Genomic DNA, 132,375 nt, shown 5'->3' with positions numbered 1-132,375 from the left:
CTTTATCACTTAATTGGAACACATATTTTATTATCTGAGTATAATTTCCTTATACCTTAATAGAAAAATAATTTTCCTTAACTTAATAGAACAACTTAGCCATTTATATCAACCCTTAAGTTTCCTTACAAACTGAAATATAAGTATTGCAAAAAATATAAGAACACTAGGCTTACACTTAACATTAAATTGTCATATTAAAACTGAAGCTTTTGATTAATAGTAACTTAATAACAGGGCCGTAACTAGCCTCTTAATAGTGAGGCAAAAAAATATTAGGCGAAACATTTTTGGCGAGGGGTCTGGGGGCCGCTCAAGGGCCCCAGAAGCTCTGAGACAAATAACGCAAAATCGTGCATTCTGAGCGTTTCCCGGACTTTTTCTTACATAGAAACGCAAATGATTTTTAGCTACATTTTCGACAATATTCTAGTCTCAAAGCAAAAACATAGATTCAATGTTATTTAAGACTTTAAGGTTTTAGGGAAAAACATTATAAGACTGATATGTAGGATAAGGCAAAAATCGTAATTCTCATAATCATTAATACCGGATCGGTCTGTCTGTTCTTGTCTTGTATTGTGCTGACTTGTGATTTTGTGACAGTGCCAGGCGCGAATCCGGGGGAGTGGGGGGGGGGGGGGGGGTTCCGGGGTTGGACCCTCCCTGTTTTTGATGATCAATGCATTTGAAATTGAATGGGGACATGTAGTTGGAACCCCGCCCCCCCTTTTTTTTTGTCGGGTTTAACCCCCTTTTTTTAAATGGCTGGATCCGTCCCTGAGTGCCTTGTTATACTTTAGTTATGCTTAAGTCGACACCGTAGGAACCATATTGACCCGGTTTTACGGTATTTATGTTTCATTCATTATTGAAGACCCTCCAGCAACTATCAAGATGAAGGACAGGCATAAAAACTTTGACAATTCATCATTTGTATTCTTTTTTTTTTGTATACATTGACATTGTGTTCGATAAGCTCCTGTGCACGTGTACTTCATATTCCTTTTTTTTCTGTTAAAGGGTCTGAACACGACTTAATATAAATTTAACTCTTGAATGTAAAAGGTCATATGGCAATACACTGATGTTTTTTTTTTTCAACAAATGATTTGATACCGGGAAATTGGTGGTCTACTTGAATATTAACCATGTCAGCTATTTAGATGTATCCACCGGCGCTTGGTATATGATACAGATATTTTTTTGTTGTTGATTAAGATATTCAATTTTTTATATTTATAATATATATCGATCACTTCTGTGCATATCTCACCTAGTCGACGGGTGCCACATGTGGAGCAGGATCTGCTTACCCTTCCGGAGCACCTGAGATCACCCCTAGTTTTTAGTGGGGCTCGTGTTGTTTATTCTTTAGTTTTCTATGTTGTGTCATGTGTACTATTGTTTTTCTGTTTGTCTTTTTCATTTTTAGCCATGGCGTTGTCAGTTTGTTTTAGATTTATGAGTTTGACTGTCCCTTTGGTATCTTTCGTCCCTCTTCTAGTGATTTTAACGACTCAGAGAAAATACCAAATTTTACAATCCATACTAAGAAAATTGGGTATTTTCTCTGAGTCGTCATCCCACGAAACAAAGTGAGACATGCGCAGAAGTGATAGATATGTATCATAAATATGGAAAATTGAATATCTTAATAAACAAAAATAAATAAAGAAAAAATATCTGTATCATATAGAGCCAAGCGCCTGTGGTTTTATATACAAAAAAGGCAGTTTTGTATTCTTTGATATTAAGTTCAATTCTTCATGCAGAAACGACCATTTCTTTCTGTGTCCAGTGTGAGTAGTATCGTATATTCTTTAAATAATTTCTCGCATAATGCCTGGACATCGGTGGACATGCAGCATTATATAGTCACAGTGTTAACATGTTTACAAATGAAAATCAACACTCAGACTAGTCATTAAAAGTAGGACAGTAAATGAACAAAAGACAAACCCGGGACACAGAAGTCCAAACAATAGACCATCAACTCTGGAAACCAAAAGTAAAATAGAAACATGGATTAAGAAAAACATGCAGGGGCGACATCAGAGAGTGACGAGAACTGATTCAGAACTTGGTTCTTGCAAGACACTTTCCGTGAAAACAATTTGATATTAAGACAATATTTTGCTTTAGTTTCTTTTTCTATTTTAAATTTAAAACATGAGGCATTTGCCACAGTTGCCTCAATGTAGTTACGGCCCTGAATAAATTACTTTATTTTAATTTAAACTATTATGAATATTGTAAGAATTTCCGGAAACAAGTCCGAACCGAGCTGTATATTATGCGCTCTAGTTTCGCGCCCCCTGTCACAAATATGTTTCCTGTTACAAAATACGAAAGAAAGGACAAAAATAGACGGTTTGGTCAAAGATACTCAAAGACATAACCAAGATATTGCGACAACTCTAAGAAGTATGTTTAAATAAGACGTGTATTTTGAAAATGGCCCCAGCAAGGATTTGTATACTATTAAAGATACTAACTAGCTTACATGTATGATGTAAGTCTAAGATCTTACTCCCAGGGGTTGTCCCACACAAGTGTGGATAGGCCCCTTCTAGGTTTTAAATAGTGCAGCCTAGTCCAAATAATTATGACGTCTGGCAAGGCTATTTTATTTTTTTCTGGGAGGAAGGCGTCCATGCCATGTTGAATAAGGGAGCGACCATTTGATTTTTATGGGGGGGGGGGGGGGGGGGGGGGGGGGCTAGGATGAAATTTGAAAAAAATAGGTAGGACAGGAGTTTTGATTAAAAAAAAAGGCAGGATGAGAAACTTGTTAAAAAAAAAGGCAGGATGACAATTTGTGTAAAAAAAGTCAGGATAAACTAGTAAAAAAAAGGCAGGACCGAATAGAGTAAAAAATAAAAAGGCAAGACAGAGATTACAACTAAAAAAAATAGCAGGACAACATTTTTCATCCTAGCCCCCCCCCATAAAAATCAAATGGTAGCTCCCTAAGGGGTAGATTTTCATCATGTTCATAAGATAAATAGAGAAAAAAATGATTAGGAAAATACGGAAAACATCATTTATTAAAATTGAACAGTTGATGTATAGGATTTTCTGTACTTCCATCTCAAGCTGTCAGACTCGGGCATCTGGCAGTCATCTGGACTATTGTGGTTCATCATAGTCCAGATAATCGTTCATCATAGTCCAAATAATTACATGTATGATGTCTTGAAAGGCTATTATAATTTTTTTCCTTGACGCCTCACTTCTTGAAAGGCTATTATAATTTTTTTCTGTAAAGCCTTACGAAGACGTCATAATTAATTGGACTAGGTTCATCATAACAAATGGACAAAAATAGCTGTATTTACACCTCGAAAACTACTCTAGAGTGCACGTGCAGACTAACCAGTCCCAGGGATGATTCCCGGTGTTTTCAAATGGGTCCCTTGACTACATCAAATTGGGAATTTTTACCCCAATTGGGAATTTTTATACATACAATCTAAAACGAAATAATATCATTTTCCTGGCCTGTAAACACGGAAAATGTATATTAAGTTTCACCTGTACACTGATTGAAGAAGTTATTGGATTCAGACCAGGGAAGTTGAAATACATGAATACCATTGCACATGATGCACTATCATCTTAACTTTGGTAAACAAGGCATATATACCAGCTAACATAAACCTATGGCAAGCAGTTTAGCTATTTATTCGAATTTCAAATTATCTCAAATTATTTCATAATATATAAGATATCTTATATAACATATAGGATTTTTATAAGATATCTCATTTAATATATATGAGATATCTTATATACTTTATAAGATATCTAATATCGATTATAAGATATCTTATAATAATATAGTATATAAGATATCTTATAAATATACTTTATATAAGATATCTTATATATATAGTTTATAATATATATCATATAGTTTATAAGATATCTGATAAAGAAAACTATATAAGATATCTTATAAACTATAAAAGATATCTCATAAATTTTATAAGATATCTCATGAACTATGTAAAATATCTTATAAACTTTATAAGATATCTTACAAACTATATAAAATATCTAATGAACTATTATATAAGATATCTTATAAAGTTTATGAGATATCTTGAAGTTAGATTGAATAGCAAAACAGCATGCCGTATTAACCACTGAAAAAAATCATCCATTAGGTATTTTTTCAACAGATCATCTTTATAAACTTACCTTGATTCAAATGGATTTCAAATTGAACTAGCCAATTGTTTAATTCAGAAAAGCAATTACAAAAGGTTATATACTTAATTGATAAGATATTTAAAGCAATTGACCAGTGAACTTTATTTGGATCATTTTATATCTTTTGAAACAGTTCCATAATGATGACATCGTATTTCAGGAGAGAGGGGGGGGGGGGGGGAAGGGGGGGCTGGGGCTCATTTCATGAATGGTCTATCATCAACATTATTTTCAAAAACGCGCAAACTTTTGTCTTTTGAGGAAATAGAGCAAAATATAAAATAATTTCTTTTACAAAACAAGTTTTAATCAAGTTACATAACCGGCTCTGCTGGGCGATCTGCTTTTATAAGATTGGCGCCCATTAAAATTTATTCATCAATGTTGTATCAAAATTTGAATTTGTTCTTTGCCGATGTCTGCTTTGACACCAATTTTGACAAAAAGCATGTTTTTGATCAACCTGCTGAGCGATCCACTTTTGCGAATTCAAATACTCCCATAACATTTTATTCAATTGAATCCGGCTGCTAAAATTGTTTACCTCAAGTTGACATAATTAAATTGTTGTTAATAAAATGCGATCGTAGTCAGCATTCTTATCCGTATTTTACTACGTTTTGACAACAAACTATGACAAATTATAGTTGCCGTAATCGGTGACTGAAACTTTTCCGGAAATACAGATTTTTATTTTATTTTCCTGAATTGGGAATTTATATTCACAAACATTTTTTTGGGGCCGCTGGCAGATTTAAGGGCCGCTAAGCGGCCCTAAACTATATAGTGGAATCATCCCTGAGTCCAGTTGGAAAAGTTGTAAGGCCTAGGCCAAGTAAAATAATATGTGTGTTTCCTGTTACATCTTTGAAAAAAATAGGGTACATTGTAGGTAGGTATTTTTTTTTTCCATTTTACAATTTTTTTTGCATTTGAGTCTATGGGAGAGAAATTTGACAGTGGTTATTGAAAAATGACTCAAAAAACTTTTAACATGTTTAAGGTAGGCTATTTCTAAGCTTTAAAAAGAATAAAGGGTAGGTAGGGAAATAGGAAACGCACATATTTTTTTAATGTGGTTTTTTAAAACTTATTGCCCTTTAAAGTTAATTTTTCACTATTTTTTGTAAATTTTTCTTTTACAAAAATCATCGCCACTTACATGTCTTAATAATCTACTTGGCCAAATCATGCAAATAGAACTAAACTTTTATTATTAGAAAAAGTTTTTTTTGAATGGATTTCTTTCAGCCTTTTGTAATTTTTCTTCACTACGATCTAGTAACTTGCCAGAATATTCATCATCAATGATCATGTTGAAAGTCAGCAGTATTTGGTAAAAGAAGAAGAGGATCTCTTATCAGACTTGTGTGAAACGCATGTTTCAATTTAGTTTGTCAAATAAGAAAATCAACCGTTTATCCAAAATTGCAACCAAAAGAAATAACTCAAACTAATAAATTTGTCTGTCATTTCTTTAAATCACACACGTTCTGGCATAATATTGCATCACAACTTTCAACAGTTGACGTCATAATTTGAAAGTGATAATGATTGTTGCATGACGTCAGAAGGTTATTCAGAGACAGGTCAGATGTATAGTTATTGACTTTTTTCTCTGAATAAACTCATCATAGATACCAGGACTAAATTTTATATATACGTCAGACGCGCGTTTCGTCTACAAAAGACTCATCAGTGACGCTTGAATCCAAAAAAAGTTATACATAAAAAAGGGCCAAATAAAGTACAAAGTTGAAGAACATTGAGATAAAAAATTCCTAAAAGTGTTGCCAAATACAGCTAAGGTAATCTATGCCTGAGGTAGAAAAACCTTAGTATTTCAAAAAATAACTAGAGTAAAAGTACAACGGCATTATTTCATGCATCAATTGTAAATAAGAATATCATGTGAGCAACACAGGCTCCAAATGGAGCCTCTAGTTTTATAGAAATCATTATAAATCATGTAGATAGAATCAAGTTATCAAAATGCAAAGATGTTTAGCACAATAACTCAATAAGATGTACAATTGAGTCAACATTCAGCAGAATTAGAACTAGAAATCAGTCTCATCTCCAAAACTGTCAACATACTAATATACCATTGTATACTATAGAACTTATTTCCCCATACTGATGATTTTTATCCATATATTTTCTGACTATCTGGCATGTCTGGTGGTGGCAGCAGAAACTATTTTTATAAAGTGTTATACTTCAGAGCATAGAAGACCTGGATGCTTAGTACCAAAAAAATGAAATATATACAGATTCCTTATGTCCATGTATGTTAAAAGTGTCTGTCTGTCATATGTTCCTAAGTGTCCCGTAAACGAAAAAAAAGCACTGCCTTTAACTTGTCCCAAAATCATCTGGGTCTAACTAGCACTATTTGTAATCATGGTAATCGTGTGTTTATGACTGAAAGATAATAAACACATGGTTGGATTATATGACTTGTGTTGATGAAATATAATAATAAACATGATAAATCAGATATATATATAGTAAAAGTGATGCATTTTTTATACGCCCGTTTAAAAGGGGTAATTTCAAGTTTTTGGACAATTTCCTTAAAGTGCTTGGAGCAATTTTCATTAAACTTTGATGACTGATTTAATTTTATCGATTAAGATAACCTCCCTTTAGTTTTTTTTATAAATTTCAAATATAACATTGAGAAGATTGCATGAACTTTATTGAATAATCCACGTGCGTATCATGCGCTCATGGCACAGCTGTTTATTAAGTTTACATTTATAGTTCTCAGGGTTTTAATCGGGTTTATGTTGAGATCTTGGGATATTAATGTACCCAAGAAATTCAAAGCCATAAACAATTTATATCCTTAAAAAGAGGCGAAAGCATTGACTTTACTAATTGGTAGTATGTTATTTCAAACACAAAACTTTAGGAAACATTTTCTTTCACTTCCTGTACTTGTTACTCGAGAGCTTAGATCAAAGCATTCTGCTTTCTGGCATGACACAATATCTCCAATTTCAGACAACCTGGCTAACAACAGGTGATATGATGAATTTGTCATAAAACTCTTCCACTGAGCTATGTATGGTACTATGGAAGGTTATACTTTTATTTTTTCATTCATGCCAAGTAAATACAATTTCAGGAAATTTTAGCGATGCTATATAACATGTACAATGTATAATTAGGATAATAAAGTTACATGTATTTTATATTTTCAGTTTGAAGATCTGCTATTGATATTTATTTGATTCATGGTCCATATAATTAATTACTATACATTCTATAGGTGAGTGAACATTATATTTATATATTGGGCATTTAATGATTTATTTCATCAATTGAAACTCAGAAATATATTGTAAATTTTAAATGTTAAAATTCTTAAAAAGGAGATAATAATTCTAAGTAGCATTACACCAGTCTTTGTATTAAAGGGGAGATAATCCAGACCTGGTGCGTTCATTCTAAGTAGCATTACACCAGTGTTTTATTAAAAGGGAGATAATCCAGACCTGGCGCATTCATTCTAAGTAGCATTACACCAGTCTTTGTATTAAAGGGGAGATAATCCAGACCTGGCACATTCATTCTAAGTAGCATTACACCAGTGTTTTATTAAAAGGGAGATAATCCAGACCTGGCGCATTCATTCTAAGTAGCATTACACCAGTGTTTGTATTAAAGGGGAGATAATCCAGACCTGGCGCATTCATTCTAAGTAGCATTACACCAGTGTTTGTATTAAAGGGGAGATAATCCAGACCTGGCGCATTCATTCTAAGTAGCATTACACCAGTGTTTGTATTAAAAGGGAGATAATCCAGACCTGGCGCATTCATTCTAAGTAGCATTACACCAGTGTTTGTTTAAAAGGGGAGATAATCCAGACCTGGTGCATTCATTCTAAGTAGCATTACACCAGTGTTTGTATTAAAGGGGAGATAATCCAGACCTGGCGCATTCATTCTAAGTAGCATTACACCAGTGTTTGTATTAAAGGGGAGATAATCCAGACCTGGCGCATTCATTCTAAGTAGCATTACACCAGTGTTTGTATTAAAGGGGAGATAATCCAGACCTGGCACATTCATTCTAAGTAGCATTACACCAGTGTTTGTATTAAAGGGGAGATAATCCAGACCTGGCGCATTCATTCTAAGTAGCATTACACTAGTGTTTTTAAACGACCTCAAAAATTGAAATTTTTTTTGTCTTATATATATTGGTATCACGTTGGCGTCAGCGTCGTTGTCGTCATCTGAATACTTTTGGTTTTCGCACTATAACTTTAGTTTAAGTAAATAGAAATCTATGAGGTTTATGACCACAAAAGGAAGGTTGGGATTGATTTTGGAAGTTTTGGTCCCTACAGTTTAGGAATTAGCATTTTCTTGGTTTTCGCACTATAACTTTAGTTTAAGTAAATAGAAATCTATGAAATTTTGAGACAAGATTTATGACCACTACAGGAAGGTTGGGGTTGATTTTGGGAGTTTTGGTCCCAACGGTTTAGGAATAAGGGGCCCAAAGGTCCAAAATTAAACTTTGGTTGATTTCATCAAAAATTGAATAATTAGGGTTCTTTGATATGCCAAATCTAACTGTGTATGTAGATTCTTAATTTTTGGTCCCGTTTTCAAATTAGTGTACATTAAAGTCCAAAGTGTCCAAAATTAAACTAAGTTTGATTTTAACCAAAATTGAATTCGGGGCTTTTTTGATATGCTGAATCTAAACATGTACTGCACAGTATTCAGCAATAGCAAGAAATCTTCAATTCCATAGTATTGTGCAATAGCAAGAAATTTTCAATTGCACAGTATTGAGCAATAGCAAGAAATCTTCAATTGCACAGTATTGTGCAATAGCAAGTATTTTCAATTGCACAGTATTGTGCAATAGCAAGAAATATTTAATTATACCCCCGCTTTAAAAAAGGGGGGGTATACTGTTTTACCTCTGTCTGTCAGTCCGTCCGTCCATCAGTCCATCAGTCAGTCCGTCCCATGAAACTTTCGTCACATTTTTCTCAGGAACTACACATCCACCCTTTCTGTAATTTGGTATCAACATTTATATATGTCAGCCATACCGTGTGATGCGTTTTCAGATTCATCACTTGACAACTTCCTGTTTACCGAACACTTGTCTGATTTTACACATGATAGCCAAGTTGAAAATTTTCGTCACATTTTTCTCAGGAACTACAATACAAGGATTTCTGAAATTTGGTTTCAGGATTTATATAAGTCAGCTACACCCTGTGATGCGTTTTCAGATTCATCACTCGACAACTTCCTGTTTACCGAACACTTGCATATTTTTACACTATTAATATTATCCACTTGCGGCGGGGGTTTCATCAGTGAGCAGTAGCTCGCAGTTTCACTTGTTGCACAATATTGTGCAATAGCAAAAAATTTTCAATTGGAGTTATCTTTCTATGTCCAGAATAGTAGTTGAATCAACTTAAATCATTGTTTTATACAATATACAATGTATATTCACTTTTACTACCAACTGATATAAAATTAAAACAATCTTTACCATTCAGTGATAGCAAGCACTTTTTTTACATTTTAATATTTTATGATGTATTTAAATGAGTAGTTATTGTTGCAAACTCCATTAGTAATTTGAATTGAGATCAGTTTTGGAATAAGCATGATAAGGGAAAGGGGGATGTGAAAAAAAAAATAGGGGCGGGGGGGTTCAATTTTTCTCATTTAACATTTTTTTGAGAGGATTAATATGCAACAGCATAGTGAATTGCTCAAAGGCAAAAAACAAATTTTAAGTTTATTAGACCACATTCATATTGTGTCAGAAACCTATGCTGTGTCAACTATTTAATCACAATCCTAATTTAGAGCTGAATTAATCCAGCTTGAATGTTGTGTCCATACTTGCCCCAACTGTTCAGGGTTCAACCTCTGCGGTCGTATACAGCTGCACCCTGCGGAGCAACTGGTTAATGTTGTTGGAACAAGATTAACACAACTTGTATTTAGCAGCTGTTGTATAAGGGGAGATCTAGGCAAAAAATAAAATGACATAACTCCAAAATTGAATTTTAATTCTAATGTAAAATATTCAAACTCTATAAGGGGAGATAATCAAGAAATAGTTTGAACATTCAAAATACCCAAAACCAAAACATTAAAGTAAACAAGACGCACAAATCAAATTGTATTGCTACGTTTAATGATTTATTTTATCAACAGTCTTCACGCTTAACCACAAGTCCTATGACCATGATGACCCAGGCTTGTAAAATTGCTTGCAGGCTTGTACATTTCTTCTCTACAAGCCGACAGAAGACAACTAAAAGTTTTAAAAAATTGAGCTTAGGGCTTGTGGACTCAAAACTTTATCGTGGAGACTGTAGCGATTGAAACTCGGAAATATATTGAAATTTTAAATATGAAAATTCTTAAAGGGGAGATAATCCAGAGCTATAGGATTTATTCTAAAAAAGCATTAAACAAGTGTTTTTATTAATTCTTTTTGAAAAAGATTAACATTTTGCATTCTCCAGCTTTTGTACCAGGGGAGACAAAAAATAAAATGACATAATTCCAAATTAATTGCATTTGGGAGTTGAAACTAATTAAACATTGCAAGCATTACGAATAGACTGTTAACTAAGAAATCAAAATGTGTTTTATGATTGTAAGATGGGAGGTCTATGTCAATAAGACAGCAACCAATCAACAAAAGAGGTCAACATGGTTTTTGAAAATAGACAAGTGTCTCGATAACATGTTTTTATTTCATTTATATTTTCAGTTTCAACATCTATAATGTCTATAGATTACATGTATTGATTTTTATTTGATCATTGTCCAGTTCTTGGGATCATTGACTGTCCAATCAATTTAATGCTTGTCCAGTTGAGTTGTTATTATAGGTAAATGCACACTGTATATGAACTATATACAATCATTTATTATTGAAATTTATTTCAAAAGAGTGAATGTTAATTTTAACTCTGACAGGGGGAGATAATTGACCGATATATTTTACTTTTAACATATCACAAGACCTGTGTTTTTATACAGTAAACAAGACATTAAAACAAAGAATGCATCCTGTATGAGTGAAGGTTTAGAGGCCTATATCGATGAGACAGCAACCAATCAATAAAAGAGGTCTAACAATACACAAGCATCTTTATTACATGCAATTATTATTTCAACCTGAAATAGAAACATTTATATTCTCATTTTAAGCATCTGTCATCTGTATTTATTTGATCCTTGTCCGGTCAAGTTGATCCCTGTTCTGTCGATGTGATCCCTGTCCAGTCAAGTTGATCCCTGTCTTGTCAAGATGATGTTATAGGTAAGTGTTCAGTCGAATATTCAAGCTCTTAAAGTGGAGATAATCAATAAATAGTTTTAACATTCAAAATACTAAAAACCAATACTTCATACAGTACGCCCAAGGAGTTTGTAATCCCAAACTCCATACTCCGATATTTTTCCTGGTGTAACACCAGGAAACTCCGACATCCCTCCCAAAATTGTCGGAGAAATTTGGGAGTATTACCTCCGACTTCCGCGTAAATCCGCTACCTTTTGTTTATTGTATTAGCGACATCTCTCCCAGTCTGGTGTGACGCGGTGTGACACCAGGTAATTAATTTCCATAATCCGTCTGATCTATGCCGGCACGCGACAGTCAAGGTATGTGAGATTTCTAATGTAATTAAACAATTGTATTTCCTGTCTATTGATTATCAGGTTATATCTGATTGCTTGAAACAAATGAAAGATTAAAATAAAAAGCAAAACGTTGTTGTTAATTCTTTCAATCTTTCAATTACACTGTACATTTTAATCAAGTTTTTAAACAACTATATTTGATTTTGACTTCCGTTTTTTTATCAGTAAATAAATATTTAATTTACTAAAAGAGATATAATTGTGCAACAATAAACGGAGAATAAATGAGGGCAGTTTAAAGAAAAATTACACGTCTCAAAGTTTTTTATACTACAAGTAAAAAAGAAAATATTATTCACTATCTGTTATGCTAATAATTCTACGCCATTTCCATTTTACGATTACAAAATAAAAGTTTTAAAATCCAAAACGTTGTTGTTAATGCTTTCAATTGCATTAAAGTTTTATAAAAAAAATCTATACTTGATTATGACCTCGTTTTTTATTTATCGGTAATTTATATAACTTACGAAAAGAGACATACTTGCGTGAAAATAAACGGAAACTAACGCTGAAGGTATAAAATGTGAGCAGTGAGTTTAAAGAAAATTACGTGTCTTAAAACTTGTATATGCAAATAAAAAAGAAAATACTATTCACCATTCGTTATGCTTAATAAGTCTACGGCATTTTCTCTTCACGATTAGCATTACTTTAGGATATAATACATTTCGGCTACAACAGGAATACTGCTATAGCTGCATCAACTCGTCGTTGCATAATATTCATTTACGCACAATAAATGTAAACTTTTGTGTTGTATTTAGAACAGTGATCTTTAAATATTTTTAAAACAATTAATTGCCGTGGGAAGACGACACGCATCTCAGTGATCAACAGTGCGTGGTTGAACTTGAACTTGACTTCGCTCACAATATTGAATGCTAAAAATAGTGACATCAATTTTGTCCACGAGATTTTTATTTGGCGGGAAATAGTATCATGTAACAGTAAACTCAGGTGACCTTTCTGGATAACCGTGGGAAAATTCATTGAAGGTTTAAACTTGCTTTGTAATGATTGACATTTGTGTGCGTTAAGATTGAGGCTCTAGAAGGTCCTTTTACAATTGATTAACCGGATTCTAAATTTTATTCCTTTTCTGAATAAACGAACATCAGCCTTTTATTTATACGTTTCTCAGTCAACAGAGGACATAAACCTGGACATTATTTATACTTCCATAGTCAACACTATACATTAATGGTAGATGAAAACAGGATGCATGTCGTTCAGTTCCTGATGGGCGTTGGTGAGATCCTCTGTGAAAATGTGTCGATCGTAAAAATCCGATCCACATTTTTTTTTACATATTTCTTTCTTGTACGATATAATTTCATTTTAATATTCTATAGTATAAATTGTTGAAATACTTCTTTTTATATTTCGCCGAGGACTTTTAACGAGCAGTAAAATACGGATTGCGCCAATCCAATTTTATTTAAAAAAATTAAAAGATCAATAACAGATCATAACAGATAAAAAAACACATGATTTTATTTCTTCATATAATTAAATAAGGTTGTGATTATTGTGTTGTGTCTGGGCGGGGAATTATCTCAGTATTTATGAATATAGGGCTGCCACATTGCATACAAAACTATTTGTTTCTTTTTTAAATTCAAATATTTCAAGTCGGTAATCTACTGAGGTAGTGAAACATAATATTTTACATTTCAAAATAAATTGAAAGTAACAGAGTTCACTTGTTGGTCCGATAAATTAACTCTAGGGTTTGATTTAGATTGGACAAATTACCGTAAAAACATCATTTTGTTTTAAGCCAGTTGATATTAATTATATAATATTAAACTATTAATGAACCGGATATTGCTCACTGAGTAGGTCATAAAAGGTTCTAATTGTGGTAAAATCATCTTTGTTGAAACTTTGTTGAAAAAACAAAAATTATGACCTGATCGGACTATAATGAAAATACTAAATAAGTGTTTTATTCGTATTTTTATACGTTTTTACGTTTTATTTCATATGACAATGACATGGGCATATACATACAAGAATAATTATCTTATTTTAAATAAAAATGTCACACTTTTATCTGACAATGTGAATGGACATTTAAATAACGTATTTTAAAGCACACAGGTGCAATCAAGATCGATTAAATGTACAAAGGTAATAAATCTGGCTAATCCGATTATGTTGTCACGCGTCATTAATTTTCAGTTCATCCGATGGGCAATAAACCAATTAACAGCCACGCGGTGTTGGGAGAGAATCTTTGGAGGAAATTGGGAGTAGAATCAGTGATTCGCGGTGTCACACCGCTACACTCGGAAATCGGTGATAAAAGTTCGCGATTACAAACTCTCTGGGCGTACTGTAGTAAACAAGACAAAAATCAGAGAACATGATTATCATTGCAAAATTATTTTCCTTCAAAAATAGACTGGTTGAACTTAAGTATGAACTTGGGGTAAAGGAAAACAAAAAATGTGAGGTACACAAACATGTATCTGCTGGAGCTTAATCAACTATAGATGTAATATAGAAAGCAGAACACAGCTATACTGTTAAACGTTTACTTCATCTAAATGGAGTGCTATGGCTACATCCCACACTGACATCAAGCCTATATGAAACAGGTAAAAGAAATCATAACTCCCACAATATTTTCAACAGTATATGTCAATGAGAACGCAACCCAAAAAAGTAAGAACGGAAATATGTAGATGTCAATATATAGGTAACGAAAAAAAAATATCTTCAAATGACAAGGTCTACATTTTCATGAAGCTGGCCATAAGGTAAGGATTTATTCATGTTAATGAAATAATTAAAAAATATACCTTTACTGTTCATAGTTATTTTGTTGAAACAGGAAATAACACACAAACATTGATATGTTTATAAGATAAAGAAACATTCATATATATCACAACAGTTACTGAAGAATTACCGATAAAGTATTATTAAGTGATACATATATTTTACATATATCAGACTTAAACAAGTAAATATGATTTATCAATATTTTTCAGAGATGCTTTAGATGAAGGCACTTTCTTACTGATAAATATAGCTGACCTCAGTTTTAATTAAATTAGTATGTATTGTATCATATGTTTTAGTTCACCTGACATTCTCATCACTTAGCGTCAGTGGTCTCTCGTTGACTCGAGTAAAAAACAGAAAATGTAGGCAGAGAAAGACCGGGAATATAAAAATTTACAATTATACTTCCCCAGGGACAAGAGCTCACAAATAATATTTCCACACACATGATATATTTATAAATTATTTGCTAGTGTCTTTTGGGTTTTGAATGTTTCTGCCTTTTTGAAAAATCTTATTTTTGAAAACTAGATTGTCAAATTGTAAAAATTCTCCTCATGTTTGGGAGGCTGATCCATTGTCCCATAACTAAAAATTTATATTTGCTGCTGCTTTGCCTTTCTATCTTCACAAAGCTGTAGTCAAAAGTTAAAACCTGGCTTAGATGGTTTATAATTCAAATATGGATTGTTTTGTTTAAAACTTTGTTGATTTCATGATAAAAAAGAATATAATTTTGTATAGACTTAAAATATTCTGAATACTTAAGTAAGATAAAAAGGTATATGTAACTAAGGTATTCACTTCTCATTGTTGAAAGCTGTGCAATAACTTGTCTTTTTGTCAAAGTACCATACGCTCTTTATAAATAGTCTGACTTTTGTAAGACTGATGAGCTGTAGGATGTGTGAATTATCTGTCCAACCCAAATAGTATTGCCGTATATAGATATATGAAGATGTGGTATAAGTGCCAATGAGACAACTCTCCATCCAAGTCACAATTTATAAGTAAACCATTATAGGTCATATAGTATGGTCTTCAACACGGACCCTTGGCTCACACCACTCAGCAAGCTATAAAGGGCCCCAAAAATTACTAGTGTAAAACCATTCAAACAGGAAAACTAACGGTCTAATCTATATAAAAAAGGAAAGAAACGAGAAACACTTATGAACCACATCAATAAACGACAACTACTGAACATCAAATTTGTGACTTAGGAAGGGTGCAAACAATTGCAGCGGGTTTAAATGCAATAATCACTCAACAGATTTATACATTTATTTTTCTATTTAAGGAAATATGGAAGATTGGAATGAGGTAAGATTTTTCTTCTTTATAGTCAAACAGTCAAGTGATTTTTGTCGAGCCTCCAACATTTATGTTGCGAAAGCGAGACAATGTGATCCTAGATTCCCTCGACGGCGTCAACATTAAGGTTCATTCTGTTGTGAAATTTTTTTTTTAGACATCAATTTTTTTTTGTCAAACCTTCATGGAATTTTAAGAAACTTGGACAGAAGCTTTTTTATGAACAAAATACTGTAACCATTATAACTCCTGCAATAAAGCATTATATTTTTTAACTGCTCGCTCAACATGGGAAAGAAGTGACGAAGACCCCTAAGCGCATGAATGATGTTCACTAAAACAAAAAGTTTTTGACAGAAATGCAACGAACTCAAAAGAGGTCTATTCATTTTAATTACCTAAGCTTACCTATTGTTTGTCATAAAACTTGGAAGTAGTGATTAACATCTGTAAAAACACATAAGTGTCAAATATGTCCCCACTGACATAAAGGCTACTTGAATAGTCACTATTTATTAATTTCATTTTCTTGATTGAAAATATGTTTTTAGGCTAAAATATTAAAAACAACTTTTATTTTTTAATCAGAGAAAACTTGAAGACATTCAAAGTAAATCTGTCAAACAAATTATATCATCAAACATACAAATATTACACTGCTCCTTTCCAAGTTGTTATAGATTACATGTTTATATTGAAAATATTGAAACACAATTTTCACTCAGATTAGCTTTATTATGTGAGGATGAAATGTTTAAAAAAAAATCTTTTTCTTCTTCAAAATTTAGGAACAGTATACAATGTAATCATAAGCAGGGTTTCCTCTGGGTCTATTTTCTTTTTCACCACCCCTTTTGCCAAAACAATATATATTTTTCACGGCTTTCAATTCACACCCCAACTATTGTTTGTCACATTATTGTTTTCAATAGAGTACATTGTCTCCCTTCTATTAACCAATAAAAATTGGTCATTCTAAAATATAGTTATTGTCTGGCGTTAGCGTGAAAAACATTTAAGTTACTACACTCTTTACATTCTGTTAAATGTAAACTCTATTTTTTACTTACAGAAACTTATTGAAGCTGCTAAAAAAGGAATAGTAGAAGAATTGAAGCTTTGCCTGGCGAATGGAGCTAACATAGATTATCAAGTAGGTAAACTTGTTACATTGAATATCAAGTAGGTAAACTTGTAACATTGACTATCAAGTAGGTAAACTTATCATGACACAACAATGGTGTTCAACACAAAACATGATACATTATGACTTAACACTGATTTTCAACACAGAACATGAGACACATCATGACACAACACTGGTGTAATACACAGAACATGTAACACATCATGACACTACAGTTGTGTTCAACACAAAACATAAGTCACATCATGACACAAAACTGATGTTCAACACAATACATGAGCCACATGACTTAACACTGATGTTCATCACAGAACATGAGATACACATGATACATGACACAACACTGATGTTCAACACAGAACATGGGACACACATGATACATTACACAACACTGATGTTCAACACAGAACATGGGACACACCATGACACAACACTGATTCTTATCACAGAACAGGAGCCACATAATTACAGAATGTTGAAGATCAACATAGAACACGAACTACATCATAACATAACTGTTGTTCATCACAACAAATGAGCCACATCACATGAGACATATCGTGACACAACCATGGTGTTTAACACACAAAATGATGCATCATGACACAACATTGATGTTCAATACAGAACACGAGACACATCATGACAAAACACTCATGTTCAACTCAGAACATGAGACACATCATGACAAAACACTCATGTTCAACACAGAACACAAGACGCATCATGACAAAACACTCATGTTCAACACAGAACATGAGACACTATTTTATAACAAACCACTGATGTTCATCACAACATATGAGCAACATCATGACACAACATTGTTGTTCAACACAGAACATGAAACACATCATGACAAAACACTGATGTTTAACACAGAACATGAGACACATCATGACAAAACACTGATGTTTAACACAGAACATGAGACACATCATGAAAAAACCTGAGAATAGCGATATCACTAAAGACCACAAAGTGAAAAGAACGAAAATGCGTGTAATTGCATGTAAAGTGTTGAAAAGCGTGTACACGCCATGTGACAAAATTCTCACGTGTAAACCATTGAAAAAGCGTGTATTACACGTGAATATCATGTCACTTGACATGTATGTTATAAAGGTTACCACACAAAAACATTTTCAAGACTCAAAACTTACAAGTAGGATTCCATAATAAGGCTTCATTAGAAAAACTGTTTTGTTTCATACCATGAACATACATCATGTACATTTAAAGAAGAATCAAAGAAATTTGTATTTGAACATAAATAAAAACTGTACTTCCTGTTTTACTACTTGTATTTATGAAACAAATGTTTTTGCTTTTAACAATTATGGAGAATTAACAGTTTTAGGATTCTGCAATATATGCAATGTATTGTTGCAACAAACTAATATGATCCTCTGGGCTTAAGTGCCTTTTCAGAAAACTAGCACCCTTCTGCCCTGAGATTCAAGCTGAAACACTGTTAGTTAGTATATAAAAAGTAATTTTCAGTTTTATTTTCTGTTATTCTTTTAGTATAAAGATTTAGTGGGCTCCTAGAATTTCAAGTGGGCCCCTGAAAAAAATATCTTAGGGGCCAGCTTGGCCCCTACAGAAAAACAGTTAAGTCTAGTCCCTGATGTTGTTCAAAACAGAACATGAGACACATCATGACAAAACACTTTTGTTAAGCACAGAACATGAGACACATCATGACGAAACACTGATGTTCAGCACAGAACATGAGACACATTATAACAGTATAATAACACACCACTGATGTTCATCACAACACATGAACAACATCATGACACAACATTGATGCTCAACACAGAACATACAGACAAATCATGACACACCACTGATGTTCATCATGACACAACATTGATGCTCAACACAGAACAAGACAAGAATGTGTCCAAAGTACATGGATGCCCCACTTGCACTATCTTTTTCCATGTTCCATGGACTGTAAAAATTGGGTAATAATCTAATTTGGCATTAAAATTAGGAAGATTATACTATAGGGAACATATGTACTAAGTTTCAAGTTGATCGGACTTCAATTTCATCAAAAACTACCTTGCCCAAAAACTTTAACCTGAAACTCCCATTTTCATTTTCTATGTTTAGTGAACCGTGAAATTGGGGTCACAAGTCTAATTTGGCTTTAAAATTAGAAAGATCATATCATAAGCAACAAGTGTACTAAGTTTCAAGTGGATTGGACTTCAGCTTCATCAAAAACTACCTTGACCAAAAACTTTAACATGAACGGACGGACGCACAGACGAACGGACGGACGCATGAACGGAGCCACAGACCAGAAAACATAATGCCCCTCTACTATCGTAGGTGGGGCATAAAAAACATCATGACACAACTCTGATGTTCATCACATAACATGAGACACATCATGACACAAAACTGATGTCCAACAAAAAACATGAGACATATTATGACACAACACTTGTTTTCAATACAAAATAGGAGACACATCATGAAACAACATGCATTTAAAGACAACATGTGACATATCATGACACAACACTGATATTCAACATAGGACATGAATCATATGACAGAACATTGATGTTCAACACAGAACATGAGAGACAACAGGACACAACACTTATGTTCAACACAGAACAAGACACATATTAGGACACAACACTGATGTACAACACCGGAACATGAATCACATGACACATTACTGGTGTTCAACACAGGACATGAATCATATGACAAAATAGTAATGTTCAACACAGAACACGAGACACAACAGGACACAACACTGATGTTCAACACAGAACATGATACACAACAGGACACAACACTGATGTTCAACACAGAAAATGAGACACATCATTAAACCTCACTGAACTATACATGTAATCAGAGTACTGCACTAAATGTGAAACCTACCTTTTTTTAAAGCATAACACTGACATGCTAATACTAACATATGTTCTGCACCTGACTACTGAGAGTAAATAGACAAACAAATATAACAACACACAACACATGGCCTGGACCTGACTACTCAGAGTAAATAGACAAACAAATATTACAATACACAACACATGGCCTGGACCTGACCTGACTACTCAGAGTAAATAAACAAACAAATATAACAATACACAACACATGGTCTGGACCTGACCTGACTACTCAGAGTAAATAAACAAACAAATATAACAACAAACAACACATGGTCTGGACCTGACTACTCAGAGTAAATAAGCAAACAAATATAACAACAAACAACACATGGTCTGGACCTGACTACTCAGAGCAAATAAGCAAACAAATATAACAACAAACAACACATGGTCTGGACCTGACTACTCAGAGTAATTAGACAAACAAATGGAACAACACACAACACCTGGTCTGGACCTGACCTGACTACTCAGAGTAAATATACAAACAAATGTAACAACACACAACACATGGTCTGGACCTGACTACTCACAGTAAATAGACAAACAAATGTAACAACAAACTGTAACACATTGTCTGGACCTGACTTGACTACTCAGAGTAAATATACAAACAAATGTAACAACACACAACACATGATCTGGACCTGACTTCTCATAATAAATAGACGAACAACTACAAACAACACATAGCCTGGACCTGACCTGACTACTCGAGTAAATATACATACAAATATAACAACAAATAAAACATAGTCTGGACCTGACTACTCAGAGTTAATAGACAAACAAATATCACAACTCATGGTCTGGACCTGACCTGACTACTCAGAGTAAATAGACAAACAAATATCACAACTCATGGTCTGGACCTGACTACTCAGAGTAAATAGACAAACAAATATCACAACTCGTGGTCTGAACCTGACCTGACTACTCAGAGTAAATAGACAAACAAATATCACAACACAACACACGGTCTAGACCTGACCTGACTACTCAGAGTAAATAGACAAACAAATATGACAACACACAACAGATGGATTGGACCTGACCTGACTACTCAGAGTAGATAGACAAACAAATATAACAACAAACAACAAATGGTCTAGACCTGACTACTCAGAGTAAATAGACAAACAAATATAACAACACACAACACATGATCTGGACGCGACTACTCAGAGTAAATAGACAAACAAATACAACAACATATAACACATGGTCTGGACCTGACTACTTAGAATAAATAGACTAACAAATATAACAACAGACAACACATGGTCTGGATCTGACTACTCAGAGTAAATAGACTAACAAATATAACAACAGACAACACATGGTCTGGATCTGACTACTCAGAGTAAATAGACTAACAAATATAACAACAGACAACACATGGTCTGGATCTGACTACTCAGAGTAAATAGACTAACAAATATAACAACAGACAACACATGGTCTGGACCTGACTACTTAGAATAAATAGACTAACAGTTATAACAACAGACAACACATGGTCTGGATCTGACTACTCAGAGTAAATAGACTAACAAATATAACAACAGACAACACATGGTCTGGACCTGACTACTTAGAATAAATAGACTAACAAATATAACAACAGACAACACATGGTCTGGATCTGACTACTTAGAGTAAATAGACTAACAAATGTAGCAACACAACACATGGTCTGGACCTGACCTTACTACTCAGAGTAAACAGACAAACAAATACAACAACACACAACACATGGTCTGGACCTGACTACTCATAGTAAATAGACAAACAAATATAACAACACACAACACATGATCTGGACCTGACCTGACTACTTAGAGTATATAAACAAATAAATATCACAACACACAACACATGTTCTGGACCTGACTACTCAGAGTAAATAGACAAACAAATACTACAATACACAACACATGTTCTGGACCTGACCTGACTACTCAGAGTAAATAGACAAACAAATATAACAACACACAACACATGGTCTGGACCTGACTACTTAGAATAAATAGACTAACAAATATAACAACACACAACACATGGTCTGGACCTGACTACTCACAGTAAATAGACGAACAAATGTAACAACACACTGTAACACATTGTCTGGACCTGACTTGACTACTCAGAGTAAATATACAAACAAATGTAACAACACACAACACATGATCTGGACCTGACTTCTCATAATAAATAGACGAACAACTACAAACACCACATGGTCTGGACCTGACTACTTAGAATAAATAGACTAACAAATATAACAACAGACAACACATGGTCTGGATCTGGCTACTCAGAGTAAATAGACATACAAATACAATAACTAACAACACATGGCCTGGACCTGACTACTCAGAGTAAATATACAAACAAATATAACAACAAACAATACATGGTCTGGACCTGACTACTCAGAGTAAATTGACAAACAAATATCACAACACACAACACATGATCTGGACCTGACCTGACTACTCAGAGTAAATAGACAAACAAATACAACAACACACAACACATGGTCTGGACCTGACTACTTAGAATAAATAGACTAACAAATATAACAACAGACAACACATGGTCTGGACCTGACTACTTAGAATAAATAGACAAACAAAAATCACAACACACAACACATGATCGGGACCTGACCTGACTACTCAGAGTAAATAGACAAACAAATATAACAACACACAACACATGGTCTGGACCTGACTACTCAGAGTAAGTAGACAAACAAATACAACAACTAACAACACATGGCCTGGACCTGACATCTTAGAATAAATAGACTAACAAATATAACAACAGACAACACATGGTCTGGACCTGACTACTTAGAATAAATAGACAAACAAATATCACAACACACAACACATGATCTGGACCTCACAGTAAATAGACGAACAAATGTAACAACACACTGTAACACATTGTCTGGACCTGACTTGACTACTCAGAGTAAATATACAAACAAATGTAACAACACACAACACATGATCTGGACCTGACTTCTCATAATAAATAGACGAACAACTACAAACACCACATGGTCTGGACCTGACTACTTAGAATAAATAGACTAACAAATATAACAACAGACAACACATGGTCTGGATCTGACTACTCAGAGTAAATAGACATACAAATACAACAACTAACAACACATGGCCTGGACCTGACTACTCAGAGTAAATATACAAACAAATATAACAACAAACAATACATGGTCTGGACCTGACTCCTCAGAGTAAATTGACAAACAAATATCACAACACACAACACATGATCTGGACCTGACTTGACTACTCAGAGTAAATAGACAAACAAATACAACAACACACAACACATGGTCTGGACCTGACTACTTAGAATAAATAGACTAACAAATATAACAACAGACAACACATGGTCTGGACCTGACTACTTAGAATAAATAGACAAACAAAAATCACAACACACAACACATGATCGGGACCTGACCTGACTACTCAGAGTAAATAGACAAACAAATATAAAAACACACAACACATGGTCTGGACCTGACTACTCAGAGTAAGTAGACAAACAAATACAACAACTAACAACACATGGCCTGGACCTGACTACTTAGAATAAATAGACTAACAAATATAACAACAGACAACACATGGTCTGGACCTGACTACTTAGAATAAATAGACAAACAAATATCACAACACACAACACATGATCTGGACCTGACCTGACTACTCAGAATAAATAGACAAACAAATAAAACAACTTACAACACATGGTCTGGACCTGACTACTCAGAGAAAATAGACAAACAAATATCACAACACACAACACATGATCTGGACCTGACCTGACTACTTAGAATAAATAGACAAACACATATCACAACACACAACACATGGTCTGGACCTAACCTGACTACTCAGAGTAAATATACAAACAAATATAACAACAAACAATACATGGTCTGGACCTGACTACTCAGAGTAAATTGACAAACAAATATCACAACACACAACACATGATCTGGACCTGACCTGACTACTCAGAGTAAATAGACAAACAAATACAACAACACACAACACATGGTCTGGACCTGACTACTTAGAATAAATAGACTAACAAATATAACAACACACAACACATGGTCTGGACCTGACTACTTAGAATAAATAGACAAACAAAAATCACAACACACAACACATGATCGGGACCTGACCTGACTACTCAGAGTAAATAGACAAACAAATATAACAACACACAACACATGGTCTGGACCTGACTACTCAGAGTAAGTAGACAAACAAATACAACAACTAACAACACATGGCCTGGACCTGACATCTTAGAATAAATAGACTAACAAATATAACAACAGACAACACATGGTCTGGACCTGACTACTTAGAATAAATAGACAAACAAATATCACAACACACAACACATGATCTGGACCTCACAGTAAATAGACGAACAAATGTAACAACACACTGTAACACATTGTCTGGACCTGACTTGACTACTCAGAGTAAATATACAAACAAATGTAACAACACACAACACATGATCTGGACCTGACTTCTCATAATAAATAGACGAACAACTACAAACACCACATGGTCTGGACCTGACTACTTAGAATAAATAGACTAACAAATATAACAACAGACAACACATGGTCTGGATCTGACTACTCAGAGTAAATAGACATACAAATACAACAACTAACAACACATGGCCTGGACCTGACTACTCAGAGTAAATATACAAACAAATATAACAACAAACAATACATGGTCTGGACCTGACTCCTCAGAGTAAATTGACAAACAAATATCACAACACACAACACATGATCTGGACCTGACTTGACTACTCAGAGTAAATAGACAAACAAATACAACAACACACAACACATGGTCTGGACCTGACTACTTAGAATAAATAGACTAACAAATATAACAACAGACAACACATGGTCTGGACCTGACTACTTAGAATAAATAGACAAACAAAAATCACAACACACAACACATGATCGGGACCTGACCTGACTACTCAGAGTAAATAGACAAACAAATATAAAAACACACAACACATGGTCTGGACCTGACTACTCAGAGTAAGTAGACAAACAAATACAACAACTAACAACACATGGCCTGGACCTGACTACTTAGAATAAATAGACTAACAAATATAACAACAGACAACACATGGTCTGGACCTGACTACTTAGAATAAATAGACAAACAAATATCACAACACACAACACATGATCTGGACCTGACCTGACTACTCAGAATAAATAGACAAACAAATAAAACAACTTACAACACATGGTCTGGACCTGACTACTCAGAGAAAATAGACAAACAAATATCACAACACACAACACATGATCTGGACCTGACCTGACTACTTAGAATAAATAGACAAACACATATCACAACACACAACACATGGTCTGGACCTAACCTGACTACTCAGAGTAAATATACAAACAAATATAACAACAAACAATACATGGTCTGGACCTGACTACTCAGAGTAAATTGACAAACAAATATCACAACACACAACACATGATCTGGACCTGACCTGACTACTCAGAGTAAATAGACAAACAAATACAACAACACACAACACATGGTCTGGACCTGACTACTTAGAATAAATAGACTAACAAATATAACAACACACAACACATGGTCTGGACCTGACTACTTAGAATAAATAGACAAACAAAAATCACAACACACAACACATGATCGGGACCTGACCTGACTACTCAGAGTAAATAGACAAACAAATATAACAACACACAACACATGGTCTGGACCTGACTACTCAGAGTAAGTAGACAAACAAATACAACAACTAACAACACATGGCCTGGACCTGACATCTTAGAATAAATAGACTAACAAATATAACAACAGACAACACATGGTCTGGACCTGACTACTTAGAATAAATAGACAAACAAATATCACAACACACAACACATGATCTGGACCTCACAGTAAATAGACGAACAAATGTAACAACACACTGTAACACATTGTCTGGACCTGACTTGACTACTCAGAGTAAATATACAAACAAATGTAACAACACACAACACATGATCTGGACCTGACTTCTCATAATAAATAGACGAACAACTACAAACACCACATGGTCTGGACCTGACTACTTAGAATAAATAGACTAACAAATATAACAACAGACAACACATGGTCTGGATCTGACTACTCAGAGTAAATAGACATACAAATACAACAACTAACAACACATGGCCTGGACCTGACTACTCAGAGTAAATATACAAACAAATATAACAACAAACAATACATGGTCTGGACCTGACTCCTCAGAGTAAATTGACAAACAAATATCACAACACACAACACATGATCTGGACCTGACTTGACTACTCAGAGTAAATAGACAAACAAATACAACAACACACAACACATGGTCTGGACCTGACTACTTAGAATAAATAGACTAACAAATATAACAACAGACAACACATGGTCTGGACCTGACTACTTAGAATAAATAGACAAACAAAAATCACAACACACAACACATGATCAGGACCTGACCTGACTACTCAGAGTAAATAGACAAACAAATATAAAAACACACAACACATGGTCTGGACCTGACTACTCAGAGTAAGTAGACAAACAAATACAACAACTAACAACACATGGCCTGGACCTGACTACTTAGAATAAATAGACTAACAAATATAACAACAGACAACACATGGTCTGGACCTGACTACTTAGAATAAATAGACAAACAAATATCACAACACACAACACATGATCTGGACCTGACCTGACTACTCAGAATAAATAGACAAACAAATAAAACAACTTACAACACATGGTCTGGACCTGACTACTCAGAGAAAATAGACAAACAAATATCACAACACACAACACATGATCTGGACCTGACCTGACTACTTAGAATAAATAGACAAACACATATCACAACACACAACACATGGTCTGGACCTAACCTGACTACTCAGAGTAAATATACAAACAAATATAACAACAAACAACACATGGTCTAGACCTGACTACTCAGAGAAAATAGACAAACAAATATCACAACACACAACACATGATCTGGACCTGACCTGACTACTCAGAGTAAATAGACAAACAAATATAACAACAAACAACACATGGTCTAGACCTGACTACTTAGATTAAATAGACAAACAAATATCACAACACACAACACATGGTCTGAATCTGACCTGACTACTTAGAGTATATAAACAAACAAATATCACAACACACAACACATGTTCTGGACCTGACTACTCAGAGTAAATAGACAAACAAATACTACAATACACAACACATGTTCTGGACCTGACCTGACTACTCAGAGTAAATAGACAAACAAATATTACAACACACAACACATGATCTGGACCTGACCTGACTACTCAGAGTAAATAGACAAACAAATACAACAACTAACAACACATTGTCTGGACCTGACTACTCCCGAGTAAATATACATACAAATACAAAAACTAACAACACATGGTCTGGACCTGACTTCTCAGAGTAAATAGACAAACAAATATAACATCAGACAACACATAGCCAGGACCTGACTACCCAGAGTAAATAGACAAACAAATACAACAACAAACAACACATGGTCTGGACCTGACTACTCAGAGTAAATAGACAAACAAATATCACAACACACAACACATGGTCTGGACCTGACCTGACTACTCAGAGTAAATAGACAAACAAATATCACAACTGATGGTCTGGACCTGACTACTCAGAGTAAATAGACAAACAAATATCACAACACACAACAAATGGTCTGGACCTGACCTGACTACTCAGAGTAAATAGACAAACAAATACAACAACACACAACACATGGTCTGGACCTGACTACTCAAAGTAAATAGACAAACAAATATAACACACAACACATGGTCTTGACCTGACTTCCCAGAGTAAATAGACAAACAAATACAACAACACACAACACATGGTCTGGACCTGACCTGACTACTCAGAGTAAATAGACAAACAAATATCACAACACACAACACATGGTCTGGACCTGACTACTCAGAGTAAATAGACAAACAAATATCACAACACACAACACATGATCTGGACCTGACCTGACTACTCAGAGTAAATAGACAAACAAATACAACAACACACAACACATGGTCTGGACCTGACTACTCATAGTAAATAGACAAACAAATATCACAACACATGATCTGGACCTGACCTGACTACTCAGAGTAAATAGACAAACAAATACAACAACACACAACACATGGTCTGGACCTGACTACTCATAGTAAATAGACAAACAAATATAACAGACTGTCGGAATTCCAATGGGAACAAACTGTGCCCCTCCACTTGCCGACTTGTTTCTTTGTTATTATGAGGCTGACTTCATGCAGGAACTTCTTAGGAAGAAAGATAAGAAGTTAGCAATATCCTTTAACTTTACTTTTGGCTATATAGATGATGTTCTTTCACTAAATAATTCAAAATTTGGTGACTATGTGGAACGCATCTGTCCAATCAAGCTAGAGATAAATGATACTACAGATACAGTTAAGTCAGCCTCATATCTTGACTTACATCTAGAAATTGACAATGAGGGTCGGTTGAAAACAAAACTTTATGACAAAAGAGATGATTTCAGCTTTCCAATTGTGAACTTTCCATTTCTAAGTAGCAACATTCCAGCAACACCTGCATACGGAGTATATATCTCCCAATTGATACGATATTCCTGTGCTTGCATTTCCTATCATGATTTTCTTGATAGAGGGTTGCTGCTCACAAGGAAGCTATTAAACCAAGAGTTCCAAATGGTGAAGTTGAAATCATCCCTTCATAAATTTTATGGACGCCATCACGAGTTGGTTGACCGTTATGGAATAACCGTTTCACAAATGATATCGGATACCTTCCTTATGTCCTAACTACAATCCCCTTCCCTTTCATGAATGTGACCTACCGAATTAGACTATTTACCGGATTTGTTATCACATAAGCAACACGACGGGTGCCGCATGTGGAGCAGGATCTGCTTACCCTTCCGGAACACCTGAGATCGCCCCTAGTTTTTTGGTGGGGTTCGTGTTGTTTATTCTTTAGTTTTCTATGTTGTGTCGTGTGTGCTGTTGTTTGTATTTTTCATCTTTAGCCATGGCGTTGTCAGTTTGTTTTAGATTCATGAGTTTGACTGTCCCTTTGGTATCTTTCTTCCCTCTTTTACAACACATGGTCTAGACCTGACTTGACTACTCAGAGTAAATAGACAAACAAATATAACAACTAACAACAACTGGTCTGGACCTGACTTCTCACAGTGAATAGACAAACAAATATAACAACTTACAACACATGGTCTGGACCTGACTACTCAGAGTAAATAGACAGTTAATATAACATCACACAACACATGATCTGGACCTGACTACTCACAGTAAATAGACAAACAAATAGAACAACTAACAACACATGCATTGGACCTGACTACTTAGAGTAAATGGACAAACAAATATAACAACAAACAACACATGGTCTGTACCTGACTACTCACAGTAAATAGACAATAAATATAACAAGCAGTCAATATAACAACACACAACACATGGTCTGGACCTGACCTGACTACTCAGAGTAAATATACAAACAAATATGACAACAAGCAACACATGATCTGGACCTGACCTGACTACTCAGAGTAATTAGACAAATAAATATAACAACACACAACACATAATCTGGACCTGACCTGACTACTCAGAGTTAATAGAAAAACAAATATAACAACTTACAACACATGGTCTGGACCTGACCTGACTACTCAAGAGTAAATAGACAAACAAATACAACAACACACAACACATGGCCTGGACCTAACTACTCAGAGTAAGTAGACAAACAAATATAACAAATAACAACACATAGTCTGGACCTGACTACTCACAGTAAATATACAATAAATATAACAACACACAACACATGGTCTGGACCTTACTTGACTACTCAGAGTAAATATACAAACAAATAAAACAACAAGCAACACATGATCTGGACCTGACCTGACTAATAGAGTAAATAGACAAACAAATATTACAACAAACAACACATGGTCTGGACCTGACTACTCATAGTATATAGACAAACAAATATAACAACACACAACACATGGCCCAGACCTGACCTGACTACTCAATAAATAGACAAACAAATATAACAACAAACAACACATGATCCAGGTTGTCTGATTTGGTACGGGCACACAATGTGGAGGGGTTAAACCATATTTGTTTTTGTACCATTCCTCCTTGGCCTATCTAGACCATTGGTATTAAAAATAAAACACAAAATAATAAAACCTGCACTATTCAATTACCATTGCTCTGTATGTTAACTGATACTTAGTCATTATACTGAATCAACATTAAATCAAAATTCTGAATTAAATTAGACAGTTTTAATGGAAAAATTCATGCATGGTTTGATTTTAAAATATTTCTCTTTTTGTTTGAGTTATGGATGGTGAAGTTCTTATTTTGCTTCTTGACATGAAACAATTTTTTACACTTATGTTTCACTTGATGTTGTGTTAACAACTTTGGTCAGGTAGTGATATGTATAAAGATCTAATGTAGAAATATCTTGTAGAAAGGACAAATAGTTGTTAGATTCATATAAAATGTAATTCCGTTTAACTCATATAATTGTTCTGTATCTGACATGTCTGAAAATACTACTCTTTTTCACTTTTCTTTTATTTTTTTTTAAATTAATGATTATACTGAATCTGCATTAAGTCCTGTTGTTAATTAGACATGTTTAATGGACAACAAATGTTTGTATGAATAATAATAATGATAATAATAATAATCTTTATTTAAACATGTTAAAGAGGATCTCATTTTCTTTATGTTGGACTAAATCAGGAAATTAAACTTTTTTCATGCTTTTTTGAATAATTTATTATTAATGGAATTTACACTAAATCATGTTGTTAATTATACAGGTTTAATGGACAACTAATATTTGTAATAATTATATAAAGTGGGGTCTCATTTTACTCATAGTATTGTTCTGAATCAGAAAATATAACTTTTTTCATTTTTTTTGAAAAACTTACTTTTATGAAATTAATGATTTTACTGAATCTACACTAAATCCTGTTGTTAATCAGACAGTTTTAATTAATGTGACTATTTATTTTTGTTAATATTTATTACACAACATTGTCCAGTTTATCAGACAAGTTTTGATGTCAGTTGTATTATTCCAGGAGTATGGATACACAGCATTAATGTGGGCAGCCAGGTTTGGACATGTGGAAGTGTCTCGACTACTTCTGGAGAACAGATGTAACAAAGATATCACAGATGTATGTTATCTACTAAATCTGATCACATTACTTTTAATCAACACAAAATCATGTTGTTAATTAGACAGGTTTAATGAACAAATATTTGTCAGAATCATATAAAGTGGGGTCTCATTTTACTCGTATTATTGTTCTGAATCAGAAAATATAACTTTTTTTCATTTTTCTTTAAAAAAAATATTTTTCTTAAGATTGATGATCATACTGAATCTACACTAAATCCTGTTGTTAATCAGACAGTTTTAATTAATGTGACTATTTATTTGTGTTTATATTTATTACACAACATTGTCCAGTTTATCAGACAAGTTTTGATGTCAGTTGTATTATTCCAGGCGTTTGGACAGACAGCATTAATGTTGGCAGCCATGGGAGGACATGTGGAAGTGTCTCGACTTCTTCTGGAGAACAGATGTAACAAAGATATCACAGATACTGTATGTTATCTACTAAATCTGATCACATTACTTTTAATCAACACAAAATCATGTTGTTAATTAGACAGGTTTAATGAACAACTAATATTATTTGTTAGAATCATATAAAGTGGGGTCTCATTTTACTCATAGTATTGTTCTGAATCAGAAAATATAACTTTTTTCATTTTTCTTTGAAAAATTTCTGTTATAAAATTTATGATCAAACTGAATCTACACTAAATCCTGTTGTTAATCAGACAGTTTTAATTAATGTGACTGGTCATTTCTGTTTATATTTATTACACGACATTGTCCAGTTTATCAGACAAGTTTTGATGTCAGTTGTATTATTCCAGGTTACTGGACGGACAGCATTAATGTGGGCTGCCATGGGAGGACATGTGGAAGTGTCTCGACTTCTTCTGGAGAACAGATGTAACAAAGATATCACAGATACTGTATGTTATCTACTAAATCTGATCACATTACTTTTAATCAACACAAAATCATGTTGTTAATGAGACAGGTTTAATGAACAACAAATATTATTTGTTAGAATCATATAAAGTGGGATCTCATTTTACTTATCTCCTCGTACTAAATCAGGAAATGTAACTTATTTTCATATTTCTTTGAAAAAGTTTTTTTTTTTAAATTGATCATTATTCTAAACCATGTTAATCAGACAGATTTCATTATTATTTCAACAAATACTTGCTAGAATTATATAAAGTGACATCTCAATTATCTCTGTGCATTGCGCATGCACTGAATCCCTTGATATAAATATTTTATGCATTTCTTGAAAAAAGGTTAACATGACATTTCTGATGGAAGTTCTGACATCCCACAAAAAAAACTTGTTGTTTATTTGTTGTTTATGTACAATATGACTACAAGTTTGACTGTTCATTTTGTTCAGTTTTGACCACTGATTCATGTGATATACATTTTGTTTTTATTTATTACACAACATTATCCTGTTTATCAGACAAGTTTTATATCAGTTGTAGGATATGTTGTATACTATTTATATTGGTAACAAAGTAGTATCCATAATATTTACATGTTATTTGGTATAATTATAGAGTGATGGAAGAACAGCTCTACATCTGGCTGCTATGTGGGGACATCTACAGGTCACAAGATGTCTAGTAGAAGAAGGAGGCATCAGTCCCTTTGTTAAAACACATGAGGTAATATATCATAGTAAAGGCTCAGTATTCAACTAGTAAATAATGCATCACAACTTTATAGTTATACATATGTCATATGATACTTTAAATTGAACTAAAAATATGAAAGTGTTTTATAGACTTGTATGGCTTAGTTTTACTATAAAACACATGGACATAGATGATCATATAATAGAAATCCAGTATTTGTTTTCAAAATCTTCAAAAATAAAATGATTTTGTTTATAGACCACTAATACATTTTGGGTGATTAGTTATACTAAAAGGGGATAATTTTATTATTCCATAATTTGTAAGCCAAAGTATATGAATATCTCAGTTTTAGGGAAAAGAAGCAATAGTAATAACCTATAAGTAAATGGATAAAATAGTTTTTGATATCAAAAATAATAATTTGTATTGATTCAAAATTAGACCTGGCAATATCCTGAATATGGGACTTGTTATCATTAAACAAAATGGAAACAAACAAACTGTCAAAAGACCCATACACCAATCCGTTGTGACAATGATAACAAAATTATTAGATAGTATCAAAATATTCTAGAGCAATACATTAAATAAAGGCAACTGTTACAGTAGTATACCGCTGTTCGAAATTCATAAATCGATAGAGAAAAAAATAAATCCGGGTTACAAACTAAAACTGAGGGAAAAGCATCGAATATAAGAGAACTACGATACAACAGAAACACAACATTAAAATGTTACACACACAGAAACGAACTATATTATAACAATGGCCATTTCCCTCCCTTGGTACAGGGCATTTTAAAATAAAAATGGTGGGCATGCCAAACCTCCCGCTTTAATGGCGATGTTAATTATAACATTAAACTGACAACATTACAAAACAGGACTACAATACAAATAAATTGGAGAAAATATAGGACAGAGAAACAAATGAATAATAGCCAACAAAAGTTACCAGGTTAAAAATTTAATACGCCAGACGTACAAGTTCATCATATATTTATAATTTAATAGTTAAAAAAACATTCGATTGTAACAGTTACTTTATCGGAGTTATCTCTCCTTATATCAGATTTAACTTCCCTTATATGGCAAAGTGTAAAAACAATTAATAAATCTATTTTTTTCTAAAATATAGCAGTAAATATGATAAATCACATTATTTTCTATATTAACATGAAAAGTTTTACACATAAATTACATACAACTTTCGAAATTTGCACATTTTATTAAAGATCTCGACTGTTTATTGTCTGTTTTTTTCAAAATCCAATATGGAGGAAGACACCGCAGCCTCCTTAAGACTGCAAATTTCTTCAAATTCTTGTTTTTAATCTATATAGTTGGAATAGTTTGGCCATACCGTATATACTCGAGTATAAGTCGATCCGCTTATAAGTCGGATGCCCTTTTCAGCTTTAAAATCTAAGGATTCAGTCTTGACCCGCCTATAAGTCTGTTTAAATTGGGACTTTTTTTGCAGCAGAAAGTAACTGATCATCGGCAAAATCAAGAAATTAAAGAGATTCATGTATTGAATGAATGTTTGTTTCTTTAAATAAGTACATGTAGAATAGTTATCAAAGGTACCAGGATTATAATTTAGTACTCCAGACGCGCGTTTCGTCTACATAAGACTCATCAGTGACGCTCAAATCAAAATATTTATAAAACCAAACAAGTACAAAGTTGAAGAGCATTGAGGATCCAAAATTCCAAAAAGTTGTGCCAAATACTTGATGTTCATCCTGATAATTTATTCTGTTGATAATAATAAAGATGTATTCATTTCTTGTTTCTTGTTTTTGTTCATTGTTTTGCCTCATATTGTTTACGTAATGCATCAATGATTTTGTAGTGTATGACCAAACACCTATTGTTTGAGAAAAACGAATATAAACCAACATAAACCTTAACAAAATAAAAGTCAAACGAAAAAAATAAATTAATCCAGTTAATAATTCATAACAGACCAGTCATAGTAATAAATAAACTGAGACATAGGATAGACACCATCAATTAATGGATTATAAAAATCAAGGGACACTAACTAATTAACCTATTAACATGTCACTGATATTTTTCACACCTATAGTGAATACAACTCTTTGTCACTTAATTAGGGGTTATTCATGGATTATATTGGCTTGTCAATCAATGTTGTAATTTTTAATAAAACAATAATAACACAATTAGTCGGTAAGATACATTCTTTTTATATATTAAGTACATTATTATCTTCTTCTGATTTCTGGTTCTTGGATCTTCCTTTTGGATGATACAAAAACCATGTGACCATGAAAAGTCAATACACAAATCGGAAACAGTGGGAAATTCAACACCAATGTTAACAGATAGCAAATAAAACACAAAGACAGTTACAGTATTGTAGTCATTTATTTTCCACAAAACCTATTTATTTAGAGATTTATGTAGGTTTGGCTATCACAAACATTATAAGTTTTGGTCAGGAAATTCACATCTGACCACCTTTCTTCAGCTTGGATTTTTCCTCTGGTCTCAGGATCTCGCTTATAAGTCGATACCCCTCTCTTGATTCTGAATTTTACTCCCAAACTTCCAACTTATAAGGGAGTACCTACGGTAATTTATGTATTTCCTTATCTATACAATGTCAGTGTTAACACTAAAAACTATGAAATCTGTAAAATAACAATATACAGTTATAGGAGGGTATAGACAGGCTACAGAATAGAAAATCATGAATGATAGAAAAAACTTCAGGAATAGAGAGAATTGGGCAAAAAGATGACGAATAGAAAATAATGGGGTGCAAAAATATAAAGAATAAAAAAAAAAATGGGGTGCTAAAATATTTTAAAAAAAAATTGAGAATAATTTGTCCAAAAAATAAAAAATAAAAAAAAAAGTTAAAAAAAAAAAAAAAAACTCCTACAACCCTCATCTTGACATCAAGGATGCATTAACAGATTTAAAAAAAAAATACATAAAAAAATAGACTAAATGCTGACAGATTTAGATTATTTCATATGCTTTTAAAAAAGTTAAAAGCCTTCTTCAAGGCTACAGGAAAAATTATTAAAAATATTCAGAATGTTGTTCATGAGTTATATTTTATAATTGAAAATGATATGGTTAGCACCTGTAAGAACAAAATAACACACCACTCAGCTGCTACTGGTCTTGTTTATTGTATGATATGTGTAACACAAGTCTTCTTTGTAATAATCAGATAAAGGCAATATAAAGATTTGTCTGCATTTCAGGGTAATACTCCATACGATCTAGCAGCAGAAAGAAAAAGGGGGCAGTATAAAGAAGTGATGGAATACTTACAGGTACATATACTTTTGAATTACAAATGCTTACATTAAGAATAACTCAGGTAATTTACCAATATAAAGCTTAAGAGATATAAAGCTAAAAAAAAATCAAATGCCACAAAACTCAGGATACTCCAGGAGTGTACACACAAACTTTTAACATTTTTTAAGTCTTGAAATAAAAAATTCAAATTATAATGCAATTTATTTTTTTATCACAATTTTAATTAAACAACATCATATATTAGAGGTGATAAATTCCACACTTTATCAGCTTTTAAGTAAAAGATGCTGCCATTTTGAATTCAGGAATTTATCGGTATGTGATTTCTTCAATATTAAACAAAATTAGTTGATGTCTCAAGAGTAAACATTGCATCAGGCGAGAACAATTTTTGAAAATTTCTATTTAGGAGATTCTAACACTGACAGTATGTCTTAAATAAAATGTTTTGTTAATTTTGCATTTGAATGAATAAAAATGAAGATAACTGTATTGCACTTTTAACTTGGCATACATAATTTTTATGCCCCACCTACGATAGTAAGAGGGGCATTATGTTTTCTGGTCTGTGCCTCCGTTCGTCCGTCCGTCCTTCTGTGCCTCCATTCGTCCTTCCACTTCAGGTTAAAGTTTTTGGTCAAGGTAGTTTTTGAAGAAGTTGAAGTCCAATCAACTTGAAACTTAGTACAGTAAAACATGTATAAACCGGCCTGTTTGGACAGTGAGCCGGTTTATTCAGGTTTCCGTTTTGACCGGAAGTTAATGACTTGTGACGTCCGACATTTTGCATGTAAAAGTTCTCTCTGATTATAAATTATATCTGATAAATTAAAATACTTTTACTTCGTTTTTCATTGTTTGCATTTGCATCATAATGCTGCGTTGTTTGGATTGTAAGACAAGAGTTTCGATTTACTCCCATGATCAATAATTTGTAATGTTTGAATGGCCGATTAACAAGCCAGAATATTATCAAACGTAATTTCATCATTTTCGAAACGTTGTCGTACAGTGTACAATATCCATTGAATGTTGTCATCCAGGTGTTTTTCATTATCAAGGTCATTTGTTTAGGGGTTCACAACAGGGAACCCAGGATTTCGAAATCACGATGTGAATTTCTTACTCCGCGATTTTAATTTGTTTATCCAAGTTAAAACGTAAGTTCAATCTGAGATATATTCGGTGTGTCTTTTCGTTTAATTGACACGTTTAAAATGTTTTAATAAATAATACAGCTCACTACTGTATGATTGTAGGTTCACAGTTTGACACCTGACTAATTATAAATTATCACGAAAAGCCATATATTGTATAAACAAATATGTTTTGATTGTATATCGATCATTGAAATTAATTAGACAAACCAGTTTTGACAGGTAATAATTAATGTAATTAAGAGTATTGGGACTTCATAATTAGACCGGAATTCGGAATACACAGGCTCCGGTTTACAGAGAGTATTTTAACAAAGAATTTGAATGGAAAAATATGGGACTTTCATTTTTGGCCAGAATGGACAGGAAACCGGTTTATTCAGGGTCCGGTTTAATCAGGTTTGACTGTACACTTGTTCCCCATGATATGATCTTTCTAATTTTAATGCCAAATTATAGTTTTGACCCCAATTTCATGGTCCACTGAACATAGAAAATGATAGTGCGAAGTTCAGGTTAAAGTTTTTGGTCAAGGTAGTTTTTGATGAAGTTAAAGTTACATCAACTTGAAAATTAGTACACATGTTCCCTATGATATGATCTTTCTAATTTTAATTCCAAATTAAAGTTTTGACCCCAATTTCACGGTCCACTGAACATAGAAAATGATAGTGCGAGTGGGGCATTCTTGTACTATGGACACATTCTTGTTTTTATTTCTTATGCAGCAAAAATACTGCAATCTGGTTGGTTAATTACCGCAGTGTAAATAACACCCCACCCTTGTTCACCCAGGATAAATAAAATTTTGCCAAAAAATCAAAGAAAAAAAATCAATAATTTGCCAATATAAAAAAAAAAAAAAATCAAAACTAAATAATTATATTTGAGGATAAAAATTTGAAAAATTAAAAAAAAAAAAAAAATCCAGAAAAAATTTAAAAAAAAAAAATTTTTTTATGAATTTCCCACCAAAACAGTATTTGACAATATGCAGCAACATCTTTATTGAATTTCCATAAGCATTTTTCAATTTCACATCCCGGTTTAGAAAGGAATAAAGGAATTGTTTCATTCCTCTTAACTCGGCCAATTCCAAGGAGAGTAGTGGATTCTACCGAGGATTGCCGTATGGGAACTGTTCATAAGAAATAAATGCGCCTCAGGGTGTATGAATTTTCAACAACTGTGTAAAATTCTGTACACCCCTGATTACACCAAGATAACTAATATTACTTCCTCAGGAATATTTTTACATAGCTCCACATCTTTAGGTAAACTCGATTAGCGATTGTAAAATTTTTAGTAAGCCAAGCTTAAAGTACAATGCAGTATTCTACTAAATACCTAGTACAATCATGAAAGTGTGAAAGAATTTGCTACCAGGTTTGAGGTATACTCTGTGACTTGTATTTATCAAACAGTGGTCCTCAACTCTGCAGTAAATAGAGTTATAACAGTGATGCTAAGCCTACTTATTTAGCACACCTTTCCAATAGGGCCTAGTGAGCTTTTCTTGTCCCTTGGCGTGGATGGCATTTGCAAATCAACATGAAGCAAGTATATGTCTACAAGGGGATGATCCAAATTAAAAAAAAACACCTGTATCACTTCAAACTATATCTCTCTTTTTACTCTGGGCCACATATATTTCCTGAAAAATATGTTTCATATAGATATATTTGGGAGGGTTGATATTTTATAAATCTAATAGTTCAACAAGTTCAGTGTCTGTGAAATGAGTACTATAAAAAAGAAGATTTGGTATGATTGCCGATGAGAAAACTGTCCACAACAGACCAAAATGACACAGACATTAACAACTATAGGTCAACGTACGGCCTTCAACAATGAGCAAAGCCTTTCATACCGCATAGTCCGCTATAACAGGCCCCCATAAGACAATGTAAACATATATTGACACTGCATATTCCTTGTTTTTTAGACTGTCATGTCAGAAAAATCTTCAGGTGTGACTGCTGGAATAGGGATAGAAGGTAATTTTTATTTCATTATAAGTTGATGATAACTCTAGGAATTTCAGAATAACAACACGTTATAAAGTATCTGTATGACGTCATGCAATTAACTACAATGTATTGATGAGATTTATCACTATAAAATAGATAATAACAAACTATGGAGCTATATAGTGTTAGCAGATTTCCTATATATGAAATACACCACATAGTAAGTACCATCCCATGCAAGGATCCGGAAATTTTTTCACCTAATTTCGGTCATTTTCATACTACTTAAAAGTTGATGCCCCTTTTCAAAAGATGATTGTCAAAATCACATTACTGCATGAGACTCATTATGAGTATGCTCATACTCGATCGTCATGTTTGTAGCATCAACAAACTTGTTTCACTGTTGCATCGCATTTACTTCATGATTTGTCCTACCATTTTCCAAAAATCGATCAAGAGCAATTAAGGGAAGGCAACAGTTCAAAAATAAAATGATTTTAATGACTCAAAACGATTATATTCTCAGTTATCGCTTACGTTTCTTTCGATTCTGAAGTCAAAATTCAAACCGGATGTACTGCGACAATAATAAAACGAACAATTCCGGACTCATATCCGGGATTAGTTCTGTTTATCCAAATCACAGGAAATCATCGGCTTTTAAATATTTTACCTTTAATAGTGTAAGAATATTAATTAAAATAGTTGCTCTAGCTTTATTTAGGATGAAATTATTTTAAATTTACGATTTATTGTTTAAATCTGTGGAAGAGAATTTCAAGCATGCGTATTACATAGTAAACAAAGCACGTGTGTTAGAAGTAAAAAAATATTTTTTTCTACATAAATTAAACCAAGTTTTAATTTAATTTTAAATCATAATTGACAATTGTCTGACCTGTTGAGTAATTAAATAATGAAGCCAGTTGGTATGGAATTTTTATTTCTTTATAATAATAGTTTGGAGCTTGTGATTAATTGCCAGGTGTGAATTAAAAACACAGGTAAAGAGATTAGCAATCATTAGCCAATAGCTCCCCAAGGCATTAATATAGTTATTAGGAGGGCCCTCAGGATTATAACACTTTAATAAAGTGGCAGTTTAATTACAGGAAGTCGATAACAAAACAAAAATATGTTCAAAATGGCGATTTTGAAAGTCGATCTCAACGAAATGACCGAAAATATTACTGTTGAAAAATAAAATTTGACCTAAATCCCAATAAAAAGTTTAGGACATTATAGTTTCAGATTAGGACATGACTGGCAAATAAGACCGTTTCCGGACCCTTGATCCCATGTATGGTCTTCTGTAGGAAGTTATAGTACATGTTTATCAGTACTTGGAGGCAATATTCTACCTTGCTAGAATTATTTCCCCAAGAAAAGGGGAAGCCATTATAGACTACACTCTGACATAATATTGTTAGAAACCAATAATATTTGTTTCACCTGTGACAAAGACCTATAGTGTGAGACGTAGGGATTACAATCCATTCATGTCATGGATCACTGATCAAGGTACAATTTCCGTTGTCTAGTCAGTATCTCAGCTGCTATATAAACAGTAGATAAATTATGAACTATATCCAATTGATATAATTTTTGTAAAGTGATGCATGTCTGTCTGGCAGTTTTCACCTGATTTTGACCTGATTTTTATGGTGAATTGGTCAATGTTGAGTTTTTGTGTTTAGATATAAGAAGATATGGTATGAGTGCCAATGAGACAACTCTCCATCCAAGTCACAATTTGTAAAAGTAAACCATTATCAATGATTATAGGTCAATGTTATGTTTTCATAGTAAGTGTTTGTTTCCAAGGTACTTAAAACATTAATTAATCTTGGTATTTAAAACGACTGCATGGCATAGATGTCTGTATGGCAGAGTTGATGAAATCTTTTCATGTCGGGGAGTTTTGTGGCCAAATATATGTTTCGGGTTTTTCTCATCGTTAAAGGCCTTACTGTGACCTATTATTTCGTATATCAACGTATTTGAAACATGGTGGATAGTTGTATCATTGAAAATCATACCACATCTCCTTAATTTTATATTGACCTCAATTTCATGGTTCATTGTCATGATTGGTCAAAGTTAGGCCCCATGTGAGCTTATGCCATCACTTGGCGTCCATCGTCGTCCGTCGTCTGTCGTCATCGTAAACTATTTAAAAAAACTTCTCCTCTGAAACTACCTTCAAAATTTGACTGAATGTTCCTTAGGGTATCTAGTAGAGTCTTCAGTTGAGACATTTAAATTAGGGACCATCTCAAAAAAATAAAATAATATTCTTGATTTACACGTTACAATAACACCTTTTATCATTGCTATCTAAGTGCGTATCAAACCAATTTGATAAGAGGAATCCATAACCTTGAACACCACTAAACTTTCACATAATTAAATAATTTAAAAAAAATGGTAAAAAACGGGGGATCGAGTTCTTACTATACTCCTAGAATATCCCCATCCAGGGTCCGTCCATGCTACCTCACTCGATGAGTAATGTTTTGCAGTTCAGAGAAAAACTCAAAGTACATGTATCATGAATTTGAACGTCTGTATTGTATCTGTTAATTTTTTATGACATAGCGATATATTAACAAAAACAAACGAGTCATATACTAGTATATTTTGTTTATTTTACTTGGAATCAGAATCAGATTCTGAGTTAATGCCAAAAGCCTTCTAAATCTTTGGTACTTGCTTCCTTATGAATCAGTCATAACATGAATTATGTTATCAATAGAAAATAAACACTATTGTACATCTTTTGAGGACCCCTTTAAAATGTTTCTTGTCTCTCGAGTCTCGTTAGTTGTTTGTAAAAAGAATTCATTTATCTAACACGTCTAATAAGCATTACGTATCAGGTTTATAACATTTGGTTGAGTCAAACTTATCAAAAAGAACCAAAACGAAAAATTCAGCATTTTCTATGTTTTTAAAGGAACATGATAACTCATGAACGGTAAAAGTGACGCTACCAAATTTCAAATTTAATTTTTTTATGTGGAAATAAGCATTGTCCCAGGTTAGGGAGATTGTGAAGACCCCGCTAACATGTTCAACCCCGCCTTATTCAGTATGCATGTGCCTGTCGCAAGTGAGGAGCCTATACATTAATGTCTGTTTCTTTTCTAGTTTGAATTTCGTTTTATCGTGTGTTTTTCTATGTTGTGATGTTATACTATTGTTTCATCCCGCTGCAAATGTTTGCACCTGTCCTAAGTCAGGAATCTGATGTACATTAGTTGTCGTTTGTTTATGTAATTTATACGTGTTTCTCGTTTCTTATATGGATTAGACCGTTGGTTTTGCCGTTTGAATGATTTTACAATTTACACCAGTAATTTTGGGGCCCTTTATAGCTTGTGGTTCAGTGTGAGCCAAGGCTACGTGTTGAAGGCCATACATTGACCTTTAATGGTTTACTTTTAAATATTGTTATTTGGATGGATAGTTGTCTCATTGGCACTCATACCACATCTTCCTATATCTATTTGCTCATTGTTGAAGGCCGTATGGGGACATATAGTTGTTAATTTATGTGTCATCTGGTCTCTTGTGGAGAGTTCTTCTTTGGCACTCATGCAACATTAGGTCATGTAGGTGGAGGGTGGGGATCTCGCTAGCATGTTAAATCCGCCTCATTTTGTTTGTATGTGCCTGTCCCAAGTCAGGAGACTGTAATTCATGGATTGTCGTTTGTTTATGTGTTACATATTTGTTTTTGTTCATTTTTTGTACATAAATTTGTCCATTTCTTTTCTCGTTTGAATTATTTTACATCGTCATTTCGTTGCCTTTTATAGCTGACTATGCGGTATGGACTTTGCTCATTGTTGAAGGCCGTAGGATGACTTATAGCTGTTAATTTCTGTGTCATCTAGTCTTTTGTAGAGAGTTCTTATTGGTACTCATGCCACATCTTCCTTTTTATTTTGTGTATAAGTTTTGTAGTATTTGGTTGAGGCAACTAAAGTTAAGAGAACGGAACCCTTTTTTTGACGTTCGGGACGAACGGACTAGAGTAACTCTTTATACCCGTTTACTATGGTACCAACACAGATGTTCTGACTATTGTGCTGGTGCTACTCATCCCACTAGCACTGTCATTAACACACACACAATTTTATTATAAAAATATTCAATCTTAACTTTGATTTGATTATTTTGGGCCTATAATGATTATATGCATGCCTTTCACAAGTGGTATCAAATTTGACAAATTTATCGTACATTTTTGTCGAGCCTGCAACTTTTGTTGCAGAAAGCTCGACATAGGGATAGTGATCCGGCTACGGCGGCTACGGCGGCGGCGTTGGCTAACTTTTTAAAAGCTTTATATTTTAGAGGGTGGAAGACCTGGATGCTTCATACTTTGTATATAGATGCCTCATGTTACGAAGTTTCCGTCAGTCACATGTCAAATGTCCTTGATCTCATTTTCATGGTTCAGTGACCACTTGAAAAAAAAGTTCAGATTTTTTGTAATGTTGAATTCTCTCTTATCATAAGTAATAGGATAATTATATTTGGTATATACGTACCTTGCAAGGTCCTCATGCCCGTCAGACAGTTTTCACTTGACCTCGACCTCATTTCATGGATCAGTGAACAAGGTAAAGTTTTGGTGGTCAAGTCCATATCTCAGATACTATAAGCAATAGGTCTAGTATATATTTGGTGTATGGAAAGACTGTAAGGTGTACATGTCCAACTGGCAGGTGTCATCTGACCTTGACCTCATTTTCATGGTTCAGTGGTTATAGTTAAGTTTTTGTGTTTTGGTCTGTTTTTCTCATACTTTATGCAATAGATCTACTATATTTGTTGTATGGAAATTAGGAATGATTGTAAGATGTACATGTCTAGCGGGCAGATGTCATCTGACCTTGAGCTCATTTTCATGGTTGAGTGGTCAAAGTTAAGTTTTTGAGTTTTGGTCTTTTTATCTAATACTATATGCCATAGGTCAACTATATTTGGTGTATGGAAATATTTTATGATCTATATGTCAGTCCCGCAGGTTTTATTTGACCTCGACCTCATTTTCACGGTTCATTGCTCAGTGTTAAGTTTTTGTGTTTTGGTCTATTTTTCTTAAACTATAAGTAATAGGTCAACTATATTTGTTGTATGGAAGCATTGTTAGCTGTACATGTCTGCCTGGCATGGTTCATCTGACATTGACCTCATTTTCATGGTTCATTGGTCTTTGTTTAGTTATCTTGGTTAATGCTAAGTTTATGTGACAGTTTTTAATAAAGTTTTATACTTAGGACTATCAACATAATATCAATAATTAGTAAAGAAGGCGAGACATTTCAGCGTGTGCACTCTTGTTGTAATATTTTATAACTTATTTTTTAATCAAATAAAGCTAACAAACTTAAATTGATCACCACTTTCTTTTTATATGTCTTACAACATTCTGTTTTGAACAAAACTATGTGTTACATATACTTCACACTTATTTCTATCAAATCTGACATTATTCCAAAGCAGCTATTAAATAAAATTCATTCGAACTTTAAATGTGCAATCAAATATATATGCAAGTCGTCAACTGGTCAAATGGCTAGATGCAATTATATCGTTGGCCAATTGAACGACAGGTCCTAATTTTGTTGTTTTTAAACTTCTAGAAATATTAACGGAAATCAGGAATGAGTAAAGGGAAATAAATAAAAACAGAACGACTGCATTAAATAAAAGGATGTTCGATATAATGTATATTTCGTTTTATTTTTAAAATCTAAACGATGCTTTATTTTTATCTAGTTTGCTAATCAAAATTATTAGAACAAGAAAATAAATACCTTACAGCTTCTTTTACTGTCGATCCTAAAATGTTTAATGTTATAAAACAATTTTAGTGTCTTTGACCTACTTTATCTTTTTATTAGCTCACCTGGCCCGAAGGGCCAAATGAGCTTTTCTCACCACTTGGCGTCCGTCGTCCGTCGTCGTCCGTCGTCGTCGTCGTTAACAATTTACATTTTGAACTTCTTCTAGAGAACCACTGAATGGAATGGTACCAAACATGGCATGAATGTTCCTTATGAGGTGCTGACCAAGTGTTGTTACTTTGTAGCCGATCCATCTTCCAAGATGGCCGCCAGCGGGGGACTTAGTTTAACATAGGACACTATGGGAAATGCATACAAATGACTTCTTTTAGAGAACCATTGAATGGAATGAAACCAAACATGGCATGAATGTTCCTTATGAGGTGCTGACCAAGTGTTGTTACTTTGTTGCCAATCCATCATCCAAGATGGCCGCCAGCCGGGACTTAGTTTAACATAGGACCCTATGGAAAATGCATACAAATGACTTCTTTTAGAGAACCACTGAATGGAATAAAACCAAACATAGCATGAATTATCCTTATGGGGTGCTGACCAAGTGTTGTTACTTTGTAGCCGATCCATCATCCGAGATGGCCGCCAGCGGGGAACTTAGTTTAACATAGGACCCTATGGGAAATGCATACAAATGACTTCTTCTAGAGAACCACTAAATGGAATGAAACCAAACATAGCATGAATGTTCCTTATGGAGTGCTGACCAAGTGTTGTTACTTTGTAGCCGATCCATTATCCAAGATGGCCACCAGCGGGGACTTAGTTTAACATAGGACCCTATTGGAAATGCATACAAATGACTTCTTCTAGTGAACCACTGAATGGAATGAAACCAAACATGGCATGAATGTTCCTTATGTGGTGCTGACTAAGTGTTGTTACTTTGTAGCCGATCCATCATCAAAGATGGCCGCCAGCAGGGGACTTAGTTTAACATAGGACCCTATGGGAAATGCATACATATGACTTCTTTTAGAGAACCACTGAATGGAATAAAACCAAACATAGCATGAATGTTCCTTATGGGGTGCTGACCAAGTGTTGTTACTTTGTAGCCGATCCATCATCCAAGATGGCCGCCAGCGTGGGACTTAGTTTAACATAGGACCCTACGGGAAATGCATACAAATGACTTCTTTTAGAGAACCACTGAATGGAATGAAACCAAACATGGCATGAATGTTCCTTATGAGGTGCTGACCAAGTGTTGTTACTTTGTTGCTGATCCATCATCCAAGATGGCCGCCAGCCGGGGACTTAGTTTAACATAGGACCCTATGGGAAATGCATACAAATGACTTCTATTAGAGAACCACTGAATGGAATAAAACCAAACATAGCATGAATGTTCCTTATGGGATGCTGACCAAGTGTTGTTACTTTGTAGCCGATCCATCATCCAAGATGGCCGCCAGCGGGGGACTTAGTTTAACATAGGACCCTATGGGAAATGCATACAAATGACTTCTTCTAGAGAACCACTAAATGGAATGAAATCAAACATGGCATGAATGTTCCTAATGTGGTGCTGACCAAGTGTTGTTACTTTGTAGCCGATCCATTATCCAAGATTGCTGCCAGCGGGGGACTTAGTTTAATATAGGACCCTATGGGAAATGCATACAAATGACTTCTTGTAGAGAACCACTGAATGGAATAAAACCAAACATTGCATGAATGTTCCTTATGAGGTGCTGACCAAGTGTTGTTACTTTGTAGCCGATCAGAATTTTAAAGCAAGTCATTTAAATGTGAAATCCACCTCACATGACGTAACTTATCTTCTCTGTACAAATCTGAGGCCATTCCAACTGAACAGCCATTACCAAAAGTGGCTGATCTGCCGTTACTTTTTATATTTCTCTCGTATTAACCATATTTTACACCTTATCCATCGAACACCTGATCATTGTAACTGAATGGGCTTTGTTGTCGCTTTGACACATTCCCCATTTCCCTTCTCAATTTTATTGTTTTTAAACAGTGGTATCATAGATGTTACACCTACTTAAACAGCTGTACAAGAGTCTCAATTTTTAAAGTAATGAGATGAACTACGATTTATACCTGTGTGCCATGGTTGTGCATACATTGTCTATAAATAGTTTGCGCATGCGCAACATTGTTAAATTATGTGCATCATAACATTGAAAAATGTTATCAAACCAAATCATATCATTGAAAATCCCAAAACCCTAATTTTTGTCGAGCCTTCGACTTTAGTCGAAAAAGCGAGACTAAGCGATCCTACATTCCGTCGTCGGCGGCGGCAGCGTCCACAAATATTCACTCTGTGGTTAAAGTTTTTGAAATTTTAATAACTTTCTTAAACTATACTGAATTTCTACCAAACTTGGACAGAAGCTTGTTTATGATCATAAGAAAGTATCCAGAAGTAAATTTTGTAAAAATAAAATTCCATTTTTTCCGTATTTTACTTATAAATGGACTTAGTTTTTCTGCGAGGAAACATTACATTCACTCTGTGGTTAAAGTTTTTAAAATTTTAATAACTTTCATAAACTATCCTTGATTTGTACCAAACTTGGACAGAAGCTTGTTTATGATCATAAGATAGTATCAAGAAGAAAATTTTGTAAAAATAAATTTTCACTTTTCCGTATTTTACCTATAAATGGACTTAGTTTTTTTGCCAGAAACAAAACATTCACTCTGTGGTTTAAGTTTTTAAAATTTTTATAATGTTCTTAAACTATCCTGGATTTCTACCAAACTTAGACAAAAGCTTATTTCTGATCATAAGATATTATTCAGAAGTAAATTTTGTAAAAAAAAATTCACTTTTTCCGTATTTTACTTATAAATGGACTTAGTTTTTTTGCCAGAAACAAAACATTCACTCTGTGGTTTAAGTTTTTAAAATTTTTATAATGTTCTTAAACTATCAGTCAGGGGTACTACTTGTACAAGTGTATTTTATTTACTTGAAGAAGTAAAAAAAAATATACATATATAAGTAAATTTGTAGGATACTTATACAAGTGAATTTTATTTACTTGTATAGGTAAAAAAAAAATTGTTTAGTTATGTCCCTTAGGCATTCAGAATTTTTTACTTGTATAAGTAAAAAAATCATCCTTTCTTCTTTTCTTGAATTCTTAAGATTTCTTTGCTCTAATAGAATTTTAAATTGTGTACTCTTTACAGATGTCTTTACTAATCATTTAAGTGTAATTTCATGGACAATGAAAATTTCATTTGTCTGTTATCTTCATAACACTGCTCATTTACAAGCCCCAAAGGAGCAATTTTCGATTGCCTTGCGCAAATATACAAGATCTTTGCTCAATCAGTTTCTTTGATGAATTAATGAGATGAAACATTGAACTTTAATGAAAAAATTTGAGCAAACCTGGGAAAAATCATTAAAGGCATGATTTTACATCTCAAAACTTGAGGATTTTTGTGGGATTGTAAGAAAAATTTACTTATACAAGTAAATTTTTTAGAAAATTAAGGGGAGATTATTCAAACATTATTTATTTACTTATATGTGTATATTTTTTTTTACTTCTTCAAGTAAATAAAATACACTTGTACAAGTAGTACCCCTGACTGACTATCCTGGATTTCTACCAAACTTAGACAAAAGCTTATTTCTGATCATAAGATATTATTCAGAAGTAAATTTTGTAAAAAAAAAAATCACTTTTTCCGTATTTTACTTATAAATGGACTTAGTTTTTCTTCCAGTTAACATTACATACAGTCTGCAGTTAAAGTTTATAAAACATTTATTAGATTCATAAACTATCCTGGATTTTTTTACCAAACTTGGAAGCTTCTTTCAATCAAAAGACAGTATCGTGAGGGAAATTTTTATTGATGTTTTTCCTCATTTTTGTTGAGTCTGCGATTAACAGAAAAAGTAGGCGAGACACCGGGTTCCGTGGAACCCTTACGAATTTTATAGTAAATAGTTCAAATGTTTTTAATGAATTTTGTTACATTTCCGCGCATGCGCAAACCCTAAATATGTCAAATATTAATTTCTAGTAAATACTTCACATGTAAGGAAGGTAGCTACCAAACCTGATACCTGATAACTGCTTTTCACTAAAAGAAGGTAAAAGAAAAGTTTTCCAGAAAAAATCAGTATTTTCAAACTGAAAAAACAGCCATTTTTGAAAAAAGCTGTGGCCATCTTGAAAAAATGATTTTTTTTAATGGCCAGAAGTTGTTTCTTAAAAAGTATATGATAATGATGCTATGTGGTAATTTTCATGCTTGTATCATCATTTGCACAATTCCCTCGATTTTGCCTGCTAATATCTTCCACTAATGATACAGAATGCAAACAGGGTAATAAAAAAATGGCACCGATTGCATTCCCAAATTCTCACACCATTTTAAAACACTTCACATCAAATAAATCACACTTATTTTGGTCATTTAATATGACAAAATATATATACTTTCAGGGGTTAAGAAATCAACTAGCCCGACGCCCGGGACTACAACATTTAGACCTCGGGCAACCAAAACTCATAAACCAAAATGCCCGACGGACTAGTAACAAAAAATTCTTGGCGTTTCTTAAATTGAAAGGGGAAAATCCCCTCAACACTTTTCTATCTTATCCAATCAGATTCAACTACGTCATCCGGGATTCCCAGAATTTGAACTGATTTTGTACAAGTTTTAAAATAGAACAAATAACTCAGGGTGGATCTTGTACTTTCAATATCGATGTGTCAGTACAGGGGCGGTATTGTACATGGCTTATGCAACCTGATTTTACCTCCTTCTGATTAATTTATTGCAATATAAATGTGAATCCCTTTCGACAACAGAAACCTGACTTTTGTCTGATATAAATTTGAAACATGATCAAACATGTGCTGATAATTCTTTTACACAACCGTGATGATGCTATTGTATCTGATAAAACCCCCTCCAATCCTTTTACAGGCCCAAGACCACAATTAATGACCCCGCTTTTCGTTGTCCACGAATATAGTTCCTTTTAATTAGAGTGTATTTTTCCTTAATTTTTTTTTCTTTCCCTTCCCTACTAAAAATAATCAGTGGAATTCCACTGAAATCCCACATAAATCTCACTTGGGAATTCCACTGGTTCCCACTGGAATTCCACTGGACAATTTTGTCGGGATTTTTTTAGAAGATTCCAGTGGAATCTCAGTGGAATCTCAGTGATATTTTTTTAAATCCCACTTGGATTCCAGTGGAATCTCAGTGATATTTTTTCAAAAATCCCACTTGGATTCCAGTGGAATCTCAGTGATATTTTTAAAATCCCAGTGTGATTCTGGGCAATTTCCACTGAAATTTCAATGGGATCCCAATGAAATTTCAATAATTCCAGTGGGATCCACAATCATGATAATTGAGTACATATGTACTAATTAAGTTTTAAAAGATAATACTTTTTGTTCTTTTGGAAAAGATGTCTCTATATATATTAAATTATTACAGTCATACTACAGATCTCCAATTTTGCGAAAACTAGCTACTATTGAATAATATTTTATTGAAGAGATTGTCTTAAAGATATATTAGTCATGTGTCATACTGTGACAATCCAATAGTAATTATGTATATGCAAAAAATGCATGGTCTTATAGTTATTTTCTTGATCCTACATGGTCACAATTTATTTGAAGGAAATTGATAGTTTCATAATTTTCAAAAAGGTTGAAATACTTATTCATAATTTAATAGTACTTACCAGAAGATTTAATCCAAAAAATATGAAAACATCAATTTTCACAAATCCAATAGTCATGTCATCAGAAAAATACATCTTCACTTTTTAATGTTAATATAATATAACTTTGGCTCTTTTAAATTTTAGTCCACAACTCTACATCCATGGTAAAATTCATATTTTGGTCAAGATAAATAAGACATCTTTTCTTGTAATGGCTGCAAGTTCAAATTTTGAATCTGACCAGTGTTGGGGTTGTATCTATAGGGAGTTGTTTGATTCCTTGCAATGTTTTCCTAAGCATACTATTAATTACCTTAATCTTAAATATCTGATATATATAATAACAAATAACTGATATTTACCAACTTTTATCTATTATTTTTATATTTTGAACTGTAGAAATTTAAGAGAAATATACAAAGACATGTGGTCTCCTTCATTGGGCCCCATTGAGTGTGTACATATCATTTCCTGTCCATTTCACAGAGGCAAATTGAAAACAGATTGGCACATAACATTTCTATTACTAATTGATAAGAAAGAGACTGCTTGGAAATAATATTTGTGTATAATCATGATATAATACTTAACTAAATATAGAGATAGACTTAATAATTAATTGTACTTGAAAATAAATAAATTTTAATTACCTGAGTGCAACTCCTTTGTTGAAATATTCAAAATTAAATTGTCTTAAATACTGTTAGTGAAATAAGTATATATATTCTAGTCACTTTATACATGTTTAAATGTACATGTATATAAATAGCAACACATAACATTTTTCAGGTCCATCATCATTTAATTATCAGCTAAATTCATTGAAATTTTTTATAATGAAAATTCGACAAGTCAAACATCCCACTGGAATTATATGTTTATAAAAAACACATGTCCAAATTCCAGTGGGATAATTAGGAATGACCAAGTACAAATTTCCACTGGAAAATATAGAAATAATCCAGTGGAAATGCCACTGAGATACCATCGGGATAAACTTCCCATTGGGATTCCACTGACACTCCAAAACATTCCAGTGGGATTCCACCGGATGTTTTTCCCCCACTGGGATTCAAGTGAATCCCAATGGTATCCCACTGGAATCCCAAGTACATTTTCAGTAGGGTTCCTCACTCATTTCTTAGATTTTTTTTTGGTGGAAATGAAAGAAGAGAGGTGAAATAAATTTTTGGATGTTGTATTTTAACTTATTTTAATATGGAATGAGTGATTAGGCCAAGTGCAAAAAGGTAATATTTACAGTTTTCGGAACATCTCTTGACTTGTCTGTGAATAGGGGTATGGATGTGTATTGGCTAAATTTGTAAAAGTAATTGCTACAATCTTTCTGAATTTTGGATATATATTTGGACTAGGACTATACATTACACACACAAAAAATTGGACAAAAGTGCATGGTGCAATTTTTTTAATGATGCAAAAGGTTATAAAGAACTGATAGAGGAATTAATTGTGGTCTGTGGCCTAAGAGGTGCATTTCAGCAAATTTTGAATTTTTACATTGGCATCTTCTCTGAATGATCTATTGGTATTAATTTGTCAAATATCATGAGAAGAAATGATTTTCACTTTCATTTGATAGAATTTTTTTGAAAAAATTACTTTTCAGGTTAAATGCCCAAAATGTAGCTTTTTCACTTTTTTCAATATTTTTTCAAAAACAGCATGCTTAATTTGTCTCTGACAGTTTTTTTCTGATATCTATTTGTGTTTGTGGTATTCATTTCAGTTGTTTAACTTTTTGGTGAACTCTGAACATCAAAAAAGTAGATAAAAACATAAAAAGAGTGCAAAATCAGGCTGTTTTAATAGTCTAAGTCTAACGGTCAGTATACGCAGCAGGTGAAATGTGAAGTTCTATGCACTTAAAAGTTGTATTCCTAAACAGATTGCACTGAATCTATATAAAAAACACTTATTACTGGCTGCTTAACCATTTCCGTTTCACAGATTACCTTTACTTTCTATTTTTGGATAGCTAGAGGTTAAAATATTGGCCTTTTGAGGCTGAAATTTCATTCAGGTTTTAAACAGTAAAGTTAATAAACTTTGCATCAGACCATTACTGTCTACATATATAGTTGAAAGTGACAGTCTTGTTACATCCAGGCTCCATGTTTTATCATATCTAAGCACAGATTTAAGCAAAAAGAAGCATATCTCCATCTCCCATATCATTTATATGCTTTTTAATATGCAAATGTGGGGAACGGTCTAAATTGACAACCTGTTTTTTAGCTCACCTGGCCCGAAGGGCCAAGTGAGCTTTTCTCATCACTTGGCGTCCGGCGTCCGTCGTCCGTCGTCTGTCGTCCGTCGTCTGTCGTCCGTCGTCCGTCGTCGTCTGGCGTCGTTAACTTTTACAAAAATCTTCTCCTCTGAAACTACTGGGCCAAATTTAACCAAACTTGGCCACAATCATCATTGGGGTATCTAGTTTAAAAAATGTGTTCGGTTACCCGGCCAACCAACCAAGATGGCCGCCATGGCTAAAAATAGAACATAGGGGTAAAATGCAGTTTTTGGCTTATAACTCTGAAACCGAAGCATTTAGAGCAAATCTGACATGGGGTTAAATTGTTTATTAAGTCAAGATCTATCTGCCCTGAAATTTTCAGACGAATCGGACAACCGGTTGTTGGGTTGCTGCCCCTGAATTGGCAATTTTAAGGAAATTTTGCCGTTATATGGTTATTATCTTGAATATTATTATAGATAGAGATAAACTGTAAACAGCAATAATGTTCAGCAAAGTAAAATCTACAAATAAGTCAACATGACCGAAATGGTCAGTTGACCCATATAGGAGTTATTGCCCTTTATAGTCAATTTTTAACCATTTTTCGTAAATCTTAGTAATCTTTTACAAAAATCTTCTCCTCTGAAACTACTAGGCAAAATTTATCCAAACTTGGCCACAATTATCTTTGGGGTATCTAGTTTAAAAAATGTGTCCGGTGACCCGGCCAACCAACCAAGATGGCCGCCACGGCTAAAAATAGAACATAGGGGTAAAATGCAGTTTTTGGCGTATAACTTAAAAACCAAAGCATTTAGAGCAAATCTGAAAATTGGTAAAATTGTTTATCAGGTCAAGATCTATTTACCCTGAAATTTTCAGATGAATCTGACAACCTGTTGTTGGGTTGCTGCCCCTGAATTGGTAATTTTAAGGAAATTTTACTGTTTTTGGTTATTATCTTGAAAATTATTATAGATAGAAATAAACTGTAAACAGCAATAATGTTCAGCAAAGTAAGATTTACAAATAAGTCAACATGACCGAAATGGTCAGTTGACCAATATAGGAGTTATTGCCCTTTATAGTCAATTTTTAACCATTTTTGGTAAATCTTAGTAATCTTTTACAAAAATCTTCTCCTCTGAAACTACTGGGCCAAATTAATCCAAACTTATCCACAATCATCTTTTGGTTATCTAGTTTAAAAAATGTGTCTGATGACCCGGCCATCCAACCAAGATGGCCGCCATGACTAAAAATAGAACATAGGGGAAAAATGCAGTTTTTGGCTTATAACTCAAAAACCAAAGCCTTTAGAGCAAATCTGACACGGGGGTCAAATTGTTTATCAGGTCAAGATCTATCTGCCCTGAAATTTTCAGATAAATCGGACAACCCGTTGTTGGGTTGCTGCCCCTGAATTGGTAATTTTAAGGAAATTTTACTGTTTTTGGTTATTATCTTGAAAATTATTATAGATAGAAATAAACTGTAAACAGCAATAATGTTCAGCAAAGTAAGATTTACAAATAAGTCAACATGACCGAAATGGTCAGTTGACCCATATAGGAGTTATTGCCCTTTATAGTCAATTTTTAACCATTTTTCGTAAATCTTAGTAATCTTTTACAAAAATCTTCTCCTCTGAAACTGATGGGCCAAATTAATCCAAACTTATCCACAATCATCTTTGGGGTATCTAGTTTAAAAAATGTGTCCAATGACCTGGCCATCCAACCAAGATGGCCGCCATGGCTAAAAATAGAACATAGGGGTAAAATGCAGTTTTTGGCTTATAACTCAAAAACCAAAGCGTTTAGAGCAAATCTGACAGGGGTTAAATTGTTTATCAGGTCAAGATCTATCTGCCCCGAAATTTTCAAATGAATCGGACAACCCGTTGTTGGGTTGCTGCCCCTGAATTGGTAATTTTAAGGAAATTTTGCTGTTTTTGGTTATTGTCTTGAATATTATTATAGATAGAGATAAACTGTAAACAGCAATAATGTTCAGCAAAGTAAGATTTACAAATAAGTCAACATGACCGAAATGGTCAATTGACCCCCTAAGGAGTTATTGTTCTTTATAGTCAATTTTCAACAATTTTTATAAAATTGTAAATTTTTACTAAAATTTTCCACTGAAACTACTGGGCCAAGTTCATTATAGATAGAGATAATTGTAAGCTGCAAGGATGTTCAGTAAAGTAAGATGTACAAACACATCACCATCACCAAAATACAATTTTGTCATGAATCCATCTGCTTCCTTTGTTTAATAGTCACATAGACCAAGGTGAGCGACACAGGCTCTTTAGAGCCTCTAGTTTAAGCATGACAATGCTAAAGACCATTTTATCCACATGTGTTATGCTATTTGAAACTTATATTTCCATTAAAAGTACATTTATAACATGTTAAAGTTTTTTTGATACCTTAACAACTTCAGAAAATTGTGGTAAGTGTAAAATATTACATTTTATATAAGGCCTCACTTTATTTGAAAACCTCTATTTTTTTGGCACAGGCTCATATAAAATTAACTTCTGGCCATTTTTCATAAGTCTGATACATGAAGTATGCTTTCTGTTGCTTTAAAGGGAAATTCCGCGATTTTTACTTATCATCTAATTATGTTCATCTTAACATAAAAAACACATTTGCAAAGTTTTAAATTTATATTCCTTCTAATAACGGAGAAAATCAAGTATTTGTAACTTTTTTGGTTGAATTCTCGAGTGGGTCGTGACGTTTTAGCCCGATTTGTTGAATTCTGGGAAAAAATAAAATCTGTTTAACTCTTATAGCTTATCGACAATATATGTAATTAAAAGCGCACAGCTGACGAATGGTCGTAGTTATTAACCACAATATAAGAATGAACGAAAATGAATATGCATATACCGTTTTGTATTGATTGCATTAAACTCCTATACAATTATCTCTGGTAAATGTTTTCGAATAAATTTCATTAATTATTGTTGAGATTTTTTTCATAAAATATTTATTAAACATTTTTACTGATATTGAACTGAAAATATTTCAGTTCTATTTACCGTTATTGTTTTGATAATCATTTCAATGCAACTATATAATGTGTGAGCAGAGTGTGTAAATTATTTTGTAAAGGTCACTGTATATTTCTCTGCTTGAGGTCAATTCGTTTACCTTGTAGCTATTTAGCCGCAGGTGTGAGTTTAAGCGTACACAGGTATGAATGTAGTTATTTGGAAAGGATAAACAAAAAGGATTAGAAAGAGTATGCTGTATTTAATACACTAAGATTTAATACATGATGAGAATAAAGATACAATAATTAAATTGTGTAAATTAATTGAAAATAAAATTCAGATTCATAATTCCAAAAGTGTATAAAAATAAAAGGAAACAATTTTGGATTAATTTCTTAGCGGCAATTGGCGTAAAGATTCAAATATGAAGTAAAAAATAGTAGTTTTAATCTTTAATAAAAACTAAATGCAATATTTTCCAATTTGATTTACTATTGCACATCTGTTTGATATCATTGACTTTACCGGAATTTCTTAACTTGTATTCAAATCTGGCTGTGTTTAATGCTCATAAAACTATCGCAATTTTAAAGTTTTTAATTGAAAAAAAATACAACATACAACATGCATGATTTTTTTTTAGTTTATTTTTAACATTTCATTCTTACATAATTAACTTCATTTGACAATCATTTACACGAACTTTTTGTGAAAAGAATACCAATGATCTAAGCTAAGGCATTATTTTTTTTGAGGATTTTTGTACATTTTTTTAAAAATTCTATGATAATATTTGTGCAATGTTGAACATGATAACCGTCATTAGGCCTAAAATAAAATTTCATTTGTTTGGCATTGCCGCCCGACCCACTGAAAAACTTGCCGCCCAAATAATTTTATTTGGGTTTCAGAAACTTATTTTTTTTTATTTAAAAAAAATCGAAATTGTGCCGGAAATTGGTCGTATCCGCCGAGTTTGTTCCTGGCTTTATTATTTCAAATCATGATCTTAAAAGCGCTTGCCTTACACTGTTATTAGGAGCAAACATTTAAATGACATGGAATAGAAAAAGTCTGCCAAAAGGTAAATGTCAAAAAGGCCGACGGGGGAAGGCATCTCCCTATGCTGCAATGCATTGGTTAAGGGAGATGGATTTTATCAAAAATCAAATTTCAGCTATTCTTTGAAAGAAACCAGTGGCGGATCCAGAACTTTGCCTAAGGGGGGGCCCGCTGACTGACCTAAGGGGGGGGCCGCTCCAGTCATGCTTCAGTGATTCCCTATATAATCAACCAAATTTTTCCCACGAAAGGGGGGGCCCGGGCCCCCCAGGGCCCCCCCCCCCCTGGATCCGCCTATGGAAACGTTCTTAGAGACCTTGTAGAGGACTCAATGTTATCTTTTGTAAAGCAGAAACAGATGATTTCTGCTTGACTTTGTCGCTTCATGAGATAGAAGTTTTTCACCGGGACATCACAGAACAAATATGCGTGGCTCTTACATTTGTTGAATTATTAAATATTTGAAATTTATCATTGACGAATTTTCCCTTGAACCAGAGAACAAAGTATCTACTATAGTCAGAACCACAATGATGCATTCAAGATAATTATGGCTGTAAGCACCAAAGCTTAAAGACCAAAATGATTTACAGGTTTATAGTAGTTCTGTACCAGAAGATGCTAGCCTGGAACAAAACATACATATTTTAAAGACTAGCATCTTGTGTCAATTGAAGTACTTCCCCCTTTTCTTGCCTTTCTTCATGAATAAGATAATTTTTAAAACATAAAAGATACTGACAGAAACATATTTATAAATGTATCCAGTGTACTAGTGATGAATAAAATCCCCTCCTTTTTCACAATTCTAAGGGCTCATTAATTTGTCTGTATTCATGTAATGCATGTCCAGATTTCTGTTAATCAAACAAGCATTACTTAAATTTATTTATCTGCAAAAATTGTCTGTCCTGCTGCATATTTCCATTTTGAATTTATCATACGTTTTAAACCTATCCCTGAAAAACCTTGCACTTGAATAATATTAGTATAAACACCATGTCTATTTGTGCCAACCTTCCAAATTTTTACTATTTTGCTATCCTAATTTGGAACAGATCCTTTATCCTCAAAACTTATCAGGGGCAGTTGGCGTGTTTGTATGGTAGTTCGTCACATCTTACATGTATGATTACTAGCCTCCAGGTATTGGTTTGAGCCCTAGTTGGGCAGTTGCAAAATTAAGGTTTGATTTTCATGTCAGATGTGATAACTTTAGTCAGTTTCCTCCCACAGGTTGGCATTTTCCTTCAAGTACTACGGTTTAGTACGCCACTAAAACTGACTGCCATGAAATTACCCATATGGTGTAGAAAGTGATGTTTATAAAACCAAAGCAAACAATCAAAGTTTTAAATCTTTGTCCATTTGTACAAGGAGTCGTATTGGTTGAGCCATTTAACTTATGGTAATTTTACCAAACTGTGACCACAACTTCAAGATGTGACATCAGGCCTCTGTTCAATGGGCAGTTCCACAATAAATGTTCAATTTTCACATCATACATTTTATATGGTTAATTTGTCAGTTTCCTGCCTAAGTTCTGTGTTTTTTCTGGGTACTTTGGTTAACTTTGCCAATAAAACTGACTGTCTTACATCATATGTACATGAAATTATCAATATGATGTAGAATGTGACATTGACGGTTGACCCCTTTCAAAGAAAACAACAGCATGTACACACAACAATGCTGCAATGCTTTAGACAACCTTCATCTAGAGACTCCATGATTTACATGTATAAAGCTTTTAAATGTAAAAAAAAAAATCCCTACCTACCTACCCACCTGCTGATAGTGTGGGTCGGCAATGCCAAACAAACAATTTTTTAAGGGTGGCCTTACTCCAAATAAGTAATACAGTAGTTGTAATAAAACTTACATTTTAGTCATGCATAACTGATATTGACGAATTTAGAATAGTTCGTCCATACATCGTTGTTCTTGAAACAATCATTATTAGTATACATGTAAGTTTTCTAACGTATAAGCGCCATTGAGGATGAGCTCTAGAGAAAGCAGACTAGTAGCGTTTCGTTAGTTTGTTTGTTGGGAAAGGAGAGGAAATGCAACCACTTGTACAGATAAACGACAGAATTACCATACAAGCATTTATAGTCAACACAACCAGAAAGAGTTCCCATCGTTGTACGGGGAATATGAAGGCTTCCAAGAATGAACAAGTGACATGTCTAACTCTGAACAGTTAGAAAACAGACTATCGACATCGACCGCTTGTTCTTAATATTTGAAAATATGCATGCATATATACGTATACGTTTATGATAGTGATGAGTTCTTGCGTCTGACAAAAACTAAATTCCTTCATGGTTATATCTTGCCATACGTTTATATTGGTTTGTAAGGTGATTACTCAAAATCGTTATTTGAAAATGTAGATTCATTTCAATACAGAAATTTCGTCTTTATATTAATTTTCACAAGTGTATACCACGGAGAAGCTCTGAAGGTACATTACTCCCATTTTGTTTGGGTGTGAACCATCGATGTTTACAGCAATATCAAAGAATAAGATGATGATGGTAGAAAGAACTATGGGCGTCATGTGGCAAATATTACATGCATATCGGACCATGAGTTGTCAATCTATATGAAAAGATTTCGAATACAACCATATTATTGAGAAGGAATGTTTACATGCTATACTCTCATACTAGTATTACAGGGTTCTTGTGGCGTCCACCTTAGACACACACCTTTTTAACGATGTTTAAAAAAAGACAGAACCAATTTAATGTCATATTTCCCTTGAATACCAAGAAAGAAAATAAATCCCGAAATTAATTTGAAACTTTGATACTCAATAGTTTCCCAGCAAAATATTCACATGCCTTGGGGATAATTAGTGTTCGTCCAGTGGCATATATAACAATTGTGATGACGAATTCCTTCCTTTGTTCGAGAACAATCTTATTGAAATATAAATCTGTGATTTTACTATGTCCACAACTTCGATGAACCAAAGCAAATATATTATACATCGACCTGTATTTCAATCAAATTGGTTATCTTCTTCTTCTGGTATACAATAGTCTATTGACATTCGATGATTACATACTGTTGGCATACGTGGACTAGTCTATTTACAAAACTTTTACTCCAATTTATTCAAAATATATGTTTTTTTAGCTCACCTGGCCCGAAGGGCCAAGTGAGCTTTTCTCATCACTTGGCGTCCGGCGTCCGGCGTCGTCGTCGTCCGTCGTCCGTCGTCGTTAACTTTTACAAAAATCTTCTCCTCTGAAACTACTGGGCCAAATCAAACCAAACTTGGCCACAATCATCATTGGGGTATCTAGTTTAAAAAATGTGTGGTGTGACCCGGTCAACCGACCAAGATGGCCGCCATGGCTAAAAATAGAACATAGGGGTAAAATGCAGTTTTTGGCTTATAACTCAAAAACCAAAGCATTTAGAGCAAATCTGACATGGGGTAAAAATGTTTATCAGGTCAAGGTCTATCTCCCCTGAAATTTTCAGATGAATCGGTCAATCGGTTGCTGGGTTGCTGCCCCTGAATTGGTAATTTTGAGGAAATTTTGCTGTTTTTGGTTATTATCTTGAATATTATTATAGATAGAGATAAACTGTAAACAGCAATAATGTTCAGCAAAGTAAGATCTACAAATAAGTCAACATGACCAAAATGGTCAGTTGACCCGTTTAGGAGTTATTGCCCTTTATAGTCAATTTTTAACCATTTTTCGTTAATTAAAGTAATCTGTTACAAAAACCTTCTCCTCTGAAACTACTGGGCCAAATTAATCCAAACTTGGCCACAATCATCTTTGGGGTATCTAGTTTAAAAAATGTGTGGCGTGACCTGGTCAACCAACCAAGATGGCCGCCACGGCTAAAAATAGAACAAAGGGGTAAAATGCAGTTTTTGGCTTATAACTCAAAAACCAAAGCATTTTGAGGAAATCTGACATGGGATAAAAATGTTTATCAGGTCAAGATCTATCTGCCCTGAAATTTTCAGATGAATCGGTCAATCGGTTGGGTTGCTGCCCCTGAATTGGTAATTTTGAGGAAATTTTGCTGTTTTTGGTTATTATCTTGAATATTATTATAGATAGAGATGAATTGTAAACAGCAATAATGTTCAGCAAAGGAAGATCTACAAATAAGTCAACATGACCAAAATGGTCAGTTGACCCCTTTAGGAGTTATTGCCCTTTATAGTCAATCTTTAACCATTTTTCATAAATCTAAGTAATCTTTTACAAAATCTCCACTGAAACTACTAGGCCACAATCATCTTTGGGGTATCTAGTTTGAAAAATGTGTCCGATGACCTGGCCATTCAACCAAGATGGCCGCCACGGCTAAAAATAGAACATAGGGGTAAAATGCAGTTTTTGGCTTATAACTATGAAACCAAAGCATCTAGAGCAAATCTGACAAGAAGTTTAATTGTTAATCTAGTCAATATCTATCTGCCCTGAATTTTTCTGATGAATTGGACAACTGGTTGTTGGGTTGCTGCCCTCCAATTGGTAATTTTTAAAGAAATTTTGCCGTTTTTGGTTATCTTGAATACTATTATAGATAGCGATAAACTGTAAACAGCAATAATGTTCAGCAAAGTAAGATCTACAAATAAGTCAACATGACCTAAATGGTCAATTGACCCCTTAAGGAGTTATTGCCCTTTATAGTCAATTTTTAACAATTTTCATTAATTTGGTAAATTTATGTAAATTTTTACCAAATATAGTTCTCTGTTACTAATGGGCAAAGTTCATTATAGATATAATTGTAAGAAGCAAAATCGTTCAGTAAAGTAAGAACTTCAAACACATCACCATCACCATAATACAATTTTGTCATGAATCCATTTGTGTCCTTTGTTTAATATGCACATAGACCAAGGTGAGCGACACAGGCTCTTTAGAGCCTCTAGTTTTATGTTCAATGTATACATGTATATATTTTAAATTGCGCTATAGTTCCGTAACTTTCTACCCAGTCGTATACACGAATCGTCGACAAGTGCGTACATTTTTTTTAAATCAATATTTCTGGTATGTTCCAATCTGTCCTTAACTATTGACAATGAGTATATATTACATTTTCCCAAATTCACCCTTGGAAAAAATATTTAAATAGATTTTAATTTCATCAAATCTTATTTTTTGGGTATTATTTATATTTTTATGAATAATATTCTTTACACCAGAAATGTTATTTATAAACAAGCGTATGAGTTTAGTAATGACAAGTAAGACAGAGTTGTATATTATACATCTGATAGTTCAAAATGGAAAGTTATAAGTTATCCGCCGTGTACACTGATCAATACCTGCAGAGGTGAAACGATGCATGAACTTGCAAGCCCGACAGGAAATCGCTTGAATACCTGGACGTGTCACCTCTGACACCCCTCACAATACCTTTGGAAGTAATATTACCTTTAGCCATGCTGGTGATCAGATGAGGGAAGATCAGAATATATTTGAAAAAAAAGTTTATTACTTTAAAGAATTATGAACAAATTGGATTTTAGAAAACAATTTTCACGGAACACTTATTTATGATTTCAACTTTGACTTTTTACCTAATTCCAATATCAACAGTTTAAAAACAACAGACCAAGGTAATTTAAGAAAAATAAGAATATTTTCCGTATCAAGTTAGTTAGTCGGATAAAACAACCGTACGATTGACAAGATATCGACACGCAATTACGACTACATCGGTTACTGTAGTTTTGTTCCTTTGTGGTTTATAGACATATCATTGTTATTAATCGGGAAAGAAGGCAAAATGGCCGAACGCAGAGAATTGATACTCTAAATTTAAAATCGATGGTGATCGCTTATCTAGCGGAATAAAACGTTAATAACTATGAATTTGAGCATTTTTATACTGAATGAACATAATATCAATTTTTGATTTTTTTGCGAAGTTTCCCTTTAAATAGATGTTAACTTATACATAGAGACATTAAAAAGTGTTAGTTTTGGTATCTTTTGGTTTTTAGAAGCTCAAATTTGATAGTTGAAATTGTTCTAATTCAACGCCCAAAGTTCAGATCTAAAAAATGCCACAATTTTTTTTATTTGGTATCATATGGCTTTGAAACTTTGTAAACTGTTTTATAATATACTAAGCTTGAATCATGCCAAGTTTTATTAGAATAGGTCAAGTTTTAGGCCCCTAAGAGGTGCATTTCAGCAAAGGAGAAGGTCCGGTAAGACCCCTTTTTGGCCCCAAAATATAGCAGTTTTACCAAATTGTTAAAATGGAAACTTTTAGTTATTTATTGGACAGTAGAATGCTTCGGCTACATAAAAATGGGCTGTTTTTGACAATACAATGCACATATATCGAGTACTAGCACCACTAAGTCATGCTAAATTACTGAAACCTTCACAATTCTATCATTTTAGTTAAATTTTAGACGGTTTTCGTTTAAAACGAAAGTGGCCGCATTCGTGTTCATCCTTAATATTGGAATGAGAGTTGTATTTTATGATAATACAAAACATATATAAGGGTTTAGAATGAACACGGATGCGGCCACTTTCATTTTTGACAAAAACCATCTGAAAAGTGACATTTTTTAACAAACTTGGTAGATTTTTCATTTTGAGCTTGAATCGGATCGTTTTTAATGACTAAATCAGTTAAAATCTTTCACAAAAACTAACTGAATCAAATGAAATAGACACTTAAGTGTTTAAAAAGAGGTCAAAATCTTTCGTCAGATGAACCTGAAATTTGAGGCCAAAATCGGTCCTAACCGGACCTACTCCTTTAGAATTTTTACATTGGCATCTTTTCTGAATGATCTATTGGTATTAATTTGTCAAACTACATGAAAAGTAATGATTTTAACTTTCATTTGATAGAATTTTTTTGAAGAAGTCACTTTTCAGGTTAAATGCCCAAAATGTAGCTTTTTCACTTTTTTCAATATTTTTTCAAAGACAGCATGCTTAATTTGTCTCTGACAGGTTTTTTTAGCTCACCTGGCCCGAAGGGCCAAGTGAGCTTTTCTCATCACTGGGCGTCCGTCGTCGTCCTTCGTCGTTAACTTTTACAAAAATCTTCTCCTCTGAAAATGCTGGGCCAAATTTAACCAAACATGGCCAAAATCATTATTAGGGTATCTAGTTGAAAAATTGTGTCCGGTGACCCACCCAACCAACCAAGATGGCCGCCATGGCTAAAAATAGAACATAGGGGTAAAATGCAGTTTTTGGCTTATAACTCAAAAACCAAAGCATTTAGAGCAAATCTGACAGATGTAAAATTGTTTATCAGGTCAAGATCTATCTGCCCTGCAATTTTGAGATGAATCGGACAACCCGTTGATAGGTTGCTGCCCCTGAATTGGTAATTTTAAGGAAATTTTGCTGTTTTTGGTTATTATCTTGAATATTATTATAGATAGAGATAAACTGGAACCAGCAAAAATGTTCAGCAAAGTAAGATCTACAAATAAGTCAACATGACCAAAATGGTCTGTTGACCCCTTTAGGAGTTATTGCCCTTTATAGTCAATTTTTAACCATTTTTCGTAAATCTTAGTTATCTTTTACAAAAATCTTCTCCTCTGAAACTACTGGACCAAATTAAACCAAACTTGGCCACAATCTTCATTTAGGTATCTTGTTGAAAAATTGTGTCCGGTGACCCGGCCAACCAACCAAGATGGCCGCCATGGCTAAAAATAGAACATAGGGTTAAAATGCAGTTTTTGGCTTATCACTCAGAAACCAAAGCATTTAGAGCAAATCTGACGTATGGTAAAATTGTTTATCAGGTCAAGATCTATCTCCCCAGAATTTGGAGATGAATCGGACAACCCGTTGATAGGTTGCTGCCCCTGAATTGGTAATTTTAAGGAAATTTTGCTGTTTTTGGTTATTATCTTGAATATTATTATAGATAGAGATAAACTGGAACCAGCAAAAATGTTCAGCAAAGTAAGATCTACAAATAAGTCAACATGACCAAACTGGTCTGTTGACCCCTTTAGGAGTTATTGCCCTTTATAGTCAATTTTTAACCATTTTTCGTAAATCTTAGTTGTCTTTTAAAAAAATCTCCTCCTCTGAAACTTAGTCTTATTTAACTGGGCCAAATTAAACCAAACTTGGCCACAATCATCATTCGGGTATCTAGTTTGAAAATTGTATCTGGTGACCTGGCCAACTAACCAAGATGGCCGCCATGGCTAAAAATAGAACATAGGGGTAAAATGCAGTTTTTGGCTTATCAATCAAAAACCAAAGCATTTAGAGCAAATCTGACATGTGGTAAAATTGTTTATCGGGTCAAGATCTATTTGCAACAACAAAAAAGAGTTTTTAACGACCTCAGCTGGCTATACAACCCTTGCACAATCAACTGAATTTTGCAGAAATCATTAATAGGATAGATTGCCCTTATATGATAATTTTTTATTACCTTTTTGGTTTTTATGGCAAAAGGAGAGCAAGGGGATGCGCAACAACAAAACAACTTCACAACTTTCTCATTACTTTGCATTTCTCGTTAGATAAATTTTACAAAATTCTCCCCTGAAACAACTGTCAAATTTAAACAAACTTGGTTTAAATCACCACTAGGATATCCAGGGACCACTGTGTATGATGACCCTGCCTGCCCACATGGCTGAAATAAAACATAGGTTTTAAACGCACTTTTTAGTATTATATCTCTGAAACTAAACGACAGTAGAACAGTTGCATTTATCATGCATCAATTGTAAATAAAAATATCAGGTGAGCGACACAGGGTCCAAGGACCCTCTAGTTCTGATATCTATTTGTGTTTGTGGTATTTATTTCAGTTGTTTAACTTATTTGTGAACTCTGAACACAAAAAAAAAGTAGATAAAAACATAAAAAGGGTGCAAAATCAGGCTGTTTTAATAGTCTAAGTCTAACGGTCAGTATACGCAGCAGGTGAAATGTGAAGTTCTATGCACTTAAAAGTTGTATTCCTAAACAGATTGCACTGAATCTATATAAAAAACACTTATTACTGGCTGCTTAACCATTTACGAGCTTTTCTCATCACTTGGCGTCCGTCGTCGTCGTCGTCCGTCGTTAGCTTTTACAAAAATCTTCTCCTCTGAAACTACTGGGCCAATTTTTACCAAACTTGGCCACAATCATTATTAGGGTATCTAGTTTAAAAATTGTGTCCGGTGACCCGGCCAACCAACCAAGATGGCCGCCATGGCTAAAAATAGAACATAGGGGTAAAATGCAGTTTTTGGCTTATAACTCAAAAACCAAAGCATTTAGAGCAAATCTGACATGAGGTATAATTGTTAATCAGGTCAAGATCTATCTGCCCTGAAATTTTGAGATGAATCAGACAACCAGTTCTGTTGATAGGTTGCTGCCCCTGAATTGGTAATTTTAAGGAAATTTTGCTGTTTTGGGTTATTATCTTGAATATTATCATAGATAGAGATAAACTGTAAACAGCAAAAATGTTCAGTAAAGTAAGATCTACAAATAAGTCAACAGGACCAAAATGGTCTGTTGACCCCTTTAGGAGTCATTGCCCTTAATAGTCAATTTTTAACCATTTTTCGTAAATCTTAGTCATCTTTTACAAAAATCTTCTCCTCTGAAACTACTGAGCCAAATTAAACCAAACTTGACCACAATCATCATTGGGGTATCTTGTTAAAAAATTGTGTCCGGTGACCTGGCCAACCAACCAAGATGGCCACTATGGCTAAAAATAGAACATAGGGGTAAAATGCAGTTTTTGGCTTATCACTCAAAAACAAAAGCATTTAGAGCAGATCTGACATGGTAAAATTGTTTATCAGGTCAAGATCTATCTGCCCTGAAATTTTGAGATGAATTGGACAACCCGTTGATAGGTTGCTGCCCCTGAATTGGTAATTTTAAGGACATTTTGCTGTTTTTGGTTATTATCTTGAATATTATTATAGATAGAGATAAACTGGAACCAGCAAAAATGTTCAGCAAAGTAAGATCTACAAATAAGTCAACAAAACCAAAATGGTCTGTTGATTTCTTTAGGAGTTATTGCCCTTTATAGTCAATTTTTAACCATTTTTCGTAAATCTTAGTCATCTTTTACAAAAATCCTCTCCTCTGAAACTACTGGGCCAAATGAAACCAAACTTGGCCACAATCACCATTGGGGTATCTAGTTTAAAAATTGTGTCCCGTGACCTGGCCAACCAATCATGATGGCCGCCATGGCTAAAAATAGAACATAGGGGTAAAATGCAGTTTTTGGCTTATAACTCTGAAACCGCAGCCTTTAGAGCAAATCTGACATGGGGGTTAAATTGTTTATCAGGTCAAGATCTATCTGCCCTGAAATTTTCAGATGAATCTGACAACCTGTTGTTGGGTTGCTGCCCCTGAATTGGTAATTTTAAGGAAATTTTGCTGTTTTTGGTTGTTATCTTGAATATAATTATAGATAGAGATAAACTGTAAACATCAATAATGTTAAGCAAAGTAAGATTTACAAATAAGTCAACATGACGGAAATGGTCAATTGACCCCTAAGGAGTTATTGTCCTTTGTAGTCAATTTTTAACAATTTTCATAAAATTCGTAAATTTAAACTAACATTTTCCACTGAAACTACTGGGCCAAGTTCATTATAGATAGAGATAATTGTAAAATTGTTCAAGCCACTTCACATGTTTTACTTCTTTACGTTAGGTAAATCAGAAGATAAAAACAGATAACATCGAATATCGATTAACTGCGTCTCTTATACGCTTTCTTTTAATCTTATTCACAGTTACTTTCAAACGCAAAGACGACAAACATTAAGTTTTGTACGATGACGGAGCGGACCCAAAATAAATCCGAAAAAAAAAAATTCTTCCAAAAAACGTCAAAAAAAGAATTTGAGTCGGCGGGTTTATTTTGGGTCAGTCGCGTTTGGGCAAACATACAATCTTTTTATTTTGGCCTGGGGAACGGCCTAAATTTGATGACCTGTTTTTTTAAGTATGACAATGCTAAAGACCATTTTATCCACATGTGTTATGCTATTTGAAACTTATATTTCCATTAAAAGTACATTTATAACATGTTAAAGTTTTTTTATACCTTAACAACTTCAGAAAATTGTGGTAAGTGAAAAATATTACATTTTATATAAGGCCTCACTTTATTTGAAAACCTCTATCTTTTGGCACAGGCTCATATAAAATTAACTTTTGGCCATTTTTCATAAGTCTGATACATGAAGTATGCTTTCTGTTGCTTTCAATAGATGTTAACTTATACATAGAGACATTAAGAAGTGTTAGATTTGGTATCTTTTGGTTTTTAGAAGCTCAAATTTGATAGTTGAAATTGTTCTAATTCAACGCAACAATTCAGCACCCAAAGTTCAGATATAAAAAATGCCACATGTTTTTATTTGGTATCATATGGCTTTGAAACTTTGTAAACTGTTTTATAATATACTAAGCTTGAATCATGCCAAGTTTTATTAGAATTGGTCAAGTTTTAGGCCCCTAAGAGGTAAACAGCAATAATGTTCAGCAAAATAAGATCTACAAATAAGACAACATGACCAAAATTGTCAATTGACCCCTTAAGGAGTTATTGCCCTTTATAGTCAATTTTTAACATTTTTCATAAATTTTGGTAAATTTGAAAAAAATATTTTCCACTGTAATAACTGGGCCAAGATCATTATAAATAGAGATAATTGTAGCAGCAAGAATGTTCAGTACAGTAAGATCTACATACACGTCACCATCACCAAAACACAATTTTGTCGTGAATTTATCTGTGTCTATTGTTTAAAATGCACAAAGACCAAGGTGAGCGACACAGGATATGATTTCAAAAACCCAAGTAGAATCAGGTGAGCGATACAGGCTCTTGAGAGCCTCTAGTTATAGCTAGAGAAGTAGAAAAAAGTTTCCTGTTCATGATTTCATCTGATCTTCAATATGACTTTCATAGATTTCTTTTAGATAACTGGACGTTACACAAGCAACAATCAATCAATCCATGTTTGACATAGAATTTTAATGATTTGTTAATGAAAAATATTAATAACAAACTTAAATCAGTGAACAAATCTTTATTGAACTTGGACTAAATGACCTTTTTATAGAAACCGTTATAATTACAGATCCAATCCACACACAGACAAAGTCTGCTATGTTAAACAGGTTACTTGGCAGTGGAACGTATGCTTCCTTTGACATGCGCTGTATGGTAACAGGCCAGTTCGGGGTCGGAAAATCAAGTCTTGTCAAGCTCTTAGCTGGTGATATCATCCCAGAAGGAAGATATCCCACCGATGGGATTTCCCTTATAGAAGGTCGCTGTGGCCTCGATGTAGAGACTAGAAGCTGGATTTATATTGATCCAGGTAAGAATATCTACAACATTAAAACTTTTCTATTAAATTTGAATACTTCTTTTGTATCTTCCACCTCTCTACATGCTCTATTAGCTTCAGAATCAGGTCATCTTTATAACTTGAAAAGTAAAGAGTATAAAATACTGTACTAAATTATGTCTATAGAGTATACAGTAAGTATCTCCCAGTACATCCAGGATATTGTACCGGGATGCCATAGATGTTTAGAGTATACAGTAAGTATCTCCCAGTACATCCAGATTATTGTACGGGGAGACCATAGATGTATAGAGTATACAGTATGTATCTCCCAGTACATCCAGGTTATTGTACGGGGAGGCCATAGATGTTTAGAGTATACAGTAAGTATCTCCCAGTACATCCAGGTTATTGTACGGGGAGACCATAGATGTATAGAGTATACAGTATGTATCTCCAATTACATCCAGGTTATTGTACGGGGAGGCCGTAGATGTTTAGAGTATACAGTAAGTATCTCCCAGAACATCCAGGTTATTGTACGGGGAAACCATAGATGTATAGAGTATACAACATATATCTCACAGTCATTCAGGTTATTGTACAGGGAGACCATAGACGTATAGAGTATACAGTATGTATCTCCCAGTACATCCAGGTTATTGTACGGGGAGAACATAGATGTATAGAGTATACAGTATGTATCTCCCAGTACATCCAGGTTATTGTACGGGGAGAACATAGATGTATAGAGTATACAGTAAGTATCTCCCAGTACATCCAAGTTATTGTACGGGGAAACCATAGATGTATAGAGTATACAGTAAGTATCTCCCAGTACATCCAGGTTATTGTACGGGGAGAACATAGATGTATAGAGTATACAGTATGTATCTCCCAGTACATCCAGGTTATTGTACGGGGAGAACATAGATGTATAGAGTATACAGTAAGTATCTCCCAGTACATCCAGGTTATTGTACGGGGAAACCATAGATGTATAGAGTATACAGTAAGTATCTCCCAGTACATCCAGATTATTGTACGGGGAGACCATAGATGTTTACAGTATACAGTAAGTATCTCCCAGTACATCCAGATTATTGTACGGGGAGGCAATAGATGTTGAGAGTATACAGTAAGTATCTCCCAGTACATCCAGATTATTGTACGGGGAGGCAATAGATGTTGAGAGTATACAGTAAGTATCTCCCAGTACATCCAGGTTATTGTACGGGGAGACCATAGATGTATAGAGTATACCACATGTATCTCCCAGTACATCCAGGTTATTGTACGGGGAGAACATAGATGTATAGAGTATACAGTAAGTATCTCCCAGTACATCCAGGATATTGTACGGGGAGGCAATAGATGTTGAGAGTATACAGTAAGTATCTCCCAGTACATCCAGGTTATTGTACAGGGAGACCATAGATGTATAGAGTATACCACATGTATCTCCCAGTACACCAAGATTATTGTACGGGGAGGCCATATATGTTTAGAGTATACAGTATGTATCTCCCAGTACATCCAGGTTATTGTACGGGGAGGCCATAGATGTATAGAGTATACATCATGTATCTCCCAGTACATCCAGGTTATTGTACCGGGAGGCCATAGATGTTTAGAGTATACAGTAAGTATCTCCAAGTACATCCAGGATATTGTACCGGGAGGCCATAGATGTTTAGAGTATACAGTAAGTATCTCCCAGTACATCCAGATTATTGTACGGGGAGACCATATATGTTTAGAGTATACAGTATGTATCTCCCAGTACATCCAGGTTATTGTACGGGGAGGCCATAGATGTTTAGAGTATACAGTAAGTATAATAATCTCCCAGTACATCCAGGTTATTGTACAGGGAGACCATAGATGTATAGAGTATACAGTATGTATCTCCAAGTACATCCAGGTTATTGTACGGGGAGGCCGTAGATGTTTAGAGTATACAGTAAGTATCTCCCAGAACATCCAGGTTATTGTACGGGGAAACCATAGATGTATAGAGTATACAACATATATCTCACAGTCATTCAGGTTATTGTACAGGGAGACAATAGACGTATAGAGTATACAGTATGTATCTCCCAGTACATCCAGGTTATTGTACGGGGAGAACATAGATGTATAGAGTATACAGTATGTATCTCCCAGTACATCCAGGTTATTGTACGGGGAGAACATAGATGTATAGAGTATACAGTAAGTATCTCCCAGTACATCCAGGTTATTGTATGGGGAAACCATAGATGTATAGAGTATACAGTAAGTATCTCCCAGTACATCCAGGTTATTGTATGGGGAGAACATAGATGTATAGAGTATACAGTTTGTATCTACCAGTACATCCAGGTTATTGTACGGGGAGATTACATAGATGTATAGAGTATACAGTAAGTATCTCCCAGTACATCCAGGTTATTGTACGGGGAAACCATAGATGTATAGAGTATACAGTAAGTATCTCCCAGTACATCCAGGTTATTGTACGGGGAGACCATAGATGTTTAGAGTATACAGTAAGTATCTACCAGTACATCCAGATTATTGTACGGGGAGGCAATAGATGTTTAGAGTATACAGTAAGTATCTCCCAGTACATCCAGATTATTGTACGGGGAGGCAATAGATGTTGAGAGTATACAGTAAGTATCTCCCAGTACATCCAGGATATTGTACGGGGAGGCAATAGATGTTGAGAGTATACAGTAAGTATCTCCCAGTACATCCAGGTTATTGTACGGGGAGACCATAGATGTATAGAGTATACCACATGTATCTCCCAGTACATCCAGGTTATTGTACGGGGAGAACATAGATGTATAGAGTATACAGTAAGTATCTCCCAGTACATCCAGGATATTGTACGGGGAGGCAATAGATGTTGAGAGTATTACAGTAAGTATCTCCCAGTACATCCAGGTTATTGTACAGGGAGACCATAGATGTATAGAGTATACCACATGTATCTCCCAGTACACCAAGATTATTGTACGGGGAGGCCATATATGTTTAGAGTATACAGTATGTATCTCCCAGTACATCCAGGTTATTGTACGGGGAGGCCATAGATGTATAGAGTATACCACATGTATCTCCCAGTACATCCAGGTTATTGTACCGGGAGGCCATAGATGTTTAGAGTATACAGTAAGTATCTCCAAGTACATCCAGGATATTGTACCGGGAGGCCATAGATGTTTAGAGTATACAGTAAGTATCTCCCAGTACATCCAGATTATTGTACGGGGAGACCATAGATGTATAGAGTATACAGTATGTATCTCCCAGTACATCCAGGTTATTGTACGGGGAGGCCATAGATGTTTAGAGTATACAGTAAGTATTTCCCAGTACATCCAGGTTATTGTACAGGGAGACCATAGATGTATAGAGTATACAGTATGTATCTCCAAGTACATCCAGGTTATTGTACGGGGAGGCCGTAGATGTTTAGAGTATACAGTAAGTATCTCCCAGAACATCCAGGTTATTGTACGGGGAAACCATAGATGTATAGAGTATACAACATATATCTCACAGTCATTCAGGTTATTGTACAGGGAGACCATAGACGTATAGAGTATACAGTATGTATCTCCCAGTACATCCAGGTTATTGTACGGGGAGAACATAGATGTATAGAGTATACAGTATGTATCTCCCAGTACATCCATGTTATTGTACGGGGAGAACATAGATGTATAGAGTATACAGTAAGTATCTCCCAGTACATCCAGGTTATTGTACGGAGAAACCATAGATGTATAGAGTATACAGTAAGTATCTCCCAGTACATCCAGGTTATTGTACGGGGAGAACATAGATGTATAGAGTATACAGTATGTATCTCCCAGTACATCCAGGTTATTATACGGGGAGACCATAGATGTATAGAGTATACAGTAAGTATCTCCCAGTACATCCAGATTATTGTACGGGGAGACCATAGATGTTTACAGTATACAGTAAGTATCTCCCAGTACATCCAGATTATTGTACGGGGAGGCAATAGATGTTGAGAGTATACAGTAAGTATCTCCCAGTACATCCAGATTATTGTACGGGGAGGCAATAGATGTTGAGAGTATACAGTAAGTATCTCCCAGTACATCCAGGATATTGTACGGGGAGGCAATAGATGTTGAGAGTATACAGTAAGTATCTCCCAGTACATCCAGGTTATTGTACGGGGAGGCAATAGATGTTGAGAGTATACAGTAAGTATCTCCCAGTACATCCAGGTTATTGTACGGGGAGACCATAGATGTATAGAGTATACCACATGTATCTCCCAGTACATCCAGGTTATTGTACGGGGAGAACATAGATGTATAGAGTATACAGTAAGTATCTCCCAGTACATCCAGGATATTGTACGGGGAGGCAATAGATGTTGAGAGTATACAGTAAGTATCTCCCAGTACATCCAGGTTATTGTACAGGGAGACCATAGATGTATAGAGTATACCACATGTATCTCCCAGTACATCCAGATTATTGTACGGGGAGGCCATATATGTTTAGAGTATACAGTATGTATCTCCCAGTACATCCAGGTTATTGTACGGGGAGGCCATAGATGTATAGAGTATACCACATGTATCTCCCAGTACATCCAGGTTATTGTACAGGGAGACCATAGATGTTTAGAGTATACAGTAAGTATCTCCAAGTACATCCAGGATATTGTACCGGGAGGCCATAGATGTTTAGAGTATACAGTAAGTATCTCACAGTACATCCAGGTTATTGTACGGGGAGACCATAGATGTATAGAGTATACAGTAAGTATCTCCCAGTACATCCAGGTTATTGTACGGGGAGAACATAGATGTATAGAGTATACAGTATGTATCTCCCAGTACATCCAGGTTATTGTACGGGGAGAACATTAGATGTATAGAGTATACAGTAAGTATCTCCCAGTACATCCAGGTTATTGTACGGGGAAACCATAGATGTATAGAGTATACAACATGTATCTCACAGTCATCCAGGTTATTGTACAGGGAGGCCATAGATGTATAGAGTATACAGTATGTATCTCCCAGTACATCCAGGTTATTGTACGGGGAGAACATAGATGTATAGAGTATACAGTATGTATCTCCCAGTTCATCTAGGTTATTGTACGGGGAGGCCATAGATGTATAGAGTATACCACATGTATCTCCCAGTACATCCAGGTGATTGTACGGGGATACCATAGATGTATAGAGTATACAGTAAGTATCTCCAAGTACATCCAGGATATTGTACGGGGATACCATAGATGTATAGAGTATACAGTAAGTATCTCCCAGTTCATCCATGTTATTGTACAGGGAGACTATAGATGTTTAGAGTATACAGTAAGTATCTCCCAGTACATCTAGGTTATTGTACGGGGAGGCCATAGATGTATAGAGTATACAGTAAGTATCTCCCAGTACATCCAGGTTATTGTACGGGGATACCATAGATGTATAGAGTATACAGTATGTATCTCCCAGTACATTCAAGTTATTGTACGGGGAGACCACAGATGTATAGAGTATACAGTATGTACCTCCCAGTTCATGGTTATTGTACGGGGAGACCACAGATGTATAGAGTATACAGTATGTATCTCCCAGTTCATCCAGGTTATTGTACGGGGAGACTATAGATGTTTAGAGTATACAGTATGTACAATCATATATCCCCTTTATTTGTTCATTAATGTTACATCCGCACATGAGACTATCACAGACTTTGTACAACAAATATATGTCACATGTATAGCTGACACAAGGGGATATAATGAAAAACGATATATTGAGTTTACAATTTTAAATGTTGTTTTATTCATTGAAATATGAATTTGATCAACATGATCAATTGATTAAAACTTTATTTTGTTGTTCAGATTAATAAATGAAAGCTCTCTTTCAATTATAAAATTGTATTGATTTATCTTTCTAGAGTTATGGGACATAAACTCTCAGATTAAAAGGCAGTTTTTCAAAAAAAATGGCACACCTTCTAGGGTATGCTTAAAAAGTATGGGTTTTTTTGTCGAGCCTGCAACTTTTGTTGCAGAAAGCTCGACATAGGGATAGTGATCCGGCGGCGGCGGCAGTGTTAGCTAACTTCTTAAAAGCTTTATATTTTAGAAGGTGGAAGACCTGGATTCTTCATACTTTGTATATAGATGCCTCATGTTACGAAGTTTTCGTCAGTCACATGTCCAATGTCCTTGACCTCATTTTCATGGTTCAGTGACCACTTGAAAAAAAAGTTCAGATTTTTTGTAATGTTGAATTCTCTCTTATTATAAGTAATAAGATAACTATATTTGATATGTGCGTACCTTGCAAGGTCCTCATGTCTGTCAGACAGTTTTCACTTGACCTCCACCTCATTTCATGGAACAGTGAACAAGGTTAAGTTTTGGTGGTCAAGTCCGTATCTCAGATACTATAAGCAATAGGGCTTGTATATTCGGTGTATGGAAGGACTGTAAGGTGTACATGTCCAACTGGCAGGTGTCATCTGACCTTGACCTCATTTTCATGGTTCAGTGGTTATAGTTAATTTTTTGTGTTTTGGTCTGTTTTTTTCATACTATATGCAATAGGTCTACTGTATTTGTTGTATGGAATGATTGTAAGGTGTACATGTCTAGCGGGCAGATGTCATGTGACCTTGACCTCATTTTCATGGTTCAGTGGTTATAGTTAAATTTTTGTGTTTTGGTCTGTTTTTTTCATACTATATGCAATAGGTCTACTATATTTGTTGTATGGAATGATTGTAAGGTGTACATGTCTAGCGGGCAGATTTCATGTGACCTTGACCTCATTTTCATGGTTCAATGGTCAAAGTTAAGTTTTTGAGTTTTGGTCTATTTATCTAATACTATATGCCATAGGTCAACTATATTTTGTGTCTGGAAATATTTTATGATCTTTATGTCAGTAGCGCAGGTTTCTTTTGACCATGACCTCATTTTCACGGTTCATTGCACAGTGTTAATTTTTTGTGTTTTGGTCTATTTTTCTTATTTTTCTTAAACTATAAGTAATAGGTCAACTATATATGTTGTATAGAAGCATTGTTAGCTGTACATGTCTGCCTGGCATGGTTCATCTGACCTTGACCTCATTTTCATGGTTCATTGGTCTGTGTTTACATGTAGTTATCTCAGTTAATGTTAAGTTTATGAGACAGTTGTAATAAAGCTTTATACTTAGGACTATCAACATAATATCAATGATTAGTATAGAAGGCGAGACATTTCAGCGTGTGCACTCTTGTTTTAAATTTGGTTCATTTATCATGTTTAGATGTTTAGGAGTTTAGTCTGACATCCATTATTGCTGAACTGGTATAAATTTTTTTAGGGGTCAGCTGAAGCCTGTCTCTGGATTGGGGATTTTTTCGCTGTGTTGAAGACCCATTGGTGGCCTTCGGCTGTCTTCTGCTCTTTGGTTGGGTTGTTTTCTCTTTGACATATTTCCCGTTTCCATTCTCGATTTTAATAAATAGATTTACTGAAAACTTTACGTTGTCATATAAGTAAATGGTTCACATATCAGGCACTAGATTTAAGTATGCTTTGAACTAATTGATACAAACTTTGCACTCTTGCTTGGATTGATGAATGTAGTCTCAATTATGATTTAAACAAATTCTGGTCTGATGTACCAGAGAAAATGACATGTTACCATGATAACAGTCATATTTTGTGGCAATATTTATATGCCTTAAGATTTCCTAGGAGAAATACTTTCTATAGAACCGTTTTACTGACTACTGATGAAAAGCTTCTGCATATTATATTTACAGCACTAGTTCACTTTGTTAAAGGATATACTATAATGTATTAGCTATCAACTTGGAGTTTATCGTCTATTATATACCTATATTAGTTTACTTTGTTAAAGGATATACTATAATGAATTAATAAGCCATCAACTTGGAGTTTATCGTCTATTATATACCTATATTAGTTTACTTTGTTAAAGGATATACTATAATGAATTAATAAGCCATCAACTTGGAGTTTATCGTCTATTATATACCTATATTAGTTCACTTTGTTAAAGGATATACTATAATGAATTAATAAGCCATCAACTTGGAGATTATCGTCTATTATATACCTATATTAGTTCACTTTGTTAAGAATATACTATAATGTATTAGCTATTAACTTGGAGTGTATCGCCTATTCAGTTATTGCCATTGCTTTCTATCTATAAACGTTTAGAAATTATCCTGATTCTAAAACCTAACTTAAATCATTCATGAGGTCTCTAGTTTCAAATATATTCCGGAGTCTTTGCTGATCACCCAAAGTAAGAACACGGCAATAAAACAGATACATGGTAGTTTTATTCTTTGTAAAAACAAAATATGACAAAACGGGCCTTATTAATTCCCTTGAGATATGTTTAGTTTGTGTTAACAATCATTAAATGCATTTGACCATGATCATGCCTGTTGATGATTGTTTTAAACAAAATGGTACCAGTATAACATTTGCTAATTATTTAACAGAAATAGATCTTTATTGAAAATTATCTATTCAAGTGATATATAATATTTTACAGAAACGTATAATGCCTTGGATGTTGTGTACAATAAGGTGTTAATGACTTCAGTAGAAGAGGTTGAAAGACAAGAATCAGAGAAGCCATTTGAACAGCTACCAGAGTCCAATCCTGTTGGAAGTGATGATAACATCATGACAAGTGGTCCTTCTCAACAGCCTCTAGCAGTCAAATCTTTGTCACCTCAAATGTCTGACAGTGTGTCCCAGAGAAGACCAGAGTTGAAAACACGCATGCAATCGAAAATGACAAGAGAAGAAATAAGAAAGAAAATGGAAAAAGTCCTTAAAAGTGGAAACTACAAGATGAAAGTTGGAAGACTCATTTTTTGGGACTTCGGTGGACAGTATGTCTATTATACGACACACCAAACCTTCATGACTTTCAGGGCTTTGTTTCTCGTGGTATTTGATGGAAGTAAGCAGTTGCATGAAATAGTCCCAGATGTTCTGTGTTTTCCAGGACAGCACATGACACCAACTCCAGCAGGTACGTACACATATACAGCAAGTTGGTTACAATACAAAGATTCAGATCGTTTTCTATATATAAAAAAAAAATCAATCCATTTTCAACAATAAAAACCAGGCTTCAAGTTTACTGTGAAAATTGTTACATATTGGGAAGGTACTCAAACAGATGTTGCTCTCTTTGAAGTTCATTCGATGGGAACTTTACATGTATAAATATCTCATTTGGTAGTACATGTGACTGGACACAAAAATAGACTAGTGATTAAAAAAACAAGTGAAAAACCAACAAATATTGTCAGAGCAAGAAATAATAAGTAAGAATCATGTCAATTATATACTTTTAATGATGCACCGTTATTGTTTTTGGTCTGTACAGAAAAATAAAACTTGCAACAAATAATAAGATGATGCTAAAGACAATTTAAAAATAAAACTAGCATTCAAAAATACTATTCAATATCAACTTACTTGTTTCTTCTGTAATAATAGTCTGTTTGTAGTGGGTAACAGGAATTGTATGAGGAAATGTTAAACTGCGTTAAGCATATTAAGTTTGATATCAAACCGAAAAAAACTAAGGCTCTGTGTTGAAGGCCGTACTTTAACCTATAATGGTTTACTTTTTAAATTGTTATTTTGATGGAGAGTTGTCTCATTGGCACTCGCACCACATCTTCCTATATCTAATATCATTTATTTGCAATATGCACCATTTAAAACAAAAATTGTCATAAGCAGCTTCTTTTAACTTTTTATGGTTTTATTTTCTAAATTGTTTGTGAAAATTTGTGACATTGGAAAACAGTTATTGTAAAAACGTAGCTTTTTTTTAATTTAAATCATAACTTTATAGGAACATCTATTTGATATAGAATTTCAAAGAAATTTAAGTATTATATTTTATTTCAAATTGATTCCCAATGTCAAAAATTATCTGTCAGCCACCATTTTTTGAAATGGTTGACAAAATACACAGAATAGTCAGCTTGCTTGGATTTTAAAGGAATTTCGTATTTACTTTGCACAAATACTGAAGTTTCAAAAGTACGAACGTTATAACCCAATTAAACAGATTTCATTTGTTTTCATCAATATCAATTATATAACATGTCAGTGAGCTTATTAAACTTATATTGTATTTTCTTTATGTTTTCAGTATTTCTGCAACATTGGGTGAACTCAATCCTGACATATTGTAAGGTTGTATATGTAGGCATTCCGAAAATCTTGTTTGTTGCCACCCATAAAGACAAAGTACTCATGGTAAGTTACCTTGATATTAATGGGAGGCTGATCAATTCAATCTTTTCTGGTCCAGTTATTTATTCATATTTGTATTATGTAACCATTAATCATTTAGGTTGTCTTTTATTCATTTAAGGGGGTTCGCGGGTCTAAATCATTTATAATAGGATTTCTCTATATTTTTCTATAAATGAACTTTATCTTATAGTTAATAGAAAAATAAAATAAAAAAATGGGGTCACCGTTCATTTGCGCTCACAATCTGCCTTCGAAAGAAGCATACATCTTTGTAAAAGTGTTTTTTTTTTGTTGAACTAATAGGAGAAATAAAAAAAGAAATTTATTACAGAAATCGCTCAAATTTTACAATAATTTAGTTTAAGTACAGCATATATCGAAATTATATTAAAAAATATAGGTCACCGATGAGTTAAAAGAGATATTTCAATTTTAAAGCCAAAAAATGTCATTTTTCCACCAAAGGGAGATAATTTGGAATTTTTTCAATAATGTTTACATTTTGAAAGTCATCTGAAGCCAACACGAATTAATTGTTTTGAATGTTTTTTGTACCATATGATAAAGTAACAACTACAAAAGGTAATAAATAAAATTTGTAATGAAAAACAAATGTTTAATTTTTTTCTGAAATTTTTATACCCTCGAGCCTCCTTAATATAACATGAGAAAATTTTAACTCAAGAAAAAATCCTGGTAAAATGGATCATAATTGTTTCATATCAATAATTCATATGATTAAAGCAGATATTCCTTAGGGTTACTTAGACAGCAGCCCAAAGAATATCTAGTGGTCAACATATGGCAATCAACAACAGATAATTGTCTTTACAATAGACCAAGCTCTAAATAATTGGATTGTTATGATTGTGAATAAATTTCACAAAACTTTCAAAGATCTGGAATATTTTTTTAAATTAAATTGTGTACAAATAATGTCTGACCCTTTATGTTTTTAAGAAGAACTTTAATTAAGATAAGCCATTGACTTTGGCATTTATCAGCTTGTTTAACCTTTGAATATAGTATATGATTGTGAATAAATTTCACAAAAAACATGTAATCAGTTTTTATTAAATTTTGAACAAATAATCTCCATACCCTTATGTTAATATAAGTATTTTAACTACGATAGACCATTGATATTTGGCATTTATTAGTTCGTGGATCGTTTTTATACGACCGCAAAAATTTTTAATTTTTCGTAATATATTGCTATCACGTTGGCGTCGTCGTCGTCGTCGTCGTCCGAATATTTTTAGTTTTCGCACTCTAACTTTAGTAAAAGTGAATAGAAATCTATGAAATTTTAACACAAGGTTTATAACCACAAAAGGAAGGTTGGGATTGATTTTGGGAGTTTTGGTCCCATAATTTTAGAAATTAGGGGCCAAAAAGGGCCCAAATAAGCATTTTCTTGGTTTTTGCACTATAACTTTAGTTTAGGTAAATAGAAATCTATGAAATTTTGACACAAGGTTAATTACCACAAAAGGAAGGTTGGGATTGATTTTTGGAGTTAAAGTTCAAACAGTTTAGGACTTAGGGACCAAAAAAGGGCCCAAATAAGCATTATTCTTGGTTTTCGCACAATAACTTTAGTATAAGTGAATAGAAATCAATGAAATTTAAACACAAGGTTTATGACCACAAAAGGAAGGTTGGGATTGATTTTGGGAGTTAAGGTCTGAACAGTTTAGGAATTAGGGGTCAAAAAGGGGCCCAAGTAAGCATTATTCTTGGTTTTCGCACCATAACTTTAGTATAAGTAAATAGAAATCTTTGAAATTTAAACACAAGGTTTATGACCATAAAAAGAAGGTTGGGTTTGATTTTGGGAGTTTTTGTCCCAACAGGTTTTTAGGAATAAAGGGCCCAAAGGGTCCAAAATTGAACTTTGTTTGATTTCATCAAAAATTTAGTAATTGGGGTTCTTTGATATGCCGGATCTAACAGTGTATGTAGATTCTTAATTTTTGGTCCCATTTTCCAATTGGTCTACATTAAGGTCCAAAGGGTCCAAAATCAAACTTAGTTTTATTCTAACAAAAATTGAATCCTTGGGGTTCTTTGATATGCTGAATCTAAAAATGTACTTAGATTTTTGATTATTGGCCCAGTTTTCAAGTTGGTCCAAATCGGGGTCCAAAATTAAATTTGTTTGATTTCATCAAAAATTGAATAATTGGGGTTCTTTGATATGCCAAATCTAACTGTGTATGTAGATTCTTAATTTTTAGTCCCGTTTTCAAATTGGTCTACATTAAATACCAAAGGGTCCAAAATTAAACTAAGTTTGATTTTAATAAAAATTGAATTCTTTGGCTTTTTTTGATATGCTGAATTTAATCATGTACTTAGATTTTTGATTATGGGCCCAGTTTTCAAGTTGGTTCATATCAGGATCCGAAATTATTATATTAAGTATTGTGCAATAGCAAGAAATGTTCAATTGCACAGTATTCAGCAATAGCAAGAAATCTTCAATTGCACAGTATTGTGCAATAGCAAGAAATTTTCAATTGCACAGTATTACGCAATAGCAAGAAATCTTCAATTGCACAGTATTGTGCAATAGCAAATATTTTCAATTGCACAGTATTGCGCAATAGCAAGAAATATCTAATTGCACAATATTGTGCAATAGCAAGAAATTTTCAATTGACTGGAGTTATCTTTCTTTGTCCAGAATAGTAGTTGAATCAACTTAAATCATTGTTTATTCAATACACAATGCATATTCACTTTTACTACCAACTGATAAATTAAAACAATATTTACTATTCAGTGATAACAAAGGGAAAGGGGGATGTGAGAACAAAAATAGGGGGGGGGGTTAAACTTTTCTCATTTCAGATTTCATAAATAAAAAGAAAATTTCTTCAAACACTTTTTTGAGAGGATTGATATTCAACAGCATAGTGAATTGCTCAAAGGAAAAAAAAGTATTTTAAGTTCATTAGACCACATTCATTCTGTGTCAGAAACCTATGCTGTGTCAACTATTTAATCACAATCCAAATTTAGAGCTGAATCCAGCTTGAATGTTGTGTCCATACTTGCCCCAACCGTTCAGGGTTCAACCTCTGCGGTCGTATAAAGCTGCGCCCTGCGGAGCATCTGGTTATATATTTTACTCAATTGAGTTAAAATCAACAATTGGTAAGATTATGAACAACTTATGTACAGGCGCATGCTAAACTCAACAATTGGTAAGATTATGAACAACTTATGTACAGGTGCATGCTATCAAGCGAGATAAAGGCTAAATCTAACTGATAGTGTGTTGATTGTTGATTGTTGTTGGAAAGGTATGGAAACTTGGGTACCTTAACTATGAAATCAACTATGTTTTCAACCCAGATTTCTTTAACTTAACAGAACAATTCTTCGTAAATTATAGGTATATTGATCCAATATCCACCCGTTTATAGTATGGATCACATTTCCGATCTTACATTGATTACGTAATTTCATAGAAATTGATCCAATATCCACCCATTTAGGTGCGAATCATATCTCTGGCCTCTGGCCTGGGATCAATATACCTATAATTTATACAGGGTATGGCGAATAATGAACATATATGTACATGTCATCAATACGCTGACTTCTAGAAAAAAAGAAATCCTAAATTTAATGTAAAAAATGAATATAGAAGTATAAAGAACACATTTTCAGTTTGTCTAGATTTTTATTTATCAAAATAAGGTTTGATCAGAATGTGATGCCGAATATGTAACACTTCTTCAAACATGTAGCTATTTGAATGTGCATAATAAAGAATATGACCACATAAAATGTATTTACTTTACTATTTATACTTGTAAATAACTTGTTTCCCGGGGCTTCTTGTGTAAATAAGAAAAATATAATTTCAGAGTTTTATATTGCAAAATGACTTCTTGAGTATCGGGACTATGATATAGGTGTGCTGCTCGATTTTGGTGTTTATCGTTGCAATTTCGTGATTCTAATTGTTTGATGTGAAAATATTCTCAGGGCAGTCTTTTCTAAGATTCATAGTCCAGAGTCTTCTGATTACTGATTGATCGAATTACCTTTTGCTGAGTCAAAGTGCCGGTGTCCTTTTTAACGTTTTTTAGCGTTTAGAATATTAGAAGCAAAATGCAGTTCTTTTTTTTCTTTTTTACCTCATTACGGAACAAAAAACGATAAATGACATATAGGCATGTAGCAAGTCAAGATACACCTGAAGCTTGAAACTTTTACAGCCATATGGTACAGAAAATTTGTGCATAAGGTTATGGCCTAAGTCTCACTTAACCATCTTTATAAAAATACAAACACTCTTGTTAATTGTGAATCTTGTAGATTTGTAAATCATCAAACTATCAACATATTTGCACACACCCTTTCCCCTTTTTAACGCTTATAACAATCGAAAAAAAACCAAAAACGAACAAACAAACAAACAAACAAACAAACAAACAAACAAAAAAAGGAAGAAAGAAGTTACTTAGAACATTTGGAACAGTTTATTGCGGGTATTAAATTGATATTAAATATTAAATTTAATGGCAATTACATATGAATAATTTTCAAATTTACGAAAATTTAACAATATTTAATTTAGTATATAAAAAGTTTATTTTAATTATTGCATTTGTAAACTTTAAATTTAATTCACAGTAAATGGTTTAAATCAGAAAAATAAAGACATTTGTTCTGCTTTAAATTTCTAATTTTATTAAATTTACTTAAATTTTCCATAATTTAAATTTCTCATTTAAATAGGTTTACTGTAATTTAAAAGAAAATAAATTTTAGATTTATACAACTTTAAAAGTATATGTAAATTGGGTTTATTCTTAAAAGTTTATTGGTTATATTAAACTTAAAGTAAATACGGTGTAAATAAGATATTTTCAAATGGATTATACTAATGATAAATTTTGAAATTTAAAATATATATTAGCTTTTATATGGATATAATTTTCTAATAAATGCATCATTTCATGCAGTGTATGTTAAAGGCATACGCCTATCTTTGTTTGAGGATTTGATTTCAATTTTGCTACCTTTTTGTCCCTGTCGAAGTTCATTTATCCACAAGTCTTTAAAAAAAAGCTTGACATAGTTAAACTAGACTTGCACAAATTCGAAAACAGGACATGACGGTTGATTCCCATACCACATGAAACACTTATCCACTCTTGCTTACACTGAGGTCTGAATGAGCAACTCCTTGAAGTAATCCACCGTAATTATTAGCTCACCTGGCCCGAAGGGCCAAGTGAGCTTTTCCCATCACTTTGCGTCCGGCGTCCGTCGTCCGTCGTCGTCGTCCGTCGTCGTCGTCCGTCGTCGTTAACTTTTACAAAAATCTTCTCCTCTGAAACTACTGGGCCAAATTAAACCAAACTTGGCCACAATCATCATTGGGGTATCTAGTTTAAAAAATGTGTGGCGTGACCCGGCCAACCAACCAAGATGGCCGCCATGGCTAAAAATAGAACATAGGGGTAAAATGCAGTTTTATGCTTATAACTCAAAAATCAAAGCATTTAGAGCAAATCTGACATGGGGTAAAATTGTTTATCAGGTCAAGATCAATCTGCCCTGCAATTTTCAGATGAATCGGACAACCCGTTGTTGAATTGCTGCCCCTGAATTGGTAATTTTAAGGAAATATTGCTGTTTTTGGTTATTATCTTGAATATTATTATAGATAGAGATAAACTGTAAACAGCAATAATGTTCAGCAAAGTAAGATTTACAAATAAGTCAACATGACCAAAATGGTCAGTTGACCCCTTTAGGAGTTATTGCCCTTTATAGTCAATTTTTAACCATTTTTCGTAAATCTTAGTAATCTAATTCTTTTACAAAAATCTTCTTCTCTGAAACTACTGGTCCAAATTAAACCAAACTTGGCCACAATCACATTTGGGGTATCTAGTTTAAAAAATGTGTGGCATGACCCGGCCAACCAACCAAGATGGCCGCCACAGCTAAAAATAGAACATAGGGGTAAAATTCAGTTTTTAACCGGATTTTTGTGACAAAAATGTCGGTTATTGATTTGGGGATGTACGGCGGTCGGGCGGGCGGTCGGTCGGTCGGGCGGGCGGGCGGGAGGGAGGGAATCAAATGTTGTCCGTGCATTAACTCATGAACCGTTCAACCAAAGCTTTTAAAATTTTAATATGTTGTTACTGACAACTAAATGAAGGTCAAGTTCAATAATGGCGATTTTGACTTTTACCGTTCAGGAGTTATGGTTCTTGAAAGATTGAAAAATGGAGTTTCCAGTCGTGTCCCTGCATTTACGCATGAACTGTTATACCTAGGCTTTCCAAATTTTAATATGTTGTTACTGATGACAAAATGGAGATCAAGTCCAATAATGGCGATTTTGACTTTTACCGTTCAGGAGTTATGGTTCTTGAAAGATTGAAAAATGGAGTTTCCAGTCGTGTCCGTGCATTTACGCATGAACTGTTCTACCTAAGCTTCCCAAATTTTAATATGTTGTTACTGACAACTAAATGAAGGTCAAGTTCAATAATGACGATTTTGACTTTTACCGTTCAGGAGTAATGGTTCTTGAAAGATTGAAAAATGGAGTTTCCAGTCGTGTCCGTGCATTTACACATGAACTGTTCTACCTAAGCTTCCCAAATTTTAATATGTTGTTACTGATGACAAAATGGAGGTCAAGTTTAATAATGACGATTTTGACTTTTACCGTTCAGGAGTTATGGTTCTTGAAAGATTGAAACATGGTGTTTCCAGTCGTGTCCGTGCATTTACGCATGAACTGTTTTACCAAAGCTTCACAAATTTTAATATGTTGTTACTGATGACAAAATGGAGGTCAAGTTCAATAATGACGATTGCGACTTTTACAATTCAGGAGTTATGGTTCTTGAAAGATTGAAAAATGGTGTTTCCAGTCGTGTCCGTGCATTTTCTCATGAACCATTCAACCAAAGCTTTTGAAATTTTTATATGTTGTTACTGATGGCAAATTAGAGGTCAAGTTCAATAATGACGATTTTGACTTTTACCGTTCAGGAGTTATGGTTCTTGAAAGATTGTGAAATGGCGTTTCCATTCACGTTGTTGCATTTACTCATGAACCATTCAATCTAAGCTTTTCAAATTTTAAGATGTTGATACTGATGACAAAATGGAGGTCAAAGTTGATATTGACGATTTTCAACTTTCACCATTCATCAGTAATGGTTCTTGTGATATTGCCAGGACACAAATAAATATTAATAAATCCGGTTTGCTGTCGTTGTGACAGCCTCTTGTTGCCTTATAACTCAAAAACCAAAGCATTTAGAGCAAATCTGACATGTAGTAAAATTGATTATCAGGTCAAGATCTATCTGCCCTGAAATTTACAGATGAATCGGACAACCTGTTTTTGGGTTGCTGCCCCTGAATTGGTAATTTTAAGGAAATTTTGCTGTTTTTGGTTATTTATCTTGAATATTATTATAGATAGAGATAAACTGTAAACAGCAATAATGTTCAGCAAAGTAAGATTTACAAATAAGTCAACATGACTGAAATGGTCAGTTGACCCCTTTAGGAGTTATTGCCCTTTATAGTCAATTTTTAACCATTTTTTGTAAATCTTAGTAATCTATTACAAAAATCTTCTCCTCTGAAACCACTGGGCCAAATTAAACCAAACTTGGCCACGATCATCATTGGGGTATCTAGTTTAAAAAATGTGTGGCATGACCCGGTCAACCAACCAAGATGGCCGCCACGGCTAAAAATAGAACATAGGGATAAAATTCAGTTTTTGGCTTATAACTCAAAAACCAAAGCATTTAGAGCAAATCTGATATGTAGTAAAATTGATTATCAGGTCAAGATCTATCTGCCCTGAAATTTTCAGATGAATCGGACGACCTGTTGTTGGGTTGCTGCCCCTGAATTGGTTTTTTTTAAGGAAATTTTGCTGTTTTTGGTTATTATCTTGAATATTATTATAGATAGAGATAAACTGTAAACAGCAATAATGTTCAGAAAAGTAAGATTTACAAATAAGTCAGCGTGACTGAAATGGTCAGTTGACCCCTTTAGGAGTTATTGCCCTTTATAGTCAATTTTGAACCATTTTTCGTAAATCTTAGTTATCTTTTACAAAAATCTTCTCCTCTGAAACTACTGGGCCAAGTTCATTATAGATAGAGATAATTGTAAGCAGCAAGAATGTTCAGTAAAGTAAGATTTACAAACACATCACCATCACCAAAACACAATTTTGTCATGAATCCATCTGCGTCCTTTGTTTAATATTCACATAGACCAAGGTGAGCGACACAGGCTCTTTAGAGCCTCTAGTTTATTGGGGGGAGGGGTTTTCCATTGATTCCTCCCTTTCTGTTTATATTATTAGTAGACAACACATAACACTTCAAAATACATAACTATTGGTGTGTATTAAATCTATTTAGTAAATAAAAAGCATGAACTGTTTTGTAATGTTCTTTAATGTTTACTATGACCATTCATTTTAGAAAAAAAATCATTTTTAAAAGATCATAGATAATGTCTTTAATTATCACCTTTCAGGAGGATGTTGAGTCCAAGCGTGAACAGTTGTACAATGGAGTAGAGGAGTTGTTCAAGGATCATGAGGGAAGAAACCACCTAATCCTTACACAACGGATATTTGTTAATGCAAGGGATAAAACAGACCCAGAAATTGACGTCCTCAAAAAGACCATTACAGATCTTACGTTTGAACATCCGTGCTGGGGCGAACAAATGCCAAATGCATGTGTCCCCCTTGAGCTTGAGATTGCAGAACTGGTGGCCGAAGGAAAACAAATCTTGTCATTAGAGGATGTTGAAGAATTAAATGCTATAAGCAAGGTGTCAGTATTGTCTCCAGACCAACTCAAAGATTTCCTGCATTTCAACCACTCACTTGGGAAGATTGTATACTTTGAGACTCCACAGCTAGGAAATTACGTCATCATCAACCCACTTCTTATGGTGGAAGTTATGAGATCCTTTGTGACAGGTATTCATATCAATACTTATTATGGAGGTACTGCCAGTCTTTGTGACAGGTTTTCATGTCAATTCTTATTTTGGAGGTAATGAGGTTCTTAATGACAGGTATTTAAGTCAATACTTACTATTGAGGTTATGAGGTCCTTAGTGACAGGTATTTATATCAATACTTATGGAGGTACTGAGGGTCTTAATGACAGATATTTATGTCAATACTTATTATGGAGGTACTGAGGGTCTTAATGACAGATATTTATGTCAATACTTATTATTGAGGTAATGAGGGTCTTAATGAAAGATATTAATATTAATACTTATTATAAATGGAGGTACTCCCAGTCTTTGTGACAGGTATTCATGTCAATACTTATTTTGGAGGTAATGAGGTTCTTAATGACAGGTATTTAAGTCAGTACTTACTATCAAGGTTATGAGGTCCTTAGTGACAGGTATTTGTATCAATACTTATTATGGAGGTACTGAGGGTCTTAATGACAGGTATTTATGTCAATACTTATTATGGAGGTACTGAGGGTCTTTGTGACAGGTATTTATGTCAATACGTATTATGGATGCTATGAAATTCTTTGTGACATGTATTTATGTCAATACTTATTATGGAGGTTATGCAAGTCTTTGTGACAGATATTTATATCAGTTTTATTATGGAGGTTAGGAGATCCTTAGTGACAGGTAAGTATGTCAATACTTATTATAGAGGTAATTAGTTCCTTAGTGACGGGCATGTATGTCAATACTTATTTTGGAGGTACTAGGTCCTTAGTGACACATATTTATGTCAATACTAATAATTGAGGAAATGTGTTTTTTGTGACAGGTATTTATTTCCATACTTATTATGGAGGTTATGGGGTCGTTTATGACATGTATTCATGTCAATACCTATTATAGAGATCATGAAGTCCTTTGTGACAGGTATTTATGTCAGTTCAGGTTGTGTTTTCAATATATACTCATTTGTGTCAATACTATTGGTTGGAGCTTTTCCATTCTTGTTTCACAGTTGAGTGTTCTTTTTATGTGTTTGTGACAGATACAAATATATTTATATTACAACTAATATTGGAACTCTGACCTTTAACATGTTTAAAAGAATAATTTATGAATTCCGTTGTTTGAAATGAGTCAGAGTACATATTTTTATATGTTATATATATATATGATATTGAGCAATGATTGTTATGTTCTTAGTGCTTTTTAAAGAATGATTATATAATAAGCAGACAGTTTTTCAATACCAGGGTTTTCACTCGTATTATTCATCCTGTTAAAAACCAATTAAAGCTGAAATGAATTCGCTTACTTTCTGTTTATGCGATAATATGTATCTTTTAATTGATCTTTGTTTCATCCTACAATTTATATTAATGTTACATGTGTAATGCAATGATCTACAGGGTCTTTACTTAATTTCTTAGCACTTATTGCGAAAGTAACGTAGATCAAAACCTAAAATTAGTCCATTTGGTTTTCAAACTTGTACATTAAACATAAACCAACCCATTCCTATGCCCCTACAATAGTACAGCTAGGGTCATTAGGATTTACCAATGTCCGTACGTTTGTCCCCAAATTTCTCAACACAATTTCATGAAAACTTATACAAAATGCTTATGACAGTAGCTTATCTTGGAGTTGTGGTCATATGGAGTTGAAACTTAGTACACTTGGTCAATATAATGTGAAGTTGTAAAACATAATGGCAAGGTAAAGTTTTGAACCCAATTACTAGTTCACAAAACTCAAATAATTCTCTGGTCAAATACTTTTGTAGGATTTCAAGGGAACTTTAATTAGTTACAAACATGTTTAACCCTACCTGATATACCAATCGGTTTGTTTTGTGTTGACAAGTTGTTAGCAATTAACACCACATTTTGTTCTATTTTTATAAGATTTTATTTTGTTATATTTTGCAGATAAAGTATTTTGGCCCAAAGAAACAAGAATGCAGGAAACTTTCAAGCGGATGTCAGAAAGTGGGACCATAAGACGGGAGGACCTCTATTTTATTTGGGAACAAAAAGATTTCAGTGCAATTCTGCCATACAAAGAGTTTATATTTAACATTCTTATTTATTTGGACATCTTGGCAGAGCAGCGAAGATATGATACAATTACAGGAAGTCGGTTACCAGTGGAAAACTTTTTTGTTCCCTGCATGGTTATAGAGCGAAACACCACCAGCTTCATGGACAAAGAGTGTACACCAGAGAGAGCTATTTGTTTAGCATTTCTTTTCAAAGGAACCATCATACCACCAGCCCTACCAAATCGTCTCATCAGTGCATGTCTGAGCATGTGGACTTTAAAGCAGTACGAGGGAAGAACACTCCTGTTTTCAGGATTTATTGGTTTATCTTTTGACAAGTCACATGATATTGTTGTATGTGTTGAAGGCAACAAGATTCTTCTTTACATCATCCACAGAACCTCCTCAGGATTAATTGTACCAGATATAGCTACAGGTGTTAAGGAATGCTTGGTTACAACAATGGAGAGAATATCAGATTTCTATCAGTCCACAATCCATGCAAAACGCAGCCAACAATCACCTTTTCACATTGAATATTCATGTTCTCAGATGCAATGTTTCATCAGTGAAACGGAAGCTGTGCAAACCAGTGAATGGATGTGTGACAAACATAAACTAACACACAATGCAGGAAACTGGCTGGTTTGGAACCAAGATAAGGTATATATTTTGTGTTTAAAATTATCAGTGCAATAAAATATGACAAAATCTCATAAAAAAATATAATAACAATATGTCATAATAAATAACAATGACAATATTGTTAACTCAGATTTTTTTAGGAGCATGTTTTGATTATACACATGATCAATCTATTTTATTACTAACATAAACATGATAAAGATAGGATGATTATAAACATGATCAATCTATTTTATTACTAACATAAACATGATAAAGATAGGAAGATGTGGCCAATTCTTAACCAGATGCATTGCATATATCAAAGCCTGCAGGAATCTCCATGGATGAAAACTGAACGATAGAGGAACTTTCACCATGACAAAATCCCGCGTTCACGGGTGTGGCGTGATCGAAAACATTTTATTGCTTAATTTCCATGAAAGGAATGGTGAGAAGGCTGATATAACTTGATTGCTTATTTTATTTATTTCAGCATAGAATAACAAATATTTTCATTTAATGTCATTTGTAACAATTCCAATGCCAAGCCTGCATTGCTCCCCCTTTGTCAAGAATGATGTGCTGTCCTTGGGGTTCCCACTTCGTATTCTTGCTATTTTGGTAATTGAATAGGGCTTAAAAATCGGTTGGATATTTTTTTATTTTTTTTTTCACTGTCAAAGGCAGAACTGGAATCGACGATTTGCAGCATCAAATACCAGAAGTTTCGTAATCGTTTTGTAAAACACTGAAGAAAAGATTTGGAGGACAAACGTTTACAACTGAATTTTTTTAATGACTTTAAATAGCTTATTTCATAGTAATATATTTACTATGCAACATTTATCTTTCGATACTGAATGAAAACTGGAAGACTGGATGTATCAATTTGATTGTAAATTACAGAATGAATTCGGAATTACGATACAAAATTTCTTCAGATATTATCAAGTTATAGTTAATAATTGTGTATTTACTTTTGAACTTGTAAAGATATTAAATATTATCGATAATTGCTGTGCTCGTGTTATATGGCATGAATAATGTTCAGTTTAATGTCTTATTTTGTACTTGTTTAAAAAGGGGGGATGCTGATTGCGTAAGTCGTCAATATAAGCACGTGTTCGACTTGAACTTTTTTTTCTTTATTACTGGATTTAAAATTTATTTTTTAATCTAATTTCCATTTGCTGAAAATTGTTATTAAATAATGCAATCAGTCATCTATCTTGATCTCATGCAAGGTGTGTCGATCTACCTGTACGAGTGATTAGTGATCTTTGGCCGGATATACCTCAGGGCATTAAAACTGTAATCAAGGGGGGCCCTATGGATTATAATACAATAACCTAAGGGTTAATTGATTATAATTGCTAACAAAAATGGCGGCTGCTAGAAAAACGAAAACAATTTTTGACAATGCGGGTTTCATTTGACTATGGCGGAAGATTATTTAATGATGGCGGGCATCTTTTGACGATGGCGCATGATATTTTAACGATGGAAGGCCGCCATCGTTTAACAGGCCATGGAGATCCCTTTTTGGCCAGATGTATAAAATGTATAGTAGTAAACTGCTTACTATTTATACGCAAAAGATAATCTTAAGAAGACTGTACAGCATTAGTTAGGTATTGTGTGTTTAAGATAAGGTTCACATTGAGCTTCAATTGTAGCGGTGTTGGTATCCTCAGGGATGATTCCAGGTGTTTACAAATGGGTCCCTTGAATATCAAATTGGGAATTTTTTATGCATACAATATAAGACGAAATAATATATCATTTTCCTGTAAAAACGGAAAATGAATATTAAGTTAATTTCTTCTGTACACTGATTGCATGAAGAAATTATTGGATTGAGACCAGGGAAGTTGTAATACATGAATATCATTGCATATGATGCACTATCATCTTAACTTTGGTAAACGAGGCCTATTACAAAAAACACCACAAGTACCAGCTAACATAAACCTATGGCAGGCCCTTTAGCTATTTATTTGAATTTCAAATTATCTCATAATATATACGATATCTCATATAATATATAAGATTTATTTAAGATATCTTAAAGTATATGAAATATCTTATAAATATGTTTTGTATGAGATATCATATTAAGAAAATTATATGAGATATCTTATAAACTACATCTCATAAATTATTTCAGATATCTCGTGAACTATATAAAATATCTTATAAACTTTATTTGATATCTTTCAAACTTTCAAACTATATCAAATATCTAATGAACTATTATATAAGATATCTTATAAAGTTTATGAGATATCTTGAAGTTAGATTAAATAGCAAAACGGCTTGCCATATTAACCAGAGAAAAAAATTTAAATATATTTCAAATAGAACTGGCCAATTGTTGAATTAAGAAAAGCAATTACAAAAGTATATATATATATGCTTAATTGATAAGTTATTTAAAGCAATTGAACCAGTGAACTTTAAAATTATTTGGATTATTTTCATATCTTTTGAAACAGTTCCATAATGATGACATCGTATTTTTTTTTTGGGGGGGGGGGGGGGGGTCTTATTTCATCAACATTATTTTCAAAAACGCTCAAACTTTTGTCTTTTGCCGAAAAAAGAGCAAAATATAAAATAATTTCTTTTACAAAACAAGTTTTAATCAACATAACCGGCTCTGCTGGGCGATCTGCCCGCAGCAGCTTTTACCATAATGATTCACATTCATTCATCAATGTTATATAAAATTTGCTCTTTGCCGAGGTCTGTTTTGACACCCATTTTGACAAAAAGCATATTTTTTATCAACCTGCTGAGCGATCTACTTTTACGAGACCACATACTCTTATAACATTTTAACTACAATTGAATCCGGCCGCTAAAATTGTTTACCTCATGTTGACATAATTAAATCGTTGTTAATAAAATGCGATCATAGTCAGCATTTTTATCGGGATTTTACTATGTTTTGACGACAAACTATGAAAAATTATAGTTGCCGTAATCGATGACGGAAACTTTTCCGGAAATACCGATTTTTGTTTTATTTTCCTGAATTGGGAAACATTTTTTTGGGGCCGCTGGCCGATTTGAGGGCCGTTAAGCGGCCCTAAACTATATAGTGGAATCATCCCTGATCCTAAATGCGTAAACTGAACTTTACTTTGTTTCAATTGATAAAAATAAACTGTTGGACACCTAGGGGGAGGTGTCCAGTGGTTGGACCCCCTTTTTAGCTCACATGGCCTGCTTTTCTCATCACTTGGCGTCCGGCGTCCGTCGTCGTCGTTAACTTTTACAAAAATCTTCTCCTCTGAAACTACTGGGCCAAATTAAACCAAACTTGGCCAAAATCATCATTGGGGTATCTAGTTTAAAAAATATGTCCGGTGACCCGGCCAACCATCCAAGATGGCCGCCATGGCTAAAAATAAAACATAGGGGTAAAGTTTTTGGCTCATAACTCAAAAACCAAAGCATTGAGAGCAAATCTGACATGGGGTAGAATTGTTAAACAGGTGAAGATCTATCTGCCCTGAAATTTTCAGATGAATCGGATAACCCATTGTTGGGTTGCTGCCCCTGAATAAGTAATTTTAAGGAAATTTTGCTGGTTTTGGTTATTATCTTGAATATTATTATAGATAGAGATAAACAGTAAACAGCAATAATGTTCAGCAAAGTAAGATTTACAAATAAGTCAACATGACTGAAATGGTCAGTTGACTCCTTTAAGAGTTATTGCCCTTTATAGTCAATTTTTAACCATTTTTCGTAAATCTTAGTAATATTTTACAAAAATCTTCTCCTCTGAAACTACTGGGCCAAATTAATCCAAACTTGGCCACAATCATCTTTTGGGTTAGTAGTTGGAAAAATGTGTCCGGTGACCCGGCTATCAAACCAAGATGGCCGCCATGGCTAAAAATAGAACATAGGGTAAAATGCAGTTTTTGGCTTATAACTCAAAACCCAAAGCATTTATAGCAAATCTGACATGGGGTAAAATTGTTTATCAGTTCAAGATCTATCTGCCTTGAAATTTTCAGATGAATCAGACAACCCGTTGTTGGGTTGCTGGCCCTGAATTAGTAATTTTAAGGACATTTTGCTCTTTTTGGTTATTATCTTGAATTTTATTATAGATAGAGATAAACTATAAACAGCAATAATGTTCATCAAAGAAAGATTAACAAATAAGTCAACATGACTGAAATGGTCAGTAGACCCCTTTAGGAGTTATTGCCCTTTATAGTCAATTTTTAACCATTTTTCGTAAAGATTAGTAATCTTTTACAAAAATTTTCTCCTCTGAAACTACTGGGCCAAATTAATCCAAACTTGGCCACAATCATCTTTTGGGTTAGTAGTTTGAAAAATGTGTCCAGTGACCCGGCCATCCAACCAAGATGGCCGCCATGGCTAAAAATAGAACATGGGGTAAAATGAGTTTTTGGCTTATAACTCAAAAACCAAAGCATTTAAAGCAAATCTTACAAAGGGTAAAATTGTTGATCAGGTCAACATTTATCAGCTCTGAAATTTTTAGATGAATAGGACAACCTGTTATTGGGTTGCTGACCCTGAATTGTTAGTTTTAAGGAAATTTTGCTGTTTTTGGTCATTATCTTGAATGTTATTATTGATAGAGATAAACTGTAAACAACAATAATGTTCAGCAAAGTAAGATTTACAAATAAGTCAACATGACCGAAATGGTCAATTGACCCCCTTAGGAGTTATTGTTCTTTATAGTCAATTTTTAACAATTTTTAACAATTTTCATAAAATTTGTAAATTTTTACTGACATTTTCCACTGAAACTAATGGGCCAAGTTCATTATAGATAGAGATAATTTTAAGCAGCAGTGTTCAGTAAAGTAAGATGTACAAACACATCACCATCACCAAAACACAATTTTGTCATGAATCCATCTGCTTCCTTTAATATTCACATAGACCAAGGTGAGCGACACAGGCTCTTTAGAGCCTCTAGTTTGACAATCAATGTATTTGAATGGGGACATATAGATGGAACTCTCAACGTTATCCTGGGTTGGGCACCCCCTGGTCATGATTCATTGACTCTGAATGCTGTTCAGTGAAAAATCAGATATTGAGACATAGCTTTTTAATTTCAACATCAGCATTGTGATATTAACATAAAATACAGGTGAGACATGTATCTGTATAGAAAGTTTATTTAGGAATATTTAACAAAAAAAAACATCTACTATTTTTAGAATAACTAATCAAATGATTCAGACATGTCAGATATACATAAATATTCAAGTGTGACCAAACAATACATTAATCATGTGTAGTGTAGTGCACACGTTAATTATCAGTGTTGTTCGGCCACATTGTATGTGAACACAGCCTTTATCATGTATGCGTAGATCTGATACAGTTCAAAACTGTCTGTAAGACCCTGTTCACATGAGACTTAAGTACTGTAGATAACTGAGTTAGCATAGATAAATAACTACCCAGCTATAGAGTCAGAATAGGATATTAATTTGTATATATTGGTAAATAATCCAATCTTTTAAATTAATGTGCAGATATATTGTGTTGAAATTTTCAAATTTAGTTCTCTTATCATCTTGTATAAGAATAGGAATATTTTTAAACATTAGCTATAGCTCCTTACATGATTTGCTATGTTAGCATATCACCTTTTCAAATGAAGCCTACTGTGTCTAAATCCTTGGTATTTTATTGATGTTGGACGAATATTTCAAAAATATAATCAAAGCTCCTTGTATATAATATACTAAAGAAAACATGCAGTGCAAAGATTAAATTGAAACATGTTGGTTGTTATATGTGACCCACCATGACATTTACAGGCTTATGGCGGTAAACGTAAAAATGGAAAAATGTCGATGTCACTTAGTGTACATTTAATTGAGGCACCTGCTATTGAATGTCTATTTATATCATGGGGTAAAAGAAAGTTTCATTCCTTCTTGACTTGAGGAATTTGAATATTATATCAAGATATACAAAACAATTAGATTTTTAACATAAAATATATAATTTAGGTCAAAATGCTAAAATTCCTATTTAGAACCAAGTAATTTCACACAATTTATCTTTAAGATCTTATTGTGTAATCACTTTCTCTATTAGTTTTCTGTTAGTGTTAAATGGACTTGTCTGTTTGTAAAATGTAGTCTATTATCGTGTTTATAATATTCTTGATTTCTGCCTTATATGTTTTATTCAAGTAATTAGTATTATATATTCTACTATCTTTACAGAAGAAGGAAGAGTGTGAGCAGAATTGTCCAGGTAAGTTGTGTGGATTCAAAATCTGTGTCAACATGTGAAATTGTGAATGTTAATAAAAATGTGATGATTTTCTTTTAGTGGATTAACAATTGACAAAGTGGAGTGTCAAGACAATTTTAAGGTCATGTCATGGTCATCACTTATAAAAACAGTGATGATCAATTATTTTGAAAGAAGTTATGAAATGAAACTATATGAAAAAAATGCACTGTAATATCTTTAAAAGAGAGCTGAAGGATACCAAAGGGACATTCAAACTTATAAGTAGAAAATAAACTGACAAAGTCATGGCTAGAAAGAAAAATACAAACAAAAAACAGCACACAAAACACAACATAGAAAACCAAAGACTTAGGAAAAGGAACCCCACTAAAAACTGGTGGTGATCAAAGGTGCTCTGGAAGGATAATCAGATTCTGCTCCACATGTGATCCCGTCTTGTTACTCCTTTAAAATATGTTGATAAGTTATATCAAGTCAGACATCACATACTAGCAGATGGTAATTATATATAATTGACGCTGGATCACTCTTATCTAATCGTAAGACATCACCAAATTCTAGACCATCGATCATGTAAAATGTTTTAGCCATGAAACTCGACCGAATGTGAAATCTTTATATTTAATCCTGTTTTTCATGACATAGGATAGAAGAGACTGATCAGCATATAACTCTTTTTTTTATAAAATTTATTTATAAGCAATATCATGCTGAAGTTTAAAAATCAGTATTGATAAATTAATTTTTAAAAATGGATGCAAGGATTTTTTTTGTTAAAGTAAGCTCTGGGAAGCTTTAATTTCTTCTCAGATATTTATAAATTTTTTATAAAAGTTTCATATCAGTAAAGAATTGTACGAGATTTAAAAATCAATGGCGATAAATTATTTTTTCAAAGGATTTATGTTGCTAGCTTAAGCTTAGATTAAGTTAATTATTTGGCTAATTGCATTGTAAGCATTAGTACTCTCTCCCATACAGTAAGTGTCATTTTATAACTTTACATTAAAGGTTGATATGAGCAAAGCCTTTGAAAAATTTGATTAAAGGAGTAGTTCTCATTGAAAATATTTGGACAATTGCATTACCGATAATTTAGTGATCTACACCTATAGCATGTACAACACCTACATTTTTGAATTCACCTGATATTTATGAAAATGTTTAAAACAACCAAAAAGCAATATATATCTGGTCTGGTGTACAAAAAAATATTGACACCTTGTGTTTGTGGCATATCATCTAGGCCACAAATTTATTGTTTTCTGTTTAGTATTAACTTTATATTAAGATCCATTTTGTTACATTTCGTGATCAATTTTATTTGGTAATCGCCAATGGCAGTCAGCAGAGTTAAAGAACATCAGTTATTCAGGCCTGTTAGTCAAATGCGTATTGTTTAAATATACTTTTTTCACCGTTTTTTTGTCAAGCCTGCAACAAGAAAGCTCGACATAGGGATAGTGATCCGGCGGCAGTGGTGTTAGCTCACTTCTTAAAAGCTTTATATTTTAGAAGGTGGAAGACCTGGATGCTTCATACTTTGTATATAGATGCTTCATGTTACAAAGTTTCCGTCAGTTACATATCCAATGTCCTTGACCTCATTTTCATGGTTCAGTGACCACTTGAAAAAAAAAGGTTTAAATTTTTTGTAATGTTGAATTCTCTCTTATTATAAGTAATAGGATAGCTATATTTGATATGTGCATACCTTGCAAGGTCCTCATGTCTGTCAGACAGTTTTCACTTGACCTAGACCTCTTTTCATGGATCAGTGAACAAGGTTAAGTTTTGGTGGTCAAGTCCATATCTCAGATACTATAAGCAATAGGGCTAGTATATTTGGTGTATGGAAGGACTGTAAGGTGTACATGTCCAACTGGCAGGTGTCATCTGACCTTGGCCTCATTTTCATGGTTCAGTAGTTATAGTTAAATTTTTGTGTTTTGGTCTGTTTTTCTCATACTTTATGCAATAGGTCTACTATATTTGTTGTATGGAATGATTGTAAGGTGTACATGTCTAGCGGACAGATGTCATGTGACCTTGACCTCATTTTCATTGTTCAGTGGTCAAAGTTAAGTTTTTGAGTTTTGGTCTTTTTATCTAATACTATATGCCATAGGTCAACTATATTTGGTGTATGGAAATATTTTATGATCTTTATGTCAGTCGCGTGGGTTTTATTTGACCGTGACCTCATTTTCACGGTGTTAAGTTTTTGGGTTTTTGTCTATTTTTCTTAAACTATATGTAATGGGTCAACTATATATGTTGTATAGAAGCATTGTTAGCTGTACACGTCTGCCTGGCATGGTTCATGTGACCTTGACCTCATTTTCAAGGTTCATTGGTCTTTGTTTAGTTATCTTGGTTAATGTTAAGTTTATGTGACAGTTGTAATAAACCTTAGCTTTATACTTCGGACTATCAACATAATATCAATGATTAGTATAGAAGGCGAGACATTTCAGCGTGTGCACTCTTGTTGGTCTTTTGGAAAATGTTGTTCGTGCTGTATTTAGACCCTTCTACAACGAAATTTGTTTTACATGCACAAGTATTAAAATTGCGGTTTTTATCCAACGTAATCATAGGTTATTGAACGAAGTTTTCAATTTAGACTTGTTTATATATATATAAAGTACGTCTGAGCCAGTGACTAGTTATGTGAATGATCAACAAAACAGAGATCTTTGTCATGAATTCTATTTTCGTCTACAATGTTGGAGAGTGTCCTTTGTCAATTTCGTATTTTATTTGGCCTTTTTAACATTTTTTTATTCGAGCGTCACTGATGAGTCTTTTAATTTGTAGACGAAATGTGCGTCTGGCGCAAATATAAAATTTCAATCCTGGTATTTATGATGAGTTTGTTGTTGAATATGCACATACTCAATATCCTTTTATTTTCTACACATACTAAGGTGAGCGACATCATTTAAGCATTTGATAGACATAATGTTGCCTGTTCTTCTTCGATCTATGGTTTTGATTTGCCCCTATGACAACTTGTTTCCCTTTCATTTGCCCAAAGGTCCATCAATACTTTTCTCATCATTTCGGTTACGCCGTCCTCGTTTGATCACTTTTACATTTGGGGTAGACACAACCTATTGGCTCTTATATTTGTTCAGCCCAATTCTTGCTATGTATTTACTTTTAAAAATATTGTAACTGAACATATGGAATTCCTTGAAAGATACTACCTAAAGTAAACATTTAACTACAAGGAAGATTTAACATGTTTAATTGTTATATCAATGTTTTTTACAGGTTTAAGCGATGATGCTTTAAGCCAGATACCAAGTGATATTGAATTACTGCGTTTCTCAACCAACTGTGTATCAAACCAAATGCATGAATTAGTGTCATATCTAGAAATGTCGAAGAAATGGGATAGTATCACACACAACTATCCAAATGATATAGAGGTTGCGAAGTATTTGGTATTATCAAAATGGAAAGAGATAAAAGATCAAAGCAATTTCAAAGCCTTGGCAGAAGCTCTGACAAAAATGGATATATCAACACATTTTTTGTGCCAAGTGAGTTTGTATTATTTAAATATCAAGATATGTTTTCCCCTTTGTGTCCTGCATGATAGCATTTCCTCCTTTAGATATATATAGTTACATTGGGAAATAGTAAATTACAAATGTAGCCCATGTCTGTCTAGTCCTGTTCTCTTCATATGACATGTACATTTATCTTTATGTAAGAATGGAACTATTCTCGCCTGAATATATATAGGTGAGCCACTTAGAAAGAAACAAAATATATCAAAGGGACATTCAAACTCACAAGTCGAAAATAAAACGAGTACCTATGGCTAAAAAAAGAAAAAGACCAACATACAAACAACAGTACATTACACACAACATAGAAAAGTAAAGACTGAGCAAGAGGAAGGGTAAGCAGATCCTGCTCCACATGTGTCATCCATTGTGTTGCTCATGTTAGTACAAACCCCGTGATAAGTGTAAATAGGTAGGTCACATTCTGGGAAAATGGGACGGATTGTAGAAACGACAATTGGAACATAATTTATTATATATATATATATATATATCCCTTGTCATTAGTAAAACTGATATTGCATAACGGTCAAGCAACTCGTGATGGCGTCCGTAAAATTTATGAAGGGATGATTTTAACTTCACCACTAAATATATACAAACTTATATCATTCATACTATTAACTTCACATTGATGCATAAATATGGGCAATTCAGCAGAGAAAAGTTTGTAGAGCAATATTTTCAGGTTGCATTTCTGTAAATATAAACAATGCAATTTCCCATAGGAACTCGCTTTGTGGGTAAAACTGTGCCACTTTTACTATGAAGTTTTGTAAAATATTATATCCACTGTAAATATTATAAAACTTTACCTGGATGCTTCTTAGGAAATCTAGTTTGAATATTGTATATAAGGCTTTGGTCCATCACAAATCATGGCCACTGCATGATGCTAAAATATTGGGATAAAATGTAGCTTACGGCTTATTTTAAAAAATTCAAGCAGATTTTGAAATAGGTGAAAAAAAGCTAGAATTTTCAGTTCAAACTTAAGTCAGATATTTACCTTTAAAGGCTTATTTAAAAAAATTCAAGTAGATTTTAAAATAAATGAAACAAGAATGTTTCCCTAGGACATGGATGCCCCATATGCACTATCATTTTCTATGTTCAGTGGACCGTTAAAATGGGGTAAAAACTATAATTTGGCATTAAAATTAGAAAGATCATATCATTAGGGAACATATGTACTAAGTTTGAAGTTGATTGGACTTCAACTTAATCAAAAACTACCTCGACCAAAAACTTTAACCTGAAGCAGGACAGACGGACGAACAGACGTACTAACGAACGGACGCACAGATCAGAATACATAATACCCATAAATGGGGTATATAAAAGCTAGAATTTTCAGTTCGGACTAAATTTCAGATATTTACCTTTAAAAATTTCTATAACATTTTGAAATTTCATAAAACTGCACAGTTATCTCAATTATACATTGATCTTACAAAATGTAAGGTTATTTGTTAGTTTAGTTTGTTGCCTTAGAATTAAACGATTTAGGTAAAAAAAAGTTAATACTTTCAATTCACATTTTTATATGTCCGCAAAAATTGAAAAATGTTTGGTCTTTACATATTGGTATCACGTTGGCATCAGTGTCATCGTCGTCCAAATATTTTGGTTTTCGCACTATAACTTTAGTTTAAGTAAATAGAAATGTATGAAATTTAAACACAAGGTTTATGACCATAAAAGAAAGGTATGGATAGATTTTGGAAGTTTTGGTCCCAACAGTTTAGGAATTAGGGGCCAAAAAGGGCCCAAATAAGCATTTTCTTGGTTTTCGCACTATAACTTTAGTTTAAGTAAATAAAAATCTATGAAATTTTGACACAAGGTTTATGACCACAAAAGGAAGTTTAGGATTGATTTTGGGAGTTTCGTTCCAACTGTTAAGAATTGGGGGCCAAAAAAGGGCCCAAATAAGCGTTATTCCTGGTTTTCGCACAATAACTTTAGTACAAGTAAATAGAAATCAATGAAATTTAAACACAAGGTTTATGAACACAAAAGGAAGGTTGGGATTGATTTTGGGAGTTGAGATCCCAATAGTTTAGGAATTAGGGGCCAAAAAGGGGCCCAAATAAGCATTTTTCTTGGTTTTCACACCATAACTTTAGTAGAAGTAAATAGAAATCTATGAAATTTAAACACAAGGTGTATGACAATAAAAGGAAGGTTGGGATTGATTTTGGAAGTTTTGGTCCAAACAGTTTAGGAAAAAGGGGCCCAAAGGGACCAATATTAAACTTTGTTTGATTTCATCAAAAATTGAATAATTTGGGTTCTTTGATATACCAAATCTAACTGTGTTTGTAGATTCTTAATTTTTAGTCCCGTTTTCAAATTGGTCTACATTAAGGTCCAAAGGGTCCAAAATTAAACTTAGTTTGATTTTAACAAAAATTGAATCCTTTGGGTTCTTTGATATGCTGATTCTAAAAATGTACTTAGATTTTTTGTCGAGCCTTCGACTTTAGTCGAAAAAGCGAGACTAAGCGATCCTACATTCTGTCGTCGTCGGCAGCGGCGTCCACAAATATTCACTCTGTGGTTAAAGTTTTTGAAATTTTAATAACTTTCTTAAACTATACTGGATTTCTACCAAACTTGGATAGAACCTTGTTTATGATCATAAGATAGTATCCAGAAGTAAATTTTGTAAAAATAAAATTCCATTTTTTCCGTATTTTATGAAAGCAGAATTCATTCAGAACCTTCTAAAAGACAAAAAGAAAAAGCACCTTGCGAAATTCTTTAATTTTACTTTCCAATATATATTGATGATGTTCTATCATTGAATAACCCATATTTCAGCCAAAACTTACATCTCATATATCCAAGTGAACTTGAAATTAAGGATACCACTGATACTAGAAGGACTGCTTCATACCTTGATCTTTTCCTCAATATTGACGTAGATGGACGACTTCACACGAAAATCTATGATAAACGGGACGATTTCAACTTCCCAATTATCAATTTCCCATTTCTCAGCAGTAACATACCCTCTACCCCTTCGTATGGTGTTTACATATCACAATTGATATGTTATTCTCGTGCTTGTTCACACTATACGGACTTCATATACAGGAGTGTGCTCCTTACGCAGAAACTGCTCCAACAAAGTTATGAGGAGAACAGATTAAAATTGACACTCCGTAAATTTTATGGACACCATCACGATTTGGTGGATCCATACGATGTTTCGTTGACCAAACTAGCTAAGGACATTTTTACCACATGGTAGATTGTGTTTTGTCATAATGTCGTCTAATCTTTTAATTACCAAACGTGACTTATTCCCGATTGTGATTGTTTTGCCGAGTGTGAACTCGCATTACTATAAGACGTGGTACGGTACTTATCCATCCCAAATTCATGTATTTAGTTTAAATGTTTAATGTTATATTTGTAATTCTCATCGGATTTTGTCAAATGTGTTGACGTCTTTTCTATTATATTTATGTGTTATGGTAAAGAAAATTAATCACCGCCTTCATTTATCAGATTTGATTTCGTTCAAAGTAATCAGTATGATATTTTACGTTTGAAGTTAGATTCATAACAAACCTGACATAGTTTTATAATATAGTTAATTGCTACCTCAGTTTTATATTAATAAGAATTAAAATGTGCTTTGTTATTAAATGCAATATCAGTATTTAGTTCAAATATATAATCTTAAATTAATCCTAATTCTATCTTATTCATTCTTATGTGACGTCATTTTTCATTTTTTGATGCTCTGTTTTACTAATTCAAATGACGTCATTTTTTCGTCATTTTTCAGTTTCAAATAGGACGTCACTTGGCGTAGAGGTTTAAACGTATTCGGATGTGTCTACTTTTGTGTTTCAAATGTCTGGTTATGTAAATGTATTTCAGTTGTTTCCTGTAATTAGTTAATACTTCAGCTTTATCATGTACATCTTTTGAATATTCATTTTATTAAATTTGCTGTTTGCAAGGGTATAAATTGCTCTAAATTATAGGGATTTTCTGGTAACTTAACAGAAAACCCTTGCCGTTTTTGGCACAACCTTTTTGATCTTTTGGTCCTCGATGCTGTTCAACTTTGTACTCGTTTCGGCTTTCAAACTTTTGTATCTGTGCGTCACACATAGGTCTTGTGTGGACAAAGTACACTTCTGGCGTATTAGAATTTTGAACTTGTTGCCTTTTGTTGGCTGTTGTTCGTGTGATTCTTTGTCAATTGTGTTCTCCAATTTATTTATATTGTAGTCCTGTGTTGTCATTTTGATGTTGTATTTCACATGGCCATAAAAGTGCGAGGTTTGGCATGCCACAAAACTAGGTTCAACCCACCATTTTTCCCTTTAAAAATGCCCTGTACCAAGTCAGGAATATGGTCATTGTTATATTATAGTTCGTTTCTGTGTGTATTACATTATAACGTTGTGTCGTTTGTTTTCTCTTATTTTTGAGTGTAAATTCACATTGCGAGAAGACGTGTCACGGTACTTGTCTATCCCAAATTCATGTATTTGGTTTTGATGTTATATATATATGTTATATTTGTTATTCTCGTGGGATTTTGTCTATGTGTGTTACATTTTAGTGTTATGTCGTTGTTCTCCTCTTATATTTAATGCGTTTCCCTCGGTTTTAGTTTGTTATCCCGATTTTGTTTTTTGTCCATGGATTTATGAGTTTTGAACAGCGGTATACTACTGTTGCCTTTATTTACTTATAAATGGACTTGGTTTTTTCTGCGGGGAAACATAACATTCACTCTGTGGTTAAAGTTTTTAGAATTTTAATAACTTTCTTAAACTATCCTGGGTTTCTACCAAACTTGGACAGAAGCTTGTTTATGATCATAAGATAGTATCCAGAAGTAAATTTTGTAAAAAAATAAATCCATTTTTTCCGTATTTTACTTTTAAATGGACTTAGTTTTTCTGCGCGGAAACATTACATTCACTCTGTGGTTAAAGTTTTTAAAATTTTAATAACTTTCTTAAACTATCCTGGGTTTGTGCCAAACTTGGACAGAAGCTTATTTATGATCATAAGATAGTATCCAGAAGTAAATTTTGTAAAAAGATAAATCCATTTTTTCTGTATTTTACTTTTAAATGGACTTAGATTATCTTCCAGTTAACATTACATACAGTCTGCAGTTAAAGTTTTCAAAAACATTTATTAGATTCATTAACTATCTTCGATTTTTACCAAACTTAATTGGACAGAAGCTTCTTACAATCATAAGATAGTATCAAGAGGAATATTTTTATTGATTTTTTTCCTCATTTTTGTAGGCCTGCGATTTACGGAAAAAGTAGGCGAGACACTGGGTTCCGCGGAACCCTTACAAATTTTTATTATTGGCCCAGTTTTCAAACTGGTCCAAATTGGGGTCTAAACTTAAACTTTGTTTGATTTCATCAAAAATTTAATAATTGGGGTTCTTTGATTTGCCAAATCTAACTGTGTATGTAGATTCTTAATTTCTGGTCCTGTTTTCAAATTGGTCTACTTTAAAGTCCAAAGGGTCCAAAATTAAACTAAGTTTGATTTTAACAAAAATTGAATTCTTGGGCTTCTTTAATATGCTGAATCTAAACATGTACTTAGATTTTTTATTATGGGCCCAGTTTTCAAGTTGGTCCAAATCAGGATCCAAAATTATTATATTAAGTATTGTGCAATAGCAAGAAATTTTCAATTGCACAGTATTCAGCAATAGCAAGAAATTTTCAATTGCACAGTATTGTGCAATAGCAAGAAATATTCAATTGCACAGTAATGCGCAATAGCAGGAAATCTTCAATTGCACAGTATTGTGCAATAACAAGTATTTTCAATTGCACAATATTTCGCAATAGCAAGAAATATTGAATTGCACAATATTGCGCAATAGCAAGAAATTTTCAATTGGAGTTATCTTTCTTTGTCCAGAATAGTAGTTGAATCAACTTAAATCATTGTATAAAACAACATACAATGTATATTCACTTTTACTACCAACTGATAAATTAAAACAATCTTTACCATTCAGTGATAACAAGCACTTTTTTTACATTTTGATATTTTTTTATGTATTTAAATGAGTATTTATTGTTGCAAACTCCATTAGAAATTTGAATTGAGATTAGAAAAAAAATGGGGGGGGGGGGGTTCAATTTTTCTCATTTCAGATTTCATAAATAAAAAGAAAATTTCTTCAAACATTTTTTTGAGAGTATTAATATTCAACAGCGAAGTGAATTGCTCAAAGGCAAAAAACAAATTTTAAGTTTATTAGACCACATTCATTCTGTGTCAGAAACCTATGCTGTGTCAACTATTTAATCACAATCCAAATTTAGAGCTGAATCCAGCTTGTTGTGTCCATACTTGCCCCAACCGTTCAGGGTTCAACCTCTGCGGTCGAATAAAGCTGCGCCCTGCGGAGCATCTGGTTTCAAACCAACTTGAATTTTAATAAAACTGTATAGCTATCTCAATTACATATTGATCTTACAAATGCTAGGTTTTTTGGTAGTTTGTTTAATGCTGTCCAATTTAAGGATTTGATTTATTACAAATGCTAGGTTTTTTGTAGTTTGTTTATTGCTGTCAAATTTAACAATTTGATTAGAAAGGGAAAAAAGTCAAAATTTTCAGATCGGACTAAATTCAGATACAAATTTCTATTACTTTGTCCTGGGGCATTAAATTGCTAGGATAATAGTCACCGCTTTTTCAAATTTACTTAGATTTTCATAAAATTCTAAATCTATCTCAATTATATATTGAACTTAAAAAATGTCATGTTATTTATTTTAAAAGGATTTGATTAATATCTAAAAATAAAACTAAAAAAAATCAAGAATTTTCAGTTCAGACTAAACATGCTAAATTCAGATAGTCACCTTTAAAAATTTCTATAATTTTTAAATCAAGTTGGGTTTTTTATTATTATACAGCAATCTCCATAATATATTGATCTTACAAAATACCATGTGATTTGGTAGTTTGGTTTATTGCTGTCAAATTAAATTTAGATACTAGTAGTATGTCAAAAAGCTAGATTTTCAGTTTGACTAAATTCAGATAGTCACCTTTAAAAATTTCATTCACTTGTTCCTGGAACAGACAGAGTAAAAAACTGTAATCTAAATTTATAGTCAAGACTGGTCCAGTCTAAGTCTAGACTGGTTGATACTGATTGAACATTGGTCAAAACTGGTCCAGCATTTGTCCATATTCAGATTATACCAAGCTTATCAAGTACCCAATCAGACGTATTAAGTAAATTTAGACCAAAGTCACGTACAGTTATATACAGTTGAATACTGTCAAGATTGTGTTGAGTCTTGTCAAGTAACATCTGAGCTCGACCTTACTGGTTGAGCATTAGGTTTGGTCTTTTCAAACTCTTCACTCTGATCAGTTTATAGTGTGTACAGTTAAGGTCAAGCTTGCTCTGCCATATATTTTGCTCATACATTGACCTATAGGTGCTTACATTTACATCATTTTGTCTCTTGAAAGTTGTCTCTACGGCAAGCACATGTTCTTATCTTATCATGGTATAAAGATGAATTAACTTACCTCCTGGAGGTGAATAATGAAACTTTGCACAATTAGTTGCCTCTTTCAGAAGACGTGTTGCATACAAGAGCAGAGACAGATACCAAAGGAACAATCAAACTCTAAAATAAACTGGCAACGCCATGGTAAAAAATGAAAAAAGACAAACAAAAGTCAACGAAACACAACATAGAAACTGGGCAACAGGAACCCCACCAAAAACTGTGGCTGTTCATGAGTTATGTTATAACTGTAAAGATTTCTTTTGTCCACACTCTGATTGTTGAATGTATTGATCAAAAGTTTAATTTCACAAAAATTTGCATTAGTATATTGACTCTTGAATATATTTACAAGTCGGGGCATCTAGTCCCATGGACACATTCTCTTTATATCTATGTGGTGTATGTTTTTCATTATTATATTTGTTTTGTAGGTAAGAAGAGAAAGAAGAGCAGAGACAGGTATGTTATAATGATAGTTAACATAGTACAGATTCTATTTTTACACATTGCTGAGGGTGTACTCCTTTACCCCTAGATATAATGATATATTGCTTGTCTTGTTGACATGTTATGACTTAGTGTATGTGATGATAATGGAGAGAGATAGAAGTACTCTTCAAAGTATTATACAAAATGTAACAAGAAGTTACTTCTAACGACTGTTTTAAGTTATAAAATGGTTTTATCGTGTCAACATAATATGTTTTTTTTATCACAAAAAACCTCATTGACCTCTAGGAATATAGTGTTCTTAGTCAGGCTGTCCTTCTGAAATCAGTTGATAAGACTTTTGTTTCCCCTTTGCCTTTTAGATAATCATATTGATTTCACTGTAGGTATATAATAATGACTGACAGTTTTAGGTCGTGTTCACATTGACATAAACTCGGTGTTGTGTAAGTGTAACTCACACGTAAACTAAACAAAATTACGCTCCCATTGATAAAATTCAATGTTAACATGTAGTGTAAAACATGTTTTGTATACATGCAGTCGATACTCAATGTAGGCCTTGTGTAGATTAAGTGTACACAAAACTAGGCATTTAAAACATTAGTTTCACCGTGTATATTTAAGGAAGAAACAATTTTTGAATAAAATTGATATTTATAACAATTATTAATAAAGTTCTTTACAGAAATATTTGTCTAAACTTGATATTTTTATTTGGTTTTTTTGTCGAGCCTGCAACTTTTGTTGCAGAAAGCTCGACATAGGGATAGTGATCCGGAGGCGTGCTACAGCGGCTACGGCGGCGGCTGTGATAGCTAACTTCTTAAAAGCTTTATATTTTAGAAGGTGGAAGACCTGGATGCTTCATACTTTGTATATAGATGCCTCATGTTACGAAGTTTCCGTCAGTCACATGTCAAATGTCCTTGACCTCATTTTCATGGTTCAGTGACCACTTGAAAAAAAAGTTCAAATTTTTTGTAATGTTGAATTCTCTCTTATTATAAGTAATAGGATAACTATATTTTATATGTGCGTACCTTGCAAGGTCCTCATGTCTGTCAGACAGTTTTCACTTGACCTCGACCTCATTTCATGGATCAGTGAACAAGGTTAAGATTTGGTGGTCAAGTACATATCTCAGATACTATAAGCTATAGGGCTAGTATATTAAGTGTATGGAAGGACTGTAAGGTGTACATGTCCAACTGGCAGTTGTCATCTGACCGTGACCTCATTTTCATGGTTCAGTGGTTATAGTTAAATTTTTGTGTTTTGGTCTGTTTTTCTCATACTATAGTATATGCAATAGGTCTACTATATTTGTTGTATGGAATGATTGTAAGGTGTACATGTCTAGCGGGCAGATGTCATGTGACCTTGACCTAATTTTCATGGTTCAGTGGTCAATGTTAAGTTTTTGAGTTTTGGTCTTTTTATCTAATACTATATGCTATAGGTCAACTATATTTGGTGTATGGAAATATTTTATGATCTTTATGTCAGTCGCGCAGGTTTTATTTGACCGTGACCTCATTTTCACGGTTCAGTGCACTGTGTTAAGTTTTTGTGTTTTGGTCTATTTTTCTTAAACTATAAGTAATAGGTCAACTATATATGTTGTATAGAAGCATTGCTAGCTGTACATGTCTGCCTGGCATGGTTCATCTGACCTTGACCTCATTTTCAAGGTTCATTGGTCTTTGTTAGTTATCTTGGTTAATGTTAAGTTTATGTGACAGTTGTTATAAAGCTTAACTTTATACTTAGGACTATCAACATAATATCAATGATTAGTATAAAAGGCGAGACATTTCAGCGTGTGCACTCTTGTTTAACTTAACATAGCTTCATTAACCCCTTATCAAGACCCAAAGCAGCATCATTGCCGATCACTTAATTCATTTGAAAATTAAGGTCTTTCCGAATCGACTTGACTTGCACAGAAATGTTTGCCACTGGTCTTTTCTCAAACAACGATTCACTCATAAATGCATTACTTAAAACGTGTGAGGTAAATGTATTGTTTGTCTAGTACATGTATCTCGGATCTGTTAAATTACCATTAAAACTAAAAAAAAAAAAACGTTACCCCCTCCCTTTGCCAAATACCATTTGAAACAAACAGAAAAGACAGGAATATAGTGATCCCTAATATATCATTCCTTCAATCTCTGTACCGATGTAATGCATAGGCTTTATGAGAATAAAAATATATATTCTTCGCCTGTAAGCACGCTGCTGCAGCCTACGTTTTCTAATGCTTAGTCGAGACATCTTTATTATTTTTAAACAACTGCAAATCATCAAAATGGCTTTTATAAAGAAGCAACCACTTAACTTTAAAAAAAAGGGGGGGGTATTTTGTTAATTTATCTGAACCAGAAATTTTTCCGTGCAAACGTTTAATCCGGGTTTTTTTTCGATGCTGGCAATCAATTTTTTTTTTACATTTAGTACTATAATATATGGGGAAACTCTTGATTTAGAATATTTTTGTATCATCTGTAGGACTTTCTTTTTTTTTATCCATTTGGGGTTCGGAATATTTCCATCGATTACCCCCCCCCCCCCCCCCCCCCCTCCCCCTGATTTGAAGTCAAATGGTCGTTTCCTTACTGCTAGACATAGAGTTTACAAGTGTGAACAAATCTTATGTACAGGTAATTAAACAAGGTGTATAGATGTGAACAAATTAAATGTGAAATCAATGTCAAGTACATTAAACTAATTGTAAACAAATTTACTGTACAGGGTGTTTGGTGTGAACACGGCCTTAGTTTTATTCTATTTCTTTACCTTTTGTGAATTTATGTTCAAACTGTGTGTCATAACATGCAAATAGGACAGAACTACAGCTATGGCCCATTTCACCTTTCAAATGAATTTTGAGAATTTGTAAATTCGATAATCATTCAATAGGCAAGGGCATTCAGTTGTACAGACACGTATAATATTATCCAAACAACATCAAGAAGTACTATATACAGAATCCGTGTAAAACAAATAGGCAACAATAATCACTATCTATAGAATTAGTGGGGAACAAATAGGCAACAATAAGTACTATATGTAGAATTAGTAACAAATAAGCAACAATAAGTACTCTTTATAGAATTTGTGGAGAACAAAAAGGCAACAATAAGTACTATCTGTAGAATTAGTACATGTAGTAACAAATAAGCAACATTAAGTACTATCTATAGAATTAGTGGAAAACAAATAGGCAACAATAAGTACTATCTATAGAATTAGTGGAAAACAAATAGGCAACAATAAGTACTATTTATAGAATTAGTGGAAAACAAATAGGCAACAATAAGTACTATTTATAGAATTAGTGGAAAACAAATAGGCAACAATAAGTACTATTTATAGAATTAGTGGAAAACAAATAGGCAACAATAAGTACTATTTATAGAATTAGTGGAGAACAAATAGGCAACAATAAGTACTATTTATAGAATTAGTGGAGAACAAATAGGCAACAATAAGTACTATCTATAGAATTAGTGGAAAACAAATACTAGGCAACAATAAGTACTATCTATAGAATAAGTGGAGAACAAATAGGCAACAATAAGTACTATTTATAGAATTAGTGGAGAACAAATAGGCAACAATAAGTACTATTTATAGAATTAGTGGAAAACAAATAGGCAACAATAAGTACTATCTATAGAATTAGTGGAAAACAAATAGGCAACAATAAGAACTATTCATAGAATTAGTGGAGAACAAATAGGTAACAATAAGTACTGTCTATAGAATTAGTGGAAAACAAATAGGCAACAATAAGTACTATTTATAGAATTAGTGGAGAACAAATAGGCAACAATAAGTACTATTTATAGAATTAGTGGAGAACAAATAGGCAACAATAAGTACTATCTATAGAATTAGTGGAAAACAAATAGGCAACAATAAGTACTATCTATAGAATAAGTGGAGAACAAATAGGCAACAATAAGTACTATTTATAGAATTAGTGGAGAACAAATAGGCAACAATAAGTACTATTTATAGAATTAGTGGAAAACAAATAGGCAACAATAAGTACTATCTATAGAATTAGTGGAAAACAAATAGGCAACAATAAGAACTATTCATAGAATTAGTGGAGAACAAATAGGCAACAATAAGTACTATTTATAATTGTAATTATAAAAACATGTATGTAATTATTCACTGCTATTATATTTCTATAAGCTGTATTGCTTCGGAATAAAAGACTATTATTATTATTATTATTAGGTCTTTCCACTTTTCTGTGGAAACCTATTGTTTTTCTTCTGATTATTTTTTTTTCTTCCGCCAAATTTTGTTCTTGTGATAAACATTTGTTTTGCAATATGTCGCTTAGATATTTGGTATATGATATCGAACAGTTTATGCGCTTTTGAAATTTACCCTGCGTAACCGAATACTTTTCTTTGTTTTTGTCTCCCCAAACACTGTTTTCCTTGTGTCCACAACTTCTTCGCAACCGTAAAAGATTACGACAAATTTATTTTATAAAATTGCTCGTTATATCCTTCGCATGATTTGTCCAATTTCGACTGAAGCAATATGAACGCTCCATATGAGAGTTATTTCCCTTTTTGTATTTGAAATTTTGAAATGTATTTTAAACTGGAACACCATAAGTGATAGAGACCTAGGATCTCTTGATTTGAGGTCCTTGGTCCAAAAAAAATAAAATTAGGTCAAGGTCAAAGATCAAGGTCATATTCTAATTTTTGAATTTGTTTTATTTTCACTGATTTTCATTTACCTAATAAGATATCGACAAATTATTTTGTATAAATTGTTAGTTGCGACATGTGGTAACTAAATAATTTTAGTTGAAAGGGTGCGTAAACAATGAATGGGAGTTTTAGCCCCTATCATATCTTAAATTATGTTTAAAGTGATATAACTTATATATAATTATTAACCATACATATTAGAGACTAGGGTCTTTTGATTTGAAATCCTCAGTTTGTGACCTTGAAATTGAGGTCAAGGTCATAGGTTAATTTGACGTTCTAGATTTTGACCTTTGCTTTAAATTCATTTCTATACATCATAAAGCCATATGAACTGATTTTTAATATTTTAATATCAAAGTAGATATTAACTGATGGAAAGACCTTCAATTGTTCTCTGAACAATTGGTTTTTAATTATTATTATTATTATTATTATTATTATTATTATTATTATTATTATTATAAAGTTAGTGGAGAACAAACAGGCAACATTAAGTACTATTTATAGAATAAGTGGAGAACAAATAGGCAACATTAAGTACTATTTATAGAATAAGTGGAAAACAAATAGGCAACATTAAGTACTATTTATAGAATTAGTGGAGAATATTTGTAGAAGAAAATACAACAAATTATAATCAGTTCATTTGAGTGATGAAGTAAATTTTTATGAAGAAATTTAATACTCTTTATGTTACCTGAAAACTACAGGAAAAAAGTTGTTTCCCTACTTTCAGATATGCAATAATTCACAACAATTATGTATTAATTCATTTTGACATTTCAGACCTTCCTTTGGAATTTCTAGATTGTATACCGACGGATGAGATACTAGATAAATTAGCACCACAAATTGGTCAAGTATATTTTCAACTTGGCGCTGTAATTGGGTTGTCAATTGGAACCCTGGAAACTATTCAGAGCAATAATCCAAGAGATTTAGCAGCTCAGAACAGAGAGGTATTATTCGCATGGAGAAAAGACAAAACAGTGAAACCTACAATAATGGTACTTATACAGGCTTTAGTTAACATTGGGAAAGGAGCACGTTGTTTACAGGAAGTTCTAAAGAATGTGGATTTAAAAACTCTTAAAGAATCAGAAGAAGTTAGAGGTGAAGGAGCAATTTCAAAAGAACCAAAGAACACATCAGAACAAAAGCCGCATGGTAAAAAAAAGAAGTCAAAGAAATGTTCAATAGCTTAAAAGGATGCATTACAAAGTATGACAAGAACATCTTTGCAAATTGGAGGACATGTAAACTATAAAAAAGACAACTATTGGAAAACTATGAAGCCTCATCAAATCTCATTGTTTCTAAGATGTATATATAATTATACTGTTAAAATTGTTTGTATATTATTTGTTTCATATGTTTTGTTTTTATTTGAATAGAGAAGGTCGTTTTTTTTTGTCACTACAATAATTATTAGATATCTGTGCATTGACCATATTGACATTTTCCCCATTTGGTTATTGTCTTTAAAGTTTTGGTTTATACATTTGTAATAAGCTTTTACAACATTCTTCTCTGAAATTACATTCCCATCCAATCAGCATGTGACGTCTCCCAGCCAATCAGCATTGTTATTGTAACTATAATTACAACAGATGTAGACTTGCATATGTTTTCAAGGAAGTCACATTAAATTAAATGATTATTGTTGGAAATTATTTGTATGATGATTATTAGAATATCTATTTTTGTTTCGCCTGATAAGACGATATGCTAGACATGGGCATTAAAATTGGTTTACCTCGTAAATTATTTTTACAAAGTTTTATGTCAGAGGGTTAAAGATCTGGATACTTCATACCTTGTATGCAGATGCCTTATATTAAAACAATTTCATCTGTCATATTTCCATTGTCCTTGACCTCATTTTCAAACTTCAATGAATAAATGTTTAGTTTTCAGGGTTGTATTATGGTATACCGTTGCCATTGTCAACCAAGTAGGAAAATAACTCAAAAACGCTTGCAGCAATGTTCATGAGACTGTAGTGAATAGTTTATGTCTATTGACGTAAGCTTCCTTTTAATTTTTATAGATTTTAATTTTTTTAGAATTTCCAAATTATGCGCTTTTATTCTTAAAAAATGGGTGTTTTTCCAGTTTCTGACTATAACTTAAAAAGGCTTTGATCAAATGAATGTTTATGAAATGTTTGTAAATTGTTCTGACATATATATTGACACAAGTTTCATTTCAATTTTTAATAATTTCTGATTATTACTTTTGGAGTATTGTAACTTAATTCATAAAAAGGGGGAATTTTCCAGTATTTCGGACTATAACTCAAATACATTTCAGTAGTTATCATGAACTTTTTGTGAGCTGCTTATATCTATTGAAATAAGCTCCCTTTTTTATGCCAACGCCGTAGTGGAGGAGGCATAAAGTTTTACCCGTGTCCGTCAGTATGTTCACGTACGTCACAAAGTTTGTTTTCATTCTCTAACTTTAGCTTGCCTCAACCAAATGTTATAATGTTACAAATGTCAATTACCACAAAACATAGATAAGGTGTGAATTTTGGTGGCGTCACTTTAACCGTTCTAGAGTAATGTAATGGAAAAAAAATAATTGTTTTGTTTCCGTTCTATTACTTTATTTTGCCTTAACTAAATATTATGAAACTTGTATCCCTTTCTAGTCCACCTTGAGACGATTAAAATTTGGCGTTAATTTTCTACTCTCAAAAGTCGCTAAAATAAATTGCTCGTGAAATTTAGTTGATATACAGCAGTTTGAAAAACTAGCAAAATTGGTTTGAAGGGCTAACTTATTATAAGAAGCATCATAGCAAAATCATTATGCATTGAAGCTGTAAACGTCACCGACATGACAGAATGATATATCAGAAAACCAATTCCTTGATTTTTTGCTTAAACAATTAACAAAAAACAAAACTGATAGACAGCAACCAACTACCATCATTTTGTTTTGATTTCAACTTCAAAAAATGATGATGCTTTATGCAGGGATTCAGATAAAAATAAAAAGTTACTTGTTGATAAAAAAATTGTTGTTTCATAAAATAACTTTGTATGTTTTACCATATTGCTAACATATTAGGATTCTCAAACAAGTTATTTTGACCATATTGTTATCATATTAGGATTCTCACACAAGTTATTTTGACCATATTGTTAACATATTAGGATTCTCACACAAGTTATTTTGACCATATTGTTAACATATTAGGATTCTCACACAAGTTATTTTGACCATATTGTTAACATATTAGGATTCTCACACAAGTTATTTTGACCATATTGTTAACATATTAGGATTCTTACACAAGTTATTTTTACCATATTGTTAACATATTAGGATTCTCACACAAGTGTTTTTTACCATATTGTTAACATATTAGGATTCTCACACAAGTTATTTTGACCATATTGTTAACATATTAGGATTCTCACACAAGTGTTATTTACCATATTGTTCACATATTAGGATTCTCACACAAGTTATTTTGATCATATTGTTAACATATTAGGATTCTCAAACAAGTTATTTTTACCATATTGTTAACATATTAGGATTCTCACACAAGTGTTTTTTACCATATTGTTAACATATTAGGATTCTCACACAAGTTATTTTTACCATATTGTTAACATATTAGGATTCTCACACAAGTGTTTTTTACCATATTGTTAACATATTAGGATTCTCACACAAGTGTTATTTACCATATTGTTCACATATTAGGATTCTCACACAAGTTATTTTGACCATATTGTTAACATATTAGGATTCTCACACAAGTTATTTTGACCATATTGTTAACATAATAGGATTCTCACACAAGTTATTTTGACCATATTGAGTGCATTCTATAATTCCTGTTATGTTATGTATTATAACAAATATTATAAACAGATGTGTATATATTAAAACTTTCAACATGTGATCAGAATTTTCTTTCATGAAGGTATCACCAATATGCCTGTATTTTTACTGACAAGACAACATTTCTTTGAGGAAATCCCTTCAAATATATGATATTAAAAATAGAATATTAACAAAACATTGGAAAACGTATTGTGCTTACTATTATTATCTAAAAGACAAACCAAATGTAATAAATAAATAATTATTCTTAAACTAAAAAAGGAGCAGAAGATACAAAGGGGATATTAAATAATTATGTTCAGAAAAAAACAGAAAATACAATGGCAAAATTAAGGCAACAGTAGTATACCATGTATACCGCTGTTCAAAACTCATAAATACATGGACAAAAAACAAAATCAGGGTAACAAACTAAAACCGAGGGAAACACATTAAATATTAGAGGAGAACAACGACACAACATGTAACACACACAGAAACGGACTGGGCTTTAGACAAAATCCTATGAGAATAAGTACTGTGACACTTCTTATAGTAATGTGAATTCACACTCAAATTTAAGAGAAAACAAACGACACAACGGAAACACAACGTTAAACTGTTACACACACAGACACGAACTATAATATAACAATGGCCATATTCATGAAAAAAAGAGAAATAGAGAAAACAAAATACACGACACTCTGACTCACTGTACACACAACTCTACACAGAAAGTTAAAGCAACAACCCAATCAAAAATGTGTAATACCAGGTGCTATGTAAGGGAAAGCAGATCCTGGTCCTCTAGTGGCACATGGCATGTTTTTGGCAAGCAATACTTAAACGATAAGTACTTTTATGTCGTTCTTTACGGAAAAAAGGTGGAATAGAGGTATAAAAATTGGTGTTGATAAATGGCGGAAAAGGAAAACGGAAAGATTTTTTTATATATAGACGGAATTTAAGGGGGGGGGGGATAAAGAACTACGAAAATTAATAGATCTTGTCTTGCTGGTAAGTTTTTCTATTTAAAGTTTTTATCTATTTATTATATATATCAATATAACAGGGGAACATGCAAGTGAGAAAATTTGACATTAGTAAGGTCGATATAAACTCCTATAAGAAGTCATTTGGCTGTTTTAGTTTAAACAGTATTTATTAATGAAAAATGTCAAGACAAATACTACAATGTTACATAAAGTTCAAATATGGGATTCGGAAACAAGTTTGGAAAAACTTTTATAAATCCGTCCGAAAAGAGCCGACTACATCCGAAGTCCAACAATGTTTAACGCAGCGAGAAAATCCAGCACCCGGAGATGGTATCAGCTGGCCCCTAAAAAGCTCAGTGAAAATGGGCGTCACACTAAACTCTAAAACATATAAATGAGATTAAATAAAAAATATATAATACAAGACTAACAAAGGCCAGTGGTACTGAACTGGGACAGGCGCAAAAAATGCGACGGGTTAAACTTTTTTTGTGAGATCCCAACCCACCCCTATACCTTTAGCCACACATATGAAGCAATACACACAGAAACACTCATTTTTATACGCCCGTCTTTTAGACGAGACGTATTATGGTATACCGTTGTCCGTCCGTCGTCCACACTTCGGACAATAACTCAAAAACAAATTTCAGATTTTAAGTTTTGGATTTATGGGGCTTTATTCATAAAAAAAGGGGGGATTTTCAACACTTCGGACAATAACTCAAAAAGGCTTTCACCAATGTCCATGAAACTTTGGTGAATTGTTTATATCTATTGATGTAAGCTCCCTTTCAATTTTTATAAATTTCAGATTTTAAGTTTTGGATTTATGGGACTTTATTCATAAAAAAAGGGGGATTTTCAACACTTCCGACAATAACTCAAAAAGGCTTTCACCAAAGTCCATGAAAGTTTGGTGAATTGTATATATCTATTGATGTAAGCTCCCTTTCAATTTTTATAAATTTCAGATTTTACATTTCCGTGTTATGAATTTTTATGCTTAAAAAAGGGGGGATTTTCCAATTTTGGGACAATAACTAACACTTTCACAAAATTTTATGCAACTTTGATAAATTGTTTATATCTATTGACATAAGCTCCCTTTCCATTTTCATAAATTTTAGATTTTACGTTTTCTTAAGTAATGAATTTTTATACTTAAAAAAGGGGGATTTTATGAAACTTTGGTGAATATACTAATGTAACATCCCTTTTGATTTGTATATATATTTCTAGTTGATCATATAAATTCATTTAAAGCATAAAAGACAAGTTAAAAGAGCAACGGGCGTATCATGCGCTAAAGCGCAGCCCTTTATTTTAAAAGTTTAGTTTAGTTTAGTTTAAACATATTTTATTTGCATAAGTAGCAAAAGGGATTGGACACAAGTTATAACAACATTAGAGACGTCCTCTCCCAATATAAATATAAACACAAAGTACATTAGATAATGGCGAAATAAGAAAAAAAACATAGTAGTAATGCATGTAATACATACTTCAAACAAAAATTAGAAATAAAAAGAAAAAAAAATACAATATAATAAGGAATAATAATGAAACAACTGGACTGGAGTGAAAGGTTGTAAAGTAGAAATTTTAAAAGACGTTGTCCGATGTCAGATTAGACATGTTTTTCAAATCAGGTTTTCGTTATTCATATCGTTTTTAATAGACATTTAAATTTCGCCATGTCGGCTAACTTGGCTGACAGGCAGGGTTATCCAACACAGTTTTTAAACTAGATACGCTGACATATAAAACATTAAGGTATATAGGAGGAAAAAAATCTTAGACTAGTGCCTGTGACATCAACTAAATATGTACCACTAAATAAACCTTTACATCCAAAATGGAAAGACATAATAACTACAGTATGGGCGAGAACAAAATTAGAATATGGATTCAATACATAAAAAGTACGAGGGCCAGAAGGGGTCCTACTAAAATGCGCCCGGGGAAAAGAAAAGGCGCCCGGCGAAAATATATATTTTATTGGCATGAGACAACTTTGTGTTGATGAAATAAGATAATATGCTCATTATTTTTTTTCAATTTTAGACAAGTAATTTTCAAATTTAGATAATAGACATTTGTAATAAAACAAGTGACGAATGTTTCAATTTTAACAATAATATAATTTATGAATACTATTTCGAAAGACTGAGTACATGGATATCAGTTTATGCGGAAGATTTATAAAATGTAAGACATCAAAAGGCATGTTTTTCAAAAACGATATCAAAATGAAAAATGTAGAAAAAACGACCTAAATTTCACAGATAAAATTTATATTAATTTAATCAAAATTAAAAGAGTTACACATAATACATCAGCAAATAAAGCAGTACTATATAGCGCAGTTGCGAAAATATTAGACTTCAGGCATAATATCCACATTTATATAAGGGACAAAACACGCAATGGTTATTTTTTTGTAAGGAAAAAATTTATTGTTATAAAATATTATTATTTTATTCTCCCCGGCGCTAATTTTCCTTCCTCGGGCGCTTTTCCCGGGCGCTTTTTAGTAGGACCGGCCAGAAGAAATAGGCCATATAATGTAAAACAAAAATATACCTAAAAAATATAAAATGAATTAGCAGCTATCATATTATTATTCACCTATTTTTCAACAATCATCAATACCAGCTTGCACGTTAATTGATACCTGATGAATGGACAAAAGGAGACATTTGTGCATTTCCGCTAATTATGTATCTCAAACATGCATTCTCTGCAAGATGCTGCAACATATAGTATGCTCCAACATAATGCGTTACCGTTTAGATTATTATAATTTATTAACCAACTAAGTGCATTATTGCCAAAAAGTGACTGTTTATTAAAAATTACATATTTTCTGTAATGGCCCTGTTTTTCTGTAATGGCCCTGTTTTTTTCTGTAATGGCCCTGTTTTTCTGTAATGGCCCTGTTATGGCCCTGTTTTTCTGTAATGGCCCTGTTATGGCCCTGTTTTTCTGTAATGGCCTGTATTTATGCACAGTTTGTCTGTATTAAGCCCTGTTTGGGTTTTTGATAAAGTTAATAAAACTAAGTTGTAAAGAGTATAATACCTTTTTGTATTTTATTTAATTTAGTAACCAGCAACCAACATTAAAGAACCATATAAAGGGATCACTGTTCATCCTGTTGTTTAACACATATCTCTTTCAACTTAATATCTTGGATATTTGGTATGTTTAAAGCTTTATAATGGTGAAGTACAAATTATTTTGTTCAAACTAAACTGTCATTAAAAGAGTAAGACAGTACATCAAGTTGGCAGCAACACAAACACTTTTGTTCAGTTGGTTAAGAAATGTATTAAGAAAAGGGTGTTTTTATAATGGCCCTGTTATATGGCCTCGGATGTCTGTTATAGCCCTCGGCGTTGCCTCGGGCCATTACAGACTTCCTCGACCATTATTACAGACCTTGGACATATAACAGGGCCATTATAAAAACACCCATTCATTAATACCATAATAATCAATGCTTAAAATTTACGTCTTAGATGCATGATTTTGTTATTAGTTGTTAGTGGCTTTGAACTAGATGTCAGTCAACTGCGAGTCGGAGTGCTCTCAGATCTGTACCAAGTGTCTTTTTGTTGCTGGGATGTACAAGTACCCGGCCACATCCACTTGTATTTGTGTCCATCTGATGAGTTAATCCTTTTCAACTGATTTTTGTAGTTCGTTTTTATGTTGTAATGTTATACCACTGTCCCGGGTTATGGGGAGGGTTGGAATCCAGCTAATATGTTTAACCCCGCCACATTCTGTATGTATGTGCCTATCCCAAGCCAGAAGCCTGTAGTTTAGTGGTTGTCGTTTGTTACATATAATTACTAGTATTTGTTTTTCGTTCGTTTTTTTGGAACATAAATAAGGCCGTTAGTTTTCTCGTTTGAAAAGTTTTACATTTTCATTTCGGGACCTTTTATAGCTGACTATGCGGTATGGGCTTTTGGTCTCTTGTGGAGAGTTGTCTCATTGGCAATCATACCATATCTTCTTTTTATATATTGATGTAAATGTCGCAGTTGCAACTACAAATGTATTTGATGTCATCAATGATTGCGCCAACAAATCTTTAAGGACACTTTACAGATATTTTTATTTCATATTTTGAAAAAGCCCCATATAAACTATTTAATCAAAATTTAATTGCTACAGGAAACCAGGTAAAACGCAATGTTGGATTTACATGGTCATATGCTTCCGCAAGCAAAGAGTTATGGTAAATTTAACAACATCAAACTGGTCCAACTGGCCGTTGATTCTGGGGTATTTCAATGAACTGTTCTGGATCAGGTGTTATTTAGTAAATGATATATTAGTGATATCTTGGAAAATCGTGTGTCTGGCCAGTAGAAACATCCAAACGATCAGGTGCGTAGTGTAAAATAAAGTATCATTTCCTTATAAATAAGAACAGAGCAGAATGAGTTTTCAGTTGTCTTGACATAGCACCAAAATCATTAAAGTTTACCAATATGAATAAAAGTAACTATCAAATTTCAATATTCCTTTTGTACTATTGGGTGAATGAAAATAAATACATGTCTATGTTAACGTGTGTCACATGTAAAGCTGGATCTATTTACCCTTCCGGAGCAGCTGAGATTACCCCCAAGTTTTTGGTGGGGTTTGTGTTGCTCAGTCTTTAGTTAATATGTTGTGTGTGTTTTCAGTTTTTGTGTTTGTTTTTTTAGTCATGGCGTTCACGGTTTTTTTTCGACTTCTGAGTTTTAATAATCTTCTGGTATTTTCGCCTATCTTTCTATATGTTCTACTATAGTAAAACAGCATACTGAATGAGTGACACTAATTTCAATTGTAATATTATGAAAAAGTATTCACGGCTGCTCGAGAGGAATTGAATTTTTATAGAAGAAATAAGCGGCATGATATTTAAAGCAGTGTGGATAATTTGATTTTGAAAACATTAGGACATGACTACGACTAACTTGGTGAGAGCATTGTGCAAATCGTATATATCCATGTAGGCTACTAATTTTTCGCCACTTTTTGCACATCAAATCGTTTTTATTGATTTAAATTCTATGAGATATAATGCTTTTCTTATGTTAATACTAGTGTTGTCAACGATTATCCGGTTAACCGGTCGAACGACCGAATACCGAATACCAAAAACGCTAACCGGTTAACCGGACTTTTTTTCAATTTTGATAGATTTGATATAAATTTGTATTGAAATCAATAAATAGTTATGTTTTATTTAAAAAATGTCGTCGCGGTAATTAATTTGACAGATCAATTGTCCAGTATATTGATTGCTATTGTTAATCCTAAAAACATAAAATTAATTAGAGCTCGGGCAGGATCTTAAAGAAACATAATTAGTATTACATGTTTTTTTAGCAGTAACTTTAAATCAGTGATGCGATTAAATTTTACTAATTACTTCATTATTTCGTTTTTGATCTAATATTGTGTAAACCTACATCTTAATGTGCAACCTCCGTAGTGCTAGGTTTAGTCTTATTTTAAACGAAATGCTAACTCAAAAATTAAGAAATGCAAATCAATGTGAATGTTCTCAATGTATGCATGATAGTACGAGTAATATACTTAAAGAAACAAGCAAACAAAGTAAAGAAACATGTTGTACGGTCACCTATAGTTGTTCATTTCTGTGTCATTTTGGTCTCTTGTGGAGAATTTTCTCATTGGCAATCATACCACATCTTCTTTTTTTTAATGATTATTCATTTCAAATTGAAACGCTCCACATTATTTTCGGAGACAACAAGAGAAAAGGAAAGAATAATCGGTTTCAGACATATTCAATTCTACGAGATCTAGAAGTTTTTTTTTAATTTTTCAATCTGAAGTCGATTATTAAAAGTCAAACTTCGCTAGGAATCCTCATAGACAAGCTTTATAATGCCAAAGGACACACTTTAATTCCATAAGCGTAAATTTATGACTTGGATGAAAGGTTGTCAAATTGACACTCATACCTCATCTTATCTATGTGTAGGGTACTATTGATCAAGCTTTCAAACACCAACTTAAACTACCGGTTAACCGGTTAATCGGTCGAACGATTATCCGAGTAACCGGTTAGGAAAAAGTGTACGATTTGACAACACTAGTTAATACCAAACAGCATACTATACAAATCATTGAGTATTGTAAAAGGGTGGGCAAGGCTTTATATAGTGAGAGATTTTGTCAAATTATTTTGTATTAATAAAGTATAATATACAGGTTTCTATTTTATAGTTCCCTGATTTTCATATCGAATTTTGTCAATACACCATTGTCCTATTAGGTTTCTTTTACGTTTTCCTTCCATTATACAAGAAAATATACAACGAAAATCACCAATGCAGAACAACGCAACAAGATACACATCATCACTAATCTTGATTCAAGGTAATTAAAAAAGAAAAAAAATGATGCAAAGGATTTTCCAAAAAGTTTATTACTTCAAAACCTACTTATAGAACCAGAGACATATAATACAATATTGTAGTATATGTATCTGATATAATCGAGGCCGATGTCTTTCTATTTTTTTTTAGGCCTATAGAGATTTTTGTGTTGTGTTGTTGGGTTGCTAACTTATTGACACTGATCAAACTTTAAGAAAATAAAAAAAATCAAACAGACTATCCTAAATCGCATGAAAGACGTACGCATGACCTTATCATATATTTCAAAAAGCATAGTCTTATCATCTCCTGAAAAATATTTAATACTTTGTGCTTTAAAATATTTTATTTCAAATTCATTTCTCTGGTGGGTTTTTTCTTGTGAACATGTGTAAACCTATTTAAAACATGCCTATATAGATAAAATAACCAAAAAGAAAAGAAGTTAATTCTTTCTGTTTCCGTTTCCGTGCCGTATTCCGTTCCGTTTTCCGTTTCCGCCGTTTAGCAACACCCTATAAAAAATGGACACCGATGTTATGGTCATTTTTGACACAGATTATTTTTTAATTGTAAAAAATCATGATGGCTTCCATAAAATGTCAGAGACATAGCAATCAAAGAAAAACTATTTAGGTAAACAAAAATTAGGACAACAAGATCTGAATATTCGTGTACGGTTTTGGAGTTATTGGCCCTGAAATATGTATTTGTTTACCAATTTTCAGTTTTTTTTAAGCTATCTTTAAAAACCTAGAGGAGCTATGTTTACGTGAAGATTGTGGTCATGATCAGCAACACAACAATTAACTGGTGTATGCATATACATTGACTCATATTAGCCAACTGGTACTTTTTTCACCAAGTAAGGGATACACACACTGGTGTGCCTCTTGTTTTTTTTTTTTTTTTGGACTGTGTGAACAAAATGTAATTGCTTAAAAAAATAACATTAAATCGACAAGACTCTTAGTTTCGGCTTTCTTTGCGACATTCTGGAGACTACAAAATGTATATGTATCACACAATGCTATCAGGATGTTGTTCTGCACTCACAGACACCACTTAAGTATACATCACTAACACAGCAACCTGACAATAAAGACAAAGGGAACCATACAGTTTACAACAAAGACCTATGTACATGTTCATACATGTACACTTATTTAGATATTGAAACTTTAGTTTAAATCTTGTGAAAAAAAAATAAAAGGAAACAATCACAGATATGCAATTAACAACAAAATTAATTCTTTTAAACAAAATGAAAATAACACCACCAAGATCTGATTTGCAGCAATTACTAACGAGGTTCGTCCCTTTTTAGACGTGCAAATGTTTTTTGGAATCGACTCTTTTAGATCTTAACCGTCCCCCTTTTCTCCATGCTTTCCTCGACGGACAACAAATACACTTCTTACAACAGCAACTCAACTATTATAAGAATTCGTATGTTAACGTTGTAATTACTGTTGAAAACAAAATCTCAATCCAACACACTTTTGCCTGAACAACTAATCAAATTTAAAAAAAAAACACCCCATAGGATGTAATTGGAATTCGCAACTCACAGCTTCACTTACAGTGAAGCTAGTTGTTTTAACTTGCCATTACACATGTTACATCTAATATGATATCTCGCATGTTTCATGCTTATTCATAACATAGGTTAAATTGATGCAAGACAATCTCCCAAATAAATGAATTAACAGTTTGTACTAACTTTGATATCTTGGTGTAAATTAGATGCACAATTAAGAAAACCAGCATAGTGCAGCTTCCTACAGGATGACCTACAATTCTAACAAGGAACTAAAAACGGTACATACTTTGGAAAGCAGGTTCAACATGTGAATACCTCTACAGGAAGCTACTGTAGCAAAATGTGTAGCTATGGTTGCTACAGTTACATTTTTTGTAACTAGTTGTTGGTTTAATTCTGTCGCTCAAGAAATGAAAATCATAATTATCCATCTCAACATCTTCACATTTTAACCCCAGATTGAGAATCTCAATGTTAGTTTAAGTTTATCTGTAAAATACAGAAAAATCGAGAAAATTGTGCTGTGGATCCTGACAGTCTTTTGATAAGAAAAACTTTCTGTCCATCTTTCATAAAGTTGGATGAAGGTTTGACAAAGTAGACTTTGTCTTAATGTAAACTGCGAAAAACTAAGTTAAATTAAGGTAAATTACGTGGAAAATATATTTTAGAATGTTTAGATAAGAAACTGATAATAAAGATACTTCCTCTGTTCAAGTTTCATAAAATTCCATTAAGGTTTGACATAGTAATAGATGTCTGAAAAAAACTTTTCATAAAAACGTATCTTAAATGTTAACTGCGAAGATCATTTATCAGTAAAAGACGGATAATAGAAAATAAATATTTTCATAATTTTTCTCTATAAACTGTCTTTTGATCATAAAAAAAGCTGCTGTCCAAGTTTCAGGAATTTTGAAAAGGATTGACAAAGTTATTGAGGTCTTGGTAACTTAATAAAACCTAAATGTTTGCGCCGATGATGGCAAAATGTAGGATGCAGTATATGTCTCGCTTCCGTGACAGAGTATCACAAGCTCGACAAAAACGATCTTTCGTGCCACTATGACCGACTGGTACAAAATGTATTTATCACCAACTTCAAAACGAAATCCAATGATCAGGCACGAGTAGAAAACAACTAAGATCGTACATCCATATTGACAAACAGGGCCGCTCTACACATCTAGACTATGTATATACCATGCAGTCGATTGAAAGACATACATTTGTTTATTGAGTACGGACGGCCTTCAACAATAGGGAAAACCTATATGTACGGTAACGTAAATTTTTTTTACAAAAAGTATTTGTAATTAAGTTATCATAGTACGTCGTTCAACTGACACTGATGTGTCAATGCACTGTATACTTGATATAACAGGAAAAGGTCAAATTATGTTCTCCTTAACAATTAAGAAGTTGTATTGGCCGAAGTGTTTTATTTTTAATTACAACTTCAGTCAAAAGATGCAGCAATTCAATGTAAACTAAAATAATTTCTTGTTTTGAATCTATTCATTGGTATGATCTTTTGTAAAAAAAATGTGCTCGTTAACTAATCTATTAAAGCATATACCAGCTTATTTTTAGAAACCAGTTTTACATTTACAAATTGTGATTTGGATGGAGAGTGTGACTACATTTTTTTCCGAGTGAATATGATAAAAAATGTAAACAAACAAACTTCCTTTCTGACAAGACGTGAAGCTTGAGTTTCATATGCAAGGATATACAATGTGTAAATATTAGTATTTACGAATAAAAGATACTATCAATCATTATCATTATTTTTCGTTAAAAGGTTGAATTTAGCCTTACAATGCTTTTATTAAAAAAAACCCAGAATAAAGTCTTTTTATACACATACTGTACCAATACAAATGTCGATGGAAATACATACATGGAATCAATATATCCTTAGATATACAGACACTTTACAAAAATTCTTGTTGTTGCATTGAAAACGACATTTTGAGACCAAATTCATATCTATGTGTTCGTGTTTTTTCAAGAGCAGTCCAAGACATTCAACAGTTAATAAAAGTGGACTAACACTTACACTTTATAAAAAAGTATTTGCAAGGTTTTCTAACACTTACTCTTTATAAAAAAAAGTACCAGTCATTTGTATATGTTGTTTGTCTAGTAAATTACATGTACAGTATACATTCATGATGTCAACAATCTAATGTATGTAAGCATAGACAATTTGTATTGAGACGAACGTACTAATAGTGAATTAAGCTGATGAATTATTCATTTCATTGTTAACTATGCACATGTATATGAAATTTAATTCTGATTTTATTTTCAATGGAAAATAAAAACTGGTCGGATTAAGTGTGTTAATGGTTTTTTGTTTGTTTGTTATTATTGAAGGGTTTTTTTTGTGGGGGCAGGGGCAGACCTCCTGTAGTAGATTTTTTTCCTTACATATAAGAAAGATGGGGTATGATTGCCAATGAGACAACTCTCCACAAGAGACCAAATGACACAAAAATTAACAACTATAGGTCACTGTACGTCCTTCAACAATGAGCAATGTCCATACCGAATAGTCAACTATAACAGGCCCCGAAATGACAAAATTAAAACAATTCAAACGAGAAAACTAATTTGTGTACAAAAAATAAACGAAAAACAAATGTGTAACACATCAACAAACGACAACCACTGAATTACAGGCTACTGACTTTGAACAGACACATACATACAGAATGTGGCGGGGTTAAACATGTTAGCGGGATCCCAACCCTCCCCTAACCTGGGACTGTTGTGTAACAGTACAACACAAGAACGAACTAAACAAATCTGTTATAAAAGGCTTAACTCATCAGATGAATGCAAATAGAAATACATCCAACAAAAACAATGCATTTTTCTGATTCTTCTTTGCTGTCCAGTTGGTTTCTTACTCCGTTTTTTAATAAACAGCTGCGCCATCGGGGCATGATACGGCTGTCGTGTTTTCAAAGAATAAAGTTCATTCTCTTATATGGTTTTGGCTTATTATATATTTCTAATATCACACTGGACGGAGTGTGATACGAAAAAAGTGATACGAAAATTTGTGTTAATTTGATTTGCTTATCCAGAATGATAAGACGATATGACGACATTTCCATTGGCTATTCGTTAGTTTATTGATGACCATCAAAAGTTACGACGATTTACATTTCATGTGCAACGATTCGCGGAATTCTTTAATTTGACACAATGAGAGTGTTGACCATAAGACAAATAGGTCTAACAACCTGTGAGAATGGGGAGTCGCTTGATATCAACTCTCGTTATTTAATTCAAATAAGTAAGTAAGTAAGTTATTTATTTCCTCTCGTTATTTAATTCAAATAGTAATAATAAACTCGCCGGAGCTTCGTTTATTATTTTATTGAAATTAAATAACTCGAGTTGATATCAAGCGATATTCATTCTCACTCTTTATGAAGTAATTTCTTAATGTCATATCAAAAATGTATAATAAAAAAAACTAAAAGGGAGGTAACCTTAATCTATATAAAGCAGTCACCAACGTTTCATGAAAACTCCTCAAAGCACTTTAAAAATATTGTCTGCAAACTGTAAAACCACCGCGCCATTTTAGCTCACCTGTCCTCAAAGGGTCAAGTGCGCTTTTCTCATCACTTAGCGTCCGTCGTCGTCTGTTAACTTTCACATTTTGTCGTCCCGTGATGCTCGGATATAATTTGTTTTATACGTCTAGTGTTTAATTGCTGTTAAACAGATCACTTATGGACCAAGTTCATTATAGATAGATAGAGATTACTGTAATCAGCAAGAATGTTCAGTAAAGTAAGATCTACAAACAAGTTACCATCACCAAAACAGAGAATTTTTTCATGAATTCTATTCTTGAGTGTCCTTTGTTTAATATGCACTGCAGCACATGTACATATACCAAGGTGAGCGACACAGGCTCTTTAGAGCCTCTAGTTTGTTTAATAAAATACCATAACTCAGAAAAGTTAAATCTAAAATTTATGTAATTCGAAAGGAATAATTATATAAACTGTTACAATTCACCGAAGTTTCATGTAAATTGGTTACAGCGTTTTTGAGTTATTGTCCGACATGCTGACGACGGACTGACAGCGGTATACCATAATACGTACCGTATAAAAACTCCGTGGAAAAAAAATATTATTAACTTTTACAACAAAAAATACCATTGAATTAAGTTGAAAATATTATGAGTCCCCTGCACTATTTTCTAAAGACCTTTTCATAAAGGATCCAATAATTTCTAATTTAATACTGAAAAGTTGTGGTAGAACGTTAACAGAAAATTTGCATTAAATTGAAAAAGGTTAATTTTGATCCACGTAGTAATATGTTGTGGTGATTTATTGAGAATATATCATAATGATATTTTCATTCATTAAATTACATTTATAAACTATGAAAGTCATTTTTTAAAGTCAAGAATACCTTTTTTCTTTTTCTTTAAATTTTCGTTAAAAAACCCTGACCATTTCTTTAAAAACCCAAACGGTTTCACAGTTCCTCTCGAAAGGCCCGGACAAAAACAAACACTGAAATTAATAGTTAAATACAAGAAAATTGTGCTTCTTTGATACTCAAAACATATATAGTATTCAAAATAAGATGGGTAGTCACGTAAAAAACTTTTATAATTACGAATTAGCAGTTAATTGACCTATAATCGCATCTTTTATCACTCGAAAAAGCCTGATCTACACTCGAAAAAAAAAATGGACAGATTCACTCGAAAAACCACGATCCTAGCCGGACACTATACCTACCGTGTGTATCCTTGCACTATTAAAGTTCATCAAGGCAAAGCGTCTTCGTGATCAGAGGATCATAAACTAGTTATAATGTTTGTTCCGTAGGTACATTTTTTTGTGTACTCAATCACAATTCGACAGCAGTGCTGATGAGCAATTATAAGAATAAAATTTTGCCGAATAATTCGTGCAATATAGCATCATACCGTACAACTAACTCTCATCATTTTGGGTTTTATATACATGTATTATACTGTTCAACCGACC

The 132,375-nt window shown here is 33.3% G+C and overlaps 1 protein-coding gene and 1 long non-coding RNA gene across 2 annotated transcripts; both read left to right on the top strand.

Annotated features, from left to right (window-relative positions):
• The first annotated feature begins 10,687 nt into the window (after positions 1-10,687).
• On the top strand, positions 10,688-16,104 carry LOC139497372 (uncharacterized). Its single transcript, XR_011657756.1, has 3 exons — positions 10,688-11,553; positions 14,939-15,003; positions 16,033-16,104. It is a non-coding gene; the product is annotated as an uncharacterized lncRNA (long non-coding RNA).
• Positions 16,105-16,405: 301 nt separating this feature from the next.
• On the top strand, positions 16,406-115,891 carry LOC139497742 (uncharacterized). The gene is made up of 17 exons (XM_071285977.1): positions 16,406-16,459; positions 17,119-17,199; positions 31,506-31,604; positions 31,940-32,041; positions 32,380-32,481; positions 33,112-33,219; positions 36,441-36,512; positions 39,604-39,655; positions 69,679-69,921; positions 78,483-78,971; positions 80,112-80,218; positions 88,781-89,234; positions 91,168-91,943; positions 98,156-98,186; positions 101,469-101,740; positions 109,758-109,785; positions 115,317-115,891. Exons 1-17 carry the CDS (start codon positions 16,406-16,408, stop codon positions 115,733-115,735), a joined length of 3,489 nt encoding a protein of 1,162 aa, XP_071142078.1. The 3' UTR covers positions 115,736-115,891.
• The last annotated feature ends 16,484 nt before the right edge of the window (positions 115,892-132,375 follow it).

Source organism: Mytilus edulis, chromosome 12 (genome assembly GCF_963676685.1).
Source record: "Mytilus edulis chromosome 12, xbMytEdul2.2, whole genome shotgun sequence".
Taxonomy (NCBI): domain Eukaryota; kingdom Metazoa; phylum Mollusca; class Bivalvia; order Mytilida; family Mytilidae; genus Mytilus; species Mytilus edulis.
This window is presented reverse-complemented; position numbering and strand designations above follow the sequence as displayed.

Excerpts from the sequence above, each read along its gene's own strand:
- LOC139497742 (XM_071285977.1), top strand. The coding sequence starts at position 16,406 with ATGCAACGAACTCAAAAGAGGTCTATTCATTTTAATTACCTAAGCTTA. Across the intron at positions 32,482-33,111 it reads ACAAAGATATCACAGATACT|AGTGATGGAAGAACAGCTCT; the intron begins GTATGTTATCTA and ends GTATAATTATAG. Across the intron at positions 89,235-91,167 it reads TATGAGATCCTTTGTGACAG|ATAAAGTATTTTGGCCCAAA; the intron begins GTATTCATATCA and ends TATATTTTGCAG.